A 144,179-nucleotide genomic window follows, 5' to 3' on the forward strand; every position below is an offset into this window, starting at 1 on the left:
GTGTAGTGATGTGCAAATGAGGTGACAAGTCCTTATTGGCTGAGGCAAATTGCACATTAATAAAAACATTCTGCTTGTCATTCATACACACAGACCAATTCTGAAATGTCAAGGATTTCTTTGGGGGCCACATGAATGTTGTATTTTTGGAGTATATTCTCTACAATATAGAACATTGTTCTCTGGGATGTGATAGTATTACTATATATATATATATATACTGGGATAGTAACTGTCTCTCTGTCTCTCTCCCAGTCTCTTTCGGTGTGTTGCTGCCTGTCTGTCTCTCTGTCTGTGCCTTTTTTTGTCTGTCTGTGTCTATGTCTCTGTCTGTTTCTATCTCTCTGTCTGTATTTGTATCAGTCTATCTGTCGCCATCTCTGTGTGTGTCTGTCTCTATCTCTCTGTCTGTCTCTATGTGTGTCTCTGTCTGTCTCTCTCTTTCCACGTCTGTCTCTTTCCCCCTCTGTCTTTGTCTGTCTCTTTCCCCATCTGTCTTTTTCCAGGTCTGTCTCTTTCCAGGTCTGTCTCTTTCCAGGTCTGTCTCTTTGCCCGTCTGTCTTTGTCTGTCTCTTTCCCCATCTGTCTCTTTCCAGGTCTGTCTCTTCCCAGGTCTGTGTCTTTGCCCATCTGTCTCTTTCCCCGTCTGTCTTTGTCTGTCTCTTTCCCCGTCTGTCTTTTTCCAGGTCTGTCTCTTTCCAAGTCTGTCTCTTTCCAGGTCTGTCTCTTTCCAGGTCTGTCTCTTTGCCCGTCTGTCTTTGTCTGTCTCTTTCCCCATCTCTCTCTTTCCAGGTCTGTCTCTTCCCAGGTCTGTCTCTTTGCCCATCTGTCTCTTTCCCCGTCTGTCTTTGTCTGTCTCTTTCCCCGTCTGTCTTTTTCCAGGTCTGTCTCTTTCCAAGTCTGTCTCTTTCCAGGTCTGTCTCTTTCCAGGTCTGTCTCTTTGCCCGTCTGTCTTTGTCTGTCTCTTTACCCATTTGTTTCTTTCCAGATCTGTCTCTTTTCAGGTCTGTCTCTTTGCCCGTCTGTCTCTTTCCAGGGTTGTCTCTTTCTAGGGCTGTCTCTTTGCCCATCTGTCTCTTTGCTCATCTGTCTCTTTACCCGTCTGTCTCTTTGTCTGGCTGTCTTTTTACCCGGCTGTCTCTGTCCAGGGATGTCCCTTTCCAGGGCTGTCCCTTTCCAGGGCTGTCTCTTTCCCAGTCTGTTTCTTTCCAGGGCTGTCTCTTTCCCAGTCTGTTTCTTCCCCGTCTGTCTCTTTCCCCGTCTGTCTCTTTCCCCGTCTGTCTATTTCCTCGTTTGTCTCTTTCCAGGTCTGTCTCTTTCCAGGTCTGTCTCTTTGCCCGGCTGTCTCTTTGCTTGGCTGTCTCTTTCCCCGGCTGTCTCTTTCCAGGTCTGTCTCTTTCCAGGTCTGTCTCTTTGCTGGTCTGTCTCTTTGCCCGTCTGTATCTTTCCAGGTCTGTCTCTTTCCACGTCTGTCTCTGTCTGTCTCTTTCTGGCTCTATCTGTCTCACCACCGACATCATATTACCTCACACATAAGCTTCTTATACTAACAGTTTATTTTGTTCCTATAGCAACCACTGACAGTTGCTATTAATAGCCTGCAGCTCCCACCTACTCAGTTTAATGGAGGCAGGATTTTTGAGAGTAACTGTAAAGTGTGAGGTTAATTTTTCCCGTCAAAACATAGTCTATGACGTTCCCTGGGTCACATGGAGTGTCTGTGCAAAATTTCATGATTGTAAATGCGACGGTGCAAATTCCTTTAGCAGACATACACACACACACATACATACACTGAGCTTTATATATTATATATTATATATATATATATATATATATATATATATATATATAATTGCTTAAGATCTGTATAATAACTTAGAAGATAATTTTTCTGAAAAGTTTAAGCCAAGTTACTTTTGTTTAAAGGCCCCGTCACACGCTACGATATATCGGGTGATATGTCGTCGGGGTCACGGATTCCGTGACGCACATCTGGCATCGTTTGACATATAAAAGCGTGTGACTGCTACGAGCGACTGCTAACAAGCAAAAATGCTCACCTTATCGTTGCTCGTTGACAGGTCGTTCATTTTCAAAATATCGGTCACATTCCTGGCTGCAGGTTGTTTGTCGTTCCTGAGGCAGCACACATCGCTCCGTGTGACACCTCGGGAACGACGAACATCTCCTTACCTGCGTCCACCGGCAATACGGAAGGAAGGAGGTGGGCGGGATGTTATGTCCCGCTCAACTCCGCCCCTCTGCTTCTATTGGGCGGCCGCTGTGTCACGTCGCTGTGACACCGAACTTCCCTCCCCTTTCAGGAACAGGATGTTCGCCGTCCACAGCGAGGTCGTTCGGGAGGTAAGTACGTGTGACAGGGGTGACCGACTTTGTGCGACACGGGCAACAAATTGCCCATGACGCACAAACGATGGGGGCACATGCGATCGCACGATAAATCAACGCGTGTAGTGGGGCCTTAAGACCATTTTTATGGCAGATTCCATAGATTTCATGATGATTCAGTTAGAGCATTCACTGCCAGAAATGTTTTTTTCCTACAAATGTTTGCGTTGACTACTTTGTCCATTTAAGGTTAAATTATTTGCTTTTATCCAATCAACACTTTAGTATGGCCTAGGACTTGAATTGATTTAGAGATTTTTCCTGGGGACTAAATTATTTACAGCCAGGTCTGCTCCAGGGTCTGAATTAATTTAGGGGTCTGATTTAATTAAGGATGCTGCTGTAAGATCTGGATACATTTATTTGGGTGGCCTATTGACTGAATTAATTTGGTTGTCTGAACGTTTAATAATTTTGGGGATAATTGCATTTTCATTCATCATTCACAAGGGGTTCTCAACTGCTGAGACACTGGAAAACCTAAAGGTAAGCTTCAACTTGTCATATGTGCTTATTTGTCACATGTCCGTGTCTCCAGTACATGTGGCATCCGTGTTTTTCATAGCCTATGGGGCTACTCACATGTCCGTGTTTTCACAAGGAACGTGTGTCCGAATGAACTACACAGAGTCATGTCCATTTTTTCCGGTCAACAAGGATGACAAGAGCCAATAAAAGTCTATGGGTCCATGAAAACCACATGTGGCGCCCCTGAGGGTCCAGTCGCCACAGATGTACTGCACCTCAGCCAGAGGTGTGATATCCCATTCACTCTTAGTATAGCTACACCACTTCAGGCAATGGTTAGGGCGAGATTGCTCCTTAAGGAGAGCACAGTCCCGGAGCCAGTCTGGAAGTGGAGTTAGTTAGTGGGTGGACACTTAGAACGGAGTGCAGAACGAAGTAGGAAGAGGAGGGGAGAGGTCTTGAGGACTGGAGCCAGAGGGGGTAGTCCTAGGACAAGGAGGAAGAAAGGAAAAAGGGGTCCTAGAGTCACAGTAAGTAAGAGATCCACCCGTGGACTCGCATCCACAGCTGACGCACCGATGTGGAGGGACTAGGCCGCAAAGGGGACCGGCCCCTAGACTAGGGGAGAACTACAAGACTCAGCTAGCAAAACCAGAGTCTGAGGTAACTTCATGTGCCAAAGCCGCAGCCACACACTAATCCGCTGAATAGGTGACCATAGAGGGCAAGGGAACCAGGGCAGAAGAGCCTCCCAAACAAGACCTGCGGACACCAGCTTGGGGCACTGTGTGTGAGGGCGCAGGGAAGGAGAGCGAAGCCAGTGCAGGAAGACAACCAGGAAAGGGATAAAGGAAGGAACACCGGTTCTGTGCCTCCAAATTGCCAGGGGGTCGGCTGGATCCAGTCACCGTAGGACCCAGGACTCCAAGGGTGGTGTTTGACCGGCTGAGATAACCTGGAACTGCCAATTGTGAGTAAAAGAACTAATGACTAGTGTTGAGCCACCCCCCAAGTGTTCGAGTTCGGTTCGGTTCGTCGAACGGCGGCTCAGTTCGGCGAACGTTCAACGAACACCTTCGAACCCCATTGAAAACAATGGCAGGCAAACACAAACACATAAAAACACATTATACATATACACATACAGTTAATAAACATTTCCATTATACTTACAGGTCCCCGTGACACATCCTGCACTCTGTCTCCCGCCACTTTTCCTTCCGATCGACGCTGCGCCCTCCCGGTAACCAGCACTGATGATAGGACCTTCCGTGACGTTGTCATAGCATGTGACCAGTTACGTGTCTATTATCTCATTGGCTACAGACTGGTCACATGGCTAGACGTCATGCTAGGTCCTGTCAGTGCATCTCTCCGGTACGCGGTGCTCGTTTGAGCATCTCCGTGTACCGGCGAGATGCTTGGGCACATGGTCGACTCCCCATCCCTGCATGTCGGCAACCTTTACAAAGTCAGCCCACATGCAAGGACTGGATGCCACAGCCGGTGAATAGCGGCACCGGGAATCACATGATGGAGCTCACCGTTGCTATAATAACCCGCCTGTCAGATTACTATTTCAATGGTGGCAGCGGTGACGTCACCGCTTACAACCCGCAGCCTTTGCTTACTCACTGAGTGATTAGACTGCATGGGAGCAGCAGCATCTTCCTCCCATGCAGTGCTGTCTGATGTAGCAGAGCTGCATGGGTTGAAGGAGAAAGAAGACAGAAGACCAGGATCGTGAAGGGGTGAGAGGGAGTAATAAACATGGAGTCTCTAAGTGTGTCTGTGTATTTACTTCTATTAAAGTATTTTTCCTCTGTGTGGTGTCTTTTTTTAACCCTTTATTGGAGATTCTTAATGGCCGGGACAAACTTGCCTGACATTAAGAATCTCTGGCTTAATACTAGCTAGTAAAACAAAGCTAGTATTAACCCATTATTACCCAGCAAGCCACCCATCACCAGGGCAGCTGGAAGAGTTGGATACAGTGCCAGATGATGGCGCTTCTATGAAAGCGCCATTTACTGGGGTGGCTGCGGACTGCAATTCGCAGCAGAGGGGCCCAGAAACCTCGGGTCAACCTGTGCTGCGGATTCCAATCCCCAGCTGCTAAGTTGTACCTGGCTGGACACAAAAATGGCGTGAAGTCGATGTCGTTTTTTTTTTTTAATTATTTCATGAAATTCATGAAATAATTAACAAAAAGGGATTTCCTATATTTTTAGTTCCCAGCCAGGTACAAATAGGCAGCTGGGGGTTGGGGGCAGCCGTACCTGCCTGCTGTACCTGGCTAGCATACAAAAATATGGCAAAGCCCACGTCATTTTTTTGGTGGGCAAAAAACTCCTGCATACAGTACTGGATGCAATATGCTGAGCATTGTATTTCTGCAGCTGCTGTCTGCTCTCCTGCATATACTAATGAATAGAGCATGCTGAGCCTTGTAGTTCTGCTCCCCCTGTCTCACCCTCCAGTATACAGTCCTGGTTGCAGCATGCTGAGCCTTGTAGTTCTGCAGCTGCTGTCTGCTCTTCGCATACACTAGTGGATGAAGTATGCTGAGCCTTGCAGTTCTGCTCTCCCTGCCTCTCCGTCCAGCATACAGTCCTGGATGGAGGATGCTGAGCTTTGTAGTTCTGCAGCTGCTGTCTCCTCTCCTCCATACAGACAGACAGCAGACCGCAGCTGCAGAACTACAAGGCTCAGCATACTCCATCCAGGACTTCAGCAAAAAGAAAAAAATATCCAGCAGCGTCTTCATAGGGAAAATATTTTTCTTAAAATTCCATTTTATTGAAAACTAATTAAAAATCATAGTACGGCAAGTTATAAACACGCAGTTGACGCGTTTCAGAAGTTAGACTTCCTTAATCATAATCATAACAAACACTGCAACAGAAGGGTATACACTGGCTAACAACTGCCTACGGTTGCCCTGGGGTCCCAGCTCCACCTGTGGGGAGCTGTACCATCATTGCTGCGTCACCATCTGCTCCAGCGGTCCCACCTAGCAGCGTCAGCCGCATCTGGCTGAATTCCACAGGTGGCGTCACGATTCATCATTTCTCGCTTTAATTTAATTTAATTTAATTTATGACACTGCCTGGGCCACGGAGTCGGGCCCTGCCATCATGACCTCCCTGAGCAGAGCAGCGGCCTGATTCCAAGTGTCACCCAACCGGCCCTGGTGGGCGTGTCACACATACAGCACATGAATTGCACAAATAAGCTTTGTAACATCTTTTTATTTAAAGCATTACTACAGCATTTTAATTTTTTAACCACTGGAGTGGTGCTTTAAATTTAAGCCTCCCTCTGTCTTATACTCCCCTTCCAGTGTTTTCATACTTTACCAATGCCGCTACAGTGCCCTTGGTACCATCTTATGCCTGTAGCGTATGATTGGCCGGAAGTCAGAAACTATGTCACATTTGCTCTATGCATCTCTATGAGAGCCAGAACAAGACCAGAATGAGGCTTCCATATAGATGCATGAATTAAGGATTGACCTCCGGCGCGCTCCATGAAACACTGGAGCTGCCAGCTAGTCACTTTTCAAGTCAACAATCGAGCGGAGCGCCACTGGACAAGGATTAAGGTGGCATAAGGTGAGTATAGGATAGGGGATTTATATTGCAATAAAAAAAAAATGCTGAAGTGCTGCTTTAACCATACCGAAACAACATGAATGACAAAGATGACACATTGATGGCACACTGATGGAAAACACTGATGACACTGTTACCAATTTTATATGTACATGTTTTATACGGACAAGTGAAGGAGGCAGGTGCAGATGGCCATATTATTAGTCCGAGTGCAATCCGACAAAACATCAGATCATGTTTGCACCAATGGTCTATGGGGCCAAATACATGTCCAAGGAAAAAACTGCTGCATGTTCGAGTTTGACATGGTATTCGGCTTACACTTGGCCATGCAAGTCAATGAGTGCGTGAGAAACATCGGTCTGCACTCGAATGACATCTGAGTAAAGTCAGATATTCGTGGACTTCCAGAATGGAGAACATGGAGAAATTTTCTTCTCCATTATCATATAAGAGAATCAGATTCAAACTCATTGTCCCGAATGAGAGAATCTTCGGCCATCTGCATGAGCTGTTAAGGGAAGCAGAGAGATTGTAGCGTAGTATAAGGCTTTGTGCGCACTTTGCTTTTTTACCTCCTTTTCCACTGCTTTTTCAACTGCAGCGTTTTCATGCGAAAATGCTTGCGTTATGCTTTTCAAGCAAAGTCAATGGGACATTGATCTTTCTTGTGCGCATTTTGCTGTTCAAAACGCTGCATTTAATTTGCATAATTTTGGGCAAAAACTCAGCGTTTAAAGAAGATACATGTCAATCGTTTTTGTCATTTTGGCTGCATTTCCCATCCATTCAATTTAAGGGTATGTGCGCACGTTGCTTTTTACCTGCTTTTTACCTGCTTTTTTGCTGCTTTTTCTTCTGCGCTGTTTTATGCCAAAATGGATGTGTTCTTCTATTCAAGCAAAGTCTATGGGAATTTGGGTTTCTTGTTCACACTATGTTGTTCAAAATGCTGCCTTTTTGTGGCAGAACTTTGGTCAAAAACTCAGCTTTTCAAAGAAGCAACATGTCAATTGTTTTTACCATTTGGGTTTTGCACTGCAAAGCTGAGTTTTTGACCAAAGTTCTGCCACAAAAAGGCAGCATTTTGAACAACATAGTGTGAACAAGAAACCCAAATTCCCATAGACTTTGCTTGAATAGAAGAACACATCCATTTTGGCATTAAACAGCGCAGAAGAAAAAGCAGCAAAAAAGCAGGTAAAAAGCAACGTGCGCACATACCCTAATACAAAACTGCAGTGTTTCTAAAAGCACCGGAAAAGCACTAAAAACTCATGAAAACCGCCAGGTGTGCATAGGCTACTTTCTTTGCATTTTACATGCATTTTTAAAGACAAAAGCATTGTCCTTTCAGCCAGAGGATGCTTTTTGAACTGCAACTACCTCGACGCAAAGTGCGCACATAGCCAAAGAAGCATATATGTGACAAAGGAAATAAAGGAAAAATTGTCAAGTGATAAAGATGTGTAACAGCTCCATGCAATATGTATGGAAAGCATATCCGCTAGGTGCAGCTAAACTGGTAGGCTGCAGCAGTCTTATCCAAAAAGAGAAAATGGTAAAAATCAAACACACCAGGTGGAGAGCACTGCTCAGATTGTAAAACTCAGAAATGCTTGACCTCACCATACATATAATCTTTATTATAAGTAAAAAACACACAATGCAATCTGTCTAGATTAGAAGATATCATCATATAGAAACTGTAGCTCAATGAGACATCCTTTAAAAGAGATTTCTTGTATTTTAAAAGCACAGTGTGATGAGTATATATGGGGAAATATAGGACAGTAATGTACAGTGCTTCAAATCATTGTCTTTCTTTAATCTTGGTTACCTCCAAGAATACCGAAAGAAATTCCTTAGGAGATAAGCAACACCCCAAAGAAACGAAAAATTCTGACAACCAAAAAATGAATGAACAATTCTTTATTGAAAGCAAGGAGGATAAAGAACAACAGGATAATGTGGAAGAAAAAGTGGTCAACCACAAAAAAATAATAATAAGACTATTCTATTGCACATGGGTCCTGAATTGATAAATTACAGTAAATAACATCTTACATACACATATAATTCTCAATAAGATAATAGCATATGCAATTAAGAGTAAAATGGTAACCGACACTGAATGATTTACCTAGAACAATAGTGAAGTGTAAATAAATGAACACTAGTGATGAGGGGTCTCGCACATAACCGGGACCGGCGGGTACGTGTTATCCGGTTCTTAAAATCCGGTTCTGGGTCAGATTCTGGTCCCCATATAAGTCTATGGAGACTACACTCCGGCGATTAACCCCTTCACAACCGGCCGATTTTTCGCTTTCCATTTCTTTTTTTCACCATTCTTTTTTTGAGAGATGTAACTTTTTTATTTTTCAGTCAATATGGTAATGTGAGGGCTCATTTTTTGCAGAACGAGTTGCAATTTTAAATGAAACCATAAGTTTTACCATAGAGTGTACTGAAAAACGGCAAAAAAATTCCAAATGCAGAAAAATTGCAATAAAAGTGTGATATCACTATTGTTTTTGAGAAATTGTATTCACTATGTTCCCTATATGATAAAACTGTTGTGTGGGTGTGATGCCTCAGGTCAGTGTGAGTTTGTAGACACCAAACATGTATAGGTTTACTTTTATATAAGGAGTTAAAAAAAATCGGCCGTTTGTCCACAAAAAGTGGCGCACGTTTTACGCCATATTCCATGACCCGTAGGGTTCTCATTTTTCAAGATCTATGGCTCAGTGACAGTTTATTTTTTGCGCCTTGAGCTGACGTTTTTAACAGTACCATTTGTGCGCAGATGCTACGCTTTGAACGCCTGTAATTGCATTTTGCGCATAGGTTGTGGCGACAAAAAAACTTAATTTTGGCGTTTACTGATCAGATTAATTGATTTTATATTTTGATAGATCGGGCATTTCTGAACGCGGCAATACCAAATATGTGTATATTTATTATTTTTTTTAACCCTTTAATTTTCAATGGGGCGAAAGGGGGGTGATTTGAACTTTCAGGTTTTTTTTGTTTTTTTTTAATTTTTTAAAACTTTGTTTTTACTTTTTCTTTTATTTTACTAGTTTCCCTAGGGGGCTATAGCGATCGGCAATCCGATTGCTCTGCCTATCTGCTGATCACAGCTACACAGCTGTAAACAGCAGATACGCTCACTTTCTGCATCACTCGGCTCCGGGCTGAGTGAAACTGAAAGTAATTCATGTGTAGTACAGGAGTCATCACATGACCCTGTGCTACCATGACAACCACCGGAAGTCACGTGATCACATCACATGACTTCCGGTATCGGCCGGTAAGTAAAAGTTTACCGCCGATGCCGTTATAATGGCACTGTCACATATTGACAGCACCATTTAAGGGGTTCAGCGGCATGAGCAGATAACGATTCTGCTCGTGCCAAGCAGGCACACATCTCAGCTGTGAAAATCAGCTGAGATGTGCGCAGATCGCGGCATGCTGACGCTGGCAGACCGCGGGCAGTAACATTATGACCGCTAGGACGTAATATTACTGCCCGCGGTCGTTAAGGGGTTAAAAATGTTGGTAGAAGGTATAGAGGGATGGGAGCAAATGCATTGTACTTACCAAGGAGGCTCCAGGTCAGCTGTATGCTGCTCCCGCGGTGGCACATTCACTTCCGGGGCCGATAATTTACCTGCATTGCATATGCACTGCTTTCCCTGCCCACTGGCACCTGTGATTGGTTGCAGTCAGACGCACCCCCAGCCTGTGTAACACCGTGTCTGACTCTTCTAATCACAGTTGCGGTCTGCGGGTCTACAGCATACAGTAAAAATGAATAAATAAAATATTTAGCATAAGGTCCCCCAATATTATGATACCCAGCACAGATAAAGCCTATGGCTACAGGCTGCAGCCCCCAGCCTTGTGCCTATCTTGGCTGTGTATCAAAATAAGGAGGAACCGTATGAGGCTTTCTTTTTTTTGTTAAATATTTAAATAAATAATTTTAAAAAATGGTAAGCAGTCCTTCCCAATTTTGATACCCAGCTATGCTAAAGCTCAACAGCTAGGGGCTAGTATTCTCAGCCTGGGGAGTCCCATGGTTATAACCCCAATCTTCAAAGTGTGTCTCTGCTATGTATTGTGTAATGGTCATGTCTGATCATAAGGGGACATGGTCTGATCATGCCATATGGGGTGGGCTATGGAGGATGTAAAAAGTATACAGACATTACAGCACAGGATCGTAGCTGATTCTTTTTGTGAGGTAGAACATTTCCCTGTCTGTTTTTAAAAAAATGTTTTACCCGAAGGAAAGAATTATTTGCAAGTCCATGCTGTAATGTTTGTAAACTTTTTTACTTCCTCCCCGGCCCAGGAGCTGTGTTATGATCAGACCATGTCCCCTTATGGTCAGACACGGCCATTACACAGTACATAGCAGGGACACAATAAGTATATAAGATTCTCTCAGCACAGGAACATTTTTTTAACACATCCAATTGTGGAACTTATTATTCCAAGATACATTGATTTAAATGAACTTTGTTAGTGGAAAAAAATCCTTCCCTTTAACCCCTTCCTATCGTGGCCATTTTCTGTTTATGCGCTTTTTTTTTCCTCCCTCAATTCCAGGAGCTATAACTTTTTTATTTTTTGAAGATGGCTTGTTTGCTGTGAAATGAGATGTACTTTTGATTGACACCATTTATACTGCTACAATGTGTACTGAAACAGGAAAAAAATTACTAGTGCGGTGAAATTGCTAAAATAAGTTCAATTTCACAATATTTTCTTGTTTTTTATTTACCTAACCTGGCAATAAGATTCCCCAGGTCAGTATAAGTTCGTCGATACTAAATATGTATAGTTTTTTTTGTCTAAATGATAAAAAAAGTTCAGAAATTTGTAAAAAAAAAAAACAAAAAAAACCCCCAAACCTCCTTTGGCGCCATTTTTTAAGACCCATAACATTCTCAATCTTTGGGACCTGGGGCTCAGTGATTGCTTATTTATTACACCCTGAGCTGTTCATAGATCGGGCATTTCTGAAAGCAGCGATACCAAATAAGTATAATTAATTTTATTGTTTTATTTTCAATGGGGGAAAGGGGGTGATTTGAAGTTTTTTTTTATCATTTTTTTTCATAATTTTTTTTTTATTTTTTTCACTTTTTATTTTTTTTTTAGTGGACTTGAAACAGCAATCTTCCAATAGCTTGTGCTGTACAGATGAATGCATGAGCACCAGCACTGTTCTGTACAGCAGAATTACTGAGTTCCTATGAACACCGTCACACATCCGACATTCACAGGAAGTTCATCATGACAGTGACGGGTCAACAGCTAATCCCGGCTGTCATGACAACCTGTCAGCGCCCCACGATTACATCATGTGGCCACCAATTTGAATGGGGAATGATGCACTCCCTTCCGGCATATGTTAAATCCTGCTGTCAGAGGCTGACAGCTGGATTTAACTAGTTAACAGTTGTGGGTGGATGGGAGATCCACCTACGCCTGTTAGAAGCATATGTCGGCAGATCAGATCAGCCGATGTGCAGTGAAAGATGCGAGCTCAGTATCTAAGCGAGGGAGCCGACATAGGATGTACCAGTACATCTTCTATCAGTAAGGGGTTAATTAAATTGTTGCCTCTTTTGATTGGTGTGCACCTCTTTGCATCGCACTAGAAGTTGTCAGGCTTCCTCCAGGGGGCGTAGAAGCAAAATTGAGATAGAACTCCGAAGAGCAGTTAGACTAAAGCCCACAAGGGGGAAGACGCACCAGTGAAAGGGTAGTCAGCAAGCCTAAGTCTTTACCAGGAAGTCACATCTAAACAAGCTGTAAAACAGGTGGAGGCATGAGAGTCAGAATCCAAAAGGTCACATCAGAAGCCAAGAAGGGGAAGCAGAGCCATGATCAGGAAATGTTACCGAGGTCAGAGGCCAGGAGAGCAAGTAAGTACAAAAGAGGGGGAGGGGACCGAGACACAGAACAGACTGGGATCTGGGAGACAGGGCAGACAAACAGTACAAGTGAAATGGACCTCATGGAGAGGTAAGCTGGGTAGCGGGATAGATCAGGGCTAACTCACAAGAAACAGTAGCGCACGCAGCAGAGCAGAAACTATTACTGGTGACGTTCCAGAGGTCTCCATACCATAATAAAGTGGCGTGAGTCCCACAACAAGGCACAATAGAACAGACCCCTCACACCTGACTTAACCCCGTCAGAGTCAAGCTACAGTCATGGCAGAAATGCTACTCCATTTCTGGCATAGCATTTCAGGCATGCAAAACATGAGCATATTTGATTAATTTTACTGTTGAGTGTGAGTACGCCTCCAAATTTCCCTGGCTCCTCCCCGTTCCCATCTATTTCGATAGAGCTACCTCAAAATAGCATGAAAAAACATCAAAAGTCTCAAAAATTTCGAGCCTTTTCAAAGCTTTTATGCCACTTTTCTGGTTTAAAAGCTTTGATGTTGTCTTCATGATAAGAGACTACAAACAAACCCTGTGTGGTCTGATCTTTTAGACATAATTGCTTCCTTCTATCCATTACTTAAATTCAGTTGGTCAGTAAGAAAATGTATAGGGAGTATGACTGCAGAATCAGACTACACAGGGTTTGTTTGTAGTCTGTAGGCATGGAGTCACATCGCTGTGCCTAGGAGCTGTATACACTAAATGTGGAAAGAAGTAGTTACATTTTTCTGATACAATAAAACAAATATTGACCTTATAGGAGTATGTGTATTTTCCATTTCACTTTTGAAATTGATTTGCTTATTTTTGCAAACCCAGATGTGAATCTTCATTATGCATTGACTCTTTTAGCTGCATATTACTGTAGGGGGTATTGATCCACTACGTAGTCACAGAATGGGGTTTGGAGCCGTCATCTAGGATTTGTGATATCTCAAGTAAATATTTGGAAAAGTGTCTGGCTTTCGTCAGAATAGGTCAAGGTTTAGTTTCGGCTGACATGAGCTGCCATTTAGTCATAATATTTTGATTCCATTAACTATATTGGCCACAAATGTTAAATGCACAGTAAAGCATCATTCAACGTTCAACTGCTCTGAACTTTTTTCCTTACAACTTTACATCTGTTTTTGGTTTAATTGAAAAGGAATCGCTCATCAGAAAAGAGACCGGGTTTATTTACACTAGTTTTTAAAGCTTCACTAATCACTACTTGTACTCTAATCCTACAGTATATAATATTATGAAGAGTGCAAAACAAATGCATAATATAAATGTGTTCAGTTCATAGGCAACTAGGAATCTATTTATTAATATTTGCAAAAAAAATACTACCTTTATACAATATCTTAAAGCATAACATACAGTCTTCTAGCTTTTTTTCTTAAAGAAAAGACAAACCTAAAAATTAATATCTAAACTAAATATTAAATACAGTTGCTGGAATATATTTGTTCATTTTGTACTAAGAAAGTATCTTGTGCAAGCCTAAATAAGTCCAACCGGGTCTTCTCCGGCGTTATCTTGATTGTATCAAGCCATTGGGTTCCTGGTCTTCCTCTTTACCATTTTCTTTCTATTCTTCTGACCTTCTCCAGTGATTGCTCTCTTCATATGATGTGTACAAAGTAGGCAAGTAGTAGCTTTGTGATGAATGCTTCGAGTGACATGTTTGGCTTGCTTTGTTCCAAACTTGACTTGTTTGTTCCTCTTGCCATCCATGGTATTGACAACATCTTTCTCCAGTACCACATTCATTTCAAAGATATTCATTCTTTTTCAGGCTTGTTTCTTCATCGTCCAGGTGTTACTGAAGAAAGGACCGGACTAATCAGTGAAATGTTCCTCGATTTGAAGATCTTGTCCAATGACTTCATTGTTGATTTGCCCATAGCTATTCTCCTATTGACTTCTGGTACCATCGCTGTATCTTGAGTAAACATTGGTCCAAGTAAGTTGAAGTCCTTTAAAACTTCCAGTTTGTCGCCGTCCATCTCAAATGTGTCCAGGTTGTACCTGGCACTAATCAATATCTTTGTCTTTTTATTGAGTAGGAGTCAAATGTTTGAGTTTTCCATCTTGACACTCAGTAATACGTCTTTCATTCTATCTACTCTTGTTTCTATCAATGTTGTATTGTCTGCATAACTAAGATTGTTGATGATTCGTTCAGCAAATTTGATTCCTTCTTCCTTTTTGGCAAGTCCAGTCTAACTGAAAATAGCTTCTGCAAATAAATTAAAGAGAAATGGTGACAGGATGCAGCCTTGTCTTGTCTTTGTTTGGACTATTGCTAGTTGGTCAATGTAAAGGTTCCTGATGAGGCTGATCAGATGGTTCGGCACACCTATATCCTTCATGGTAGTTGACGTTTCTTATGATCAACACAGTTGAAGGACTTTATTGTAGTTGATAAAGCAGAAATAGATCTTCTTGTTCTATTCTTTGGTCTTTTCTATTATCCATCTAATTTTCTCTTGTTCCTCTGCCTTTTATGAATCCTGCTTGTTCCTCTGGTAGCTCTTTATCATAGTAAAGCTGTAGGATCTTCAGTAATATTTTGCTGGCATGAGGCAGGAGCACAATAGTCGATCGCATCTCCTTTCTTTAGGATAGGAATAAACACTGATCTTGCCCAGTCCTTGGGCCATTTTCCAGTTGTCCATATCTGTTGACCAGTGTGTGATGACATCAACTGCTGCTTTAGGAGACTTTATTAGCGCTAATAGAATATTGTCACATACAGGTGTTTTGTTTTTGACAGAAGCTTTATCACAGCAACAACTTCGTGTTGCAAGATGTTCAGCTCGCTATCATTTCCAGTTTCAGTTTATTCCAGTATCATTGAGTCATTCTTTGAGAGTTGCTAGGTATATTTGCCGCCCCTGCAGCGGTCAAACCGCTCGGATCTGGGGCTGCTGTGGTTCGAGGGTCTCCGGACCCGGGGCTTGCGGCCACTTCAAATGTAAAGGGGGTATTTACAGGGGATAAGAGTTTGTGACGCCACCCGTGGTTCGCGGTAAAGAGGAGTACTGCCACTGCCGATGGGAGTTCCTGGGGTAGATGGAGTGGGACAACCAGATGACGTTCCCTCCACGGGTAGGGGAGGCCCCGGGACTCTGGATGATGTAGGTCTAGGGGAGAGTGGTGCAGATTGAAAGCAGGGGAAGACAGCTTACTCACTCAGGCAGTGTTAGTAGTGATGCAACCGCAAAGCAGACTCTGACACAAAAGTAAACCAAGTCTCTGGGTGCCTTTGCCACTTCAGGGGAGCTCGTCCGGGAGTGGGCTCCCTTTGGTATTGATGATGGTCTGTACCTTGCCTCCATGCACTGTATTTTAGATGTTCTGAGTGACCCCTATGCTTGAAGCTGTCGGGGTCCCGCTTCCCACTGTTAAGTAGGGAAGCTGTGCTCTCGATGGCCGACACTTGGGATTTCAGTGGGCCGCATAAGCTGGAAAGCCCTATCCCCCTCGTTGTGTTGATGCCTTCGATCTCTGAGCTCTTGGAGAAAATTCATAAAGATACTATCCTCCACAGGTTAATTATCAGGTTGCGTGAAGCTACTCCCTGATCTAGGGTCCAGTACCCCGTCGTGCTTGGTACCGGTTTGGTTACTAGGTACTCCGGTGCCAACTGTTCCCCAAAACGAAGCCTGGCACCTTTTACCAATACCCTGCGGCCGGGTCTATGACTCCTTCGGTCCCAGACCACCGTCTGCGACTTAGCCAACGTCTCCCAGGGAGCTCCAACTCCCTCCAGCTCCTCACTCTCTGAGGGCTACCACTCTACTGACTCTGCCCCTCCCACCAGTCTGTCTGACCCCTAGGCAGGTGGCCCTGTTCCAGCTAGACTACCCACTGGTGTGCCTGACAGGGTGTGGTGTGAGGTGTGACTAGAATTTGCATGCTGATGGAACAATACCAAAAGTTAGGATCCCCAAACCATGGGGGTTGAGTCTTGCACCAGAAGGAAAGGGGTGCAGTACCCTGTGACACCCTGACTAGTTCAATGGAATCACATATACTCTTTCTAATCTCTGTTTGATCTGTTCTGGCTCAGATGGCTTTCCCCGTTGGGGCCTTTCAACATTCCCACTCTTGGTTGAAACTTTCATTGTCTCTCTTTGATCTTTTGGTATGCCTTGCTGGTCTTGCCTTTTAGATTTTCATTTTCTATCACTTTTCATATCTTTTTGTAATTAAGTTCATTGTCTGCTCTCTTTAGTAATTTACTGATGTTGTCTGTGTTCTGATTTTGCCATTTGTCCTTCTCCGGTGATCTTTAGGATCTCTTCTGTTAACCGTAACTGTAGGGGTCTCTTCTGTATCTTGTTTATTGTCTTTCTGGCTTCTTCAGTAACAAAAGTTGAAAAAAAATGATCTCTTTAAAAATTGGTAAATCTTTATTAGATAGACTCATTAAAAACGCCAAGTAACACCACAAAACTATACATGTAAATAGGTGTAACAAGAGGGATCCTCCGAAAAACAATACAGTAGGAAGAGGAAAGGGCACCAACATTATCCCTGTAAGACCTTAATGTTAACTTACACCTGCCTGAGCTTCGGAGGTTGACACCCTAAAATTGTAAAGCAGCCACATTCAGTCACAATTGCATAGTGGGCTAAAAACCTCATATTGTGTTCACTATTTTATGGCAATCTGTCAGCATAAAATAATGGTTAAAATTAAAATCATAAGCCCCCTTGGCATGATAACCAGTTTAGTACACCTTCCCACTTTATTGTTTTGTGTAACAGCAGTCCGGGACCACAGACACAAAATGGTTAACCCGAACCGACTAGGGCAAACCACCCACTAAGCAGGATCCCGAGGTATCCCGAAACACTTTTACCCCTATACAAGGATCTGGATTTACTGCAAAGTGCAGGAGCTCGCTGCTAATGGAAAAGCTTCAGTCCAAAGATGGGGATAGTCACCAGGCAAGATGGAAACCAAGATATCTGCAAGGTGCAGAATCGGCAGGCAGGAGGATCATCAAGAAAACAGACCAAGGTCAAACAGGGAACCAAACAACAAGGTGTGCACACTACCAGTAAAGGGTGTAGCTCTAGCAAAATGCAAGGCTATATCTGTCAAAGCACAGCAGACCACTGAAGGTATAAAAAGGGTGTGGTGCCTTCCAATTGGCTGGAGTGGGAGTTGATAACTTTAGCTGGAAGGCACACACCCCTACAGTCAGCCATTGGTAATGCAAATCCCATCCATACCAAGCTTGGTGGATGAGCGGAGACTGTATCCACTAGAGCTACTGGTATAGACTCCTCCCCTATCACCAGCATTGCCTATAGTGGGAATACGGCAGCGCCTGGTGCCCGGGGCAGAAGGCACAGGAGCAGACTCTGGTGACATTTTGCATTTATCTTAATCCCCACTTCCGTAACTGAACGCTTTTGTTTTATCGGAGCAACATGAGGACAGAGATATATGGAAAAAAGTGGGTAGGAAGGTGAACTTAACAGCTTGGCCTCGCCAAAAGTGCACCAATGGCCCCTGCTTGGTTTGAACAGTCATTTAATGCTCACAGACTGCCTTTAACATATTTAACGTTCATTTGTAAATTATATTATAATCAACCACAGTGTCACAGGGCACACTATAGTCTGCTAAGAGTGTAATGTGTCAATCTAAATGGAATAAATAGCTGTATTTTATTTTTTAAACGGTCTCTATTCAGTTAGTTTGCTCCGGCATATTGACAGTACAAACGATCCCAATAGACAATAGATAAGCAACACTTTAGGCGGCGTTACACGGTATGATATATCGTGCGATCACATGAGCGATCGCATTCACCCCCGTCATTTGTGCATCATGGGCAATTCATTGCACGTGTCGCACAATGTCGTTAACCCCCGTCACATGAACTTACCTCCCTCACGACGTCGCTGTGGGCGGCGAACGCCCTCTTCATGAAGGGGAAGGGACGTTCGGCGTCACAGCAACGTCACACAGCGGGCGCCCAATAGAAGCAGAGGGCCGGAGATAAGCGGGACGTAACATCCCACCCACCTCCTTCCTTCCTCATCGCCGGCAGGATGCAGGTAAGCTGTGTTCGTCGTTCCCGGGGTGTCCCACGTAGCGATGTGTGCTGCCTCGGGAACGACGAACAACCGCCGCACAGAAGGAGGAACGACATTATAAAAATGAACGATTTGTCAACGAGCAACGATAAGGTGAGTATGTTTGCTTGTTAACAGTCGTTCGGAGGTGTCACACGCTACGACATCTCTAACGATGCCGGATGTGTGTCACGAATTCTGTGACCCTGACGACATATCGTAAGATATATCGAAGCGTGTGACGGGGCCTTTTCTAGTGTTAAATGTATGGCTAGCTTAAAGGGAATTTGCCTTGAGAGCACAATGACATAGTGATCCTGATTATAGCATTGTCACTTAATGGTTTGCATGCTGTGTCCGCGATATTCATAATCTTACAGACTTATTTGTAAAGTGCTTTATCTTTCTGTGTAGATTAAAACAGTAAAATATTTTAAAAAGCAAAATAGATTTGGAGACCAGAAGATATTCCGGATGTAGAAGACAAAGAACATCCACTACTGGGAAGCCACACAATGTTCTGAATGAAACTATAGGGTAAAATTGATAATGTATAAGGAAGTATACAAAGATGATGAATGGGGACTTTACTGTTTTGTGTAGTTTACAGTTTGTTTGGATTTTGTTAACCAGCTGTGGAAAGATCCATATCATGCAAGAAAATCAAAGCACTAATGAGACAAGTATTTAGATTTCTGTTTATACTTTATTGGTCTTTGTTCTTTTCTTCGATGACTCACTTGGAGGCTCCATTTTAAGCATTGTTGCTATTACACAGCAACATTATAACTGGAGAGAACATTACTACTTGATGTGGTGACCTTGTTGTATAATTGAAAAATCAAATCCTTCCAGGGATGTTTCTCTTATAATGTAATTGAATAAATAGTTCCAGAGACAATGACATTAACAATTTTTTGTATCTTTTTCCTCTTACTATCACTACTTTGTTTCTCTTTGTTCATATATATGTCATTATAATTTATAGCTTAAGGCCTGGGATACTCGGTGACTTGTGGTTGGTGATAGAAGACATTGCAAATAATGATACTGTATGGGATTGGTTTATGAGCTGCAAGTCACCGCAATTGCGACATGAAAGTCGTCAGAAGCCCACACCTGCCGGATTTCAGTGTATCCACATTCATTAGTTACAATTTTAGCAGCACGACATTGTGATCTTATGCCGCTCAGGCACAGGTTGTGGCGTAGCCATAGCCAACAGCTAAACTGCAGTAAATACATGATCTAATTACCAGTATTCCTCTTCTAACTTCTAACGCTTCTATTTTTCTGCATGTAACCTCTAGCTTTCTCTGAAAAATAGGATAATCCAGTTTCTGACCTCAATGTAGGCAAATCACTGCAAGCGGTAGTTCTGCTTTCCAAATGTCCTCTAATGCCTTGTCTGTGCTTCAATTAAGAAGAAACTTATGATTTTTACACTACTAAACCTTGTCTACTACTTTATACTGGGGAGGGGCCGAGTGGAAGGATAATCTCACCATAGCTATTCATTGATCTTGCAATATGTAATAAAGAAGTTAAAACACAGTGAACACTGCATGGAAATTACCACCTGGTAGTTCACGGAGGTGGCGCAGATCTCTGTTGGAGTCATATTCTTTTGCTGTCTGTATTGACGTACCACTGACCCCAGTATATCTTCAAGTGACATCAAGCATGCATGCTACTGGACCTAAATTGTGATGATTCCTGGCCAGAGGAATGTCAGTCAATGACTCTGCATGAGCAGCGCCACCTACATGACCGGTCAGGGGCATTTTGCTTGAAGTTCACAACTTTTCTTATAGACATTGCAGTGTTAAAATTAACCTGTCACCCTATAAACTGCAGCCACCACTAGAAAACCCTTATATACAGCATTCTAGAATATTGCATATGAGTGCCCAAGCTGATCTATATAACATAAAACCAGCTTTTGTTTATACTCATCTGCGGGGCGGTCTCATCTGGTGGGCGTTGTTGGTCTCAGTGTGGCGCCTATTATCTTCTTGCAATCGCCACCTTCCTTCCCTGCTCCATGTAGATGACACATACTTCATCATCCATGCAGTGTCTGCCATTGTACTCCTGCTCATGCACACTTCGTCATCTACACAGTGTCTTCCTTTGCACTCCTGTGCACGTGCACTTGTCTTTGCTGCACTTCTAATGTTGCAGTGTGTGGTCAAATTAGAGAACTTGACCAATCACTGTGGCATCAGGGAGAGAGCGGTGACGTCAGTGAGTTCACCTGCCGTCACAGCCGTACCCCAGCTGTGGCCTTAGGTGAACTGACCTGAGGTTAACTTATTGAAGTCAGTGACTTCAGGTGAAGTCATTGATGTCAATTCCGGATTACCAGATTAGGCATTTTGATGCGGTATTGGTGTGGGGTTTTTTGCCACGAGATACAGATTTGGTGCAGAACTGTCTGCAACTAAATAATGACCGTGTGCACATAGCCTAATCCAGCATTGACTTCAATTACTTCACCTGAGGTGAGGTTACTGAGTTTAATGTGTTCACCTCAGGTCAGTACACATAAGGCCACAGCTGGGAAACCCAGCTGTGACCTCAGGTAAACTTAGTGACGTCACTGCTCACAGCTGCAGCTCTGTCAGTGTGTCCCTGATGCCACAGTGATCAGTCACATTTTTTAATGTGACTGTGTACTGTGACCCCAGATGTAGCAGAGCTGAGATTGTTGTGGGATGTCGTGTCTGTGGACTATGTTGGATCTGCCGGGCTGTTTTGGAAGTTAATAAATTGGAGAAAGAGTGTGTTTTTTTCTTAAATAAAGGATTTTTCTCTGTGTTTGGGTTTATTTCTTTTGACTTACAGGGTTAGTAATGGGGGTATGGGGGAGCAGGGGAAGCTGGATTGCAACCAATCACACACACTGCTACAGAGGGTGGGTGAGGAAAGCACTGCATATTCATGAACTTTAATGATTGGATCAGAAAGCAGTGTGACAGGCATGGGGAAACTCGATAGGTATAATTCTCCTGTTTTTATGACCTCACATAATTTTTTTTTCTTTTCACTGCTAATCCCACTCACAGTAATGCAAAGATGGCTATGGCATTACCGTAATTGGCAAGCAATCCCTGCATGTTTAGTGGCTGAAAATCAGGTGCCAAACATGTGGGGAGGGGGCTTAGAAACACACAAGGCGAGGGGCAAAATACTCGATGAGTAATGGATATCGCGAATACATTAATATTCCTGCAAGTAGTATATTCATCACTAAATCTCTCCCTTTTAAAGTTATTTTAATAAAAAAATAGATATTTAACCCTGCAGATAGGGCACAGCAGGGCTGGAACAAGGGGTAGGCAGAGTAGGCACCCACATAGGGCGCTACCTCCTGCCTCCCTGAGAGAAGTACACTTTGGCGTGGAAAAAAAGAAAACTGTCAATGCCTGCCACCCTGCACATCCTCAGGCTGCAGGCATTCAGCCCAATGATGATTGGGGCACCGGCAGTAAGGTAAGCAGTGTTAGTGACGCATTGACTGTAAAAACATTAAAATTAATACATCTAGTTATCAAACATTTTATAATAGGACATATTATATATGTTCACAGTTCTGTCTATATTGGAGGGCATAGCTTAATGATAACAGTTCTTATAAGGAATAAATATTAAGGTATTGAATATACATAAATGCTGACATAGTGTGATATAAATTTCATACTGGATTTTTCCAGATACTGTAAGCAGATTACACCATGTAACATGCGTCCAGCAGTAATTTCCCTATATGGTTTGGACAGCTGCCATATATATATAACATGACATGGAGGGAGGGGGTCTCTCTCCTGCACGTCGCCAACTGACCCAGGATCCATCCAGCCTGCAAGATGAACACATGGACTAATTGAACTCTCTTACGTAAGCTAACAAGAATATTATTTTTCTTTTCTGTAACTGAATTGCAACTTTATAATTTGGCAACCATTTTTATCAGATATAAAATACATTTATTTTTTACACATTTTGAAGTCCATCTTTCATGCGTCTTATCACGTATTTGAAGAAAAATATATTTAAGAGTATATTTTTAACATTGACATCGCTCACCATGCTTACGGCCTGCACCCAAACTATTGTTCCCTCCCTGCACTTATGGCTGGTCTTAGCTATGTGCTACCTGTGCACGGTTCACCGATCACCAGACTGCGGTGGAACGACAGTGAGTTACGTGAACATTATACTATCTGTAACTGATCGCTGTTGCCCCACTGCTGGGATCAATGTCTATGACACATGATTTTTATACCCGTGCTGTGGGGAGTGGAGCTCCAACAATCGGCAGAGAGGAGGATGCGTTACTTTCATCCACACAGAATCCTCCTGTGTCAGAGCTGCCTCTAGTGTCGGCTCAGAGAGGAAGGGGAGATATGGAAGTCACAGGACATCTGAGAGCAGCAGAGCAAACATGTTAAGATAAGACAGGGAAGCTCGGCCAGCATTATGGATCTTACATAGCTGGGAGAGAGAGTGTGTTTTTTGTGCATGAGTGTGTATATTTGTGTTTGTACAAGTGTTTTGATGTATGTGTGTATGAGTGTGTGTATATGTGTGTATAAGTACGTACATGCTTGTGTGCGAGGGTTTTTCTGCATGTGTATAAGTATGTATGTGTGTATATGAGAGTGTGTGTGTGTACATATGTGTGTTTAGGGTGGAGAGGGGTGGTAGTCGTGGGTGAGGGATTGACTCTGGATGACTTGGCATGCTACATGAAAGCCGTGGTCAGGGCTGGGTGCGTAGACTTGTGTGATGCAGGCAATACCTTTCAGCAAGCCTCATGGTGCCATTTCCTTTGGACTAAACAGCAAAGTAGACTGACACGGAGACCAACAATTCTGTTAAATAACAACCTTAGACACAACTTCATATGTGAGATAGTGCGCACATATCTTAAGAACCCATTCAATTTTATAGCATGGCATCAGACTCAGTTCTAGTTGTCGCTGGGTTGTTCCCAATCTTTCTGGATCTGTGAGCTCTAGCATAACCCAGCCCAACACCACAGTCTAGTCTCTGACGGTCACCTTTTCATTCAGCGGGTCCCCTTCTCCTCCTCTCACATAATAGAGACTCCAGGGGATTGGACTACTAAGTCAACAATGGAGCAGGTTCCCAGACACTTCCAGGTAAAGGCCTCTTCTCATAGGACAGGTGAGTAGGGAATATACATGTCATAAAATCAATGACATTGGTCATATTGAAAAAAACATGAATGAATGCGCAAGTCATACACATTTTGGACATATTTGTGATTAGTTTATGACATGTACATTGTCATCAGGAATTTTTAACATGGCATTAATAAAGTAAAGTTTTAATACTCTGGTGCTGGAACTATTTGCTCTTTGCTTATCTTCTGACGGGTGGACACCAGCCACAAGTATCTGTGTACCTGCAATTCAGTTTCGGGAGTACTCTGAAGATACACCATTATGAACATTGTGCTGAGCTGATGATCCCTATTTTTCCTTTTTGAAATAATTGTCAGAAGCTCCATGTCCTCTTCAACAACAACAGCATCCCTGCAACCAGAAAAAATGTAAGACCTGTCCATTTATAATGACAACGGACAAGATAAAGATTCCCAACTCACATCATGACTACAAGATCCCAAGTACTTTCTGCTTCACCAGAACTAATGTGGTGTACTTAATTATATGTGCCAAATGTCCAATTGGGGGTCTGTATGTAGGGGAGACCGGACAGACGGTCAGAACAAGGATGAATTCTCATCGCCACACAATTAAAGAAAAAAGAAGAGATCTACCTGTGGCCAAACATTTTTTTAGCCATGATCACAGCATCATAGACATTAAACTGCTGCTATTGAATGGAAACTTCAAATTTCAGAGAGCCAGAAGAGTCTGGAAGTATAAACGTATGATGACCTTTGACACTGGCAAACGTTTACAAGGAATGAATGTGCCTCATGGATTTATGTCTTTTTACATCAATTGAGCAATGTGCTCCTCAGACTATCTTAGGGTATCACAACTCTAGACCAGACGTCAATCAGAAGACAATAAGGGGTGCTTCACACACAGCGAGATCGCTGCTGAGTCACGGTTTTGGTGACGCAACAGTGACCTCATTAGCGATCTCGCTGTGTGTGACACTGAGCAGCGATGTGGCCCCTGCTGTGAGATCGCTGCTCGTTACACACAGCCCTGGTTCGTTTTTTTATTGTTGCTCTCCCGCTGTGACGCACAGATCGCTGTATGTAACAGCGAGAGAGCGACGAAATGAAGCGAGCAGAGAGCAGGAGCCGGCGTCTGGCAGCTGCGGTAAGCTGTAACCAGGGTAAACATTGGGTAACCAAGGTGGTTACCCGATATTTACCTTCGTTACCAGCCTCCGCCGCTCTCACGCTGCCTGTGCTGCCGGCACCTGCTCTCTGCACATGTAGCTGCAGTACACATCGGGTTAATTAACCCGATGTGTACGGTAGCTAGGAGAGCAGGGAGCCAGCGCTAAGCAGTGTGCGCGGCTCCCTGCTCTCTACACATGTAGCTGCAGTACATATCAGGTTAATTAACCCGATGTGTACTGTAGCTAGGAGAGCAGGGAGCCAGCGCTAAGCAGTGTGCGCGGCTCCCTGCTCTCTGCACATGTAGCGACGTTATGATCGCTGCTGCGTCGCTGTGTTTGACAGCTAAGCAGCGATCATAACAGCGACTTACACAGAAAATGGTGACGTAACAGCGACGTCGTTGTCGCTGTCACTATGTGTGAACCCAGCTTAAGTCTTTCACTCTCCTTATCTATAAACTGCACCATTCCACTGATGAGCAAAAGGGTAACAATTATTAATGAACGAGCACTAAAATGCTCGACTGCTCGATTTACTGCCTTATCTGGGCAGGTAGTACTGTATGTATGTCATAGTCAGATACATCCTGTTTAATATATGAAGGAGGAACTCTGTAACTCACAAAGCCTATGCAGACAATGCAAATAATACTAAACATTAGAAAAAAGAGGGACTCCCATACACCCTGTATTAGACATAAAGAAGGTCCTCATATACCTTCTGTTAAAATTGTTAGGTAGTGGGACTCCTAGACTCAAAAAGCCTATGCACTAAGTGCAAGGGCTGCCAAAAATTAGATGGCGGGACTCCAATACACCCTGGCAGACACCTAGAGGAGAGCCTCAGAATACATTTTTTTCTCGCTGTTAAGGAGTGCGACTCCTAGACTAGTAAAGTTAATGGACTACGTACAAGGACTGCCAAAAATTAGAAAAAGGGACTGCAATATATGCTGGAAGACAGGTAGAGGAAGGCCTCAGAATACAATTTTTTCTCATTATTAAGGAGTGGAACTCCTAGACTAGTACTAGTACATGTACCTCTGAGGTATATATATATATATATATATATATATATATATATATATATATATATAAATTGTAGAGGTAGGCCTTATACACATCCTGTAAAAATCATATTGCAGTGTACCATACACATCCTGGAAAAGTTAAGAGCGAGGCTTGTATCTTGACCCTGTTGATTTGGTAGAGGAGGAGGACACCCTGCGGTAACTAGGTCCTACATAACTGTGCCAGTCAGTACGCACACTAGCACACCAGGACACAAACACTCACAACCAGGATGGGAGATCCCCCTTAAAACCAGGTGACAGGGCTGGGCACTGTGAGCTAGCAGGCAGCCAACTGGGAAGGGAGGGACCAGACCTGGGGGAGGAGCGAGTGACCTGGGAAGTGTGGCTAGTCAGCGGAAGACAAGGAGAGAGAAAGGAGTTGTGAGAGAGAGGAGTTGAGGAGAAAAGTGAGTGGTAGTAAAAGGACAGGTGTCAAGACAGACAACGGAATCTTAAGACACATTGAAAGTAGCAAAGACTCCGCAAAGACCTGAGTAGAAAGAACAGCCAATCAGAGGAGAAAGTAGCTGGAGAGCGAGAGAGCAAGCTCCAAGGACAGAGGAATCCTGTGGAGTGGATATCCAGGGCTCCCAGTACTTTTCACGCATGTAGTGCAGATCCCAGAACAGACCAGGACTTCAAGCCATCTGTTAACTCGGCCAGGCGGGTGGGTTTCCAGGACTCATCTGCCACCACTAACGTCTGATGCAACAGCAGCAAAGGGAGGACCAGGACAAATTCCCTTAAATAGTCCAAGCTGCCTGCGGCAGGACCTAGACACCAGACGGGCCTCCGGGAGCTCCACGCCAGGGAGGACCGACAAATACACCAAAGTGCATCAGTGGGAGAGTGGCACCAGGTTGGCTGGCACAGCTATAGAGGATTCGGGCGCACCTGGGATCCAGCACGTCTCCAGGGTGCGAACCCAGTAAGTAAAGACAATCAAACTGCACTAACTGTCTAGACTGATTTATTGCCCTGCGCCTCCACGTTAACCCTTCACCTACCCCTGGGGAAAAGTCCTGCTGCCCCCATCCATCATCCCCAGTGGAAACCCGCAGCGGCGGCTCTACTATCCTGGGCCGCACACCGCGAGTGGTGTAGTCGGACTTTTTATTATTTTATTCTTTTCCTTTTCATTTAAAACTGGTTGACGGTGCCCCAGATCCAGAACCCCTTGAGCCACTGACCGTCCGGATCCGAGCAGCCCGGCTGCATGAGAATACACCAGAAAAAAAGGAACATTAAAATTGGCTTTATGTTCTTTTCCTATCATTCAGAGGGGTTGAGAAGTCTGGGCCAATCCAGGCCTTGTTCACTTTGATAAGAGTCAGCCTGTCAACATTTTCAGTTGACAGGCTGATGCACCTATCAGTTATCATGCCCTCGGCGAGATTAAAACCTGTTCTGACAAAATGCTAGTGTCCCGCTGGTGGGTATGGACCCACTGTGCCACTGGACTGGACTCACCCTGGAGGAACATGATTAGGTGACTACCTCATCTTCAGTGGAGCCTCTGATGGTAAGATTAGGCTTGTGCTGGAAAGTAGCCTCCTTGTGCCACTCCTGGAGAACTCTCAGTACTATAGCAGCTGACCCTAGGAGTCAGGTAAGCAGTGCTTTTTTTGCAGCGGTACATGCCGGTACGGCGTACCGGAAAATCTGATGAGCACCTCTGGCTCTGTCCACATGGCTAATTTGTAAACTATACAAATTAGCCATGTGTGAGGAGGAGGCACAAGCCAGAGGCGTATCTAGGGGGAGCTGGTGGGGCGCTGTCGTGCTGCCTTATGTGGCGGTGTGGAGGTATGCCGGGGTGGGAGCCGACTATTCTCTGAGCGCAGCTGTCACGCTGACAGCCGCACTCATAGAAAGTGCAATGTACGGCTCCCACTGCTCAATTGTCCTTGTATCTGTCAGACGCGAGGACAATTGGAGCGGTGATCCCTGGCGCTGACTTCCGGGTCAGCGCGACAGCTTTCATGTGATCGGGTCAGCTGATCGCACTGCTGACACGGAAGTCAGGGCTGCAGCGTGGAGGCGGCAGAGAAACGCTGATAAGTGTTCCACTGTGGAGCTGAAGACACGGAGTAGGAACATTATGGAGTGAGAGGGGAGTATTTATGAAACAGTATGGGGGAGAGAGGGTGGGGGAGGGAACTATCTGTGGACACACTATGGGTGGGACAGAGGGTGGGGAGGGGGCAATATCTATATACACAGTATGGGTGGGGGAGGAAACTATCTGTGGACAGAGTATCATGGGAAGAGAGGATGGGGAGGGGGAAATATCTTTGGACACAGTATGGGGAGAGAGAGGATGAGGTTTCATGCATGGGGAGAGAGCGGATGAGGTTTCATGGATGGTGAGAGAGAGGATGAGGTTTCATGCATAGGGACAGAGAGGATGAGGTTTCATGCATGGAGACAGAGAGGATGAGGGGTGATGCATGGGTACAGAGAGGATGAGGGGTGATGCATCTGGACAGAGTGGATGAGGGGTGATGCATAGGGAAAGAGAAGATCAGGTTTCATGCATGGAAACAGAGAGGATGAGGGGTGATGCATGGGGACAGAGAGGATGAGGGGTGATGCATGGGGACAGACAGGATGAGGGGTGATGAATGTGAACAGAGTTTGATGGGTGATGCATGGGGACAGGGAGGATGAGGAGTGATGCATGGGGAGAGAGAGGATGAGGGGTGATGCATGGGGACAGAGAGGATGTGGAGTGAACGGAAAAGAAATTTTGAGGACAGAATAAAGAGTAACATGGTATGAGGAGCAAGTGGGCAGGATGGGGAGTGAGGTGGAAAAGTATATTGACAGACCGCTGTATCCGTAATTGACAGACCGCTGTATCTCATCTTTTTAGACTCGCTTGTAACAGGGTTGGTGCCTCAGGATTGGAGGATTGCTGATGTGGTACCGATATTTAAGAAAGGTAAGAGGGTAGATCCAGGCCACTACCGTCCAGTAAGCCTGACATCAGTAGTATGCAAAGTTTTTGAGGGCATTTTAAGGGATGACATGCAAAAATATGTTGCAGAAAATAATATAATAACTGACAGACTGCATGGATTCATGAAAGATAAGTCGTGTCTAACCAACCTGTTGGGGTTCTATGAGGGGGTAAGTGCAAACCTGGATATTGGTAATGCAGCTGATGTGATTTATTTGGACTTTGCAAAGGCATTTGATACTGTACCACATAATAGGCTTATACTAAAGCTCCAGAAGCAAGGACTGGGGGAAACTATATGCAACTGGGTAAGGAATTGGCTAAAAGATAGGAAACAAAGAGTAGTCATAAATGGAACATTCTCTAAATGGGCCATAGTCAGCAGTGGGGTGCCGCAGGGATCTGTGCTAGGACCAATTCTTTTTAATCTCTTTATTAATGACCTTGTGGATGGGATTGATAGTAAAGTGTCAGTCTTTGCTGATGACACCAAACTATGTAGGATATTAAAAACTGACCTTGATAGTATAATATTACAAAAAGATCTGGATAAGATGTCAGAATGGGCAGATACTTGGCAAATGAGATTTAATGTTGATAAATGTAAAGTAATGCACCTAGGACGGAGTAATCCTATAACTGCGTATACATTAAATGGAAGTAAACTCGGGACTACAGAACACGAGAAGGACTTGGGTATTCTCATTACAAATAAGCTGAGCAGCAGCACTCAATGTCAAGCAGCAGCTGCAAAAGCAAACAAGATTCTAGGGTGTATAAAAAGAGAGATTAGATCCCGTGATCCCAACGTATTATTACCCCTCTATAAATCACTTGTAAGGCCACATCTGGAATATGGGATCCAGTTTTGGACTCCACATTTTAAAAAGGACATTCAGAAGTTAGAGTCAGTTCAAAGGCAGGCAACTAGATTATTACAAGGAATGGAAGGCCTCCCATATGATGACAGGTTGAAAAAGTTAGATATGTTTAGCTTAGAAAAAAGACGTCTCAGAGGAGATCTCATTTATATGTATAAATATATGTGTGGTCAATATAAAGGACTGGCACATGACTTATTTCTTCCAAAGACAATACTAAGAACCAGGGGACATTCACTGCGAGTGGAAGAAAAGCGATTCCGATAGCTAAATAGGAAAGGGTTCTTTACAGTTAGAGCAGTCAGATTGTGGAATGCCCTACCACAAGAGGTAGTAATGGCAGATACTATAACAGCTTTCGAAAAAGGGCTGGATGATTTCCTCAGTACACAAAACATTGTTTGTTATAAATTACTTAGTGACCAAATGTAGAACTGATGGAGGAAGGTTGAACTAGATGGACCTAGGTCTTTTTTCAACTTTAGTAACTATGTAACTATGTAACTATGTAACTATGTAATATATGGACACGCAGGAGGTAGTGAGGAGACAGTAAGGGATGAGAAGAATGTGAGGGGCACAGAATAAAGACTGGGTAGTGGAGGGGGGTGGTATGGAGAGGGTGCAGAATGGGAGGACAGTGCGAGGTTATAGCAAGGAGGGGGAGTGCGATGAAGGCACAGTATAAAGACTGGGCAGTATAAGGGGACACAGTGTAAAGGAGACTGTAAACAGTAGACTCAGTTTGGAAAGAGAGGGAATATGGAGGGCATGTACCATAAGAGGGACAGCGTGGCTTATAGTTTGTGCAGAGAATACTGTGAGGGGCAATTGCTTATTCTGGGGCAGAGTGGAGGGCAGATATTTTTAAGTACAAGCATTATAATCATTCTGCTACTTTTAGGGGCATCGTCTCGGGATGTGTTACAGAAGACCAGAGAAGATGGACATCTGCAGAGACGAAATGTGAATGTGAAAAGTCATCATTGTGTCAGGACAAGATGAAGAATAGAAAGAAATGACTAGAGACAACATCATCTATAAGGTACCTGAATGTATATATTTATTTGTAATACTGACAATGTCTTATGGCCTTGGTCCCACTTGCGCATTGCTTCTGATGTGAGCGCAATGGGACCCCCACTGATCAGCTGATTATTGTGCAGGTGGCTGGAAATGCTTATTTCTGGATCTGCTCCGTCCTCTGATGGTGTCCGCGGCCGGGTACTGCACGTCCATCTCACTGATTTTATTAGGAGACTGCTGCCACTATTAGAAGACGGAGCAGATCCAGAACTGAGCACTTCCGGCCACTGCCACCACCGACACCTAGAGTAGGGAATTGGTGGGGTTGCAAGCTGCCGGACCCCGACCAATCAGACATTGTTGACCTCCCCTAAGGAAAGGTCATTAATGTTAAAGTGGTGGACAATCTATTTAATAAAGTCGTGGGCCGTCTGACAAGATAAGGGTTACTATGTTTTTATTTATGTTGTTAGGAGCATTAATGGGGTTGTCCAAATTTGTGATGAGTCTGCAGTGACTATGTGTCACTCTATGTGACTATAGACTTCTGAATTCTCACAGTGTGCACACTGCCCGCTGTCAGGATTCTCTGGTGCCGGCGGTGAGAGTGGGAGGTTATGAAGCTGCAAATATGAGATTTACATAGATGTGGTCACGTGCTGAACAGACATGCTCAATGAAAATGAATTGACTGAGGCTGGACACATCAAATCAGAATGTGGCCAGAAGTATACAAATCTCATACTTGTGCTCACATGATCGTCCACTCTCCCCACTGGCACCGGCACCATCCCCCGCTCCTCAATCTGGTCCGGCGGTACCTGACAGCACTACTTCCCCCTCCCCCCGCTCCTCGCCTCAGAGATGCGTACCGGAAAATATTTTTTTTCCAAAAAAAGCACTGCAGGTAAGCATGTACGGATGCAGGCTGGGCGGCTGGACAGCTGGAACAGGCTGTATAGCTGTTACAGGCTGTATCACTGGTACAGGATGGATGGCTGGTACAGGCTGGATGGCTGGTACAGACTTAGCTCAAATGTGACGCCCTGGCCTATCAGGTCGTCGCAGGGTATTGTGCAATCTGCCCTTCAGCAGAGTATCCAATTCTCCTTGGTTATGGATCCCTAGCCTGTGGTGTTGCCAAGAACAAGCTAATCAAAATCCTAGAAACACTCTGCACCACACCCACCAGACACACCAGTGGACAGTCTGAAGGGAGTAGGGCTGGCCACTTGGGTGGTTGGGGAGGGGAGGTCAGGAACGTTAAGAGACAGTTGAGAGTTAACAGTTGAAGAGAGTGGTTGAGTGGTGACTCTTGTGAGGAGAGGTCAGGAAGCTGGGTTCCTCAGTTACTAGGTGGCAGACGTTGGTCTGGGCCTGGTAGGAGCTTGAACCCCAGTCGCAGGGGACTGTGTCAAGGGGCATGGAACTGCCGAGCAGGGCAGCCGGCGACCTTGAGCTTTCTTCGGGCAGGGGCCAGGGCACGACAGGGTACGTGGACCCTAGGCTGGGAAGAAGCTTCACGCGTCCTGGTAATTTACCCGATGAGGACGAAGCCTTCAAGACTCGCCCTACACCCGCTCAAAAATCGGGGTACTAGCGCAACGAGAGGGATAGGACTTTCCCACTATACTGTCCAGAAAATCCCAAGCGTGAACCCTGCGAGCAAGCTCACTCCGTTAGCCAATAGCCATACAGGTGAGTGGGACCCGTTCAGTTCCAAGCTGAAAGGGACCAACTGTAGAACAAGGTGCCAAGGTGAAGGTCACAGGCTAACAGGCAACATCACGCGCACGGGATCCCGGCGTGCTCCCTCCTGGCTACAGAGGTGCTACGAATTCTGGTTTACAAGTTGTCGGGGTCAGCGTTATTGGACTGAGTGAGTACGCAGTGACCCCTTTCCTCCCCAACGGGACTCCTAGCTCTTCTTTGCCAAGCGCCGGGGCATCATCCCCCTACCCACGGAGGGGTTAAACATACAGCTGCCACTCCACCGCCACTGGGCGCCCTTCACAGCAGCGGTGGTATCCCACCTTACCACATACCGTGGGTGGCATAATGAACTACAATCACAAACTCCCCTGTAAATACCCCCTTTTATTTCGGGTGTCCGCGCGACCCCTCCTCTCGGGTCCGGAGACCCCTCGAGCTACCGCAGATCCGGCTGCTGGCGCTGGGGAGGTACACAAACACATTGGACTGCTGAAACAGGCATGCACAGGTACAATATATGGGTACAGGAACACAGGTACTGACACACTGGACGGGCACTGGAACACAGGTACAGGTACACAGGTACAGGTTAGCAGGCACAGGACACGGGCAATAAAAGCAAAGGATAAGGGACCTGACAACTAGCAAACATGCTTCTAACTGAATGACCACATTAATCAGGCACTTCCCAAAGGGTTAAGATGTCTTAAATACCAACTGCCAATCAGCTATAGTTTGAGAGGCACTTTTGGGTTAGAGTACTCTAGCCCTTTAGGAGGAGGAAGGTGTGTTCACACTGGGCATGCTCCCAGGAGACCTGCGTGGCATGTCCAAGCCCCAAGAGTAGGAGGCAGTGATGTGACAGGACCAACGAATGTGCAGTCGGGAAAGTGAGTTTGTCGATGTCTCTGCCGGGGGGAGGAAGGGGAACAGTGGGGGGATGCCAGATGCCTGATAAATTTATGGTCGTCTCTCTCTCTCAAAGCTGTAGTGGGTGGTGAGATATGAAGCCTGAAAGCCAAAAGTTCAAAATGTTGTTACTAGTTATGAGCGAGTGAACTTGGCACTGTTCGATACTTAATCGATCTAGATGCTCGTTACTCGATTGAGCATCTTGGGTTCTCAAGTGCCATGCTCGAGTCTCCACCCCACATATTTTGTGGCTGTTACATGGTAATGTTGTAGTCATGTTGGCTACTGGCATTACTAAGATTGGCCAGCTACATCACATCATCAGGTTTCATTTGATAGTTATATCTCCATTACAAACGCCTGGGCTTGATGCCAGCTGACATTATACAGTTAGGTCCAGAAATATCTGGACAGTGACACAATTTTTGCGAGTTGGGCTCTGCATGCCACCATATTGGATTTGAAATGAAACCTCTACAACAGAATTCAAGTGCAGATTGTAACGTTTAATTTGAAGGTTTGAACAAAAATATCTGATGGAAATTGTAGGAATTGTACACATTTCTTTACAAACACTCCACATTTTAGGAGGTCAAAAGTAATTGGACAAATAAACCAAACCCAAACAAAATATTTTTATTTTCAATATTTTGTTGCGAATCCTTTGGAGGCAATTACTGCCTTAAGTCTGGAACCAATGGACATCACCAAACGCTGGGTTTCCTCCTTCTTAATGCTTTTCCAGGCCTTTACAGCCGCAGCCTTCAGGTCTTGCTTGTTTGTGGGTCTTTCCGTCTTAAGTCTGGATTTGAGCAAGTGAAGTGCATGCTTAATTGGGTTAAGATCTGGTGATTGACTTGGCCATTGCAGAATGTTACACTTTTTTGCACTCATGAACTCCTGGGTAGCTTTGGCTGTATGCTTGGGGTCATTGTCCATCTGTACTATGAAGCGCCGTCCGATCAACTTTGCGGCATTTGGCTGAATCTGGGCTGAAAGTATATCCCGGTACACTTCAGAATTCATCCGGCTACTCTTGTCTGCTGTTATGTCATCAATAAACACAAGTGACCCAGTGCCATTGAAAGCTATGCATGCCCATGCCATCACGTTGCCTCCACCATGTTTTACAGAGGATGTGGTGTGCCTTGGATCATGTGCCGTTCCCTTTCTTCTTCAAACTTTTTTCTTCCCATCATTCTGGTACAGGTTGATCTTTGTCTCATCTGTCCATAGAATACTTTTCCAGAACTGAGCTGGCTTCATGAGGTGTTTTTCAGCAAATTTAACTCTGGCCTGTCTATTTTTGGAATTGATGAATGGTTTGCATCTAGATGTGAACCCTTTGTATTTACTTTCATGGAGTCTTCTCTTTACTGTTGACTTAGAGACAGATACACCTACTTCACTGAGAGTGTTCTGGACTTCAGTTGATGTTGTGAACGGGTTCTTCTTCACCAAAGAAAGTATGCGGCGATCATCTACCACTGTTGTCATCCGTGGACGCCCAGGCCTTTTTGAGTTCCCAAGCTCACCAGTCAATTCCTTTTTTCTCAGAATGTACCCGACTGTTGATTTTGCTACTCCAAGCATGTCTGCTATCTCTCTGATGGATTTTTTCTTTTTTTTCAGCCTCAGGATGTTCTGCTTCACCTCAATTGAGAGTTCCTTAGACCGCATGTTGTCTGGTCACAGCAACAGCTTCCAAATGCAAAACCACACACCTGTAATCAACCCCAGACCTTTTAACTACTTCATTGATTACAGGTTAACGAGGGAGACGCCTTCAGAGTTAATTGCAGCCCTTAGAGTCCCTTGTCCAATTACTTTTGGTCCCTTGAAAAAGAGGAGGCTATGCATTACAGAGCTATGATTCCTAAACCCTTTCTCCGATTTGGATGTGAAAACTCTCATATTGCGGCTGGGAGTGTGCACTTTCAGCCCATATTATATATATAATTGTATTTCTGAACATGTTTTTGTAAACAGCTAAAATAACAAAACTTGTGTCACTGTTCAAATATTTCTGGCCCTGACTGTACATTTTTAATCAACCCCAAAAATTATTGCCACAATTGCTAATAGGTCTCTCTAAGTGCAGCGTTGAGCCGGCGACTCTGACGAGAGTTATCTTTACTACCCAGAGCCTGTGAATGGCTGAGCTTTACTGCTATTCACAGTGACTGGAGCTGGATTTGTGGATAGTGGACTACAATGGAACTTTGTGGGAACATTTTTGATAATAAATTGGTGAATGAGGGATAGTATGGGGGAGTATTTATTCAACTAAACTATTTTTGTATATCTTTTTTTCTTTTCAATTACTGTTTTAGTAATAGAGGTATCTGATAGACTCCTCTCTATTACTAACCCATGGACTTGATGCCAGCTGATGTTACACAGCTGACATGTCACGGCCGTCTCCCTTTGACAGGCTCAGGTCCAGAGTCGCTTATTACCATCTGAGGTTAAACACATTAGGCCGGTTTCACACATCCAGCATTTTGCCACTTTGCTGGATCCGTTACACTCCAATACAGTCCAATACAGCACAATGGCATCACGGCAACCTCCTGTCACATGCTGTCATGTGACCGGAGCATGGGACCGGAGCTTGACATGATGCCATTGTACTGTATTGCACTGTACTGGAGTATGACGGATCCGGCAAAGCGGCAAAATGCCAGATGTGTGAAACCGGCCTTAAATGTATCTTTTACTTTTGACATTCATGGGGTTAATGTCAGTTTTGCTTGCCAGCAGCAAGCTCCTTACTTCTTCTCAGGTGTATCCGCTGATAACCACTCCCAACCTGGATAAATACCCTCTGCTCCCAGCAGAGGGTGCTAGTTATTCAGAATTAATTCTGGAACTTGGCCAGGAGAGTGAAGGTTGTGTTTGAGATGCTTTCTGTTGTATGTTGTATGAAAGTTACCTGGTCATTTGTAACTTTCTACCCTTCCTTATTTTCCTCCTATTTATTGTTTGTGTCTTCCCTTGTATGTTGTACTGTCCTGGTCTGTCCCTTTGGATGGTGGGTGGGGAGGGAGTGACACCAGGGCCTGGACAGAAGATAGGAAGATGTTGGGGGCCCAGACTTCACTACCATCAAGTGTACCTCTGGGTTGAGGGTCAGCTCAAGGTGTACCTAGTCTGAGGGCCAGCTCAGGAGTCCCTTTCCAGTCACTTCCTACACTCCGGGGTCACATGACACTACCCATTCAAAATGTGGGCCAGATAACATGGACTAGATAAGCAAAAAGCAGGTGTGATGTCGGTGGGGTCAAATTAAAAATGACGCACATCCGGCATCGCAGGCGACATCGTAGTGTGTAAAGGTTCGATGATACGATTAACGAGCGCAAAAGCGTCGTAATCGTATCATCGGTGCAGCGTCGGCATAATCCATAATTACGCTGACGCGACGCTCCGATGTTGTTCCTTGTTCCTGCGGCAGCACACATCGCTGTGTGTGAAGCCGCAGGAGCGAGAAACATCTCCTACCGGCGTCACCGTGGCTTCCGTAGGATATGCGGAATGGAGAAGGTGGGCGGGATGTTTACATCTCGCTCATCTCCACCCCTCCGCTCCTATTGGCTGCCTGCCGTGTGACGTCGCAGTGACGCCGTACGACCTGCCCCCTTAAGAAGTCCAGGACAGGTGAGTCCATATGAAGCTGCCATAGCGATAATGTTCGCTACGGCAGCTATCACAAGGATATCGCAGCTGCGACGGGGGCGGGGACTATCGCGCTCGGCATCGCAGCATCGGCTTGCGATGTCGCAACGTGCAAAGCACGCCTAAGGCTGCCTGTGCAATTCAGAAGCACCAGAGAAAGTATAGCATAGCGTGTCAGAGTCTGTAGTCTGAACAGCATCTGACGTTGTCATGACACTCAGCCCAGTAAAGAGGAAAACACCGTGTGATACTGATGAAGAGATGTGACTCGTCTTGGAAGCTTACTATATATTACTATCTTTTCAGTTAGCCATTAAAAAACATCAACCACTGAGGACTCTCAAATTTCCATATTTTTCAGAAATACTGGTGAACCTAATTTAATTAGACCATTCTTTATTCATCATTTTTATTTTATTTATTTTTTTTCACAAAGTATCCTGAAAACCATAGATTAAGAGGAATTGCAAAGTTAACCAGAATAACTAGCCCACAAGCAAACCAGTTATGTGTTTTGCAATATGTAAGCTAGCATCTCTTTCAAAGCCTGGAAAAAAGAGGCAACACCTGACAGAAACAATTAATTACTTTTGCATATTTAAATTTGACATTTTAGGCATTTTTTGTGTTTGCAATATGATAGCTAAGAATACAAGAGAATATAGGTGATTTTACAGAATACTTTAATTCTTATATTTTCTAGCTTCAGTTAGATTTGCAAACCCACAGTCAAAAGGGCACAAAAAGTATTGAGCATTTTAGATCAACTCCCCTATGTGTGAAAGAAGCTTTGAGGACACCAGAAAGTTGTTCTTTACCAAAGTGACTTTTCCAGGGGGTATTTGTGTTTTATGTACTGATTGGTGATCCATAAGTTATGTACTGCTATCTGTACATCCCCATATTTGTATTAACTTACTCCTACAGAAGAATTCTTCGGGGCTTTAGGTAGATTTATTTCCTTTGTAGAAATGACCATAACAAGCAATAAATCTAAACTCTCCAGAAAACTAGGTTCACTTCTGCACAATTTCTGTTTTGTTTTTTGTACTAGTAATTTGTAGACTACTTTGACAGATACACAATGATATATGTATGGCTCACAGTATTTATATAGTCCAAGAAAACTTCAGACAAAGGGAGTACACGTACTTTGGAAACTCACCCCCTAAATATCTTTTTACATGTGATCATAAATTGTGTCTGCAAATGGAGTGTCTGGTTTGGCTTCTTATCCTAAGTCCAAAGTGGAAATGCTCCTTACAGAGTTACTATTAAAGGGAACCTGTCACCAGATTTGGGGCCTATAAGGTGCGGCCACCACCAGTGGGCCCTTATATACAGCATTCTAACATGCTGTAGATAAGAGCCCAGGCCGCTGTGTAGAACATAAAAATCACTTTATAATACTCACCTAAGGGGCGTTGCAATGCAGACTAATCGGATGGGTGCCTCCGTTCTCCGGTACCGGTACCTCCTCTTTTGGTCATCCTTGTCCTCCTTCTTTTGAAGCCTGGGTGCATAACGCGTCCAACGGCATGCACATGAGCCGGTATTGAGGTCCCGCGTGGCTGTATGTAAGAGCCCACTAGTGGTGGTCGCAGCTTATAATCGCCAAATCTGGTGACAGGTTCCCTTTAACTTTTACGATTGCTACACCTAATAGGTGGTACTCATTTTTAAATCCGCATGCAAACGTGTTAGGGAACTTACATGCATTGTCCAATAAAGAAATATCTAATCAAAATAGTCAAAAAATCTACCAGTAGCAGTAAAGAAAAAAATAGTGTAATATATATATATGTATATATATATATATATATATATATATATATATATATACAGTGCCTTGCAAACGTATTCGGCCCCCTTGAACTTTTCAACCTTTTCCCACATTTCAGTCTTCAAACATAACGATAAAACATTTTAATTTTTTGTTGAAGAATCAACAACAAGTGGGACACAATTGTGAAGTAGAACAAAATGTATTGCTTATGTTAAACTTTTGTAAAAAGTAAAAAACTGAAAATTAGGGCGTGCAATATTATTCTGCCCCTTTACTTTCAGTGCAGCAAAATCACTCCATAAGTTCATTGAGGATCTCTGATTGATCCAATGTTGTCCTAAATGACTGATGATGATAAATATAAGCCACCTGTGTGTAATAAAGTCTCCGTACAAAAGCACCTGCTCTGTGATAGTCTCAGTGTTCTGTTTAAAGCACAGAGAGCATCATGAAGACCAAGGAACACAACAGGCAGGTCCGTGATATTGTTGTGGAGACGTTTAAAGCTGAATTTGGATACAAAAAGATTTCCAAAACTTTAAACATCCCAAGGAGCACTGTGCAAGCGATCATATTGAAATGGAAGGTGTATCATACCACTGCAAATCTACCAAGACCCAGCCGTTCCTCAAAAATTAAAAATTTCATCTCAAACAAGGAGAAGACTGATCAAAGATACAGCCAAGAGGACCATGATTACTCTGGATGAACTGCAGAGATCTACAGCTGAGGTGGGAGAGTCTGTCCATAGGACAACAATCAGTCGTACACTGCACAAATCTGGCCTTTATAGAAGAGTGGCAATAAAGCCACAAGCCACCTGGGAGACACACCAAACATGTGGAAGAAGGTGCTCTGGTCAGATGAAACAAAAATCGAACTTTTTGGGCACAATGCCAAATGATATCTTTGGCATAAAAGCAACACAGCTCATCATCCTGAACACACCATCACCACTGTGAAACATGGTGGTGGCAGCATCATGGTTTGGGTCTGCTTTTCTTCAGCAGGGACAGGGAAGATGGTTAAAATTGATGGGAAGATGGAGGGAGCCAAATACAGGACCATTCTTGAAGAAAACCTATGATCCCAAACATAAAGCAAAATCTACAATGGAATGGTTCACAAATAAATGTATCCAGGTGTTAGAATGGCCAAGTCAAAGTCCAGACCTGAATCCAATCAAGAATCTGTGGAAAGAGCTGAAAACTGCTGTTCACAAATGCTCTCCATCAAAACTCACTCAGCTCGAGCTGTTTGCAAAGGAAGAATGGGCAAGAATTTCAGTCTCTCGATGTGCAAAACTATAGAGACATACCCCAAGTGACTTGCAGCTGTAATTGTAGCAAAAGGTGGCGCTACAAAATATTAACTTAAGGGGGCTGAATAATATTGAACACCCCACTTTTCAGTTTTTTATTTTTTACAAAAGCTTAACATAAGCAATAATTTTCGTTCTACTTCACAATTGTGTCCCACTTGTTGTTGATTCTTCACCGAGTCAGTGAGAAAGTGGACACGCCGTGTGTGCTTGGTGCAGTAACTCTCTGCACAAGCTAGAAAGCAGATGCCGCGTGGCGTATGGGGGATGGTCGGGCAGGCCGGGTCATACGCTGAGTGAGGAGGATGAAGACCGATGGAACGAGCAGAAGCGAGGTCGGGGTCAGGCCGACGTCATTACCACAGGAACAACTGAGAAGGGGAGGTAGAAGGGGGATAAACAACTGGAGCTAAAGGGAGTAACGGAGGTGGGGTTGAGGAACGGACACAGACAGAGGGCGAGGGCTCAGGAGGAACAGGTCAGGATCAACACTTACGGGGACCAGCAATCACAGGCAGAGCAGCGCTAAGCTTATAGCTGGCTCTGAGTCACCGAGGATGACACTATTTAAAGCATCCTTGATCTGGGAGTACAAAATTCAACAGATACCAAGCAGAGTGAAGGCCCAGTACAGGGGTGAGAAATCTGTATCCTGGTATGTATGTCCCCTATTCTAGTATGTATGTTCCCTATCCTGGACCCCGTCAGGGTATATATCTCTCAACCTAGTATATATGTTCCCCATCCTTGGCCCCTTCCAAGTGTATATGTCCCCCATCTTAGGCCCAGCCTTATGTATATGTCCCAAATCCTGCTATATATGTCCATTATCCTGGTATTTTTGTCCCCCATCCTGGTATATAATCCCACCATCCTGGTATATATGCCCCTTTCCTGGTATGTATGTCCCCCATCCTGGAATATGCTCTATGTCCCCTATCCTGGTATATATGTCCCCCTACACTGGCCCATCCTGGTATGTATGTCCCCCTTCCTGGGCCCATCTTAGTATATATGGTATGTTCCCTGTAAAAATAAAACATTTTACTAATCTTCCTTTTCTCCCCTGCCTCACAACGTTATTTTCTACAGCCAGCGCAGGAGCCGGCAGCTGACATTGGCATGCAGGCCATGGTACATAACATTATTGCCATTCGCCCCCAGTCATGGACACGCCAATGACAGCTGCCTGCCTCTGATAGGCTGGCAGTGTATTTAGCAATGCAGGGACCTGATGGGCCTCTGCATCTTTATACACTTCAGATGAATGTACGTCCTCAGAGGCACATCCAGATAAAGTAGGCACTTGGCTCTGCTGGCTCTCCTGAAGCATGGGCCCAATTGTGTTCTCTGCGAGCGCGATTGTTATGCCCACTAGTGGACACAGACAGAGAAGTGCCCCTGTACAAAAGCAATATATGGGCACTTTGCAGCCCAAGAGTTCATCAATATACACAATTTTACTGGTAGTAAGGGTCTCCCTTAACTTGTAGGCCCCAATGCAACTGCACAGGTTGCACCAATAATATGTCCGCTCCTGGTTATAGTGCACAAAATAACCCAAACTAACTTCAGTTCAGCCCCCTTTAATTCAAGCATCGATATTATTAAATCAGCAGGTGATCTTCTACCTGGTATACAAGGTAACTTGTATATTGCCCCCTTGATTCTGCTGTGAAAATCAGATGTGGACAATATTTTCAGATTTATCCATGTGGCTTATATAGCGCCAACATATTCTGCAGTGCTATACAGGCAGTCCCCGACTTACGAACATTCAACTGCTCGCTGCCCGCTGTCGGGTTCTATTGTGTGTGCTGTCGTGTGCTGTATCTTCGGCCGCTACACCATAGGCCAGGACTCCAGCTGCGTCCAGAACTCATTGGCCACTGCATGATTAAGTTTGTGATGTCACCTTTTTAGCTGACCCGCTGCTTACTTTGCCCAATAGGGATAATTTCCTCATCTGACATACACACAACCACTAACTGTAGTCATTTTATTTTTGGAGTATAATGGAAAAAGGCACCCAGAGGAAGCACTAGCAAACACATTGATAACATATTTGCCAACAGTCCTGATTTTTCAGTGACAATTCTAGCAGTCGGTATAAAAAGGGCAGGGATTTTCCAAACTTTGCAGAAACATAGGTCTTCCTTTTAATTCTAGGGTGTTCCCAGAGGGAGATGTCTTAGTTTGGGGCATTACAGTGTTGTTAAATATGCTTTAAAAGCCAATCTTTCAAATAGTCAAATTGTATTTCAGCCACTTTGCTACAAAGGACAGTATCCGTCTTATATAACATGTATAGCGGGCAACAGATCTTTTAAGGCCTCATTCACACACATCAGTGTTTTGCATCAGTTTTTCTATGCCAAAGCCAGAAGTAGGGCTTACCGTGAAAAATTATAATTGAAAGATTGACCCCTATTCTGTATTTCGGAGACACTCCTTGTTTTGGCAAACAAAAAATCTAATTCCTAATAATCATCTTAATTGATTGTCATAACTACTGTAGTGTATTTTTGAAACATATGATATTTAGTTGTAGAAATTTTTTATACATAGAATAATCCTAATTAAGCTCCTTAGAATGCAGTAAAAATGCATCTGTTCAGAATGTAGATGTCATTTTAATACATGGATTAAATATAGAAACTACCTTTTGATCAGAAAACCAAAAATAATCCAACATATGCTAAATGACACCTTTGTTAATCCAGGAAATATTTCTGTGGCAGTAAATGGAGGCAGCTATAACTTCACAATGTCTGGAGAGCTGGAGACTATAGAGCCCACTGGTGAGGAGTCGACCTCATTATGTATGGTCCTCATAAAATGTGTTAATTCTCTTTGCAAGAAATTATGTTTTACATTGGTTGCTAATGTGAAACTAACATACATATGAGTCATGCTAGGTACGGGGAAGTACCAAGCAAAGGGTGAAAGGGAAGGGAAACCCTGTGTCTAGGGAAGGGGAAGAGGGTGACCCCTGACCAAATCTACTACCGGTCCCTGGGGTCCTTCCCCACCCCTAGATAGGTTCCAGACCTATGTGCTGCGCCAGATACCTGACCCTGGGTATTCCTAGTGCTGGACCCGAAATAGGGAATGGAAGGGATGAGCTCTTCGTCAACCCCCTAAGCACCATAGATGACACAAGGAGGACACACAGGTGAAAATACAAGAACTACTTATCCACAGATAACTCAAAAAGAAGTTCAGCAAAGTTTTCAGCAATGATACTACAGAAGAGTACAACCCACCTGCTTGCAACTAAGACTTCAATAAACAGAATAAAGGAAAAGGTAGTTAAGCATCAAGAGAATACTGATGATCAGCAGCTGGGTGGAAGACGAGCTCTTGCTGGGTCTAAAAAGGGAGAGATGAAAATCCTACATAAAAATGACCTATTACAATGAATACTGACAGCAGGAACAATGGAAAGTCAGGGAATATTTTGCGCAGTCAAACACTGTGACCTTCCATAGCCAGAAACCACTTGACAGTCTGTCACCCGTGACAATATTTGAGGACATGCGGAAATCAAGGGCAGAGACAGTACAATTCCAACCACTAGAAGTGAAAATGTATTTTTATTATTTAGACAATTCATTATTGCTCATCACAATAATGCCACCACAAACGTGACCCGCTGCTCTACATCCCTTGTTACTCCTGATCTTTCTCTTCACCATGGGTGATAACATAACACAGATTCTTGTAATCCAGGTTACCAGCTACATCTGGGGGGAACGCACTGAACATCTGGCTGATCTGGAAGATAAATGTGAAACAAGGTTACGATAAAACTTAAGAAAATCTTTGTAATGTCTGTTTTTTATGATTGTAGTCATTTCTATTGTGCAATCTGATCAAATGAAGGACATGGGCGATGCCAGCAAATATTGTTTGAGTTCCATTGTTCAAAGAAACATCTCTCTGGCACCAGTTTTATTGTCCAAGCAATCAAAGTTTACTGTCTCCTCCGCTAAAGGAATTCTAATCATCATCGTCATCAGTGTCCTCCATCAAAGCACAAAATGCACTAAATAAAAGTTATTACATATGCAGCAGATTTTTAGATATATTTACTCCAAAAACCTCCTTTTTTGTTTGTATCAGGGGCATAGCTAGGGATGACAAGACATGTACCATATTTTTTGGATTATAAGACGCACTTTTCATCCCAAAAATTTGGGAGGAAAATGAGGGATGTGTCTTATAATGTGAATGTAGCTTACTGGGAGGTGGCAAATAGGCACTGTGCTGGCTGCGGTGGGGCCTGTGCTGGCTGCAGTGGGGACTGTGCTGGCTGCGGTGGGGACTGTGCTGGCTGCGGTGGGGACTGTGCTGGCTGCGGTGGGGCCTGTGCTGGCTGTGGTGGGGACTGTGCTGGCTGCGGTGGGGACTATGCTGGCTGCGGTGGGGACTGTGCTGGCTGCGGTGGGGACTGCGCTGGCTGCGGTGGGGGCTGTGCTGGCTGTGGTGGGGGCTGTGTTAGCTGCAGTGGTGGCTGTGTGGAGCAGGGCAGTACAGCAGGTGAGATGCTCTGTCGTCGGTACGGGCTTCAAATATTGGCTCCCAGATTCAGCGCATGCGCAGATGGACCTCTCAGCTCGAGATCTCATCTGTGCACGCACCGCCTCCGGCCCATTGATCTCTCAGCAGCAGACATAAGGAAAATGGCACCCAGAGGTGGCGTGTGCGCAGATTAGATCTAGGCTTGTCACTGAGCTGAGAGCTCAATCTGTGCATGAACTGAACCCGGGCACCAATTCTTTGAAGCCCACACCACCAACAAAGCATCTGTGACCTGTGACACCCGCCGCACTACCCTGCTCTCCAGAGCCAGCCCAGTTTCCACAGCCAGCACAGCCTCCACTGCAGCGTCTGTAGCATCGCCCTACTCCAGCACCACCCCTGCCTCCTGTGACCCGCTCCACTACCGCTGCCACCCACCTTCCAGTAAGACACCACCAGAGTATAAGATGGACCCCTTTTTTATCTCTAAATTTAGATGAGAAACTGTGGAAAGAAAAGTTTTGATGTTCTCTTGCCAATGTCCTGATGAAGGGAGCTGTGTCTCCAGAAACGCGTATTTGTATTTGTGCATGTTATTAAAGAAGCATTAATCTCTTCCTGGATCCATTGAGTCCTTGGCATGGAATTAAGACCCTTCTTCTATTACTCTCTGTTATCTATAAATTTAGAATGCATCTTATAATCCGGTGCGTCTTATAAAATGAAAAATATGGTACATTTTTTGCTAGATGCTGACTGGTTGTGTATACAGGGTTATACAGTAACTAAGCATTTGACAAACATTTAATAGACCATTAAACTTTAAAACCTCTCCATTGACCAATTCATGAAAACGGTCATACTCCACATCTAAGTCTACAATATAGTAAATCCATATATAAAATATGACATATTGTAAAACATACCTCTTCCTGGCTGAATCTGTCTGCTTGAGTTGTGAGCATTTCTCTGATACTAGTACAGAAATATAAGACAAATCATATATTACCACAGGTCGGATATTAGAACTATGATAGATATAACGAGACCCTAAAGAAATGGTGGATGTTTGATAGATACAGGATTTTTCATGATATGACATTGGCTGTAGAATTTAAATGTAACCCTTTTTTTTACTTTTAAACTGCACCCATGACCTTTATTCAAGCATGCCAGTAATAATTCTATTGTTATATACAACTGAACATATTTGAGTAAAATTGATGAATCAGCAGTAAAAACTCATTAAGACTAGTCCATATTCGGTAGCAGCAGTTACAGACCTTGACCATTATTGACAGTCCCAATGAAGCCGGGGCCTTCATAGTTTGCGCTAATCCTGGCACCTCTGTTTCCTCGGCACAGCTCTCCTAGTAGCTCAATGCAGAGCAGAGGTATGACGGAGGAGAGGTGTCGGAAAGTGAAATACAAGTACTGAAAGCTGCACCACAATCTGCCTGTGACTTCAGCTCTCCCACTATACTGAGTACTAATCTCTCCTCTTCACCTCTCCCCTTTCCATAGACTTCTATATGCTCGGTAACCTAAACTCTTATTATGCTGGTTGTCCATCTTGCCAAGACAGATTTCAGCTGTTTTACATTGTAGATGGCCTTGTCCAGGATGGAAGAGTGGCTTATAAGTGTAAAAAGGAGCATAATTCTCTGATAACATATATTACAAAGCTTTGAGTATTCACTTGTACTATTGACTAATGCAAAGTTTGTTGAAATGACAGTGATGATAGATTCCTTTTCAGTCAGCAGGCTTTCATGCCTCTAAACTATTTATACGAGCGTGTAGCTCTTTCAAAGACGAGTATAGCAATACCATTACATGGCCAGTCCATTCTTCCATTACTGAGAAATCAGCATTTGAATTGATATCAAAATAAGGCAGTAGATCTGAAGCAGCACTGTGAATAGAGCTGGAGTGACAGAGGCTTCAGATTTACTGTCTAATTTGCTTTTAAATTCAAACACAGATTTCTTGGTGATGGAGGAACGGACTAGGCCAAGTAAAGGTATTCCTGGACTTCTCTTTAAAAGAGCTACATACACATAGTTTGTAGGTAAAATCCTGCCTACAAATTCCCTTTAGTAATACATATGTCAAGAAAACTATTAATAGTAACATTTTTACTTTATTTTAATACTTTGTATTAGTATAAAAGAACATTAATGTCCGGATATTGATCATCCATCAGGTTTTCGCAGTAAAAGTTGAATACTTACTAGTCTGCTTTTATATGACCTTTACCGTCAGGATCAAAAATCTTGAAAGCATTTAAGATGGTTTCTTCTGGGTCTGTGCCTAAAATAGAGATAATTCATTGAACATCTGTCTGCCGTTCCCATCATTCTAATGTGATGCTTGAGAGCTCCATATCTATCACTCTCTCCAGATGTCTTACGATATGAGTTATCTCTGACATTATGCTCTTTTGCCCACTTTTGACCAAACCTAAAGCGTTCACATCCATAAACTACTTTAGCACCTTCCAAACTTTAAATTACTGAAAGAGTGACAGGGCCCAGGGAAAGGCTGTCAAGTGGCATTGAGTGAAGTGAGCTTATTAGTCAGCACCATCATTGATGTCTCACTCAATATTTCCAGCCGCTGTTTGTTACCTGGAGGGCAATATCTTTATTACATTTTCTTTGCCGGACATTGATACATGTTTAAAAGGAGGTCATAGAGTTAAATGTTTTCTCAAAATGCCTATTGTTCGAAATGTAATAGGAATAATATACAGAAACAATTACCTGTCAACCTCAGTCATATAATTATAACATAGCAATATAAAATAATGTACAGCAGACATGGTTCTAAAAGCAAAAAAAGGAACAAAAAAAGTACAATTTATGGATATTGACAACCACATAGGCCTATACTGTAATCTAATGAACAAATGGAAAAAATACTTGTGTTTTATGCATTTATAGTTTTCTAATTATGTGATAGAGGTGAAGCTGTGCCATTAGCTCCCCTCCACTTAATGCAGGTTCCTAGCCACAGTCTCCGCTGCTTTTTGTCTTCCACTTCTCTGAGCCATGGGGTCATCCTGTGCGCACACACACACACGCACACACGCACACACACACTCAAGGAATTCAAATTTGTCATTATGTGCATCAATTATATAGGTTATTCCCATTTGGCCTCTTGCTATTTTCAAAGAATTTCTATCCTAGCCTAGAAGGGTTGTTGAGAGACTACAATCTTGGGCCTGTTTCACACGTCAGTGAAAAACACTGACGTTCTTCACTGACGTGTAAAACACGCACATGTCCCTCCATGTTCCGTGATTCACGGCACACGTGGGTTGTCCATGTGCAATCCGTGATTGCATATGGACATTACTCACCTGCCTTCGCTCCTGCTGTCCATGGTGCTGAACTCTTCAGCTCAGCAGCATCCACCCACCGCTCTCTGCAGCTACTTCCTGGTCGGCTATTCCTGCTCTCATGAATATTCATGAGCCAGGCAGGAGCTGCCGAGAGCGGAGGCTGCAGAGCGAATCGCAGGCAAGGTAAGTTGAAAATATTTAATATTTAATATGACCGTGATTTTCTGGTACGTGTTTCACGGATCACACACGGATCACACCAGAGTGTGGTCCGTGGGTCATCAGTGATACCAAAACAAAACTGACTTGTCTCCGTGCAGAATCACGGCCACGGGTGTACGCTGCACGGAGACACGTTCAGTGAAAAATCACTGATGTGTCAGCAGACCCATTGATTATAATGGGTCTGCATATGTCAGTGATTCTGGTACGTATATAAAAAAGCACATACGTACCAGAATCACTGACGTGTGAAGGGGGCCTTGGGAAAACTGTAAAATCCATACAATCCAGTCACTTAAATAACAGGGCTTCCTTAGTCATTGCATCTCTTTATAGCCTATGTCAATTCTAGATGGTGCCAATCTAATAAAATTCTGATCTCCATTAACTTTTTTTTTTTTTAATTTTTTTTTTCTATTTTTATTTTATCTTTTTTTGATATAGTTACACTACTGACATCAAGGATTTTTTCTCCTATTTTTTTGGAACTGTTCTTGGCTATGTTGAAGACTTTACTTTTCTCTTCCAGGTCCAGTTAGAACTAACACAGTTGAAACCAGAAGTTTACATACACTAGCTAAAAAGACACATATGAATATTTTTCTCACTATCTGACATGAAATCATAATAAACCTTTACCATTTTAGGTCAATTAGGAACCAAAATTATTTATATTTGCCAAAAGCCAAGATAACGAGAGAAAGGGAGAATGTTTTAAGGCATTTTTATTACTTTCTGCAAAGACAAAAATTTACATACACTAAGAGCACTATGCCGTTAAACAATATGGGAAAGCCCATGTGATGATGTCATGTGTTTGGAAGCTTCTGATTGGTTTATTGGCAACATCTGTATTAACTGAAGACACACCTGTGGATGTATTTTAATGCACACCTAAAACACACTGCTTCTTTGTGTAGCATCATGGGAAAGTCAAGAGAAATTAGCAAGATCTCAGAAAGAGAATTGTGGACTTGCACATGTCTGATTCATCCTTGGGTGCAATTTCCAGATACCTGAAGCTGCCTTATTCATCTGTACAAACAATTATACGCAAGTACAAACAATATTGGAATGTCCAGCCATCATAACACTCAGGAAGGAGATGGGCTCTGTGTACAAGAGATGAACGTGCTTTGGTCAGACATGTGTATATCAATCCAAGAAAAAACGCAAAAGACCTTGTGAAGATGCTGGCGGAATCTGGTAAGATTGTGTCATTATCCACAGTGAAATAAGTACTGTATCAACATGGGCTGAAATACCACTGTGCAATGAAAAAGGCAAAACAAACATAAGAAAAGCCAGATTAATACAGTATTTGCAAATGCACCCAGGAACACAGACCTTAATTTTTGTAGATATGTCCTATGTCCTGTTGTCTGACGAAACTAAAATTGAACTGTTTGGCCATAATGACAATCGTTATGTCTGGAGGAAAAAAAAAGAATCTTTGAAGTCGAAGAACACTATCCCAACTGTGAATCATGGGGGTGGTAGCATCATGTTGTGGGGTTGTTTTGCTGCAAGAGGGACTTATGCATTTCACAAAATAGATGGCATCATGAGGAAAGAAGCAACATCTCAAGACATCAGCAGGGAACTTAAAGATTGGGCGGAAATGGGTCTTTCAAATGGAAAATGACCAGACGCATACTGCCAAACGGATTACAAAGTGGCTTACTGATAACAAAGTCAATGTTTTGGAGTGGCCATCACAAAACCCTGATCTCAATCCTATTGAAAATTTAAGGGCAAAGCTGAAAAGGCTGGTGCGAGCAAGGCGACCTACAAACATGGCTCAGTTATACCAATTCTGTCAGGAGGAATGGGCCCAAATTCTTACAAACTTTTGTGAGAAACTTGTGGAAGGATATCCAAAACATCTGACCCAAGTCATGCAGTTTAAGGACAATGGTACCAAATACTAATGAAATGCATTAAATGTTTGACCTTGCAGAAAGTAATAAAAATGCTTTAAAACATTCTTTCTCTCTCATTATTCTGGCATTTGGCAAATATAAATAATTTTGGTTCCTAATTGTCCTAAAACGGGAAAGGTTTATTCTGATTTCATGTCAGATAGTGAGAAAAACATGCAGATGTAGCTTTTTAGAGAGTGCATGTAAACTTCTGGTTTCAGCTGTATTTGAGCCCCTTATATTTGTGATCCCCAATTGAGACCAGAAGAGATAGGACTTGATGCAGCTGCAGACAAGAGGACATCATTTGGGCCAGGATGAGACATCATATATTTTACATAACATGATGTATCTTATTTAACAAGACAAATATAGTTTTGCCACTGAACTTTAAGAAGCAAAGACACAAGGGTCCAGAACATCATTTTGACAAGCCTTTTAAAAGTCTATGATAGCAAATGTAAATCCTATTCTCCAGTCGTGGCTACTTGGTAATTTATTGGGGGATATACTTTGGAATGATTATCCTGATTTATTTTAGATTTTCATTCTCTTTTGTAGAATTCTTGACATGACATTCTGCCATTACTGAATATGTACATGAAGCATGAAGAGTCAATTTTACAAATGTGATATCACATAACACCACATGCATTCATTGTGTTATCACAGGGTGCTGGATCTTGTTGATGCAGAACTCATTAAATAAAAAAGATAATTGAAAAATCAGAATAATAAAGCAAAGAGAGAATGATAGATTGTAATAGTTATGAACATACATAGGATTAAAAATGCCTCCACTTACAAGGTATATGGGAATAATAAAGACGTCCTTATTAATTACAGAAATTACTATTTATGTTCCTCATTCACTGAAACAAAGTTGTACAATGGCATACTTTTACATATTTACAATTAGTGAGAAACAGCCATGCAATGTGCTAATTACCTTAAGCTAATTATTAGGATTTGGTGCAGACAGTAAACTAGAGGCCTTTAGTGCTGAGTACTCGAATCGAGCAGATCGGACGCTCTTACGGGCTCGTCTCAAGTACCGAGTATAATGGAAGTCAATGGAAAATACTAGTATTTTTCCGGAAAACCCTACCAGGAGGGTTGAGGCACAGGAAAATTGCTGAAATGGATGAAAACAGCACTCAAATGGAATGGGATCAGCATGGGCAAGATGCCTGGACATATCTCTGACTCCCAGGTCTCTAATGGGAACTAAAACAATAAATAATTTAAGAAATATGGCAGGAGGCCCCCCTATTTTTGACAACCAGCCAAAGTAAAGCAGACAGCTGGGGGCTGATATTATAAGGCTGAGAAGATCCATGGATATTAGCCTCTTCCAAGCCTAAAAATAACTAGCCCGCAGTCGCTCCAGAATTGGCACATCACATTAGATGCGCCAATTCTGGCGCTTTGCCCAACTCTTCCTGATTGCCCTGGTGTGGTGGCAATCAGGGTAAAATTTGTGGGCTTGATTTCAGCTGCATAATGTTTTCTGGCATCAGGTCCAGGGGTTAGTAATGGAGAAGTGTTTCTCAGATACCCCCATTACTGACACAGTAATAATAAAAAAAAACACATGAAAAAAAGTTAATTTGAATAAAGACTCCTCCACACTATCCCTCAAAAATTTATTAATAAAAATGTTCCTACGAATTTCCATCGTAGTCCTTATTTCCCAACTGCAGCTCTGATGACTGTGTGACTGTGAATAGCAGTAAAGCGCAGCTATTCACAGGCGCCAGGTAGTGACTACAATTCTCATCAGAGCTGTCGGCTCAACTCTGCACTCAGCAAGACCTAGAGATGCTGATCAGAGTTGTCATCACCAACTGGCACCTGTGAATAGCTGTGCTTTACTGCTATTCACAGTTGCCAGAGCTGCATTCGTGGAACATGGACTACAAAAGAAGAGCTTCGTGAGAACATTTTTGATAAAATGGGGAACAAGAGCTAGTGTGGGGGAGTCTTTATTCAAATATTTTTTTGTTTGTTTTGTTTTTTTTAATTACTAGGTTAGTAATGGGGGTGTCTGATAGACACTTCTCTATTACTAATCCCTGGGTTTGATGCCAACTGGCATTACATTTTTAGGGCCAAATAACTATGGTCCTTTCCAGCCTGATAATACAAACCTGCAGTTGTCTGCTTTACCTAGGCTGGTTACCAAAATTAAGTGGGACTCCATGCCGTTTTTCTAAATTATTTATTTATTAGGTTAAACAAGGCTAGAAACACCCTTTAGAGCCACATGAAAGGCACTAAAAGGTACAAGTCTACAATATAGAATGTTTTGCAATAGCAATTAAACATTGCCTATATGTCTGTTCTAATCTAAGCTCCCCAATCTAGATCAAATGTACCTGAACTGTTTTTTGAGGACAGTGTGCATTTCCATATGTAGCAGATGATCGTAGCATGTTTATTGGCTGTCTAACAGCTGCAAAACATGTTGTGCAGGGACTCTATCGAGTATCAAACAGTGGAGAGTACGCTGGCTCATCACTACTTAATATACATTAGGTTAAATTTGGCTTAACCATGCAATTTCAGAATGTTATGATGAAGAGCCTAAAGGCCGCTTTACATGCAGCGACATCGCTAAAGCGATGTCGTTGGGGTCACGGAATTTGTGATGCACATCCAGCCGCTTTAGCGATGTCATTGCGTGTGACACCTACGTGCGATCAAAAAAGGTCGCAAAATCGTGCAAAATCATTAATCGGTGACATGCTTCCCTATTCCCAAATATCGCTGCAGGTACGATGTTGTTCGTCGTTCCTGTGGCAGCACACATCGCTATGTGTGACACCGCAGGAACTAGGAACCTCACCTTACCTGCGGCTGCCGGCAATGAGGAAGGAAGGAGGTGGGTGGGATGTTCGTCCCGCTTATCTCCACCCCTCCACTTTGATTGGGTGGTCGCTTAGTGATGTTGCTGTGACGTCAAACGAACCGCCCCCTTAGAAAAGAGGTGGTTCGCCAATCACAGCGACGTCGCTAGGCAGGTAAGTAGTGTGACGGATCTGAGTGTTTTTTTGCGCCACGGGTAGCGATGTGCCTGTGACCCACAAGCGATGGCGGCGGAAACGCATGCTAGCGATCTCGCTAGCGAGATCGCAGCATGTAAAGTGGCCTTTAGTTCTTGAAACACAAAGGCCTAGTTTGTATCTTTTTTATTTTTTACCTTTGATATTATAATAGTTACTAATATATAATGTTTTTTATGGTCCTTTTAATTGCAGTTGTTGGATATTCTCCGAACATTCCACTGGATAGTTTTCAGTTTTCACCCTACAGCAGGCCTGTGGTCTCTGTCTGTGCACCACACCTTTTTTGGTTTGAAAGATACCTGGACAGGGTGAACTGATGTGATAGCTCTTTTTTTTTTTTAACCTTAAATTTATGTCTATTGCCATGAAAAAAATATGTATCACTGTCCATAATATGACATCATTGCTAGAGTGATAACAAGAATATTGCAGATCATTTGGTTTAAAGCTGTATATATACATGAGATAAGTTTCAAACTAACATTAGTTCAGCAGACAACTATCTCCAAAAATCCCCCCATACACATGAATTCTTGGCTGAGATCTATGTGTTTTCAATGGGTAGAGAGGAGAAAGCCACTATAGACTCATCTGGCAGCCGCCCATGTCACCTGAAAACAAAAGCATTCCAATTTGAAATTTCAACTGCCCGATTCTTCTCTCAACTGCCCGATCCTTCTCTCAACTGCCTGATCCTTCTCTCAACTGCCCGATCCTTCTCTCAACTGCCCGATCCTTCTCTCAACTGCTCGATCCTTCTCTCAACTGCTCGATCCTTTTCTCAACTGCCTGATCCTTCTCTCAACTGCCCAATCCTTCTATCAACTGCCTGATCCTCCTGTCCCCAATATCTTTCCCCCATACAGAGATGGATAGCCGATCTTAGCAAACTTGTTTTAAGGGACAATAAAATGTAGCATTTAGTCATCAGAATTCTATGTGCCACTCATTATTGTTGCACATGGCAATGCCATCTTTCTTAAGCTTAAAGGGAACCAGTCATTAGATTCATGCTGCCTGAGCCACAGGCAGTATGAATCAGAGCTTGACTGTGTGTTTGCCACTAGGTATGTTGCACTCTGAAATGCTACAGCATTTTAGAGAAAACATAGTTTGAAAATCCGGCTAGGGATTATAAGGGGAGACCTGACTATTCTGATGACGTCTTGGACCGCCTTCTCCCTGCTTTATTACATTTGATTGACAGGGCTCTCTCATGTTTAAAAGGGGAGAGATCTACGAATCAGCTGGAATGGGGCAGGGAGAAGCCAGTTGAGGGTGACAGTGGGCTAATCAGATCTCTCCCTATGCTCCCGACTGGCTTTTTAAACTATGCTTTCTCAGCATTGCAGAGTAAAACATACTTGACTGCAATCGCATAACCAGACCGGGGTTCGGGCAGCATGAATATAATGAAAGATTGCTTTTAATTCTCAAAATGTTTGAAAGATCATTCTTCCCTTAAATATTCAAAGTTTGCAATGGGAATTCATGTACTTGGATCTATTTTTTTCTTGCTATAACTGTAATGACCATTGTACCTGTGTAAAGTTCATAAAATGTCATTTAAATTATAATGCTGTTTTCAGGGGCTCAGTTTAATGTTATTTTAAAAGAATTTTAATTTGTAAACTGAAGCCCAAGGTTATATCTTTTGGCTACAGTGTATTGACATAAGGATGTGAAATGATTTATCATTGATGTCTCATTTTGGCTGAGGGCTACTGGTAAACCTCTCTGATATAGCATTCATGTGGAGCATTGCACAACCTTCAAACATTCCTGAATTCCTTGTAACAAATACACAAACACCTTGTAACAAATAATGAAAATGGTAATTAGAAAAGTAGAGAAAAACTTGTATTAGACACAAAATTGTACATTTTTTGCTTGTATTTTGTACAGTTACAGGACAATATATTGTATGGAAATGCTCTTTATACAGATTTTAGACTGAACTCCCCCAAAGATGATCTTCCAGTGGACCTAGGCTTTAACACAATTCATTTTGAGCTGATAATGGAATCACTTGCTTCTAGGGTCTATTCTTTATGGGATTATTCATAAAATTTTAGACCTATTGATTAATATGTATTGTGTGTGCCATGAAAGAAAACAAAGATTATGTTAAGAATGGAAATGTACAGTTCAATATAGATGGAGGTGTGCCGTAGAATAATTTCTTCTGGTATGCCAAAACAACCCCATTCTGAATATAAGTTGACAATGTAATTTTGTCAAATCCAACAACTGACCCCAATCTCTTTGTATAGTACAGGTTTCTACAGGTTTTAACCACTAGAAAATGTCCAGTTTGTAACCAATTATTCAACCAGTACTATACATGTGCTGGCTTGAGCAGGGGGACCTTGCCTGCCCTGTAGGATTTTAATCCATGACGGTGTAGTGTAATATGAAGTGTAAATTTTGAAACTGTGGTCCCAGCTCTCTTCAGGCCATTGACCAGGTCCTTTGATCTAGTTCTGAGCTGATCGTGACGTTTCTCAGAATCATCCTTACCCCACGAGGTGAGATCTTGCAAGGAGCCCCAGACCGAGTAAGATTGACAGTCATCTTGTGTTTTTTCCAGTTTCTAACAATTGCACCAACAGTTGTTGCCTTCTCACCAAGCTGCTTGCCTATTGTTCTGTAGCCCATTCCAGCCTTGTGCAGGTCTATAATTTTGTCACTGGTGTCCTTAGACAACTCTTTGGTCTTTGCCATAGTGGAGAGGTTGGAGTGTGAGTGATTGAGTGTGCCGACAGGTGTCTTTTAAACAGGTAACAAGGTCAAACAGGTGCAATTAATACAGGTAATGATTGCAGGGTAGGAGGGCTTATTAAAGAAAAAAATAACAGGTCTGTGAGAGCCAGAATTCTTGCTGGTTGGTAGGTGATCAAATACTTACCGTATTTATCCGATCATCAGACGCACTTTTCCTCCCAAAAATTGGGAGGAAAGTGAGGCGTGCGTCTTATAATCTGAATGTAGGTTACCGGAGTGGTGAAGAGGGGTCGCAAGAGGCCGGGGGAATGCGATGGCGGCTGTGCAGTGTATGCAGCCACCGTGTGGGGTCTCTGGCGGCTGCTGCAGCTGTACAGTGTCTTCAGCGGCTCTGCGGGGTCTCTGGCGGCTCCAGTGGCTGTGCTGGGTCTGCGCGGAGTCTCCGATGGCTGGGGCTGGGGCTGCTGTGCGGGGTCTCCAGTGGCTGGACTGGCACTGTGTGTCTAGTGGTGATTTCAAATAATGCCGCCCTGAGTAGTCACGTGCGCACATGGACTCTCGGCTTAAGCTCTCATCTGCGCAGGTGCCACCTCCGGCCCATTGATCTCCCTCCAGTGGACTTCAGGAAAATGGTGCCCAAAGCTGGCGCTTGCGCTGATGAGATCTTGGCTTGCCATTGAGCCTAGAGCTTAATCTGCGCTGACTCCGGGCGCCATTTCTTTAAAGCCCTCACCACGCACAGTCATCGCTGCCACAAAAGCTGCCCCAGCATGGCAGCCAGAGCCTCCACCGCGGCCCCAGCCTTCGCCACAGCCCCAGCACAAGAAACCATTTCTGGGACAGCCACCACCCCTGCCTCCTGTGACTCCTCTTCCACCGCTACTGCCCCCTCCAGTAAGACACCACCGGATAACAAGGCGGATCCCTTTTTTTTCACCTTTTTTTGCTCTGAATTTGGGGTGCGTCTTATAATCCGGTGCGTCTTATAAAGCGAAAAATACGGTATTTCATGCAATGAAATGCAAATTATTATTTAAAAATCATACAATATGATTTTTGGGATTTTTTTTATTCTGTCTCTCACAGTTGAAGTGTACTTACAATAAATATTACAGACCTCTCCATTATTTGTAGGTGAGAAAACTTGCAAAATTGGCAGTGTATCAAATACTTATTTTCCCCATTGTATGTTCAAATGGCTATATTGACGAAAAAATTAAAAAGTTATGGTTCTTGAAATAAGGGGAGAAATAAACAAAAGCTTTAAAATATAAATCGCCCTGCAAAAATATAAATCGCCCTGTCTGCAAATGAAGCTGTTGATAGTAGTGAGCGAGCACTACCATGCGCGGGTACTCGGTACTCATAACAAGCAGTTCGATGCTTGGATGGGCTCGAATTGTATACCAGATATAATTGAAGTTAATGGGATATTCAAGCATTTTTCCAGAAGATCTTCCTCATTGATTTCCATTATGCTTGGTACACGAGTCAAGCCCGTCCGAGATCCCGACTGCTCGTTACAAGTTCCGAGCACCCGAGCATGGTAGTGCTCTCTCATGACTAGCTGTTGAGCCAGTCAGTTATGGTTACTTTTAGGAGGACTCAATGAGAGTAGCATTAAAGGACGACATCTGCCTTCTAAAAATAAATTAATATGTAGAGTTACTGTTATATGAAGAGCACTATAAAGATTTTTAAAGGGGATGTCTAAAGTTTAGATGTTATCTTATCTTCTATACAATGGATAAATAATAAGTGTCCAATCGCTGGGGTCTGACAGCTGGGAACCTAAATGATTCCTAAGGGTGCTTTACACGCTGCGACATCGCTACCGATATCGTCGGGGTCATGTCGTTAGTGATGCATATTTGGCGCCGGTAGCGACATCGCAGCGTGTGACACCAAGGAGCGACGATCAACGATCACAAAATTATTAAAAAACGGTAATCGTTGACACGTCGCTCCTTTCCTTAATATCGCTGCTGCCACCGGTACGATGTTGTTTGTCGTTCCTGCGGCATCACACATCGCTATGTGTGGCACCGCAGGAACGACGAACATCTCCTTACCTGCGTCCACCGGCAATGAGGAAGGAAGGAGGTAGGCGGGATGTTACGTCCCGCTCATCTCCGCCCCTCCACTTCTATTGGCCGGCCGCTTAGTGACGCCGCAGTGACGTTGCTATGATGCCGAACGCACTTCCCCCTTGAGGGAGGGATTGTTCGGCGGTCACAGCGACGTCGCTGACAAGGTATGTTCGTGTGACACTGCCGTAACGATAATGTTCGCTACGGCAGCGAGCACCAAATGTCGCACGAACAACAGGGGCGGGTGCTATCGTGCTCGACATCGCTAACAATCGCTAGCAATGTTGCAGCGTGTAAAGCACTCTTTAGAGTCAGAGCTCTAAAGAGCACTTAGTGAATAGATTGCTGGTCGATCCTATGCATTGATTCTCCCAATAGAGCCACCGTAGAGAGCATAGAGCTGCACTCTTTGGTCCTCAGCACTTTCTTTAAGCATGATTGGAGCAGTATTGCGCATGTTTGACCACATCTTCATTCATACAGGGTTCTTCAGAGCCCTAGTTCTCAGGATCAGTGGGAGTCCCAGCAGTTGGAGTCCCGATGATCAGGAGGTTATTCATTTGCTGTCTCGATAAAAGGGATTCCTTATGTTATGCCTAGTACATGATGTGAGATGAAAGTGTCTGATTTCTCTTTTTGGGATAAGTGAAATAGATGGGAAATTAAGTCACAACTGTGATGACCGACTAATGAATTAAAGTCATAATGTGCCCTGAATAAAAATTGCTGGAAAAGACAAAAAGGTGCAAATAGGGTTTTATTCTGGTGGTACCAGAATAAAATAATTGCAGGGAATCACTCACCTGTGGTATTGTGAGTCACAATTACTGAAAGGGTGTCACGCTTCCCGGTCCCCGTGCCCCGCTCTCCACTCCCCGTGGCCCGCTCTCCGGTCCCCCTGGTCCGCTCCCCGGTTCCCGGCGGCGTCCCCTGCTCACCACTCCAGTCCCGGCCTCTTCTTCCTCGCCTGCACCCTCCATGTGTCCTGCTTCCCGCTCCTGGCGCTCCTCTGCAACGTGGGACACTCACCCGGGCACGCCTGCTTCCTCTGCACCGCTCCCTGGACTGGCTTCTGGCACACGGGCCTCGCGCATGCGCATTAGGGCGCGCGCGCGGTCATTGACCCTCTCTTAAAGGGCCAGCACCCAGAAACAGGAAATTGCATAGACAGGTACAGGGTATATTAGGATTCTCCTTCCTGGTGGGCGGGGCCTGTTCTACGTGTTTAGTAAGCTAGGAGTTCAGGTCCCCGTATTGCTGTGTCCAGTATTAACCCCTGTCTGTCTCGCAGAGCCTGTCCTGCCACGCCAGCCGGTCCTGACCACGTCTGTTCCAGTACTACTGACGGTGACTTCGGCGGAAGTTCCACCACCTCTGCAGCTCCGCCAGTCTCCAGTCCCTGGCTCCATTTGGTGACCCGTTTCCTCGCTCAGCAGGTTCCGGATTCAGTCTGACCCTTCAACCCGGCCTCGGACCCTGAGCCTCGTCACCCGGACTACCGTCTAGAACTCCGTGTTCTCAGCGACATCCGCTTTCCAGCTCTCCTACGGACTGGCTTGCAACCAATAGTGCTTCGGCTGCCGTGCATCAAGACCCTTTGGCGGGGTGACCGGCCTGGCTGCCTCACCAGGGGAACCCGGTGTACGGTCCAGTGTTTCCACCACCCGGACATAACAGCTAGAACAGGCCATGGATCCCGCCGAAGCACTAGCGGCCCAGCTGGGCAACTTGCAGCAGGAACTCGGACGACAGCGCGAGACCCAGTCCCGCATGCTTGCCTTCATGTCCTCGGTGGATGCTCGCCTGAACACGCTGCAAGCAACAGCCACGTCCCTGGCATCTCAGGCTTCTACAGCACAGTCCACGGCCGCTGTTCCCGTGGCGGCTTCCTCGGAAACTTCTAAACTCCGCTTTGCCTCTCCACCCCGATATGCCGGAGATCCTAAGACCTGCAGAGGATTCTTGAATCAGTGCTCCCTCCACTTTAAGCTGCTTCTGCACCTGTTTGCCTCCGACCAAGCCAAGGTGGCGTTTGTGATGTCCCATCTGGAGGGAGAAGCACTGGCCTCGATGAACCCTTTATGGGAGAAGGAGGATCCGGTAACCACCAACATCCAGGAATTCCTGCAGGCTTTTCGTATCACCTTTGACGAGCCCGGACGCGCCTCCACTTCCGCCTCATCGCTCCTCAGGCTACGTCAGGGGACTTTGACGGTGGGCCAATATGCTATCCGCTTCCGCACCTTGGCCTCAGAATTAGGGTGGAACAATGAGGCCCTAACCGCCGCCTTCTGGGAGGGACTCTCGGGCCATATTAAAGATGAGCTGGCTGGTCGTGACGTGCCTTCCACCCTGGATGCCCTGATCGCTCTAGCGACCCAAGTGGATCTTCGCTTTTAGGAACGATCCAAATAGGTGTCCCGCGAGAGGCGTCCGATACGGCACTCCTCCCCACCACTGAAGTCCATCGCTCCCCAGTTGGCGTCACCTGGCGCTTCTACCTACGAGCCCATGCAGATTGACCGCCTGAGGCAGTCTGAGCAACGCAGAGCAGAATGACTAGCCAAGGGTCTCTGCTTCTACTGCGCAGATGGCACACACCTGCTACGTTCCTGTCCCGAGAAGCCGGGAAACTCCAAAGCCTAGGCTTGGTAGGAGAGGCCACCCTAGTTGCTGGGACTCTCTCAGACTCCGTCACATGGACTGTTCAAGTGACTACAGAAGAGACCCGGTTCACGGCAGAGGCATATCTCGATTCCGGAGCAGCAGGCAACTTCATCCAGCAGGCCACGGTGGATAAGTACCAGGTGCCTGTTCTCCCACTAGAAAAACCGCTGGTGATCGCCTCTGTAGATGGGAGACCCCTCTCTGACACCGTCTCGTTGATCACCAAGCCTGTGGAATTACAGATCGGTGCCCTGCACACCGAAAATATCACCTTCTACGTCCTCCCGCGCATGTCTCATCAGATCCTGCTGGGACTTCCATGGTTACGGGCACACGAACCGTCGGTCAGCTGGAGTACAGGTGAAATTACCCGATGGGGTTCCTCGTGTCACGAGAGATGCCTGAAATCCATACAGCCCATCCGACGACCTCCGGTTCCAGAGTCTCTACCAGGACTGCCTTCTGCCTACTGGTCCTTCACGGATGTGTTTGATAAAAAGGAGTCAGAGGTACTACCGCCTCATCGTCCCTACGACTGTGCCATCGACTTACTGCCGGGAACTACGCCTCCTAGAGGTAGGATATACCCTTTGTCCCCTGCTGAAACACGGGCCATGTCTGCCTATATCACCGAGAGCCTGGCAAAGGGGTTCATTCGGAGGTCTTCGTCCCCTGCCGGAGCAGGTTTTTTCTTCGTCAAGAAGAAGGAAGGTGATCTGCGCCCTTGCATTGACTACCGGGGATTAAACCAGATCACCGTAAAAAACAAATACCCTCTGCCACTCATCCCCAAACTATTCGATCGGCTCCGAGGAGCTCGTGTATTCACCAAGTTGGACCTCCGTGGGGCCTATAACCTGGTTCACATTCGCTCTGGAGACGAATGGAAGACCGCATTCAACACTCGGGATGGGCACTACGAGTATTGTGTCATGCCCTTTGGTCTGTGTAATGCTCCGGCAGTCTTCCAAGAACTGGTGAACGACGTGTTCAGAGACCTCCTCTATGTCTGTGTCATGGTGTATCTGGATGACATCCTGGTCTTCTCTCCGGACCTACAGACCCACAGAGAGAACGTGCAGCTAGTACTCCAAAGGCTTAGAGAGAACCGTCTGTACGCCAAGTACGAGAAGTGCGTCTTTGAAAAGTCGTCTCTTCCCTTCCTGGGTTATGCAATCCCGGACACTGGCCTGCAGATGGATCCAGAGAAAGTGTCTTCCATCCTCAACTGGCCTCCTCCTTCCGGACTGAAGGCCATCCAACGCTTCCTCGGCTTTGCAAACTATTATCGGCAATTCATCCCACACTTCTCTGCCCTGACTGCGCCTCTCTCTGCCTTGACTAAGAAGGGAGCTAATCCTAAGGACTGGCCACCGGCAGCCGATGCCGCGTTCTGCTCTTTGAAACAGGCATTTGCTTCTTTCCCGGTTCTCCATCGCCTTGAATTGAACCGACAGTTCACCTTGGAGGTGGATGCCTCCTCCTCAGAGGCTGGGGCAGTGTTGATGCAGAGATCCTCCACCGGGAAGATGGTCACTTGCGTATTCTTCTCCAAGAGCTTCTCGGCACCCGAACGCAACTACACCATCGGTGATCGGGAGTTACTGGCCATCAAGCTGGCCTTGGAGGAATGGCGCTACCTCTTGGAGGGAGCAGTATACCCCGTGATCATCTACACAGACCACAAGAATCTGGAGTACCTACGGTCAGCCCAAAGACTGAACCCGCGACAAGCCCGCTGGTCCTTGTTTTTTGCTCGATTTGATTTCCAACTCCATTTTCGGCCCGCGGATAAGAACGTGCGGGCAGACGCCTTGTCTAGGTCCTTCGTGGCCGTGGAACAGGAGGAGAAGACGTTCCAGCCCATCATCAGCCCCAGTAAAGTTATTCCGGTGGCTCCTGTCGCTCTGACTCAGATACCCCCAGGGAAGACCTATGTCTCAGATACTGACAGACAGAGAGTCCTGCACTGGGGTCATGCCTCGAAGATCGCCGGCCATGCTGGTCAGAAGAAGACTTGGAGTATGATTGTCCGTCACTATTGGTGGCCGTCCCTCCGTAAAGACGTAGCAACCTTCGTCTCAGCCTGTCCATCCTGTGCCCGGAACAAGACACCCAAGCACCTACCATATGGACGTCTTCTGCCTCTGCCCATTCCTTCCATTCCGTGGCAACATATTGCAATGGACTTCATTACGGACTTACCCTTGTCCTCCGGACACACGGTCATATGGGTTGTGGTGGACCGATTCTCAAAGATGGCTCACTTCGTTCCCATGGCCGGGCTGCCCTCTGCCCAGGAGCTAGCTGACTCCTTCATACAACACATATTCCGATTGCATGGCTTTCCTGCACAAATTGTGTCCGACAGAGGAACTCAGTTTACCTCGCGCTTCTGGAGGGCTCTCTGCAAACATCTGGGAGTATTCTTGGACTTTTCTTCGGCCTACCACCCTCAGTCGAATGGCCAAGTGGAACGGGTCAATCAGATCCTGACTTCCTTTCTGCGCCACTACGTCAACATCCATCATGACGATTGGTCCACGCTCCTTCCTTGGGCTGAAGTCTTCCACAACCAACACATCAGCGAGTCCACCTCCAGCTCTCCCTTCCAGGTCGTTTACGGACTTCAGCCTTCTGTCCCGCTGCCAGTATCCTCGGCTTCCGATGTCCCCGCGGCAGATGCTCTGGTCCGGGACTTCTCAGCTATATGGAACTCTGTCAAGACTTCCCTAGAGCGTGCTTCTTTGCGGATGAAGTGACATGCGGACAAGAGGCGCCTGGATCCCCCGTGTTTCTCCCCCGGTGATCTGGTCTGGCTTGCATCCAGATATGTCCGATTGAAGTTGCCATCGAACAAGTTGGGTCCTCGTTACATCGGGCCGTTTAAAGTCATCAGCAAGATTAATGCAGTCTCCTACAAGCTGCAGCTCCCGGCCACGATGCGGATACCCAACTCCTTCCATGTCTCCTTGCTCAAGCCTGTTGTCCTTGGTCCCTTCTCCGCTGGTGCCGGTACTGCTCCTCCTCCCATCGCTGACGATTACATCTATGCGGTAAGGGATATCGTGGCCATGAAGACCGTGCGAGGTCGGCAATACTTCCTGGTGGACTGGGCGGGTTATGGTCCCGAGGATAGGTCCTGGGAGCCGTGGGAGAATGTTGGCACTCCTCTGATTCGTGCCTTCCTGTCCCGGTTGCGGGGAGGGGGGCGTGGGGGAGGGGGTACTGTCACGCTTCCCGGTCCCCGTGCCCCGCTCTCCGGTCCCCGTGGCCCGCTCTCCGGTTCCCGTCGGCGTCCCCTGCTCACCACTCCGGTCCCGGCCTCTTCTTCCTCGCCTGCGCCCTCCATGTGTCCTGCTTCCCGCTCCCGGCGCTCCTCTGCGACGTGGGACACTCACCCGGGCACTCCTGCTTCCTCTGCACCGCTCCCTGGACTGGCTTCTGGCACACGGGCCTCGCGCATGCGCATTAGGGCGCGCGTGCGGTCATTGACCCTCTCTTAAAGGGCCAGCACCCAGAAACAGGAAATTGCATAGACAGGTATAGGGTATATTAGGATTCTCCTTCCTGGTGGGCGGGGCCTGTTCTACGTGTTTAGTAAGCTAGGAGTTCAGGTCCCCGTATTGCTGTGTCCAGTATTAACCCCTGTCTGTCTCGCAGAGCCTGTCCTGCCACGCCAGCCGGTCCTGACCACGTCCGTTCCAGTACTACTGACGGTGACTTCGGCGGAAGTTCCACCACCTCTGCAGCTCCGCCAGTCTCCAGTCCCTGGCTCCATTTGGTGACCCGTCTCCTCGCTCAGCAGGTTCCGGATTCAGTCTGACCCTTCAACCCGGCCTTGGACCCTGAGCCTCGTCACCCGGACTACCGTTTAGAACTCCGTGTTCTCAGCGACATCTGCTTTCCAGCTCTCCTACGGACTGGCTTGCTACCAATAGTGCTTCGGCTGCTGTGCATCAAGACCCTTTGGCGGGGTGACCAGCCTGGCTGCCTCACCAGGGGAACCCGGTGTACGGTCCAGTGTTTCCACCACCCGGACATAACAAAGGGCATGAAATCAAAACCACAATGGCTGCTGCAGACCCATAACATGGGTCGATATGAGGAGGGAAGACGGAAAAGGGTTAACCCGCGCTGCCGTGTGGAATAGGAAGATGATCAGTGATTTTGATTCCTGAAGGAGTTTTCAAGAAACGCGTTGAATGATAATTCATGATTTTATCCTTGAGTGATCATCTTCCTATTCCACACGGCAGCGCGGGCTAACCCTTTTCTTTCTTCCCTTCGCATATTGATCATGTGCCTGTAGTCAATGACATGAACACCCCATAACAATCAGTAGTAATCAAAACACAGTGTACCAAGTAAACATGAAGTGTTCTCTTAAAAATAGGTCTTTTATCAAGTAAATCTGATTAGTCTGATCCAGAAAAACAGGACAGCAGTCAGATCATGAGATTTGTTTTAAATAATAATTTTAGCTAAATTATCTAGGGAAGTAGCAATGTAAAACTATAAAGAGGGGCCATAGTCATACCAAATGAATATTATAGCTTTGGATTTATTGTCCAAAATCTCGGTTAGCCCCATGTGAACTATGTGCTCTTCTTCCACGTTAACAAATGATATTCTTCTATAGATCTCTTTATCTGCTTATTGTTCGTTACATATATATTCAGCTCTTGGTTTTATGTGATGCCGAGTCAATAAAGCAAATGCATTTTCCTTGGGATTTACTTGTTCAATATCCAAGTGCATCACTTAAGTTTCACTTGAGCAGACTGTCGATAAAGGAAATAAAAATCTCCTGAAATATACTTAAGGGCAGAAAGATGCATTATTGTAGTTGAAGATTGTGTGCTATGTGCCTTCAAGGGATCACTGAGCGTCTTTCCTTTTCAATCAATATCTCTTTACGCTCAGTTCCCTATTGTCAATCATACTGCCGGTGGCAAACATGAGGCATTTCACAAAGCTCCGGTTCCCACCATTTCATGCAGTGTTCTACATTTGTCTCTCACTATTTCTCCAGGCATTGTCTGAAACAATGTCATATATAACTCATCCTTTATTGATTAGTGGGTAAATAAAGTGGTCCTTTTCATGTGTATCAAAGTTATTTTCTCCACAAGCTGCAAATGCATTTTTGTACCACTCAATAGAAAACATCAAGCAGTTAATATTACGTAAATAGACTTTTAGATATGAGCATTTGGGATAATTCCTAATATTAAGGCAATTTGACGTCTTCCCCCATCAGCTACTGTTGATTTAATGTTAAAAAAATCTATTTATTATATAACCTACTTCACTAAAAGGAAAATCATTCTTTTACAGCGTGAAGAAAAGATTCTTTCAAAGGAAAAGTGTCAAAGGTTCTTTAGAAAAGTAATTTTAATGTATATCAAAACAATGTGAATCACTTTAATATCTATATTATTAGTTCTTATTATTGTTTTTTCAGTTTACACCACTTTTTTTATCAGAATTTGCCAGTCAATTCTAAAGTTCTGACATATTTCCACGAAAATGTACTTTTAAAGTCAAAAAGGCACATTGGTACATCTCCTTATAGAGAGTATAAAAAGAAATAAAAATAAGTACATAGTTCCAAATAAACTTATTAAGATTCATACTTGCATTAGCAAATTAGGTGCAACTCTTGCTAGCTACCTTCTACAATCCTCTTGCTTCAAAATACACCTTTAGGCTATATCAATGGTCCCCAACCTTTCTTACCCTAAGAACCATGTTCAGCTCTGACAGATGGTTGTGAGCCACACTAAGAGCCCTTCGGGAATTGACATCCAGTTCTACCTGTAATTGCATGCAGAGACCTTTATTACTGTGTTAATGATAGCCAAAGCTTCCCCATCAATATCACACCAAGACCTTTGTGACAACTTTTCTTATAGGCAGTATAATTACATCCAGATGTTCCCACCTTACTTCATTCGGTATTCTGATATCAAGCCCTCCCACTACACTATGGCATCCAGCTTCAAACAGCCCTCTAACTGGCGATACCATCCTATCTCCAGCTTAACCTTTTTATCTCTCCACTCCCATGGCCAGTATATGGGCATCCAAATCTGGATTTCTGTAAGGGCCTACTCAAAAGAGTCACCATCTGGGGACCTGTGAGGTGAAAACAAATTATTACCTATTCATAGGAAACATGATGACTTGTTAATCGCTGGAGATCTAACTGCTGTGACTCGCACCGATCAGCAGTCTATAGAACATTTATCCATGTTAGAATGAAGCAATAATGCACAAGCTCATTCACAGCTCTATCCCACTTACTGTATATTCCTTTTTGAAAAAAAGCTTCAGACAATAATGGATGAGGTAGTAGCACAGGTTGAAGAGGAGACGGAACAGGGACCATTCACACGATTATCAGGCCAGTCGTCTACATATGGCTCGGAGGGTGGATTCCTGTACTTATAATGGCCAGGTACACAACTGTTCAGCCAGGGAACAGTTTAGAGGATTAGGAGAAGGAATTGTGTTCACTGCAGGGTGGCACCCAAAGCAGCTCATAGACATCACTGGAGCATGGCTGGGGGGGAATACAGAGGACACAGACGATACACCTCCTACTGAGGACAGCTTGTCGTTGCCTCTGGGCAGCCTGGCACACATAAGCGAATACATGTTGCAGTGCCTGCGAAATGACCGTTGAGTTGCCCGGATTGTTACCAGTGATGATTACTGGGTGGCCACCCTGCTGGATCCCCACTACATGAACAATGTGCCATCCTTACTTCCATCACTGGAACGTGATTTGAATATGCAGGAATACAAGTGCACACTGGTAGATACATTACTGACGGCATTCCCACCTGACAGGGGGGACTCAGTGGAAGAACAAGGTAGAGGAGAATGAAATCGCTAACACAGCTGGGGCACCAGCAACACCTCGGAAGAGAGGGTTAGCCTGGTGAAAATGTTTAAAAATATCTTCATTAACATCCGGCACCACAATCCGATTCAGTCCATATGAATAGGAGGCAGCGTCTCAACAACATGGTGGAAAAGTAAGTGTCCACACATGTCCACGTACTGTGTGATGGGTCTGACAAATTTAACTTCCGCGTGTCTAAATTGGACATATGGCCTGAGTTTGCACTTTACGCCTTGGAGGTAGTAGCCTGCCCTGCGGCAGTGTACTGTTGGAATGTGTGTTTTACATGGCAAGGGGTTTGATCACAGACAGGCACATCCACCAGTCCACAGCCAACAAGGGTAAGCTCACATTCATTAACATGAACCAGGTGGATCCCACAGGACTTGATCGTACCTTTGGCCGATCAGAGATGTATAGCTGCCTCACCCATCCATTGTCATATTCCACCGCAGTTTGTTCTATTTGCTACTCCCAATGTTTGGAGCCTCCCCAGTTTAAAGAAAAGCAAACAAAAAAACAATGTTGGCTACCTCCACCTTCGTCTCTTCCACCTACACCGCCATTTCCATCTCCTCTTCAACCTCCTCCTCCACTTGGACCTCCACCTCATGGTTCAAGATTATTTTTTTGTATTCTCTATGGGGGAACTCCGAAAACAGGTTCTGTGGCAGCACTCTTAAAATTTTGTCTTTTTGGAAAATAGTCTCTGTGGCGGTACTCTTAAAATGTTTATTTTATTAAATTACTTCCTATTTAAACATGATTACTATGGTGACAGAACCCCTTAAAATCATTTCCTTATCAACATTTGTTTTCAGGGCACTTGTACTACTTTTACCCCCTTTTTGGTTCTAATTGCAGCCTCCCAGCCCTTATTATGGGCATTTCACTGCCATTTTATAGAACTAAAGTTTGGGTCCACATTGACTTCTATGGGTTCAGGGTCAGGGGTTAAGTTTGGGTCAGGGTCAGGTACCAAATCAACCTTTTAACTACAATTCAGGCAAACTTAACATCCACGGGTCCACTTATCCCTACAGGTGACTGACAGACTGCAGGATGGGTTTCTGCTGCCCAATTTAACTTCCCCTAGATGTTTCTTCTGTGCAAGCTGTTGTATACTATTAAGGTGGGTGCACACAATCTGTAGACACTGCATCCTACATGCATTGTCAGCCCTCCTGCAGAGATGCGAGTGTTGTCCGCAGGAGAACACAGCTGTCCATGCCCACAATCAGGGTTCAGGGAGCTGCGGACTTTTGCTCTGTTCTTCCAGTGAATACCACACCTATCTCCACAAGCATAAATTGAAATGCTGTGGCTCTGGAAGCCGCGCCACAGGTCAGTTTATGCTGTGTAGAAAAGAAGCACAGTGGCCTTGGGATTTCTATATGAGAGATACTGCATTGACAGTGAGGTGTCAATCATGGCAAGGGGCATGTCAGACTGCCATGCACATAAGTTTCTTGTCCTGCAATGTTATTTACATGGTAATAAACCCTTTAGTTTACATAAACAATTGCACACACACTGATAAGAGAAGCTCATTTGTTTTTTGTTTTTTAACTCTTACGGCATGCTGTCCTCCACTTACATAGCATAAACCTGCAGACAGATTCCCTTTAAGGCCTAGGACACACGGCAAGAAAAACGGTGCTAGTGGAATGCGATAAAAAAAATCGCATTCCACTCGGACCAATATTACTCTATGGGGAAGCTCTCATGAGTGATTATTTTCTCAGCCCTAATCGGACCGAGGAAAAAGTTGCAGCATGCTGCGAGTGGATTGCGATCCTGTTCCACTTGCACCCATGCAAGTCTATGGGGTGAGAGAAACATTGCACTGCTCTCGCATTACATCGATGTAATGCGAAAGCAGAGCGATTCTCGCATCAGCCGGCAACGGAGGAGATAGGTAGATAAATCCCTCCCTCCCCTCCGCAACTGTGGTCTGATCGCACCATCGGACCACAGTCGCATGACACTCGCATGACACTCGGCTCCTGCTGTGCTGCGATCGTGTGCCAAGTGTCATGGGAGGACTCGCACAAATCCCCGTGTGACCTCGGCCTAAGAGACATGCACCTCTAATAAATCAGGAGAACCTAACTCCAATATGCCCATTCATCAAGATTAGTGGAGAACAATACTAATCTTGATAAATCAGGGCATTTATATAATGAAACAAATCCTAAATGTTGATGAATCCTTTGAACACTACATAGGAGAGAAACCAATGCGATGTTCGTATTGTGCAGCAATAACACTAAATCTTGACAATGTTATTTTCTGGTTTACGTCTCTATCAGTAAAATGTCCTTTAATGCTGTTGATGATATCCCTCTCACTGACATAAGTATCCAGCAATAACCATGAGATAATTCTCTGTCCATGGTTGACAGAGTTTTATAGTACTTCCTAGTACAAGAACTCTGCATATGCTATTATGGCTGATGTTATTATTTTTGCCACGTTTACTAGGAAAAGTTTTATTAACAGGTAGACTTCAAGAAGCATTAAACAATATGAATATTATAATTAGATGTATTATCCTCTCTAAATTGCATATCTTCCTTGTGCTTTAAAGAACTTGTTGCCAATTTGAATGCAAGCTAATGATCTGTGCTAAATCGTGTAAGAAGATTACATAACAAGCTTCTTACATTTAATGCCAAATTGACTAACAAAGCTGGATTGAACCAAAGACACCTGTCTGTGTTTCACTGCCATACTGGACAACATTGAATATACATAACCCCTGTGAGGTCTTCTGCTAAGGAGTCCTCTCATCGCAATGGAGCCAACAAAACAGTCAACCAAGACAAATTTAATATGCACATAATAGTCTTAACCTGAAATTGTACCCAGATATAGAAAGGACCTCCTGATGCCATAGAATATAATGCATTAGCAGGAATTTCATGTATAAATCTCAGTACCAAATCTGCATCTCTTGCCTAAAAAAATGTGGTTTTCTGCCAGAAGATGCAGGTCTGATTGAACTCAGTTCACCTAAGGTGAGGTCAATGAGTTCAATGAGGTCACCTGAGGTGTGTTTACCTGCGCCACAGGTGGGGTATCGTGAGTACCTCCAGCTGTGACCGCACATAAACTCAGTGACATCACCTTTCACAGCTGCAGCTCAGTCAGACTCTACCTGAGGCAGCAACGGGTTGTCATGTTCCGTGCCCGCATGTTGTGATTAAAGGATGTAGCTGGGATTTATCATGGGACCTTGTATAGATTACGTCAGACATGGGTGTTGTGGGGTTAATAAATTGGAGCTAGATGGTGTTTTTTTTAGTATTTTATTTCAAATAAAGCATTTTTTTGATTTTTGTGTTTACCTCTTTTCACTTACAGGGTTAGCAATGGGGGGTCTTATAGACCCTATTGATTACTAATCCAGGTTTAGTAGCAGCTGTGAGCTGTTATTAACCGACAATTCTGTGCAGCTTTGGGCTTCTATTTTTAGATTGGGGAGGGCTTAATAACCATGGGACTCCCCAGCCTGAGAATACCAGCCCCCAGTTGTCCACTTTATCTTAGCTGGGTATCAAAATTGAGGGGGGAAACTGCATGCCAGTTTTTTAAATTATTTCTTAAAATAATTAAAAAAGCCCCATGAGGTTCCTCTTATTTTGAAATACAGCCAAGATATCACGGACAGCTTGGGGCTGCAGCCTGTAGCTGTATGCTTTATCTGCAATGAGTATCTATATATGAGGCACCCTACGTCTTTTTATTATTTTATTTTTGCACTTTACTCAGGCAGACAGACAGTCTCTGTGAGGGCAACCAATCAGAGACTCCGGCAGTCTGACTGAAGCCAATCACAGACGCTGTCACAGACAGTGGGTGGGGGAAGCAGTGAATGTGCATGAACGCTAATGAGCGGACCCAGAAGCAATGTTACACTCACACCACTGAGACTGTTAAGCATATCCTGCTTTAGAGGGAACCTGTCAAGTCAAAAAAGCGTTCTGACCTACAAGCAGGAGCCTGTGTGAGCTATTAACCCCTTCCTACACATCCCCGTGTTGTTATATTGTGTAATATAAAAGTAATAAAATAAGTTTTATTACTTTCATATGTCCTATGTAAATAGCATAGGTCTCTAGCCCCATGGGCGTCTCATCGCCCTGTGGGCATCTACATGATTTCCATGGTATCACGCCCCTATGGGCGTGATACCATGGATTTACATCAGCGATGTTGTTACGTCAGAATCTCGCGCGTGCTTACCATACTTGCCGCCTCATCCTGGTGTTTGCGTGTCGGCTTCTGACGCGCAGTGCGCATGTACAGAAGACGCCTGCAGTTCCGTTTGTGTGCAGTGTGCGTCAGAAGCTGAGAAGCAAGCGCCAGGATGAGAAGGCGACGAGAATGGTAAGCGTGAGATTCCGAAGCTGCAGAAGTGACGTCACTCATGTAAATCCATGGTATCACTCCCACAGGGGCGTGATACCATGGAAAGCTTGTAGACGCCTACAGGGCGATGATACGCCCATGGGGCTAGAGACCTATGCTATTTACATAGGACATATGAAAGTAATAAACTACGTTTTATTACATATTACATATTGTGTAATATATGTAATAAAATAATATATGTTGTTATATTGTGTAATATGAAATATTTTATTTCATATTACACAATATAACAACACAGGGATGAGTAGGAAGGGGTTAATAGCTTACAGAGGCTCCTGCTTGTAAGTCAGAACGCTTTTTTGACCTGACAGGTTCCCTTTAACCATTTTGCTTCCTTTTTTTAAAAAGTGATTTCCCTGGCCAGTCACAGCCATGCCAATATTTAGCATGGCTGCGATGGTCCCGGAAGTGACCACAGCGTAAAGCTTGCTGAATGGCTGGTCTGCAACCTTTCAACAATCTTTATTGTGGTGACAAACTTGAACAGGAACCAGACGTACAGTCAAAAGTCTGTGTTCGATGTGCAGCATAGAACACAATGTTTTTGGTATGGACACCGAACTTTAAAGTTCAGGTTCACTCATTCCTAATAAATTCTATTTAGAAAGTTGTATAACTTTGTATTTAGAAAGTAAATGATCAACAACAAAAAAAATCTGTGCCAAGGTGTACATAGCCTTTATCAATTCTGTTTTCAGTAAATCTCCATAAATTATGATATATTTTATAGTGGGAAGGGTAAAGCCATATCTCCTGCAAAAATGAAACAAAAGACAGGCACCTAATCGTTGATCGTTGACATGTCGTTCTAATCCCAAATATCATTGCGGTTGCAGGACGCAGGTTGTTCGTCGTTCCTGCGGCAGCACACATCGCTATGTGTGACACCACAGGAACGAGCAACAACATCGTACCTGCGGCCGCCGGCAATGCGGATGGAGGTGGGCGGGATATTCTGGCCGCTCATCTCCGTCCCTCCGCTTCTATTGGACGCCGCTGTGACGCCGAACGAACCTCCCCCTTAGAAAGGAGGCATTTCGCTGGCCACAGGGACATCGCTAGGCATGTAAGTCCGTGTGACAGGTCCTAGCAATGTTGTGCGCCACTGGCAGTGATTTGCCCGTGACACACAACCAACGGGGGCGGGTGTTTTCACCAGCGACATCGCTAGCGATGTCGCTGTGTATAAAGTGGCCTTTATAGTTGATTAAATGCATATGGCCTGCTTAAAGTGGATCTGTTACCAATTGCACAATACAAATTACATACATTATTAAACGGACATAGGAGACCTGATAAGACTTGTGTACTTATTTTAAAATCCATTGAATAATAGCTGTTTAATTCTATTTGAAAGTTTTCCTGCCTGATATAATGAAAATTTACAGTATTGTCTACCAGCCAGAAGCGTGAGGCAGGGGGGTCCAAACTTAGGAAGATTTTATATTTACAATATTGATAGCCTATTATCAGGGTAGGTTATAAATATCAAATCTTGGGGACCTCTGACAATCATATGTGCTTCTTCTATCTTTATATGTTTACTTGCTTGCTGTCTACTTAGTAGCTGCAATGCAAATTATTTTAGCATTGCCCTATAGAAGATTACCCTAATTCGGAGACCTATGTTAAAGGGAACCAAACATCAGGATTTTCGTGTATAAGGTGCAGCCAGTGCAGTACTGGCACTATCAGGCACATTGTGTACATACCATTAGTGGGCAGCTCGGGTGTTTAGGCTGTGAAATTCAACTTTATAAAGTTTGAAAATTCATGCACTTTTTGATTGACGTGTGCACCTCACTGCTAATGTCCGGGTGGGTTATGCACGTGTATCCCCGCCCCCCCCACGCCGCCTGTTCCTCCCTCTCTTTAGCTGTATGTAAATTTCTAATCTTCAGTTACATGGTGTCAGAGTTAACGCCTGCGCATAGCGCTCATCTCCGGCGCCGTGTTTTTGAAGCCCACAGTATTATGGTGCATGATAGGGCGACGCATGCGCCCTCGCGTCTTCAGATCTGTGGTGACCGTAGGAGCACATGCGGTCACAACAGGACTGTAGAACAGCTGATCTTACCGATTAGCTGCAGCAGACGATATCGTAGCAGACATCTGCTGCAGATATGCAGGGTAAGATCAGCTGTTCTCCAGTCTTGTTGTGACCGTGCGCGCTCCTACGGTCACACCAGATCTGAATAAGCGAGGGCGCATGCGCCGCCCTCTCATGCACCATAATACTGTGGGCTTCATAAACACGACGCCGGAGATGAGCGCTATGCGCAGGCGCTAACTCTGACACCATGTAACTGAAGATTAGAAATTTACATACAGCCAGTGAGAGGGAGGAACAGGCGGCGGGGGGCGGGGATACACGTGCATAACCTACCCGGACATTAGCAGCGAGGTGCACACGTCAATCAAAAAGTGCATTAATTTTCAAACTTTATAGAGTTGAATTTCACAGCCTAAACACCCGAGCTGCACCCTCATGGTATGTACACAATGTGCCTGATAGTGCCAGTACTGCACTGGCTGCACCTTATATAGGAAAATGCTGATGTTTGGTTCCCTTTAATGTACTGTGTAAATGCCATTAGAGAATATTGTGAAACTACAGAACTCATGTAAATTGATCAACTTTAGGTATATTTTAGAAATTTTGATGTTTTTTTTGTAATGCACTATGAGGACAATTCATTACGAATGGTGCAGTGCATGCCAGTCTTAGGCCCTGTGCCCACGCTGCGTATTTTGACGCTGATTTTGACGCAGATTTTCAGAAATCTGCAGCAAAATCTGCATGTCCATTGTGAAGCCAGCAAAGTCTATGAGAATTCAGAAGTGCTGTTCTTCTCATAGACTTTTCTGGCTTCACAATGACATGCAGATTTTGCTGCAGATTTCTGAAAATCTGCGTCAAAATCCAAGTTAAAATACGCAGCATGGGCACTGGGCCTTAAAGGGAATCTCTCAGCAGGTTTATACTATGTAAGCTGAAGCCAGCATGCTGTAGGGGTTAAAAAAAAACCAACAATGCCTCGCTCATCAGGCTCCATGCTGTTATTTACTTAAACTGAAGTCTTTATCACTTAGTGATTATCATTGCTAGGTCTAGCTGGCACCTGCATGGCAGTCCTACAGCCCTCTCCTGTGGTTGACTTCTCACTGTTAATAGACAATCCCTTTTGAGAGCCTGGTTTGGGCGGGGACAGCTCTCTGATCTTAGCTACATGACTAAGGGGTGCTTCACACACAGCGAGCTCGCTGCCGAGATCGCTGCTGAGTCACGCTTTTTGTGACGCAGCAGTGACCTCATTAGCGATCTCGCTGTGTGTGACACTGAGCAGCGATCTGGCCCCTGCTGCGAGATCGCTGCTCGTTACACACAGCCCTGGTTCGTTTACTTCAAAGGCGCTCTCCCGCTGTGACACACAGATCGCTGTGTGTGACAGCGAGAGAGCGACAAATGAAGCGAGCAGGGAGCAGGAGCCGGCGTCTGACAGCTGAGGTAAGCTTGTAACCAAGATAAACATCGGGTAACCAAGGTGGTTACCCGATATTTACCTTAGTTACTAGCCTCTGCAGCTCTCACGCTGCCTGTGCTGCCAGCTCTCTGCACATGTAGCTGCTGTACACATCGGGTTAATTAACCCGATGTGTACAGCAGCTAGGAGAGCAAGGAGCCAGCGCTAAGCAGTGTGCGCGGCTCCCTGCTCTCTGCACATGTAGCTGCATTACACATCGGGTTAATTAACCCGATGTGTACAGCAGCTAGGAGAGCAAGGAGCCAGCGCTCAGTGTGCGCGGCTCCCTGCTCCCTGCACACACAGCTAAGCGGTGTGCGCTGGTAACTAATGTAAACATCGGGTAACCATACCCGATGTTTACCTTAGTTACCAGTCTCCGCAGCTTCCAGACGGCGGCTCCGTGCAAGCGCAGCGTCGCTTGCACGTCGCTGCTGGCTGGGGGCTGTTCACTGGTCGCTGGTGAGATCTGCCTGTTTGACAGCTCACCAGCGACCATGTAGCGATGCAGCAGCGATCCTGACCAGGTCAGATCGCTGGTCGGATCGCTGCTGCATCCCTAAGTGTGAAGGTACCCTAATGCTAAAAATTCTGATTGTGTCAGAACGTCTGCAGCCAGTTATCTAAGTGATACATCGTAGGATTCAGGATCTCTTTGCCTACATCATGCTGCTCTCAGATGAGGTAGCAAAAACCTGCTGACAGAGTCTGGCACTCAGCATGTGGCGTAACGTATGATAAATGTGATAGGTGGGTGTAACCATGATGCACCCATATTGGATTAGTTGGCTTTCACTTTTGTAAACGCCAAAAGTTGCAATATTTTTACGCAACTGCCAAGTTACCTACATTTTTCCCATCAGCACCTTGACACATCTGCCCCAATATCTTTATATAATTCTATGAAGAGCTACAATGTTGAATGTGAGCCTGACCGACTGTGTTAGAAGGCTCCATGCACATTAGAAGGTTTGACTTATTATATATATTAGATAGATATGACATTTAATAGTATTAGTATTTCAATATACTACTTGCTGTTGACACTTGCGAGCATTTCACACGATTGTATTTATTCCATATGGGCCATCATGCTTTCTTAAGGCCCCGTTACATGCTACAATATATCGGGCGATATGTTGTCGGGGTCATGGATTCCGTGACGCACATCCGGCATCGTTTGACATATCGTAGTGTGTGACAGCTACGAGCGACTGTTAACAAGCAAAAATACTCACCTTATCGTTGCTCGTTGACACGTCGTTCATTTTCAAAATATCGGTCACATTCCTGAATGCAGGTTGTTCGTCGTTCCTGAGGTAGCACACATCGCTCCGTGTGACACCTCAGGAACGACGAACACAGCTTACGTGCGTCCCGCCGGCAATGAGGAAGGAAGGAGGTGGGCGGAATGTTACGTCCCACTCATCTCCGCCCCTCTGCTTCTATTGGGCGGCCACTGTGTGACGTCGCTGTGACGCCGAACGTCCCTCCCCCTTCAGGAAGAAGATGTTCGCCACCCACAGCGAGGTTGTTCGGGAGGTAAGTACGTGTGACAGGGGTGAATGACTTTGTGCGACACGGGCAACAAATTGCCCGTGACGCACAAACGATGGGGGCGGATGCGATCACACAATAAATCGACGCATGTAACGGGGCCTTTACACATTTTGGCAATCTCCAAATCAAACACTCTTTAACAAGGAAACTATTAATGGTCAGACATATTTTAAATAGTATTTTAATTCATCAATAAGGTTAGTTTTCGAATCAATCCTAGGTAAGCATTCCTGCATTTTCCTAATTCTGCAGTACTTGTCTTTTATATATAATCGTACCTTTAAGTTTTTCTCCAAACATCGTAAGGAAAACAGTAAAATTGATAGGTCCTGGGGCCTCCTTCACCATGTCATCCAGTTCTTCACTCTTTACATTAATACGACCTTAATAAACAGAAAATAATAAGTAAATCTAGCATAGTACTATAGTTATATTTGTGTCACAATAAGATCTTGTGCCCAGACTTATGCAACTGTATGCTTGTACAGTACCTGACAGAAGTTCTGTCGCTTATTCATGTTATGTAAATAAAAGCTTATAACCTGACTTTAAATTCATCCATTGGTTTCATAAATTACTCTTCTGAAAGCTGAAACCCTACAAAATTTGGTTTAGGTTATCATAGTATCATAGTATCATAGTTTTTAAGGTTGAAGGGAGACTCTAAGTCCATCTAGTTCAACCCGTAGCCTAACATGTTGATCCAGAGGAAGGCAAAAAAACCCCAATGTGGCAAACAAGTTCCAATGGGGAAAAAATTTCCTTCCTGACTTCACAACCGGCAATCAGACTAGTTCCCTGGATCAATACCCTGTCATAAAATCTAATATACATAACTGGTAATATTAAATTTTTCAAGAAAGACGTCCAGGCTCTGCTTAAATGTTAGTAGTGAATCACTCATTACAACATCATGCGGCAGAGAGTTCCATAGTCTCACTGCTCGTACAGTAAAGAATCCTCGTCTGTTATTATGATTAAACCTTCTTTCCTCAAGACGTAGCGGATGCCCCCGTGTTCCAGTCGCAGGCCTGGGTGTAAAAAGATCTTTGGAAAGGTCTCTGTACTGTCCCCTCATATATTTATACATTGTGATTAGATCCCCCCTAAGCCTTCGTTTTTCCAAACTAAATAACCCCAAGTTTAATAACCTGTCTTGGTATTGCAGCCCACCCATTCCTCTAATAATCTTGGTGGCTTTTCTCTGCACCCTCTCCAGTTCAGCTATGTCCTTCTTATATGAAAATATGATTTTTTATTCTTTATTTTATTATTCTTTATTTTTTATTCTTTATTTTCTTACTTATGAAATTAAAGTTGCTGCAAAGCTAAAATATTGATCATTTAATGAACCCAGAAAGGTCAGATTTTGGCAAGGCAAAAGTTTAGTCGCCTTGTCATATAATGCACCCAATCCTAGTTTACATCCTCACCTGTGCTCACTAAATGATCGGTTAATTAGTGGGTTTGTATAAAAAGAAACCCAGGACCCCAGACCTTCACTTGAACTGCAACTTGACCTCTGACAACATGCCAAAAAGCCACCCTGCAACCAAAGCCTTTATTATCAAGAGGCTGAAGACCAGATCCACTCCAGAGGTGGCTGGCACCTTTAATGTGTCTCAGCGTCAAGTACAAAGAATTAAAAAAAGATTTGAAGAGACTGGAGATGTTTTTGACAAGCCCAGGTCCGGCAGACCCCGCAAGACAACTGCTCAGGAGGAACGTTTGTTGGTTAGAAAATCCAAAGCCAACCCCTCTTACACTGCAGCGGAGCTCCAACAGGTCTGGTCACCTCAAGTCCCTGTGTCAACTAGAACAGTTTGTAGGATTTTGTCTCGAAATGGCCTCCATGGTCTAATCAGTGCCCAGAAGCCAGCACTAAAAAAAAGGCAATTAAAAAACATTGTGGAATTTGCCAAGTCCCACAGCCTGCTAAGCAGATAGACGCTGGAAAAGTGGCAGAAGGTGGATTTCTCTGATGAATCATCAGTTGAATTACACCACAGCCACCACAATACTGCAGGAGACCTACTGGAGCCCATATGGATCCAAAAAACACTTAAGTTTGGTGGTGGAAAGATCATGGTCTGGGGTTACATTTAGTGTGGGGATGTGCAAAACATTTGCAAGGTGGAAGGCAATATCAATAGCCTAAACTATCAAAAAGTATTAGCCACCTCTTACATTCCAATCATAAAAGGGGTCAAATTCTGCAGCAGGATGGTGCTCCATCTCATACATCCATCTCTACAACAAAGTTCCTACTGGCAAAGAAGATCAAGATGCTCAAGGACTGGCCAGCCCAGTCACCAGACATGAACATCATTGAGCATGTTTGGGGTATGATGAAAGAGGAAGCTTGGAAGACGAAACCAAAGAATCTAGATGAACTCTGGGAGGCATGTAAGACTGTATTCTTTGCTATTCCTGATGACTTCATCAATAAATAGTATGAATCATTGTTGAACCGCATGGATGCAGTCCTTCAAGCTCATGGAAGCCACACAAAATATTAAATATGGCTCTAATAGCACCACAACTTCATTCACCAATGTTATGCAACATATCTTTGTATTAGAAGTTAATTATTTGTTTGAATTTCACATTACTTTCTGTGGGCGACAAAACTTTTGTCTTGCCAAAATCTGACCTTTGTGTATTCATCAAATGATCTATTTTTCAGCTTTGCAGCAACTTTATTCTCATAGCCTAAACCAAATTTGGGAGGGTTTCAGCTTTCAAAAGAGTAATTTATGAAACCAATGGATGAATTTAAAGTCAGGTTATAAGCTTTTATTTACATTACATGGATAAACGACAGAACTTCTGTCAGGTAGAGTACATATACTATGTGTCTGCATTAATACTCATTGTAAAAAACACTTTTTACAGTGATCCTCTTATATTGAAAGCACAGGTCAAATGGATATCAAATCAATGAGATACTGTCTTGGCATACATTTGCCTGATTTTCCTATGGGTTGTCGACTGCCTTACATATAATACAGACGTCATCTCACCCGCTTTTACAGGAAGTCATACCGGTTTTGTCCTCTCCCACCCAACAACTCTATGATGTATACCTTACTCTGCATCTGAAGAAGGGGCACTGGACCCATAGATTAAAATACAATAATAATAATAATAATAATAATAATAATAATGAGAGGTAAGAGTACAGAGCTTACAGAGAAGGGAAACCCCTTAGTAGCCGCATAACTTTGTTTGCAATTTGTTGTCCAAGAAGACAAAGAGAGAGTGACAAATCTTTCAACTAACATGGAGGCCACGCCAACTGACCGACCTACACTATACATGGAGGGCAGGTAGAGAGTGACAGACACATTGAATAGAGGTAAGAGTTATGGTATACACTCTGCACTACACATCATAGAGGAATGGTGAGAGTGATACACCCCATACTGCACATGGAGGGCAGATAAAGAATTTCAGACACTGCAAATAACATGGGGTGCAGTTCAACTGTCAGACACTGAACTATTCATTGAGTGGAGATAGAGATTGATACACTCCGCACTACACATGGAGGGCAGATAGAGAGTGACAGACCCCAGCCTGTCCATTGAGGACAAGTAGGAGAATGAGTGACCCCACATTACACATGGAGGGCAGGTAGAGCGTGATAAACCTCACACTATAAATTGACGGAAGGTAGTGCATGAGAAACCCTGCACTACACATAGGGGGCACATAGCGAGTTACAGACTCCGCACTACACATGGAGGGCAGGCAGAAAGTGACAGACCCCACGCTACACATGGAGGATAGGAAGAGAGTGACAGACCCTGCACTATACATGGAGGAAAGGTAGAGAGTGACAAACCCCCAACCTATACATGGAGAGCAAGTAGAGAATGACAGACCCCCACACTAGACATAAGGGGCACGTGGAGAGTGACAGACCCTGCACTACACATAGATAGCAGGTAAAACGTAACAGACCTCACACTACATACTGAGAAAAAATGTCGTACTTTTAAATGGCTACTAATGCATGAGTCTGGTATGTTTTGCCTCAGCCATTAATGAAATCTGTCTGCTGCCAGAGCAGAATTCAGCTGATTGTTGGAGGTGCTGGCTGATTGACTCACATCGAACTCATACTAATCATCTATCTCCAGAATAGGTCATCAATTGTTAAGTCCTAATAACCCCTCATGGTGCTTAACTATCCCTTTAATTAGCTCCTCTCCATTCCTCCATTTTTGTTTGTGGCTCATTGTTACACTCAGTAATTATCAAAAACAGTTCAATTGAATTGAGTATTGAAAACCAAATAGAAAAAGCCTCAATTGTCAATATAAAATAATAAACTTTATTGATATCACAAATTTTAAGAAAACACACCCAGTGAATATGAACACACAGGGGCATACAAGGAAATTGGAAGGAGCTTCCTAGATGGGATCCCTATATTATCCTTAAGAGATCATGCTCCTAACTATGCACAGGGTAAATGCAAATATATATATAGCGCCGTAGTTTATTCTGGGCGCCCCCATCCAGCGTCAACTAACCCTTGATGCACCCTAGATTAAAAGTATTAAAGCACTATAGGGGCAGGGGAATGCGGGAGGGGGAAGGAGACACTCTCTATGGGGTCCCTATCTCACCCTGTGTAAAACTCACTCCTACCTACCAACGGAGGGTATGACGCCGTAAATGTTTTTGGGCGCTCCCGTTCCACGTCGGCTTGCCCTTAATGCACCCTAACTTATGAGTGAATTAATACTAAAAAATGGCACAACACTCATACGTGATTCAAGAAGATGGAGTTATAAACCCGCAACCTGTAGTTTAATAACATAGATATCAGTTCCTTGCAAAAATGATTACAGTCAATAATCAGTATGCTACCACTTGAATCCATAACTTTGTGACCATCATACATGGATACACACCAGAAACTTCAAACTTTGTAGGCATGCCAAGATGCACAAAATAATCATAAAGCTAAATGATAGGCTCATCAGTCGTGCAATCTTATATCAAGGCAATCCTACATACTAAGAAGTAAACCAGCACATCAAATGCAATAAGATTTGCACTCAAAAAAGTGAAATATTTAGATGCAACTACTTCCCTTCAGATGTATGTTTCCATATCGCCTCGACATTACACTCACATTAGACTCAGGCTTTTCCTTAGTCTTCATTGCATCTGGCACCTCTTTCTATCAGTTGACAGCTGATAAACCCACAATCTCACTGTCAGCAACTGTGGGTAGTATGTCACTACCACTGAGAACTTGTTTCTGCAGTCCAAGCAACCTAGGACTGCAAGGTGCACAGTCAGTGCAAAACACAACATAGAAAGCATAAATTGGAAAGTATTAGTGATGTTTGAGCGTGATAGGCACTGATCAATACTCGATCAAGCTTCAGGGTGCTCAAGACACATTACTCGATCGAGTATCTTGAGAGTGCTCGACTCCCCACCCGATCTTTCTCTTCCAGCCCTCCTTTCAGCCCTACTGGTAGGGTCCTCCGGAAAAGTGCTTGGGTTTCCAATTGACTACCATTTTACTCGCTACTCGAGTTGAGAATGTCTGAGCATCCAACCTGTTGAATTCTAGTGTAAAGTGCCGGAGAGGGGTAGTCGTGGGCAAGGGTCATGGCAGTCCTCAATCCACCCAGCGTAGTACAGACATGGAGGGCAGAGTGGAGTGGGTGTTATGTGGTGTGGAGGTGCTACCTGCTGACTGCTGCACTTCCATTTCTTCAGCCGGCTTCTCCGGCTCCCGTACACTTCCATGGACCTTGTGCCCTGTACACTCACTAAGCAGACGAATACCAAGTAACACTTGAATGATTTTACTGAACAGATGCTTTACATTTACTTTCCATTTTCTTAGGACAGATACGTCATTGTTATCATCCTTCATACACATTTGCTTCTGCAACCAGCTCTGATCTACAGGGACAGCCATAATGGGGCAAATTATCCTCCCGCTTCTGACCCACTCCCTGAGCATGGTGGTAGATCATTCAGCTTGGCTCACAGACGAATGGACCCACTTGCCCTCCCGCAGCAACTTCTTTCCCACAGGTATCGGCAGATAACGCTTAAGGTAGGGGCGTCCCAACTCCTTTGACGTCTCCATGACACATTGGACTTACACTCCACTGCAGATGAGCTCCCTTTGAAATATATTTGCTGCTTCCTTCTTCTTTTCCTTTCTATCCTATCTCTGTTCTGCTTCTGTCACCTCCACCCTGTTCACTCCACTCTGTTCTTCTGACCCTTTTGGTCCTTCCTTTCTTGTTCTGCACACTACAGCAGCATTGTCCTATCTGACTGAACCAGGAAGTTCCTTCCACTATATATTTTCCTGTGCTGGGGACCCTCCACCCCTTACTTAGCTCCTGCCACTCCCTATGCATTCCCCAACACTAAGGGACCTAGTGACATACTGGCAGAGCCGTATTACAAGAGAATACATTTACAAATATAATGCAGTAAAACACAAAAGTACAATACAATTCACAATTTGCATGTTGCTGTTCCAGTAGTCGCCATCGAGGAGTGGGGGCGGTAGGGCACTGGTCACCCTATTACACTAGTACCGAGTACTTGAGCGTTTTAGTGCTGGCTCATCACTACAAAATACACATTATGCACAAAGTAACATCAACAGACTACTAACAGTCTCTTAAACAAATAAGCAGTCTCTTATAGTAAAATAAAGAGGAGCAAAACCTTTATTGCCCTTATACAATGCCTTATTACACACAGCTGTGTGCATGAAGCTTAATGTACAGATTAATACTATTAAAAAATAAAACACTATCTACTGCTAATAAACTGACCAGAATTATGAGTGCAGTTCCATGACTGATTACAGCATTATGTCTACAAAGAATGTTTGATTTTTAAAGATGTAATAAAACAAATTAATGTTACGAAAACTAATGAGTGTATAATTAGATCTGCATATTATAGATGAGGATGGGTCCCTGGGAAATATATGCATTATATATTAACACTCACAAGAACAATAATGGAAACGACAAACTCATTACTCGCCTTTTTAAATCTTTCGCCTTCTAATTTATATTATCAAGAAATAGAATTGTTCTTCTATTTTATTAAACAAGAAGAAATACTCCAAAAATAGTTGGGTACATATAATGTGTTATGTTCCTTAAGTACTGTATTAGTTTATATTTATTTTAGTACTTTTATAAATTTATATGAAAAAAGATATTTACCAGGCTTGATGATTAAAATGTAAGGTAATGTACGCTATTTATGGGGTGGCCACTGGAAGTGAAAAGTGTCTAAAGCCTGTGTCCTGCAATCATTCCCGTTTTTGCATCCTTTTAAGAGAATGTAAAAACTGGTCCGTTAACGGATCCATTAATTATAATGATGATGGATCCGTTAATGGAACAGTCAAAACTTCATTCGTTAGATGCAATTAGTCAACCAACCATTTTGGACAAATTAAAAGACCTGGGTGCAGAACTTTATTTGTACAGATCCAAATACGGATTCCTAACGGATCTGTTAAAGCATAATGGAAGACTATGAGTAATGGATCCGTTAGTAATGCATCTATTCATCTATCATTTAATGAATCCATTGCCCATAAGCTCCCATTATGTTTTAATGGATGCGTTTAGTATAAATGCTAGAAAGAATAGGATAGGATAGGATAGGATAAAATAGATAGATCATAGATACAGTGGGGAAAAAAAGTATTTAGTCAGCAATTAATTGTGCAAGTTCTTCCAATTAAAAAGATGAGAAATGAGAAAATAAATCCAGAAAATCACCTTAATTTGGCAAGATTTTTTTTGCAAATTATGGTGAAAAATAAGTATTTGGTCATCTAAAAAGATGCAAGATTTCTGTCTCTCACAGATCTGTAACTTCTACTTTAAGAGGCTCTTCTGTCCTCCACTCATTACCTGTAGTAATGGCACCTGTTTGAACTTGTTATCAGTATAAAAGATGCCTGTCCACAACCTCAAACAGTCATACTCCAAACTCCACTATGGTGAAGACCAAAGAGCTGTTGAAGGACACCAGAAACAAAATTGTAGACCTGCACCAGGCTGGGAAGACTCAATCTGCAATAGGCAAGCAGCTTGGTGTGATGAAATCAACTGTGGGAGCAATAATAAGAAAATGGAAGACATACAAGACCACTGATAATCTTTCTTGATCTGGGGCTCCGCGCAAGATCTCACCCCTTGGGGGTCAAAATGATCACAAGAACGGTGAGCAAAAATCACAGAACCACACGGGGGACCTAGTGAAAGACCTGCATAGAGCTGGGACCACCGTAACAAAGGCTACCATCAATAACACAGTACGCCGCCAAGGACTCAGATCCTGCAGTGCCAGACATGTTCCCCTGCTTAAGCCAGTACATTTCTGGGCCCGTCAGAAGTTTGCTAGAGAGCATTTGGATTATCTAGAAGAGTATTGGGAGAATGTCATATGGTCTGATGAAACCAAAGTAGAACTGTTTGGTAGAAACACAACTCCTCGTGTTTGGAGGAAACAAGAATGCTAAGTTGCATCCAAAGAACACCATACCTACTGTGAAGCATGGGGTTGGCAACATCATGATTTGGGGCTGTTTCTCTGCAAAGAGACTAGGATCATTGATCCGTGTACATGAAATAATGAATGGGGCCATGTTTCTTGAGATTTTGAGTGCAAACCTTCTTCCATAAGCAAGGACATTGAAGATGAAATGTGGCTGGGTCTTTCAGCATGATAATGATCGCAAGCACACCGCCATGGCAACAAAGGAGTGGCTTCGTAGGAAGCATGTGAAGGTCCTGGAGTGGCCTAGCCAATCTCCAGATCTCAAGCCCATTGACAACCTTTGGAGGGAGTTGAAAGTCCGTGTTGCCCAGTCATAGGCCCAAAACATCACTGCTAAGGAGGAGATCTGCATGGAGGAATGGCCAACATACCACCAACAGTGTGTGCCAACCTTATGAAGACTTACAGAAAACGTTTGACCTCTGTCATTACCAACAAAGTATATATAATAAAATATTGAGATTAATGTTTGTTATTGATCAAATACTTATTTTCCACCATAATATGCAAAAAAAATCTTGCCAAATCAGACAAGGGGATTTTCTGGATTTGTTTTCTCATTTTGTCTCTCATAGTTGTGGGAGAACTTGCACAATTGGTGGCTGACTAGATACTTTTCTTCACCACTGTAGATGTGCAACAGTGAAGGAGGTAAGTGTTCAGCTTCCACACTTCTTGAAGTATAATCCAGCTTTTAATGAAAAATATTTAAAATTGACAATTCATCACAGTACAATTTGTAAGTGACATAGCTGGTCCTTGGTGAATTGCCCTTGCGACTAGTCATTTCACTACGTAATCTACTTATCGTAAAACATCTATATAATTTTTCTAGTTAAAAAGAAAGATCTAATGCTATAGCCCCTCAAATGCTAATACCCTACATGAATAGATGTATTTAGCGCCAACCTTTTCCACCGTGCTCTACAGATATCATCATCTCTACCCTCATTGGGGCTCACAAACTAAACTCCCGATCACTATACAGATGGAGGAATTTGATCCCAGGACCGCAGCACTGTAAACCAACAGTGCTAACCACTGAGCCACCATATTGCCCAAAGAAGACAGATGTTGTATTGTTAGTACTTCTATACAAATATTTTTTTAAAAATCCCTATTTTTGCCAGGACCTAATATGAGTGGTAATATCTGTACAACACTGTAGAATATGTTGGTGCTATGTAAATCGATATAAAAAAAGTCTACATTAACTCAATGAGTATTTACCTTCTTTTATGTGGCCTTTGTAATTCCGGTTTGGCAAACTTCGTTCTGATATTTCAAGAGTATTTACACATAAAAATAAGCAGCTTTGTAATATATCTTATTAGACATATTTGCTTCTTTCTCTGCCAGAATCCATCAGTCATTATCAAAATTCTAAATTCTCAGGTAAAATCTGTATCCGGTGAAGACTTTCCCATTACTGAGATAGCAGATGGCGGCTGATACTGAAGAAATTCTATGACAATGGGAGGAGCTAGAGGGAGGAGATAGAGGGAGGGGCTAAATGCAGAGGGAGGGGATAAATGCAGGGGGAGGAGCTATATGCAGGTGGAGCTATATGCAGATCTCCGCCCCTTCTATCTACATAGACTATCATCAGCACCAACTGCCATCTCCTATCTCAGTAATGGGAAAGTCTTCACTGAATACAGATTCACTCAAAGTGACAGTTAGTTGCTTGTGGCCATAACCATGGATACCTAAGCTGCAGTGTCTTGCACATGAGGTAAGAGACACGGCTATATCAGGAGAACTATACTACATTTCTAATAGGAGGTATTTGCTAATATTATTATTACTACACCTACTACATATTGGGATACGATCTTGGAGATGAGAATAAACCTTAAATGGTCATTACAGGAGAACTTGCAGCTGAACGTCTGTGTCTGCCTCCAGCTTCCCCCTTCTTTATACAATTTAGAAAAAAAAAGTTGCCATCTCTGATCTCAGTAATGGGAAAAATCTGTCAAAATTTACATTTTACCCATGAATTAAGAATGGAAGATCAATACTGGAAAATGAAGATACACATTTGTCTGATAAGATATATTACAAAGTTTTTTGATTTTCATGTTGCTCTTTAAAGGGAACCACCCACCAGGACTTTGCTGTATAAGGTAAAGGCAATGCCATATAAGCGCTAAGTTGCTGAATGCAGGCATAACATTTATTGAAATATTCGATGCTTGTTTGCTAAAATATCTTTCACCAAAGTTGCAGAATTGCACTGCACTTTGATTGACAGGGCGGGCCTTTGTGTGTTGGGTTCTCGGTGTAAAGTCCTTCTCTTGCATTTTGTATTGCATGCCTCCTTTTTTTATCTAAATATCATGACACGCTTTTGGCGGTGTGTGCACATTGTTACAATAATTATGTATTCACTAAAATGGCACCAGTGTCCATGCATGGAAGTATGGTGATCTCCAATGCCAATTTATTGAAGACATTGCGGAGAAGACTATGAGAGGCATCAGCGCATGTGCAGATTTTGTTTTTTACGTTAGTGCACCACCCTTGCCGCAAATAGTCTTCACCACAGTTACTTTAATAAAATGGTGCTGGGGATCTTGATACGCTCATGCTCGGGACTCTCGTGCCATTTTAATGAAGTCATAATTACTGTGGCAATGCGCACCCGCCGCTAACAATAACAATGGCTGTGCGGTGCAATATTTAAATAAAGAAAAGGGGGCATGCCATAAAGGACACTGGATGAGGAATGTACACTGAGGATACGACCCACAAATACCACCCCCGGTGCACACATCAATCAAAGTGCTGTGCATTTTTGCAGCTTTGATTAAGAATATTTCATAAACCAAGGATCTAATCTTTCTACAACAGGTATGCCTGGATACAGCATCTTAGTGCCAGTATGACACTGCCTTTAATTCACATCGTATAATCCTGGTGGTTGGTACTCTTTAAGGCCTCTTTCACACATCAGTTTTTTTGCCATCAGGCACATTCTGGTTTGTGCCTGATGCGACAGATCCGCTGCAGATTGTGGCAAAACTGATGCGACGGATCCGGTAAAAAATCAGATCCGTCTCATTTTTTCCCTTCAGTCCAAATGTTATTTGCTATGGAGGGAGGGAGGGAGAAAGAGAGAGAGAGAGACAGAGACAGAGAGAGAGAGAGAACTTTTTTGTGACTAGAAGTGAATTTACACAACATCTGGGCATGCACAGAAAGAAAAAACGGATCCGTTGCCTGATTCTGTCATTTGACGGATGATGACGGATCTGGCGCCCATGGGCTTCCATTGAAAAAAAGACGGATGGCGCTGGATCCGTCTCCTTCCGTTTTTTTTGCCGGTCCCAAAAAACGTTCCTTTGGACGTTGCTTCCAGTGGCCACACAGACAAATTTCGCCGGATCCGGATGAAAAGCGAGGCCATGCAGCACAATCCGGCGCTAAAACAAGTCTATTAGGAAAAAAACTGATCCATCACCTGCTCCGTTTTGTCCGCATTTCACCGGATTGTGCCTGATGGCAAAAAAATGATGTGTGAAGGAGGCCTAAGCAATGTGATAAAGAAGAATGGGCCTGAATTCTTCCAGAACTATAGACTAATTTATTGCTTCTAAAGCTATTGATTCATGTGACCAAATGTAGAACTGGTGGAGGAAGGTTGAACTAGATGGACCTAGGTCTTTTTTCAACCTTAGTAACTATGTAACTATGTAACTATGTAACTATGGGGTGTACTTAATTATTTACACACTGCTTCTGCATCTTTTGGTCTCAGTTTTTTGGATACAAATTTATTTTGTAATTTATTTTGTGCTTCTGTTCATATGTGGTTGTTTGTACCTAATTTTAAGACTTTCTGAGAACCAGATTTTGTTTATAATATATCCTCATATGTAAATCCATAGAGTTCAATTAGGGTGTACTTATTTTTTCTCAGGACTTTCTATGTATGCATAGTACAAACAAGCATGTAATGTGACTAGTATTGTAGTAAAATGTAACAAGTACAATTCTGCTTGACTAAACACATAGTGGTTCTAAACCCATAAAGAAGAGGATCACATTAAACCAGTTTGGCAGACTTCCCTTTTGGCTCACTGACTTTGACATATCTCCTTTGACTCACGCAGCTTCAGTTTAAGTATAATCATTTCCTACATATTTGAGCATGTGAATTTGATTTAGATATCACTTTTCTTTTACCCAGAGCAGCAAATGTGTCTCTCAGGTCTCCTTTATCAATGAAGCCATCTCTGTTCTGGTCCATAATGGTGAAGGCCTAGTGACAAGGAAACAGCACAGCATTAGTGAGATCCGCAGGATCTCCCATCCTCTCAGATCCTCGCTTACAGCCTGTGACACATTTCACTTTCAGTTAAAAATAAGCAACAAACAAAGCCTTTGTGAATTAGGCACGTTTAGTATGCTAATGAATCCTGACAAGGGGTTTAATTAAAATACAATTAACCCACCCCAAGTTCCTTGAACTAAATTAATACTCGGCACAATATGCTGCTGGATCGGATCCAATGTACGATTAGATACAGCCAGCATTAACTCTCTACTGGAGTAAAATAGACAACAATACCCAAAGCTATAATGGCACGGCACACTAAATGAACATCACAGAATTAGTTCTCTGATTAACCCAACTGTTTATGGACAGAATCCAGAGAAATATCCACATCTGCAGACTATAGATGGATTTGATCTTCCAGCAAACTATAAAATTGTTTCTTTACTCCAAGAAATGATGCTCTCGAGAGTAATGTGCCATTATGGCTTTACATATTCTGGCCTCCTCATCTCTAGACTGTATCCCGTATCTAATTCGAATCGCTAAAATGAGCCAAAATTCCACTGTACATAAAATGTAGTCAAACACTCCCTAATAATTAGAGTTTTAACGTGGATTTTTAGTTTTTAATAGAGAACTAGACATGTTTGAGACAAGCCTATTTTTCATGAGTGTGAGCAATAATTTCAGAGAAATTGCAATCAGAGTGAATAGGGTTATACAAGATTGCAAAAGATTTATAAAGATGACTGGCTCTTACATTTTTTTTCCAGCATCAAGGAGTGATAAAAAATAGGCCACATGCCGAAGAATGTGAGGTTTAGTTACTTAGGCTTCATTTGCATATTGCGCATGCATCATCACGTGCCAATGGAAATGCCATTCAAGCCTGGCCTACATGACTACCTCTAAGACTTCCCCTAGAGCTAAATTTAGAGAACAACCAAGGCACCAGACCGAAATCGGATCTAAAGAATGGGCTCTGAAGTAATAAATAGGATGTGAAGATTTCCAGCTGTGATTTTATGAATTCCTGACCCTTTAAATTTCGGAGTTTCTTATACCTTTATCCTGGTGTTTTATCGATCTGCCCTGTCATACTAATTACATACAGTATAAGGCCTCATTCACACATCAGTATTTTTGATCAGTATTTGATCAGTATTTGTATGCCAAAACCAGGAGTATCTCCAAAATATAAAACAGAAGTCAATTTTCAATTATAGGTTTTCTCTATAAGTTCCACTCCTGGCTTTGGCAAACAAACACGGATGCAAAAATACTGATGTGTGAATGAGTCCTAAAAATTGTTTTTATACTATGAAACTGACCATACAAACTAGATTGGGGAACACTAGACATACAATGTGGACAAAGAATAATGAATAAACCAGCAATATCTCCATTAATATCCTCCATTGTCTAATATTTGAGTTGGTAGATTGTTTTGCTTGACTCGGTCTATTGACCAGGTCAGTTGTCTCTAGATACTGGATGGGAGGCACACGAATCTGTTACCTTTCGGGATCCCCGGTAAAGCTTTTGATTAGACATGATGTCATCATTGTAGCGTGATGCACAGATGATGTCGCGCCAGACCAGCGAATAAAAACACGAGCCAGGGGTCCTAGAATGTAATAGATTTTCTAACCTCCTATAGAATAGCCAGTGTCTACTGACCTGGCCATAACCTAATAGAATAAAACTGAGAAATATATAAAGACATCTTCTGTGTGTCTCAGGATCTCATACTGTCTTCTTCACACTGTCTTGTGTGTGTCTGTAAGACAACTGGCTCCAGCAGAGGTCTCCCCAATCTACCATCTCTGCAGTAGGACAAAAGATTACTGAGCAAATCTTCAGCAAAGGTGGAACTGACCTACAGAGCATTAATCTCTATGTTCTCTGCAGGATTGCTACAAGAATAACATTTGAATGAATGTTAGATTTGAGTTGATCATTAGATTAAAATTCTAGGGGATAAAAATTAGTAGTAAGTATATATTATCCATGTCCTTACCTCTTTAAATTCCTGGATCTGGCTTTGATCAAACATGGAGAATACATTGGAACCAGCTCCTTCGACTTTCTTTTTTGCTTTCTTGGGAGACTAAAAAAAAATAAACAAAAAAAGAAAGGCAAATGAAATTGACAAGTTATCACATCCATTGGTGAAATCAATTGTACTTTTTCTCTATTCTATTCTATTCTATAATTTAGAGTTCTGAGCATAATTTCAATGTTTTGAGTGAGTTATTTTATTTTATGTAGCCTTCAAACAATTGAATATATTTCCCACTATTGAGATTGCAGGAAAATATTAAGTTAAAATGTATTCCATTTGTTCACTTACTAAGGCTAAAGGGTGCTTTACACGAGACGATCAATCGTGCGATAGCTCGTCGGGGTCACGGTTTTTGTGGCGCACATCCGGAATCGCTTAGGACGTTGGGCTGTGTGACACCTCCGAGTGACGCAGTATCGCTCACAAATCGTGAGTCGTGTACTCGTCGCTCAGTTTCATAATCTCGTTTAATTAAAATGGCGCCGGTTGCTCATCATTCCCGGGGTAGCAGACGCCGCTCCGTGTGACACCCCGGGAACGATGAACAGCAGCTTACCTCCGTCCCGCGGCACCCGCCGGCTATGCGGAAGAAAGGAGGTGGGCGGGATGTTTACGTCCGGCTCATCTCCGCCCCTCCGCTTCTATTGGCCGGCGGCTGTGTGACATCGCTGTGACGCCAAATGTCCCTCCCACTTCAGGAAGTGGATGTTCGTCAGCCACAGCGAGGTCGTCGTACGTGTGACGGGGGTTAAATGAGTATGTGCGCCACGGACAGCGATTTGCCCGTGACGCAAAAACGACGGGGGCGGGTACGATCGATTGTGAAATCGCACAATCGGTCGTCCCATGTAAAGCAGGCTTAAGTTTACTCAACTTTGGGCAGCCATATTTAGCATGTAGGCTAGGAAAATCTCCAAAAAAAAGACTAACCCATGGGGTCATCAAAGTGTATTTTTTTTCCAAATGTCAACTAAACCTTTCATACAACTGTATAGAAAAACTTTTTTTTCTATATATCAAGTACTTTACCTGTTTTATAACTTGTAATCTATTGTAGACATATGCAATTGTCCGTTGTGTGTGTCTGTAGTATGCCTGGAATGGAACTTGAAATATAATTGGAAAATGTAAGACATAAAAATGTGGTTTTGTAAAGGTAGCAAAAGAGAATGTTAATGAGATTTCATAATTAGGCTCCTATTCTATAAAGTAAGATCTAGAGAAAATCCTGTAAAAAATTTCTTACTCTCAAGCTAATATCTAAACAAACAGTCTTTCTGAACCCTGACAAAAACATTCTGTCTTAAACATAATTTACTTTTTAACCTGTCTCTTATCTAAATTATGCCATTTCATCATCTCTTGACTACTGGGTTGCCCACATTTTACTCTGCAGTAACGTTCTACAATGTCACTGCATAAGTAGCTTGTTTCAGATTGGACTACTGTGGAGTCAAAGATCATACTGTCAGACACAGCCAGACTCCTGACTACTGTGTACACAATCCCAAACAAGCATTGGGTATAAAAATTCGGAAGCATTAACTGTGCTTCAGCCTCTGTACCCAGTATTTATGTGATCACTGGTTATTGAATAGGGGTTGTTTGGTCCTAAGAAACCTATTAAGCGCTGCTATGGAGGCAGGAGGCTGAATTTTTCCTGTAAGTCGTGCAAATATACCAGCCCTAGTTACAGTGGAATTTAGCAATTCAAAATAATGTACTTATATGTTCAAATGCCCACCAAAGGTCTTGCATGATCTTGTTGGGAGCACAGTGTATAGAATAAATGAAAAAATAATGAAAAAAGCAAGAAAAAAATGAACGGAAAAAAATGAAACACCGCCAATCCAAATAGCTGTTGATAACCTTGCCCTCATTTAAAAAAAAATATGCCCAATGTATATAATTAATTTCCTTTAAAAGCCTAACACAATTTAAAATGTTTAAATTATTTTTTTTTTAGCAACCTTAGTGGCTTAAAAAAAATCAATTAAATAATTGATGAAAAAAATGTAAAAAATTGACCCATGTTTGTTATTCTTCTTTACAATCCAAATGAAACACTGTCAATCGAAATAGCTGTTTATAACCCTGCCCTCATTGAAAAAAAAAAATATGTCCAATATATATAATTAATTTCCTTTAAAGGCTTAATTTAAAATGTTTAAATTAATTTTTTTTAGCTGTCCTTAGTGGCTTTAAAAAAATCAATTCATTAATTGATAAAAAAAATGTAAAAAATTTACCCATATTTGTTATTCTTCTTTACAAGCCCCCCCCTCACCCTCACAAAAAAGGAATATAAAAAAGACATAAGAATTAGCCCCATATGTTGCGAAAAAGCCGATAATAGTGCATGGATGATAAAACCTGATAATGTGCCTGGTCAGGAGCAGAGTAAAATGGTTTGGTTCTGAACTGGTTAAAGCACAACCTAATTTGATAGATTCCCATGAATCTAGGGGGCAAGCTTTACAAGTTCACAGATGGACTATTAAAATTCCAAATGCAACCTTTTTTACACCCTTGTACTTTTGCCGCTATATGCTCAGATAATGACACCACCATGTATTTCAAGTCATGTGCAGAACACACACGATCTGTGATTTCAGCTGTCTCTCCTAATACTTTGCATCAACAACTTTTTTTTTTTGTTAATAATGAATCAATTACATGGCTGTGCAAAGTTCAACATTCATTTAGGTTGTGCGGCTGATTCCAAAGAGCCGTATGCGTGTAAGTGTAAATTGAGGCGTCTTCCATAACCAATACTACAGGCAGAGAGCTGAGCATTACTTGATTCACAGGTTAAGATCGCCAAATCGCACATACCTATTACACAACATAAATTAAGATAACACATAAACCGGTGATAGATCTGGGTGTGACCTCACATTCTCATGCAAGCAAGAGCCTAAAAGTCTCCCCATGATACTCCTAATCTCTAGACGAGAAAATCATTGAGGTGGTTTGTGTTTTATAGGATATTGTTCTGCGTAACTATGTAATGACTTAGACTGCTGCTCTATAATTGCTCGGCGTCTACGGGAGGAGTTCTGGCTTGACATATGTTTATGTGTAAAATAATTATCAGGGATACATAGTTAGACTACTCCATTCTCATTATACAACTAAAGGGGCACTTCTACGACACCAATGTACATATGTTTTATGTTACATTATATGGGCCCCTTACTTATATTGTCCTTTAATAAAAAGCTAATCTATTTCTATTTGATTTATTAATTTGGAGTCAATGTTGGCAAGTCCATTATTTATTGTCTACTTATATGCTCATTTACAATCTCAAGTCATAGTTTCTGGGTTGAGAAAAGACCTAAATTAAAGGGAACCTGTCAGCAGATTTGGGGCCTATAAGCTGCGGCCACCACCAGTGAGCTCTTATATACAACATTCTATCATGCTGTATATAACAGCCCAGACCGCTGTGTAGAACATAAAAATGACTTTATAATACTCACCTAATGGTTGGTGCGGTGCAGACTGGTCAGATGGGTGTCTACTTTCTCCGGGTGCGGTGCCTCCTCTTTCGGCCATCCTACGTCATACACATGCGCCGGCATTACAATTCTTTGATCTACTACTTAGGTGAATATTTTAAAGTCATTTTTATGTTCTACACAGCGGCCTGGGCTCTTACATACAGCATGTTATAATGTTGTATATAAGAGCCCACTGGTGGTGGCTGCAGCATATAGTCACCAAATCTGGTGACAGATTGATTTAAATAACTTTTATACTTTAAACTTTTATACTATCCTTCTGATGCCGCGTACATGGCGTGCGCATTCAGACTAACAACGGACTGACACTCATCGAAAAAACACCTAAATAGACCACAGACAAAGGGAAACACCGGGGGCACAATAACAATGGTGGGCCCTAACGCTAGTGAGAAGGAAGGTGGTCACCTCCTGCACTCGCCTGCAACTGTACCCTGCACTCCTAACCAGTCCACATACAAGTTCTTTCAACTTTTCGCCGAGCAGGAATACCTAAAAACCCTGCAACCACCCTACTGAATCCCTGTATAAGGAACTGGCCGGTGACCCACCACTGACCTAATAAGACACCACAGGGAAAAGACAAACATGGGGAAAAGCAATAGAGGAGAACACCAACTTCAGGTCTGCAGTCAGACTTCAAGACTGCAGACCACACCTGAATAAAGGAACTTAGGACAACAGCTCCTTTCACCTCCACGGCCTGGCTTCCAGAAAATAGCCAGCACCTAAGCTACAGAGCAGCAGGTATATATGTGATTTTGGAGTGGTTACCCACCAGAAACACCTGAGGAGGAATAATGAGGGGGCTGCTGGTCAGCAGAAGCTGACATTAACCACTTCAGAACTAAACAGAAAGGATACTAGATTTAATATAGAGAATTTCCCATAGCAACAAGGGGAAGAGACCAGAGAATGTCACGGGTCTCAAAATAATAAGAGATGGTGGTGACAATCCTTTCACACCTCAGACTTCTATTCACTGCGTTAGAAAAAGTTAGTTTGAACAACCTATCCTTATAACTGAGATTGAAGATGATAAGTTGGTTGCTCTTCTTTGAAAATTTTCTCCCTTGCTTTCTGATATCTTTTAATGAACCCCAAATTGGATTTATTGCATATTCAAGATTCAGTTGTACCATTGCTTGATAAAGGGATAAAATAATACTTTTTGTGTTAACATTTTCTGAGGCCCATCCCGGTTTGATTGTTCCATCAATGGTTCCATCAATGGTTCCATCAATGGTTCCATCAATGGTCCTGCGTGAAGGATTGTTTTTTTAATACGCCAAACTGTAGTTTTTATTGGTACAACTTGTGGATTTTATTGACTTTCAGAAGGGAAGTGCAACACCTAAGAAATGCCAATTCTGGTATTTCCCCCAAAAAATGTCTTTATAGAATTTAACACATGGGCTAAATAATTTTAAATTTGATAGTTCAATAGGACTTTTATGGGCACAATGATACCAAAATTATTTGTTCATTTATATTTTCATTGCAAACACGGGGTGATTTAAACTTTTATATATACAGTCCACATACTTAAGTCCATATATATTTGGACAGAGATAACATTTTCACATTTTTGTTCTGTACATTACCACAATGGATTTTGAACAAAACAATTCAGATGCAGTTGAAGTTCAGACTTTCAGCGTTAATTCAATAGATTAAACAAAATGATTGCATAAAAATGTGAGGAACTAAAGTATTTTTTTAATATCAATCCCTTCATTTCAGGGGCTCAAAAGTAATTGGCCAAATTAAATGTTTTGAAATAAAATGTTAATTTCTAATACTTGGGTGAAAACCCTTTGCTGGCAATGACTGCCTGAAGTCTTGAACTCATGGACATCACCAGACGCTGTGTTTCCTCCTTTTTTAATGGTTTGCTGGCCTTTACTGCAGCGGCTTTCAGTTGCTGTTAGTTTGTGGAACTTTCTGTCTGATGTTTAGCCCCTTCACCCGGGGGTGATTTTCCATTTTTGTCTCCCTTATTCCAAGAGCCATAATCTTGCCATATGAGGGCTTGTTTTTTTGTGGGACAAGTTGTACTTTTAAATGAAACTATGAATTTTACCATATGATGTACTGGAAAATGGCAAAAAAATGCTAACTGTGGAAAAATTGAAAAAAAAAGTGCAATTGCATGATTGTTTTTGGAAAATATTTTATTCACTGTGTTCCCTATATGGTAAAACTAATTTGTCGTGTGATGCCACAGGTCGGTACGAGTTCGTACACACCAAACATGTATAGGTTTACTTTTATCTAAGGGGTAAAAAAAAATTCTGAAATTTGTCCAAAAAAAGTGGCACACTTTTTGTGCCATTTTCTTTGAGCCATAGCGTACTCATTTTTTGGGATATAGGCAGGGGTGGAATTCAAATTTTTACACCGTTTCCTGTAAACCCCGCCCATTTGAAAACCACACCCATTCTGTAACCACACACATTTTGTTAGCCACACCCATTTTCACGCACTTTCCTCAACCAAAAAATACAAGTAATTTAAAGTAAAATCTTTTTCCCCTTCTTACCCTCCTATACCTTCACTCTCCTGTCCAGTTCCAGTCACTGTCAGTAATATTGTATTAAACAGTTTTTCTACAATTTTTAAAAATTATTACTAAAGGAGACCTGCTAACATTGGAATGGACATCCTTCCCCATACAAATCTCATCCCATGTGGCTGCTTTTCCAGTGCAGATCCCATCCCATGTGGCTCCTTTACCCCTACAGGTCCCATCCCATGTAGTCTCTTTCCCCTGCAGATCCCATCCTATTATGGCCTCTTTCCCCTGCAGATCTCATCCCATTATGGCCTCTTTCTCTTGCAGATCCCATCCCATTATGGCCTCTTTCCCGTGCAGATTCCATCCCATTATGGCCTCTTTCCCCTGCAGATCTCATCCCATTATGGTCTCTTTCCCCTGCAGATTCCATCCTATTATGGCCTCTTTCCCCTGCAGATCCCATCATGGCCTCTTTACCCAGCAGATCTCATCCCATCTGCTCCTTTTCCCCTGCAGATCCTGTCACATTATGGCCTCTTTCCTCTGCAGATCTCGTCACATGTGGCTCCTTTTCACATATAGTTCCCATCTTATGCAGCCTCCTCTCCCCTGCAGATCTCGTCCCATGTGGCTCCTTTTCCCATATAGTTCCCATCTTATGCGGCTCCTCTCCCCTGCAGATTCTTGTCTCCCTGCATCTTCGGCTCACTGAGCGCTTCCCTGCTCCAAGCACCGTCAGCCTCTGCTCTGTCTTCCGTCCTCCTCCGCTGCACTCTGCACACTGACGCTGGCAGGCGGCAGCAGTATGAGCAACCTCCCCACGCTGCCGTGACCTCTGCAGCTTCAGTGCGTCGCTGCATGCCAGGTCAGGGAGCAGGCAGGCTCCACTGAACCCAGAAGTGCGGCGCATACGGAGGTACAGGGATTAATTTGTGTTAAGGCCGCTTTACACGCTACGATTTATCTGCCGATATGTCGTCGGGATCACGGCTTTCGTGACACACTTCCGTCATCGTTAGCGACGTCGTTGCGTGTGACACCTACATGCGACTCCGAACGATAGGGTGAAAATCGTTGATCGTTGACACGTCGTTCAGTTTCAAAATATTGTTCGTCATTTGGAACGCAGCAGACATATTGCTACGTTTGACACCCTGCCAACGACGAACAACATCCACACGACCGCCTTGGTAAAACAATATATCGCTGAACGATGTACCGTCGTTTGTGAGATGGGTACGTGTGACCGCTATAAAACGACCTATGAGCGATCTCGGCAAATCATAACAACGATCTGGGCGTGTCACATCGCTAACGAGATCGCTAGCGAGATCGTTGTGTGTACAGCGGCCTTTAGTGTCTTAAAGACACTAACAGAAGTGAATACAGAGTACTGGATCACCAGAGCCGTTTCTTGCCATTTGGGAGAACTGGCTGCTATTATAACAACTGGTTCGCCTGAACCGGACAGAACCGGCTGAATCCCACCCCTGGATATAGGGCCCAGTGATGGCTTATTGTTTGCACTTTGAGCTGACGTTTTTAACTGTACCAGTTTTGCGCACATTCTGCTTTTTGATCATTTTGCACAAAATGTGCAACGACCCAAAAATGTAATTTTGGGGTTTGGAAATTTTTTTGCCACAATGCCATTTACCGATCAGGATAATTGATTTTATATTTTGATAGATCAGGCATTTCTTTACCCAGCAATTTCAAATATATGTATATTTTTCATTTTTTTAACCCTTTAATTTTCAATGGGGCGAACTGGGGGTGATTTGAACTTTTAGGGTTTTTTTATTTTTTTTAGCTTTTTTATTTATTTTTACTAGGGGACTATAAGGATCAGCAGTCTGACCGCTTGTTCATTTCTGCTGATCATAGCTGCACAGCTCAAATCAGCAGAAATTTTCATCTTCTGTTACAGGCAGTACTCTGCCGGTTGTAACAGGAAGAGAGTCATGATAGCAACAGGAATCATCATATGACCCAGTGCTATCATGGCAACCATCGGCTCTCGTCATGAAGCCTCCGATGGTGGCAGGGAAAGGTGCGTTCCCCGCTGCGGTGATTTACATTGCTCTGTCACATTTTGACAGCACAATCTAAGGGGTTAACAAGTGCGGGTGGATCACGGATCCACCTGCGCCTGTTAGCCGCACATGTCTGCTGCACAAATAAGCAGAGATGTGTGGGACTTACCGCCGGCTCACTGCAGCAGCCGGCAGTCATTATACCAACATGAGTTAGGACGCACCCAGTACGTCCAATGTCAGTAAGAGGTTAGTCTTCAACAAGTGAAATGTGTGCTCTTTTGGGTTGAGATCAGGTGACTGACTTGGACATTTAAGAATTTTCCACTTCTTAGCTTTAATAAACCTCTGGGCTGCTTTGGCTTTATGTTTTGGGTCATTGTTAAACTCTTAGGGGAGACTTTTCTCAAATACCTTGTGTAGCACATTCTGCCTCTGAGGGGCACTATTGCTATCCATTTATCCCCAAGTGACCCCGGTTGTGTAACCTCTGAGAAATGGTGATATCACGTCAACTTCCAGATGATGCGATATCTCCGAGGCAGGCCCCATTCTTCCTGAGTGACTGGGCTATGGGAGAAATTTCACCGCTCGTAACAGCCCAGGAGAGTGCGCAAGATGATAGGCTGTGATGAACGGTGAAACTTCATCCACAGCTTAGTCATTCAGCAAGACTATGGCTGTCCTCAATGATGTCGGGTCAACTGGAAGTTGACGGGACATCACCGGATTTCAGAGGTCACGGAGCCCGGGGGTCACTTGATGGGGATGAGCAGACTGCAATAACGCCGCTCAGAGGCAGAATGGGCTACACAAGGTACTTGGCAAAAGCCTTTCCTATGAGTTTTACAGCGATGTGGCAACAAATGCTGAGTAGTGAACCACCATTTTAAAAGTCCAATCTTTGAAAATATATAGATTTATTTAATCCATATTGTAAATAGTGTAGGCTAGGACAGAAGACATTATTACTAGATGGGGCACAGACAGAGGGCATTATTACACAATGTTACAAGGACAGAGGCCATTATTAGTTGATAGGGCCAGGACAAGGGACATTATTACTGAATGGGGCCAGGACAGGGAACCCTATTACACGATTAGGCCAGGACAGAGGACATTATTACATGATATGGCCAGGGCAAGGACATTATTACTGATGGGGCTAGGACAGAGGGCATTATTATTTGATTGTACCAGGAGAGAGGCCATTATTGCATGATAGGGACGGGACAAGGGACATTATTACTGGATTGGGCCAGTACAAAGGAAATTATTACACAATGGGGACAAGACAATGGACATAATTACTGGATGGGGCCAGGACAAGGGACACTATTACACAATGGAGCCATTATTAAACGTTGGGGCCAGGACAGAGGACATTATACAGGAACCAGGACAGAAGCCTTTTCTACATGATGGGGCTAGTACAGAGGATAGTATTATATGATGGGAACAGGATAGAGAATATTATTACACAACAAAGACAGAACTGAGGAAATTATTACAGGATAGTGGCAGACTGGGAACCATACATTATTTGTTTATGAGTTCAAGTTGCGGCCATAATTACTACATGGGGTTATTTGGGTGACATTATTACTTCATATGATCAGACTCCATCTGCTTCATGAAACTCAATGGCTCTGTCATCAGATGCACCTAAATCATGTTTTTCAAGGCTTCAGATAGAAGCCCTAAAAGAGCCACTTCCATGTGACAAAATGTGATGTGAACCTGGCCTAATGAGATATGCAGCATGGTATCAGTCAAGCCCATCTTTTCCTGTGTTATTACTTATATATCTTTCAAAAATGAATTGAGATGAAGAACCTCAAGAGAACCTTTAAAATGAGAACTCTCATACAGTATGCCAAAAAAGGATATTAAAAAAACTCCCACAGCTCACAAATGTCTAACATCAGAAAACTAAGCTCCAGACTGTCTCGGACTTCAAGGAGTCTTCCTAGAAAATTCTGCCATGAACTTTCTTTTTCTGTGATGTCTATTATTTTTACAGGGACATGTTGATTTCTCAGCTCAGGTGGTAAATTCCAGACAGTTTATCAGGAGAGCATCTATTTTCAGACATATGAATCACTGCCCCCAAAATCCTCCTGCATACACAGCTCAGTCCAAAGTGTCGCCAAGCTTAATAAACCCTCCCCGGGCTTATGGAATATAAAAATAGAGAATACTTTTATGTCACCCTCAGTTACATTCCAGTGTTCTACTTAAAACAACACAGCCTCCGCTCAGTAAATTTGTGTGGTCTCATTGCACACGTCATTACTGTTTGTCAGTATCCAACAGCTCAAGCTAAACGTGTAATTATTTTCACTCTGCCGCTTTTGTATGGACTAATCCTTTGAAAGTAGATTTACCAACCATTTCAAATATTACGATGCCTTCAACATTTCTCTAATATTGAAGAATCCCTTCAGACATCAGAAAGAACAAATTCCCAGCAGAGTTCATTTGACATAATTACTACTTGAACATTTCTAGAGGATTATAAAAACAATTATCAGCTTTTTCCACATCCTTCTAATGCTAAGACAAATATACTTATTTCATTTTTGAGCATTTTATCCATTTCCATCCATCAAAGAAGGGGAAAAAAATAAATGCATAAAAAAGAATCTCAAAATCACCCAATTAATTCTGACCTGTGGAATAAAATCAGATTTAACTTCAATCACAGAGGCCAGCCTAGGTCAATGCTTTCATCCGAAAAAGTAAGAATTTTGCTCTTTGCTCTCAATAGATGTACCTTACAAAACAACAGATAGATTTTAGAAGTTGGATACCTGATGGAGGGATAGAGAGAAAATGCTAGAAAGATAGACATATGTGGACTGTAGATAGAGTAAAAGAAATTTGTCATAATAAGAGATAATTAAAATCAGGATTATGTTGGCTTATAGGATATTCTACGAAAATAATTTGAACTAGATCGATTTATGTCCAGAAAACTTCATTAATTTATTTATTAACCCTTCATTTTTAAGTCATCCCATTTCTGAAAACCGAAATGTCCCAACATGGGTGAATAAACTGATCCATGTTTTTTTCTCTGCATTTGGAGTCCCAGTGACTTCTTTTGAAGTTGTCTGTAGATCTTTATTCTGGATTAGGAGCAACAAAATTATGTTTCTCCTTTGTTGAATTCAGGATATTCTCATTACAAACGGGAGTGCCCAGATACTCTGTTTCCCTGAGAATAAGACCTACCTCAAAAATAAGCAATAGAAAAAATTGTTTGGGCTTCTTGGCGTATGCCTAAATTATAAGCCCTACTCCAAAAATAAGTCCTAGTGTCCAAGCAGCTAAAAAAGTTAAAGAATACATCAGGACTCTTCATCAAAGTTAACAGACACCCCCAAAATGAAGCAGACACCACCAAAAGAAAGCAGACAACCCCTTTCTCCCCAAAAAAGAAAAAAAAAATCACACTCACGAGACCCCAAACAATTACAGTTGGCAAGTGCCGATGGTCGATGGACTCTCACACAGAGATGTGCATCGCTGTCAGGTTCCTCACCTTCCAGATGCATTGCACTGCAGCGCTCACAAATAGATCGGATACCAGTATCACTCCGCATGGATGATACTGATTCTAGTCACCATGGAAGCCAACCACTGTATAAATCAGGGCGACCTGACAGAGATGCAGATTTGTATGTGAAAGACCATTCACTTGCCAATGCTAATTGCTTGGGATCTGGTCAGTTCGATTCTTTTAGGGGGTGTCTGCTTTCTTTTGGGGATAAAATTTGCAGAACATAAAGAATTAGAAATTTAAGCAGGTAAATTAAACCTTTGTATATATGGTATGTACCCACCACTATAGGACTGGTTCTGCACCATGAGAATAGCAGATCAGATAAGAAAATGTGCAACTGAACCAAAATGTTGATGTTCCAGAATGTGATCATATGATTATATTTAAATAAATGTTGATTTTTTTTTTAGTTCAAGAATAAATTTGGGATTGTTGCTCATGAGAAAATATAAGGCATCTCCTGAAAATAAGCCCTATCACATCTTTCAGAGCAAAAAATAATATAAGACCTTTTCTTATTTATGGGGAAACACTGGTATTAGAGACTCCTCTACAGAGTGTAGCCTTCTTTAAATGTCAAACTGAAATCAACGGATTTATTAATTATACTAATATTCTTCAAAATTCCAATTTGAGCAGTACCTGTGCAATGGTAAAGGGGACTGGCAGGCATAAAGTTGATTCTCTGAATAAATAGTGTATATTGGTGTATATAATGCAAGAGAATACTTATGGATCGCCATCTTCCCCAGTTTTCAGCGTGTCGCCGATGCTCTTCTCACTCATGTGACTGAAATTCTGACTTGCCTTATCAAACAGGGCTCTATATGTGATCTGGAAGTCACTTTAATAATGTAAGTCAGAACAAGATCATACATTATAAAAGTGACTTTTGTTCCAGGGAGATTCAGAGTCAGAATTTCAGTCATGTGAGCAGATGGCCCGAGTGGCGCTGGAAACCGTGGAAGACGCTGATCGGTAAGTATTTTATTGCAATTACACAAAACATGTTTATAGACAGGTTTAGCAAAGTAAAAAATCTTGGGTGTAGTTCTTTAAAACAATTGGAAAAATATAAAACGGTAACTACATCCTGTACCAAGAAGACTAGGTGACGGGTGACGTATGGTATGTGATGGTCTATCATGTATATTAAGCATAACAGATAGGGCTGTATTAGAGAGTAATTAGTTTTAATTAAAAGTAAAACAAAAAAACAAGCACCAACAAGTTTATGTAGTATGGATTTACACAAGCATTGTCTTCTTGTACTTTAGGGTTAGGCTCCAGGGTTCAATAAAACCTGTTGATACATAACTGAATTGAGTGTAGCTTATATTGCTTGATGATTTCTTATCTATTAAAACATAATTCCTCTAAGCTCATAGTAGCATCTCAGAGAATGATTAAGTCATTTCTCATAATTATATGTAACATATCTAGTGAGGTTTCAATGTTATATTATGATTATTTCATTTGTAGGATTCTATATAGTTTAATGAAAGTATGCTTTAGAAAATAGTGTAATGATTAGTGTAAAATTTATTACAAGATTGAACCCCTGTCACAATTATCAGGTCCACTGTTACAGAACTTTGATATGAATGAGTAACTTACGCAAACCATGGGAGGTGATTATACTCATATTACTCATTATGATACATAATCCATATAGATAGAATATTCACATTTTGTATGCACTCATTCCCTTCTATTAAAGGGAAGATGACTGCTCCTCCTAACCAACTACCTTAAATATTGCGCGTTTCCCAGATAAATACTGGTTAATCTGTTCGCCGAACTGTCAACTGGCAGCCATCTCTCCCAACAACCCCATACACTTCCCCATATGAGAGAATCATCTGGCCGCAGTTTATCCCACATTGAACAAACGGATCAAACGACCCAACAACTTGATCTTCATTTGATTCATAAGATGCATAAATAAGTGACTAAAGTGCATCATATGAGGGGATTTTCTCTTTATCTGTATATTATTCCCTTTATACATGCATCTGATGTATTAGCAATTCAGGGTTTTTTTTTGTCTATATTCTTATATTCACTTATGTTATATTTTTCCTTTTTTTAATCTCATTCTGTCCTTTTACTATTATCTATTAATATAGGCTGAGATAGAACAGTAGGGTCAGCCCACGATGAGCAACTATCAGGATGCCAACCTCTGCTGTTAAGTAGATACATCGATTATCTAGATATAAGGACTATCAGGGCCTTTTGCCATATACAGTATGTGTGAATTTTAGTATCTGTCTATCTATCTATCTATCTATATTTCTAACTATGTATCTATCTATCCTTCTTTAATTATTTATCTATCTATCTGTCTATCCATCTATCCCTCCATCCATTCATCTATCTATCTATGTATCTATCTATCTATCTATCTATCCATCCATCCATTCATCTATCCATCAATCTAGCCATCTATCCATTCTTCTATTATCTATCTATCTATGTATCTATCCTTATATATCTATCAATCCATCCATCTATCCATTTATCTATCCATCATTCTATCCATCCATCCATTCATCTGTCATCTATCTATCTATCTATCTATAAATCCATCCATCTATCCACTCATCTATCCATTATCTATCCATCCATCCATTCATCTGTCATCTATCTATCTATCTTTCTATCTATCAATCTATCTACCTATACATCTCTATCTAGCTATCTATCCATATCTATCTATAAATCCATCCATCTGTCCATTCATTTATCCATCAATCTATCTATCCATCTATCTATTCAGCTATCATCCATCTATCCATCTATTTATCCATTCATCTATTCATCAATCTATCCATCCATTCATCTATCATCTATCTGTCTATCTATCTATCAATCTATCTATCTATCTATCTGTCTGTCTGTCTGTCTGTCCATCCATCCATCCATCCATCCATCCATCCATCTTGTGGCTTCCCATGTACCTTGAGAGTAATTGTATTTCAATATCTAATAAGCGCTATATTAGTTCTTTGCTAACCCCATTCATTTTTTGGAACAAACCAACAAATCACTGTATTCCTTTACATACCAGTGTATATTTTGGTGGTTCTCTTCTAATATTCTTTTAGAATAATATTTCTGTTTTTAAAGGATATTGATAAAAGTATGTGATTTTCTGCATATTTCTATGAGCTGTCTAATATACTATACCTTTAATTATTAGATATACTGTGAACTAATTCTGAGATAACATTGTTGCAGTTGTATTCTTTCTTATTGGAAGATTCACAAATAACTGTTCATGTAAAACTGGTTAAAAACTTTGGTGACATATTCTTAGAGCGCTCTCTCTGACCTCTGGTTTATGGGATTCTGTTATCATTACTTTTGGAACTCGTTCCATTGTGTTTTTGATATTTTTGTCCTATACAGTATACTACACTATTCTTGCTGTTAGGAATACTAGAAAGCTTAACAGAAACTTTGACGCCAACGCTTGTACATCCAACACATATGAGAAAAGACGCCTTTGACATACATTACACAAATACTGATTTTAGCTATATACTTCTCTTTACCTAATGTAAGTATGTTTTTTTCCCCCACGCATTGGGACACAACATGTTATTAAGCCTTTTTTCACCATATTGAAAAGGCATCTCACATGCAGAACTATAAAAGATTTTTCATGGCGCAAACTGGACGTAGGCCACAAATGTGACATGAGCAAAACTTCTACTTGCTATAAAAGGAGATTTACTAACATAGTACCAAATATACTCATACTAAACATACAAAGACAATATGAAAGTAAAATACTGTAAAACTTTTACCGGTAGGTCTTACCATGGTGCTGCTGCTCCCTTGCCCTCCTCCGTGCCAACTCTCAAGCCAGCCGAATCCATGATTGTCTTTTTATAGTGTCACTCAGGATTAAATGCTTTGTTCCAAGTTTAGACAATAGATGTAAGGTCGGAAAAGTTCAGTAACTGGATCCCAGAATTATCCAAGGCATCTGTCCCAGGGGTCATTGTTTTTCAGAGAAATACAAATTGATTATGGGAAGCCCTTTTCACTTGGAATATTTTTGCACCTGTAAACATTTTATGGAATGGCAGCTGTGGGTGAAAGACTTCACAGTATGTCAGAAACAAATGGTGCAAAAGATAATGTAAAGCAGCCAATGTCATCTGACGTGGTATCTAGTACTGATAGAGACACACCAGGTGTCTGGAACCAGAATCAAAATGTCTTGTGAACTCTTGCAAGCACAAAACTGAAAAGAATGTATATAATGAGGGTACACTGGCACTGCAGACTCCTAGTAAAAGACTAGTCCAATGTCCCCCTACAGCTCTCGCTTCCCAGACTTGCCGATATACGGTATATTGGTGCTCTCTGATGAATACTAATCTATTTTGTCCACTTTGAGTATGAAAAACACATTGTACTCAGCAACACTTTAACTTTACTTTATCTAGTAAATATAAAACTAAGCAATCTGAGATCCAAAGTTAATGTAGATCATGGTGACGCCCTCTGGAAGAAGCTGGGCGAAACGCACGTTGGGGTGGAGGAGTGCATCACTAGCACTTTTACTTCCTTAGCTGAGCATTGAGGTAAGCACTTTAGATTTTATTTATGGAACTATCTGAAGGTCAATCATTTCCCTCCACTGTGAGACTATATGAATTGGGATACTTATCATTGGTCTTGGACTTTTTGATGTATAACCCTACACAGGGTCATATTAATTCCTGTTTAAGATATACGTTATATTTCCCCTGATCAGCTGGTTATGTACTTTTGAATTCTATCTGCTCCTCAATTGTAACATCTTTTTAAATCATTTTATTTATTATTCTAATAAAGATTGTCTATACTAATGCACCATGATCTAAACTTTCTTTGGATCTCTAATTTCTTAGTTGTTTCAATATGTTTCATATTGAAATTATTATGGTAGTACATTATATGCGCTTTTTTGGACACCTTTGAGATGATTTATTTATGAAGCAGCATAAGAATTTGGACAAATGGATCGTTTGTTAAAGGGAACCTGACATTTGATACATGCTGAACAGATGAAGATGCCTGAAGGTGAGTTTAAGATAAAGGGCAGGAAACTTATACTTAAAGCACCACTCCAGCAGTGCAATAATAAAAAAAAACGTTGGAGTGGTGATTTAAATACTACTGCATAATGTCATCCATGCTACTGGTGCACAATATATAAAAGAGAGCAGGAATCCCTCATGTCCTTGTGTGCTATGTATAGGAGACATCACAGAGTTATTCTCCTCCCACTAGCTAAAGGACAGCTGAATATTAGACATTCGCCATTGGAGAGTTTGGAGAATAATTTATAGCCAGAAAGTGTTATTCCTCATGTGCAAACATACATTTTATTCTGAACCTGATTGACAAATATATTTTAGGACTATGTCCATCTTTGTAACCAAAGACATTTTATTAACCCATTGCATGTAAAATATAAAAATGTTCCCATAGCTCTTAATTGAAAACTTCTTTTCTTTTTGTGTCCACAGCCTCTCTATGGTAAAAGATTGCAAACAAACCCTATTGAATCCTACAGCTACCATCCATCTGTTTCCAATAGTTATACATCCTTGGGATTGGACAAGGAACTCACAAAGCGTTATTCAATGGACTTAGGGAAAACCACTGCAACCTTGTCTTCAGTTGTGATCTTAATAGCATACAATATGATTAACCGTCAGAAATTTAGGCTTTGGATGCGTTTTTTTCCTTCAGTCGCAATCCGCCGTTTTGGAAAACAGCGGAATCCGTTAACGGATTCCGCTGCTTCCCATAGACTTGTATGGACGACACATTGCGACTGATGGCCCTGCGTTGCATCCGCCGGCCAACGCTGCGTTCCTCCGCCGGGCAGAAAGAACACAGCATGTAGCGTTTTTCTGCACTTCACAGAGCGTCAAAAAAGTGCAATGTGCTGGATTCCGTCAGCATCCGTCATTTTTATAATGGAAGCCTATGGTGACGGAATCCGTTGGAATCCGTCATTTGACGGATTCCTGTGACGGATCCATCTTTACCCAACTGCGCATGCTCAGTAGAGTAAATTGTTGAAAAAAAAGCTCCAACGGATTCCATTGTTTTGCAGGATCCGTCGCATAAGTTGTGCCACTATATGCAACGCATCCGTTACATCCATCACACAACTCATTGCGACGGATGCCGCACAACGCTAGTGTGAAACTAGCATAATTCAGTTTATGGTGTTTAGACCATCAGGTTCTGTTTCCGCACTATATTACAGACAAGCCTTAGAAACTTGTCCCAACTTGTTCAACACAGTGCTATATGGTATATTGTGCATTGCTTATGTACCGCACCCCTGCCAGCGGCCGAGCCGCTCGGATCCGGAGCCACGGTGGCTCGAGGGGTCTCCGGACTCGGGGGTCCGCGCGGACACTCGAATTCAAAAGAGAGGGGATAGATATGTACAGGGGATGTGTGAGTTCATGACGCCACCCACGGTGCATCATAATGTAGGAGACCACCGCTGCTGTTTGGGAGCCCGGTGGCGATGGTGTAGCAGCAGGATGTTTAACCCCTACGTAGGTAGGGGGCTTGTGCCCCGGGGCCCGTTGGATGTTGGTGAATGGGGTGCCGTTGGATAGAGGAAAAGAGGCTTTTAAGCGTACTCACTCAGTCCAGGAATAACAACTCCAACAGCTTGTAAACCAGAATTCTGAGCACCGCTGCAGCATGGAGGGAGCACGTGTGGATCCGTTCCCTTGGTGTTGCTGTTAGCCTGTGGCCTTTTCTGTGGCACCTTCTCACTAGTTGTACCCTCAAGCTTGAAACTTTTTGGGTCCCGCTCACCTGTATGGCTAACGAAGAAACGGCTAGCGGTAAGAGAGCTTGCTCTCAGGGTTCACGCGTAGGATTTTTTTTACTGTATTTGGGAAAGTCCTATCCCATCGGTGCGCTAGTACCCCGATTTTGGAGCAGGTTGGGGATGAATCTTGAAGTCTTCACCCCTGTCGGGTAAATTACCGGGACGCGTGAAGCTACTTCCCAGCCTAGGGTCCACGTACCCCGCCGTGCCCTGGCCCCTGCCCGGTGATGGCTCAAAGCTGCCGCCTGCCCTCTTCGGCAGTCTATGCCCCTTGACGCGATCCCCTGCGACCAGGGTTACAGCTCCTACCAGGCCCAGACCAACGTCTGCCACCTAGTAAACTTCAGAAGCCCTCCTCCGGACCAGTGACCTCTCCCTCTCGGAGAGTCACTTTCTACCTCCTACTCTTTTCACTCCTATTTCACTTCTCTGTTACTTTTTCCTTTCTCCCTACAAACCCCCCATGTGGGCGGTCCTATTCCTTTCAGGCCCCCCAATGGTGTGTCTGGTGGGTTCGGTGCAAAGTGTTCCTAGGATTTTGACTGGCTAAGCTGTTAGCAACACCAAAGGACCAGGATCCATAACCAAGGAGGAGTGGATACTGTGCAGAAGGGCAGATTACACAATACCCTGTGACGACCTGATAGGCCAGGGTGTCACATTCCCCCTTGGTTAAACGTAGCTCGTCCCCGAGCTACAGGACACCAGAGGTTTATTGTTTTTATTTTTTTTTTCAACTGCAAAAGAGAAATATAAAAGGTTAACACACTCTTTATTGACAGGTTCCATCCCTCACAGGGGACGCACTTCACTTAAACGTTACTAAAACTATTAAGAGTTCGTCGCCCAACAGTGGGACGCTACCGATTACTATGGTAACAGAGGCTCAATCTACTCCGTTGCAGCCCCTTCCTGCGACAGTCCAGTCCCAACATCCCGGATCCCAATAACCCGCCACCCAAACAACCTGACCCCTTGGAAACCTATCCGTGGGTCCGTGACCAGGTTAAGGTTCCGGGTGTTGTCTTTTAGATGACTCTGGTTTGCACAGGAGGTGCAACTATTATACAAAACACAAGTTCGTGTTGGTCACACCAGTCCTCTGACCGTGGTCCATATTTACTTATGTATAAAACTTAAACGAAGTCCATGTACCGGTTGTACACTTTTCAACAATTTGCTTGCAAATCTGGTAACTTTCACTCTTTTCATTACAACTGGTTGATTAGGCACTTATTTACTAACATTTTCTATATGGAAAATACCAAACTATGAAAAATAACAAATGAAAACACCGATACCTAACAATTCTATGGCATCATAAAACTACTGGCATTTAAGTTTTCAAACTACTGGTACCGCTACCATCGTCGTGGACGCCCGGCAGCAGAGGCCGGCATGACTTTGCCATCACTCAAAACATGCCGCTCTACCTCCAGGGCATAATAGCCCCACTCTTTCAACTTCTCTTGGTTAGTGCGAGCAGCAATCTCCCGTCGTCGCTGGTTCAATTCGTCATCTCTGGCTTCAGCTTTTGCTGGTGTCGTTTCCAGTAGGGGGTGTCAGCATCTGGCCTCAGCTCCCTAGCTGGTTCTGGCTTTACTTGGACTCTGGTGGCCCCAACAGCCGTCGGGATGCCGCGCGGTAGCGGAACGGGTGGACATCTTGGTTCCGTTCCCGCAGGTGCAAACTGATGAACCGACTGCTCCGCTGCTGGGGTTGCAGGGTCCGGGTGCTCCGGCTCTGAGGACGGGCCCGGTGATGCGGCCGGGTCTGGTCTGGCCGGTGTCTGGGTGACCGCTGCCGTGACTGGAATGAGGGTCGTGGTCTGGATCTCTGCAACTGGAACTTCTGGTAGATACACTGAAGGTTCCGCTGCCGGGGTTGGCGTGAACAGCTCGGCGTCCGCCGAGGACAGGGTAGTTGATGGTGGAGCGCTCACCGCAAGCGGGGATGGTCCGGATCCCTCAGCCGCTATGGCCGGATTTGGGCAATCCATAGGGACTGGGTAACCGCTTACCCTCTCTTCATGTGGGATTTCAATCTCATTGGCTCGCACCGCCACCGCCAGGCTCCTCATCTCTTCTCTCCAGTGATTCAGAATGAACAGGAACTGCGTCCACATTCTCCAGCACAGCTGTTCTGTTTCCTCCTCTATCCATGTCGTGGTCCCAGGGACAGCACGTTCTAGTGACCAGTCTCGTTCCACCATCTTGCCACTGCATCTTCCAGGAACGTTGTCGCAGAGTGCTGGCATCCCTGCTCCACTTCCGCATGAAACACATTCCGGCCCGCCCCCTTGGTTTTTTCGCAGCAGTCTCTCGCTGACCGTAGCCCTCTGGGAACTTCCGGTTTCGGCCTCACAAGGAAGACGAAGGGTGGGGCTTAGGCTTTGCGTGCTTTCTCGATGAAGACAGTGTTTTGGCGCGAAAAGATGGCGGACAATGGCGGAATTGGCGGGAAAAGGACTCTGGACCTGGAGTTTTCGGCTTTCAAACCGCACGTCACCCAGGTAAGTGAGTCCTGCTCGTATCCTGTTCGTTACGCCAGGTTTTTCAAGGTGTACCGACCCCGTGCCAGTGGCCGAGTCGCTCGGATCCAGAGCCGCCTGTGGCTCGAGGGGTCTTCGGACCCGGGGGGGGGATCGCGCGGACACTCTAATTCAAAAGAGAGGGGATAGATATGTACAAGGGATGTGTAAGTTCGTGACGCCACCCACTGTGCGTGGTAATGTAGAAGACCACTGCTGCTGTTGGGGAGCCTGGTGGCGATGGTGTAGCAGCAGGATGTTTAACCCCTCCGTGGGCAAGGGGTTTGTGCCCCTGGGCCCGTTGGGTGTTGGTGAATGGGGTGCCGTTGGGTAGAGGAAAATGGGCTTTTCAGCGTACTCACTCAGTCCAGGAATAACAACTCCAACAGCTTGTAAACCAGAATTCTGAGCACCGCTGCAGCATGGAGGGAGCACGTGTGGATCTTGTGCCCTTGGTGTTGCTGTTAGCCTGTGGCCTTTTCCGTGGCACCTTCTCACTAGTTGTACCCTCAGGCTTGAAACTTTTCAGGTCCCGCTCACCTGTATGGCTAACGGAGTGAGCTTGCTCTCAGGGTTCACGCGTAGGATTTCTTTGGACTGTGTGAGGGAAATCCTGAGATAAGATGAGAATTATGACGTTTAGTCATGTCAGTTAGCTACTCCCTGATGTCACCCCCCTCCCTTCCCACACAGAGATTCCCCTCAGATCACTCAGCATCAGGGAAGGTGTCAAATAATCCGTAACGTCATACACAGTTATGATATTACCGTGTATCTGAGCCATAAACCTACATTGTTAAAATTGGGACTCCGAGCTGCATCTCTGCATACCCTCGAATTCTTTGTCGTGCCCTGGGGTGGCGAGATACAGAGAACTGCAAGTAGGAGTTCGGTAGAGGAGTCGTGCTTGGACTCAGTAGGCAGAGGGGACACAGATGGATCTGATGACACCAGAACCGTCCCGATCGATACCTCCCAGTCCGGAGTTGCGGATAGTATTCACTTTGGGATATTATTTTAGACTCAGGACAGGGGTGGGGCAGTACACCCCCGCGAGGTCACCAAATGGGAGGGGACATGGATTGTAGCCAGTTTGATAAAGACAATGTGGACATTTTTGGCTTGTCTTTACTGGGGGGTCATGTGTACTATACACATGTGAGGAAGTCCCTGTAGCCAGACGCATAAGGTAACTGCTTGATCTGACTCTGTCTGTAACCACGTCTTATCTGTAAATGTACTCTGACCTATATATATATATCTTCTGTAAATTCCATATTGTATATATTGTAGTATCTTATGTAAGTATAATATGTATATAATATGTATGTATAATAATAAATAATAATAATAATAATCTTATGTGTCCTTATGGCGATTAAAAAAATATAATTTAATCTTGGGCTTTTCCGTTATCTCGATCCTGAATTCCACGTCTATGGGCTCGACATAATAGTTATCATAATCAATTCTTGGCAGCATGTTTGTGCCAAGGATCATTGTGGGGCAACCAGTGAGATCTGGTAGGATTAGATATATTCCGCCCACGGGAGTCGGGGAAATATATACCTTACTCTCCCCGGGAACCCTTCAATCATCGGCATAGTAGAATAGCGGCCTCCTTGCTTATTGTCGGGCAATTCCACAATTGACCTGACTATAAGAGGGGCGCTAGAGAGCGAGTCATGTGCTCTGTCAGGTGGAAAGGGGAGGTGTAACTTCCTCTTCCTCCCCCCTTTTCGTGACAGACTGTATTTGGGAAAGTCCTATCCCATCTAGCTAGTACCCCGATTTTGGAGCGGGTTGGGGATGAATCTTGAAGCCTTCACCCCAGTCGGGTAAATTACCAGGACGCGTGAAGCTACTTCCCGGCCTAGGCTCCACGTACCCCGTCATGCCCTGGCCCCTGCCCGGTGATGGCTCAAGGCTGCCGGCTGCCCTCCTCGGCAGTCCGTGCCCCTTTACTCGATCCCCTGCGACCGGGGTTTCAGCTCCTACCAGGCCCAGACCAACGTCTGCCACCTAGTAAACTTCAAGAGCGAGCCCTGCTCCGGACCACTGACCTCTCCCTCTCAGAGAGTCACTTTCCACCTCCTACTCCTTTCACTCCTGTTTCACTTCTCTGTCACTTTTTCATTTCTCCCTACCAACCCCCCATGTGGGTTGGCCCTATTCCTTTCAGGCCCCCCAATGGTGTGTCTGGTGGGTTCGGTGCAAAGTGTTCCTAGGATTTTGACTGGCTAAGCTGTTAGCAACACCAAAGGACCAGGATCCGTAACCAAGGAGGAGTGGATACTGTGCAGAAGGGCAGATTGCACAATACCCTGTGACGACCTGATAGGCCAGGGCGTCACACTTATGTACAGCACATATGTACTTCATACATGCTATTAGGGATTGCGGTTTGGACTCATAATTGCATTATAGATTGTGATAATACTTTAGCCCCAAACACGTTCGATAGCTGTTGGCTAAACAATCGTTCTTCTGACAACTATCTCCCTTGAATCCTCCATACTCAGGAGTGCTCGGCTCAGGAAAGAGCTCCTTACTAACTGCTGCCAGAATCCTTTTTGTTTTATGTATCCACTCTAGAACAAAAGGACATGCTTGGTCTTCGGAAATCCAATCTGCCGGATCCTTTTTTCTCCCTCCCCATTATTTATTGGGGAAGTATCGGAAGGCTCCCAACAACACTCCCATAAACATTAGACTGTAAGCCAGCCCTAACACTTCTGCTGCATTGGGCCGACATTAGTCTAGTGTGTATGGGGTCTTTATAGTCACAGTCATCCTGAAAGTAACAATGGCATATCACTTGTATCTTGGTTTCTTACTCTATATGATAGAACAGATAGGTTTGTAAGAGCAGTTCCCACTCTGGTGGACCTCGAGAGTCGATGTATGATATATACTGCCATTTATTTGAATGACCCACAGACATATGGCACACATACAAAATGGCCAGCAAAGCTGCATTTCCTCTACAGGGGCTGGCCAAATACATGCCATCTTTAAAGATGTATTTTACACTCAACTCGAAATGGAAGATATTAATTTTCACTGAATTGCTTGGTTTACATATAAATTATAAAAAACATGACATGAATTTATATCCATACTTAGCCCCCCTTCACACATCCATTTAAAAAAATGCACATGTGGCACATTCCATTTTGACCAACCATGTGGCTTTCCTTGCATATGTATGTGTCACCCGTGGGCTATCCATGTGCCGTCCGTGTGACATCCATGTGACACATACCGGAAAAAATAGACTGACTCTGAAATTAATGGTTTTTTTGAAGTGTTAAAGATGTGCAGACTAAAGGCCGCTTTACACGCTGCGACTTCGCTCAAGTGATCTCGTTGGGGTCACGGAATTTGTGACGCACATCCGGCCGCTTTAGCGATGTCGTTGCGTGTGACACCTATGAGCGATTTTGAATCGTCGCAAAAACGTTCAAAATCGCTCATCGGTGACATGCCCCCCTATTCTTGATCATTGCTGCTGCTGCAGCTAGCGATGTAGTTCCTCGTTGCTGCGGCAGTACACATCGCTATGTGTGACACCGCAGGAACGAGGAACCTCACCTTACCTGCGTCCGCCTGCAATGTGGAAGGAAGGAGGTGGGCGGGATGTTACGATAGATAGATAGAGAGATAAATAGAGAGATAGATAGATAGAGAGATAGATAGATAGATAGATAGATTGGTAGATTGTATGGCTATTAACCAAATAAATTGATAATTACTTTTGTTTGAAGAAAACGATGTGGAGTCCGGTTTGAGCTGGTGTATTTTTTGGAAAACCCAGTAATCACCCATTATGTTTTTCAAAATGCTTTTCTAATAACATATGATGCTTTTAGATAGGATTGTGGTGTTGCATGATGAACGGGGGGATGTGTTTAATGATGGGAGGGCATGGGGAGAGGCCAGAGCAGTGGCACACTTTTTTCTTAACTTTATTTGTGGATGTTCTTGCAGGAAATCATGGCGCAGAAAACATCCACAAAGTTCAAACACAAGGGCTTGTCTCATTGGCTACCTAAGTCACATGTCGCTCTGCATATAAAATGAGGACATGCGGCGTCGGCGACATTTTGTGAATGGTAAAGGTGTTGCCGCTACTGCTGCTAGACAGTTACCTTAGCTAGGGGTTTAATCACAGGTAGTTGGGATAGATAGGAGAGCGATAGCGTAGAGAAAGCTGTGTGCCACAAATCTGCATTTCATGATATAAATAGGGATTGTTATTTGTGAGTGCCTTCTAAAGAGGGGCTAGTGACCGATCTAAATAGATATTGCAACTTTTTAGAGCCTGCTGAAAATTTGGCAGTGAACCATCTCAATAGGTATTGGTACATTTTATTGCCTGCTAAAAATTTGCCAGTGAACCATCAAACTAGGTATTGATATTTCTGTGGGCTCTCCCAAATCCCAATATTGTAATTTCAGCCAAGAAATAAAGAATTTTACTTTTGTGTCAGCTGTTCGACAGGTGTGGGAAAAGGGTTGTGAAACATCTGTTTCAAAGGGGAAGGGTACATCAAACATGAGTGGGAAATCACGATTTCGTGGTGGAAGGGGGAATAGGTGGGGTGTTTGAGGTGTATGTGGGGGACGTTCTAATGTTAGTCAAAGCTCTACTGAGAAAACACTAGCCTGTCTTATCGCAAGAGAACTGAGAACAACTTCTGTTATTGCGGCATGGTGGCTCAGTGGTTAGCGCTGGGGTCCTGGGTTCAATTCCCACCAAGGACAACATCTGCAAGGAGTTTGTATGTTCTCCCCATGTTTGCGTGGGTTTCCTCCGGGTACTCCGGTTTCCTCCCACACTCCAAAGACATACTAATAGGGAATTTAGATTGTGAGCACTATTGGGCCACGGGTGGCATCCCGAACTATCCCTTGTAAATACTTCCCCCTTTTTAATCGAGCGGCCGCTGAGCCCTGGGTCCAGGGACCCTTGAGCCACAGCAAAACCCGGACCCGATAAGTTCACCTGCTCCCGGGGGCGGCAGAATACCATTTTCTGTAAGGTCCAGACAGTCGTCGCAGAGGTGGTTGTCACGGGAGGGTGAAGTCCATTGATTGAGGTGGACTCATGGTAACAGACAAACTGGTAGTGAAGGTGTAGGAGCCATGGAACAAATAGGTGATGGGAGCAGAAAACTCAGCAAATGAGAAGATATTGATCCCATCTCTGTGTTCCGCAGTTGGTGGGAGGGGATGGAGGAGGCAAGCTTGAGCATTACCCCAGCATCAACACAACATGGACGTGGACATTATGGAAGCATCTGACACATGAGCACCTTCTTGCTGCACTATCTGCAACATGATGTCCATATTGTTAGAATTACAAACAGTGCTGACTACTGGGTTGCCACTCTGTTAGATCCACAGTACAAGAGTAAATCTAGCAAGATGCTTTGACCCCTGGAAAGAGATATGCAGATGTTGGAGTATCGACACAAGCTTGTAGACCACCTTAACAGAATTTCAACCTTGGGAACGTTGCGTAGTTATCTCAGAAATATTAGCAGTAGCAGCAGTTCAAGTGGCAGAAGTTTTGGCACACATTTATTTAGACCATCACATGCACCGCCAGAACAGAGTAGAAGTCTGACTCATAGTGAACAACTAGAGAAGATGGTGATGGAGTATCTAGAGCTCAATATTGATGCCATAAGGGGGGGATTGGACCCTTTTGCATTTTGGTCTTCAAAAATGGAAGAGTCTCCTGAGCTAGCCAGTCACGCCTTGGAAGTTTTGGCCTGCCTGGCAGCCAGTGTACTCTCAAAAAATGTCGACAGCGCTGCTGGCAGTGTACTGATGGATAAGTGAATCTGGCTGTCCTCTGAAAGTCTAGACCGTCTAACTTTCATAAAGATGAACAAGTCGGGGATGTCCAATGAATTTGCCACCCTAGTCCCAGACTGTGCAGACTAGGTGATGATGTAGTGCCAGGGGTCTGGGAGCAATAGCCCCAGTCTGTCATCTTGCTGTCTCTGGTGAATGCAGAAATGCTGGTTCAAATCTCGTTACAGGGCCGGTACCACACATCCATATCGTGTTGTTCAACTATTTATAGTATGTGCCAATTGTTGACACTTTTCCTGTTGTCTGACCTTAACTTTTGGAAATGTGGAGACTCCAAGTAGGGTCTCCAATTTGTCTTTTGCCTGTAGTGCCATGGGTCTGGGAGCAACAGCTCTATGCCTGTCTGTCATCTTGCTATCTCTGGTAAAGGTAGAAATGCTGGTTCACGCCTTGTTACAGGGCCAGTCCCATGCATCCATGTTGCAGAGTTTGACTATTTGTAGCCTGTGCCAAATGTTTCCACTTTTCCTGTTGTCTGACCATAATTTTTGGAAATGTGGAAACTCCAAGCAAGGTCTTCAAACTGTCTTTTGCCTGTACTGGCAGGGGTGTGGGAGCAAGAAGCCAAGAGGCCTTATCCTGTCAGTCATCCACCTCTTGATTTTTAAAATGAAAATACCAGGCCACATTTTGTGTATTATATGGTCCATACCTGAGTGATGTGCAAATACACTATGGGGAAATGAGGGAGGGTGAAGGGGAGAGCAATTGATGCCACTGTCCTGCTGTCTGCCTGAAATCTTTTTAAATATCAAGACTCCAAGATGGGTCTCCAAGTTGTTTCTTGTCTATACTGGCAGGTGTATGAGAGCACCAGCCCTACATCTGTCTCTCTTCCACCCAGATGTTTCTTATTTCAATAGTCTAGGAAGCTAATAGCAATGCCAAAACAGTGGGGCTGCACTGTAAACCATATTTTTGTAGTTTTGGAAGCTTTTTCATCCTGCTAAAGGTGCTTTCTCTGCCTTAGATTTGGCATCCCATTGAATCCAATGGGGTTTGAAAACGTTCGATGAAGCATTCGGTGAACCATTTGGCAAACATCGGCAAGTTCGCCAAAGATCAGCAAATCGTAGTTTGAAAGGTTTGTACATCTCTAGTCTCTATGTGGATCACATGGACATACAGTCAGTGTAAAAACACAAAGGTGTGAAAATTAACAGAGATTTTAATGAGTTTGCGTGTGAATGTGTCTCCAGTATGTGTGAACAACAGACACCACATGTACTGGAAACTGGAAGGGGCCTTAGCGAGAGTGAAGCTACGGCAGGACTACAGATATTTTTTCAGTATTGATCTAAGCCTATAGGCATGAAAAGTTGTCAACAAAAATAAACTGTCAAACATGAACATCTGTTTTCCTTGCACATCTACAGTAAGGTAAAATGGATACATCAGGTGTTTTGTGTTATGTGTCTGCACTCCATGATAGCTGGAATAATTACTTGCCGAGGGCAAAATTTGTCATAATCAATCTTCTTTGAATTGTCAGCAGAAGAAATGCTTATACGTTGTTGCTATATGTTTAAAGATAGATTGGTCTTTTTACTCTGCTTACTTACTTTATTACTGCATTAAAATACTTTTTAGTGCTTTGTACCATAATATAAAGTTATCAAAACAAAATCCTTAGACGTCCTTTAATTCAAAGGAATAGTAATTGATATACTGTACATCTGTAGTTGCGCCTTTTATGTCAGAATGTAGGGGGCAGGTAACTTACAGACATAGGACTCATGTTATAGTCTAAAACAGGTGTCTCAAACTCGGCAGGGTGTATGGGCCGCAGAGAGACAAAGTGACATTTTTATTGGTACTGTTGGGGGAGACCTCCGGGTCTCTCAGGGTCACGGATTTGGATTTCAAATCAGAACTGCGCAGATGTATATGAATCAGGAAAATGACCACACAAAGAAACGTGTCTCTATTTGGGAGAAGTGAGGGTCTTCTGCCCGTGTATTCAAAAGCATAACATTTTATACAGCTTTTTGGACAGTCCTGTAAAACAACATTCCTTTAAGGCATTCAGGTGTGTCTGGGAAGAGAGGAAAGTCTATTCAAGAATATTGCTTAATCATGAGTCTAACCGGTTTTCCAAGACTGGAAGAAGACATTGAAGAATGTCACTTTACTTATTTATGAGACTGCAAACTCATTACTTAGCCCTAAGCATAGTTGGTTTACGTTTACAATCCTTGCAACATTTCATTCAGGTATATGTAAAAAGCAATACATAAAACATAGAAAATACAGATTAATCTTATTATAATATAATATCATACTGGACAAACGATTCATAGCCTAGGCCTTCACAGTCCCCCCTTAATAAGATTATCTGTCTACTTACTCCGTGAGGGCTACCCAGAGACTACAGTATCCCACAGCTATGGTATATAGGTGCGTGCTAATCACGCCCTCGGGTCTTTCCTAACATCTTCACCTCAGTTCCCACAGAGGGGATCCAAGCCCCGTGGTGCCCTTCTATAACAACCTCCTAAGTTTGACTTTGGGTCGTTGAACTTTGATGGTAAGCATTGTGTCAGTTTTGGAGGGGGCTGCTGTTGTATATAATACTGAAGGGAAGATTGCCATGGCTATAGCCTCGTTTGTCCCCTTATTACAAATCTTCTTACAGCAAGGCAAAATACAGTAAACAATAATTATAGCAAAAACCAACACTAGAAGGGTTATAATCCCTATCTGAATTAGTATCCCTTTCAGAGAAGTCATCCAACTAAACCAGTCACCCCAAGGATTGGTTACCCCTGAATTTTCTTTCAATTCTTTGGATAGGGAATTTAATTGTTTCAGGGCCTGGGTGACCTTACCATTTGGGCCTGTTTCATCTGGCACATAAGTACAACAGGCCTCTCCTATCATTGCACAAACACCTCCTTTTTCTGCTAATAACATATCCAAAGCCATCCGGTTCTCGTTGGCCAGCAGAGTAGTCTGACCCAACTGAGTAGCTAACCCAGTTAAGGCGTTCCTGGAGTAATTAACAAATCTCTGTTGATTATAATAGAGATAATTGATCCATGCAACATTCTTATTCACAGTAATAATGGGAAGTAAGGACTCAAATCCTGCTGCTACTTCTTCCCTGGCCTTATACTCATCTGGGACCCCCCTTGGGACTCCAATTACATCAATATATACATGGGGGTCTTCCAATAGGTCATTATTTGACACAGCTCTACGGGTTCTGGCTCTACCTTGAGTACTTGTTCTTATCTGCTCAAGGGTAACTCCATGATTTACAGGGGCTATCAGGATTGGCATTATCGCCTTCATTAGGGCACATTGTCCTGACCAAGGAAGTTCAAGTCTAGATCTTATCTTGAGGTCAGCACACAACCAAAAAACATCTGCTACAGACTGAGTATGATTTTGAACAAGCATGGTTATATTAGCATCACTAGCTTCAGTTATATTTTGGGAACAATAACCAGGGGGAAAGTACCCATATTTTCTCTGGGCTCTGTTATTCTCTATGGTTATACAAGTGTAATTACCAAGATAAACAGTGATTCCTTGTCCGGGCTGGGGGGCTTTAGTTACAATGGGATATTTATTTTTCCATGCCTGGCATTCATCTCCCCCCTCAGTGGTATTAGAATACAAACTGAGGAAACAATTTAGTACCTCATCTTCAATATGGAGAGGCACTGATCCAAGATGGGGGCGGGCAGAAGCACACACATAGCAATCAGACATATTACTGGACTTTGCAGTATACTGAGTCCATTGAAGCCATATATTTGTGTCTGTGAATCCAGTTTCTACAACAAAGGATTCACTGGTGGATAATTGGACGGCTGCTCCTGCCGGGATGGGTTCTCCCAAGAGTTTTCCAGGAATTAGGGGGTTGGTTGGAGGCTTTTTAGGTTTGGTGGCTGCGTCCTTGAGTTTACCACTGGGGTTTTTGATCTCCAGTCCTTCGGTTAGCAGGACACAGTTCATGATGAAAATAAGGGCCTTCATCCTTGGGCTGGAACAAGTTTGCAATGGGAAGCGTGGATCCAAGAGTTTCTTCCTTCAAGCTTTACAGATGTGGGGGTCACCAACAGCACTTGGTATGGACCGTCATACAATGGTTCAAGGCAATGTCTCTTGACGTGTCTCTTGACCAACACTGAGTCTCCTGGCTTCAAACGGTGGCAAATGTCATCTCCTGTTGAGTCTGGGAGAGAGGAAGAAACTATAGCATGTGTGTTAGTTAGTTCTTTAGCAAGATTAACCACAAACTGCACAACCTTATCATTTGATTCTGACAATTCCTGGGGGCTGAACCCTGCAATCAGGGGATTTGACCCAAACAAAATCTCATAAGGGGACAACCTGTGTCTAGCCAATGGTGTCGTTCTCACATGATACAGAGCAACCGGGAGTAGATCCGGCCATCCCTCGGCCGACTCCTGCATCATTTTAGTCAGTTTTCTCTTAAGGGTGCCATTCATTCTTTCCACCTTCGCATTGGATTGAGGATGATATGGAGTATGCAGGGCAACGTGTGATCCAACCATGGTCAATAGTTCTTGATAAACGGTTGCTACAAAGGCAGGTCCTTGGTCGCTTTCAATTACTTCAGGTACTCCATATCTGCATACAACTTCACTGATTAATTTCTTTACTGTTGTTCTGGCTGTCATATTGGTCACTGGGAAGGCTTCAGGCCAACTGGAGAAAACATCCACTACTACTAGGCAGTATTCATATCTCCCACACTTGGGCAACTGGATGTGGTCGACTTGGATCCTCTGGAACGGGTACATAGGCTTTGCTAGGTGTTTGGGTGGGACTTCTTCTGTCTTTCCGGTGTTACAAGTTTGACAAACATGGCAGCTCTTATTATAGGCAGCAAGCATGGTAGATATCCCAGGGGCATAGAAGAACTTGCGTATCACTTGTAAGCTCTGGTTTTTCCCTCTGTGGCTGGGACCATGTCCCCAGGCAGCTATGGCAGCATACATTCTTCTAGGAAGGCAGGGTAGACTGTTGACCTTCCAGATGTCACCTTCTAGCTTGGCTCCTTCTTTCTTCCATGTCTGCAGTTCTTCTCTTGTGACTAGTCTTTGTTCTGCCTTGAGCCGATCCATTGGTGTTCTACCAACATTTATGCGGTCTCTGGGATCTTCTGGTTCAGCTAAAGATAGGTCTTGTAGAATCCTCTTCTTTTGTGCTCTGGTCGTAACCATGGCCATATAGCATTCAGATTCTTCCACTTTCATTAAAGCAGCTTCTTTAGCTTTCTTGTCAGCGTAGGCATTTCCTCTGGCAACTTCTGTGGTTTGGGGTCCATGGGCTTGGACCTTCAAGATGGCAACTTGTCTTGGCCTGGACAGGGCAAACATCAGTCTACGGACACATTCTGCATTTTTGACTGGAGTTCCTGCTGCGGTGATGAACCCTCTATTTGCCCATATGACACCAAAATCATGTGCTATGCCGAAAGCATATCGAGAGTCTGTATAAATATTGGCAGTAGCATCCTCAGCATAGGTGCAGGCTTCAGCCAGGGCCACAAGTTCTGCTTCCTGGGCGGACATTCGGGCTGGGAGTGCTGCAACTTTGATCACTGTCACTGAGGTGGTTACAGCATAGCCTGTATGAAAGGTGCCCTTTTCATCAGCAAATCTTGAGCCGTCTGTAAACAGGATGTAGTCTGGATTTTCAACTGGATGTTCAGAGACGTTGTCGGGCGTGACAGTTTCCTTCTCCATCTCCTGGAAGCAATCATGTGGTTCAGCTTCATTTTCCTCACTACTATCCCCCCTTGAAAGTGGAAGAAGCGTGGCTGGATTGAGGGTAGTGCAGCGATGAAGAGATACATTGTCAGGCATCAATAGGGAGCACTGTAGACGAAGATGACGTTGATGTGACAGGTGTTTTGGTTGGGTAAGCTTGAGAATAGCTGCTATATCATGAGGAGCATAGACCTTGGTTTCATGTCCCAGGACAATATCTGCTGTCTTGTCAAGAAGAAGTTGGGTGGCATGCACGGCTCTGAGGCATGTGGGTGAGGCTCGGGCAACAGGATCCAGCTTTGCAGAGTAATAGCCAACCGGGCGTTGTCTGGTGCCATGACGTTGAGTAAGAACACCTGCTGCATGTCCGACGTTTTCAGAGACATATAGATGAAATGGTAATTGGTAATCTGGTAATCCGAGAGCTGGGGCGGAGGCAATCTGATCCTTCAACATCTGGAAAGAAAGTCTCATAGTTTTATACTGGTCAGGGTTGTCACAATGATAGAAAGAAGTACCGCTCTTGAGTCCATCGTAAAGAGGCTGCATTGTTCTTGAAGCATCTGGAATCCACTGTCTGCAGTAAGTGATTAATCCAAGAAACTTCTGGAGATCCGTGAACGTCTGGGGGAACGGTAATCGCTGTATTGTGGTCTTCCTGTCTTCTGTGAGATGTTTGGCACCCTTAGAGATACAGTGGCCAAGAAATATGACCTGAGACTGGCAGAATTGTAATTTAGAGCGTGAAACTCTGCAGTCCAATTCTGCAAGATGCTTGAGGAGCGACACGGAGTGGGAATGGCACAAATCCTGAGTAGGGGCACATAACAACAAGTCATCAACATATTGAAGCAGAGCAATTTCAGGATTTGCAACAGAGTTCAGGGTATTCAGTTTCAACGTTACAAGGAGCTGAAAGCATTAGTGTGGGTAGTGCCCGTAATAAACATACTTCCTCACAACCTTCGGGAGAATTTGGTTTATTCAGGGTAAGGTTAATACCTCCTTCCCCATCATAGTTAATGGCAGCTCTCATCTTATTGAGAAGATCTGACCCCAGGAGATTAACCGGACAAGTGTTTGAAAGGACAAACTGATTATATATTTCTGGAAAAGGGCCCACTGGAAGGGGAATTGTGAGGGTATGGGCGGTGGGAGCCCCATCTACCCCTACCAGGGTGAGGATGTCTCCTGAAAGTGGTAGGGCATGGTCTGCAGGGATATCAGAGATTTTGACAATAGAGTTGGCCGCCCCAGTGTCCACCATAAATTTGACCGGGTTCCCTGCTACTTCTAAAATTACAGATGTAGAGTATCCCTGGTTTGCATTGACCATTGCTGTGGACTCTGGTTGACCATGCCTTCATTGGGGATTTCCGGGATGTTGGCGCTGATTCTGGGGGTGTCTCGTGGGACATTGTGGCTGCGGGGTATGACATTCCCGTTGGAAGTGACCGGTCTGACCACAACGCCAGCAGATCAACTGTTGGTTGGCCTGTCGCTGCTGGCCTCTGTTCTGGCGTGGATTTGGTCTATGATTATACTGGGTCTGGCTGTTTTGAAGGTAGGGCTGTCGGTGTGGATACTGAGCTGGCGGACAATATTCGGGTTGCCACCCAAAATTTGGGTAGGGCTGATTAAGGTATTGAGATTGATGGGGTGGCATGGTCTGGGCCGGTGGGTTCGTGTACACTAAAACCGGGGCATTCCGTTTTGACTTTGGGGCAGGGGCCTGTTTGGCCAGACTTTTTTGGAAACTTTTTACCACCAATATAGCATCTTTTGCTGGAAGGTTCACTATCTCTGGTCTAGTGGTCATAACAGTGTCTCTGAGATCTAACTGGAGACCTTCTATAAATGCATTAGTGAGAAGGGACGCCTGGGACTTATTAGTGGCCGTGAATCCCAGGTCTTGAAAGACACGCTGTAGTCTAGCATAATATTTTTCTGCAGATTCACCTTTTTCTTGCACTACATCTTTCAAACTGGTGGCCTGATCTGCAAGTTGGTCCTGGGCCCACCTTTTAAGCACGGCGCAGTACTGCTGGCCGCTCTGGTATGTAGTATCATCAGTTCCCGTGGGCAACACTAGGTGGGGTTCCATCAATGGCCAGAAGCTGTCTCCCGCCTTAACTTTAGTAAGATTGACTAGATCTTTCTGGGCCGCAGAGTATAGTTGGAAGATTTGGAGCATTTCCCTATAGAAATGCATTGGATTAGTCTCTGGGTCGGGCAGACGATGGACCAATGCTGCTGACTGGGTGGGGTTGAAGGGAACATACTTAGGAGGTGGGGAGGGCTGCTCATCATCTGATTCATGATCGGAATCAAACTCAGAGTGAGCTTCTGATTCTGTTGTAACCGGGAGTTGTGGAGCAGCAGGCAAGAATACAGGGCCCTCACGCTGGGCAGCTGCCACTGCATGATGTGCCGCAAGTTCACCATCCAAAACCAACCTTATTTCTTCAAGGTGTACATTTGAGCTTTTGACCGTGAACATTATACTGTCAACAATAGTCCTCACAGCTCTTTCCACAGGAAACCCAAACAAACCATCAGATATCAAAGGGAAGGAGACACTTCGTCTGAACAAGATAGTCGGACTTAACTCAGAGGCATACACAATTGAACGGTATATACAATCCCTGAGAATATTGTCAGAATTCTGGGGGTGCAAAGGATCAAATCGGGAGCCTACAGCATGAATAATATAATCTGCCGGGAGGGCACCTCCTCGAGTTACCCCAATGTGACCAGGCTCAACACGACCATATTGTCCGACATAATCCTCTGATTCTTCCTGAATAGTCTGACCACCCTGTAAAACCATTTGCCGGGCCAGTCCCTCAACATGATGCAAATTTGAATTAGCTGGGTTAACATACACTCCTGTCTCCTGTGACAACAAATCTCCTGTGCCTATCCTGAACAAAACCTGAGCCCCCGAGGGCGTAGTGAGTATCTGGGCATATCGTGAATTGAAGACCTCTAGACGGGTCCGGGATCGCTCGGAGTAGTGTTCACTATGTGTCCCGGGGGAAGAAGGGGCACCTGGGGGAAGGTATATGGTGGCTGAGGAGGAAGGAGCCGGGGGCGGGGTGCGTGGCGTGAGACTGGCTGGTGGGGGGAGTGACGGCATTACAGGGACGGGAGGGGCCGAGGGCAGAGGTAGGGGCCGCAACTCCTGAGTCTGCTCGACCATCCTCTGTTGTGGGGGGGGCACATAATATCCGCCTTCTGCTGTTAAAACTGGGAATGTAGGAACCTGTTTGTGGCCAGGGTGTGGACGGTGTGCCCCACCACTATAACAAAGGTCTCTCCAACCTGGGTTCTGACAGCCACATTGAAAACATGTCCAACCAGCCGGGTCATATGGGGGCGGTTTTCCGACCGGGACTGACGGATATGTGGGGGCTGGTGTTGGGGTTATTATGGGAGGTAGAACAGGGGGAGGGTTTACCGGTGGGGGCATGGGGCAGTGACTCTAACTGGGAGGCATGGCCAGCTATGGAGGGCGCTACTGTAGATATAGGAGCTGGGATATGGGGTGTCGATGTGGCAGGTTTCATGGGGTCTTGACCTGCTTGGGGCACAGCCATGTCCAATAACAACCCTAAGGTTGACTGGCGTAGCGGGGCAGCAGTGGCAACAAAACACCCCACATGTTCATTTACCCTGCTCTCGGATTTAGGTAACATAATAAAACACAGCTTCTCCTCCTTCACCTTCTTCTTCTATTTCAACATATCCTTCTGACTGCAACATCTGCGCTACTTTACCAAACACCTGTGCATCCTCCCATAATCCTTTATCTTTCAACTTTCCTTTCTTTCCCTTCTGCGCCGCATTCCATTGTGACGGCTGTAGCCGTCCGCTCCTAGGCAAACCTAACACCTTAAAAATCTCTAAGGCATGGCGCACAACTTTCTTTCCCTCTCTGTCTGTCACTAATTCTATAACATTCTGTGATCCTTCCGGCTTCTCAACTTTCTTCTTTCTCCACCTAAACATTGTTGCTGTCTTGGCGGCAGTTGGATTACACTAATTCAAGACTATATGGTGCACGCTACAGTCCGGCCGGCACTGGGCGTTCCACCCTTACTCTAGCTCCCTCAGCTAAGTAAAAACAAAGGTGTCCCGTGAAAGGAGGAGGACGTACAAAAATGTCACATACAAGAATGTCCCGCCCTCCGGACTTGGTCAGCTGTACCAATTTATTGTCCTAATCCCTATCTTCGATCACGGGTATCCCCCCCGTATCCTCAAACTACGGATCGGGTCAGTCTATCCAGCTATATCCAACTGCTGCCCTCTTACTCCCTACAATCCATCCTCCGGATCCCTTGTGACAATTGAAATCCACACCACAGGGTAGGATTCGAGCTACTGGGCCCCCAGCGGGCACCACCGCCGAGTCACTATCGGGTACCTTTAACTCCGATGGGGACACAAGGCCTGTCACCCCCTCCTCTCCAAGAACAACCGTATCGGCAGTGAATACACAATATGCAAACACTCACCGGGGTTGTAGGTTGATCAGGCCTGTTGGAGCGGAGGGAGGTCCTGGTCCGTGACGTCCAAGGTATCGGGGTGTCCAGGTATCGGGGTGTCCTTATGGGGGCCCCACGATTTGGGCGCCAAACTGTTGGGGGAGACCTCCGGGTCTCTCAGGGTCACGGATTTGGATTTCAAATCAGAACTGCGCAGATGTATATGAATCAGGAAAATGACCACACAGAGAAACGTGTCTCTATTTGGGAGAAGTGAGGGTCTTCTGCCCGTGTATTCAAAAGCATAACATTTTATACAGCTTTTTGGACAGTCCTGTAAAACAACATTCCTTTAAGGCATTCAGGTGTGTCTGGGAAGAGAGGAAAGTCTATTCAAGAATATTGCTTAATCATGAGTCTAACCGGTTTTCCAAGACTGGAAGAAGACATTGAAGAATGTCACTTTACTTATTTATGAGACTGCAAACTCATTACTTAGCCCTAAGCATAGTTGGTTTACGTTTACAGTCCTTGCAACATTTCATTCAGGTATATGTAAAAAGCAATACATAAAACATAGAAAATACAGATTAATCTTATTATAATATAATATCATACTGGACAAACGATTCATAGCCTAGGCCTTCACAGTACCATACACATCCTTTGGATCACTGTTTTTGAATATTTTTCACTTGTTTATTATAACAAATGTGCACATTTTTTTGTTTAAATATATATAAAAAACAAAACATTTTTGATGATAACAAAAATGTCATGCCTTATTTTGATTTTTTTTTTTACATTTTATCCCTTTCTTGTAACTAATTACAATTAGCACCATATAGAAATTTGGCCAACATCTTTTAGTAATGTCCCCATCCGGTAATAATGTGCCCCATCCTTGTCCCCTTGTAGTAAAGTGCCCATCCTTGTCCCCTTGTAGTAATGTGCCCATCCTAGTCCTCATCCTGTAGTAATGAGCCAATCTTTGTCCCCATCCTATAGTAATGTCCCCATGCTATAGTAATGTGCCTATCCTTGTCCCCATCCTATAGTAATGTGCCCATCCTAAAGTAATGTGTTCATCCTATAGTAATGTCCCCATCCTATAGTAATGTGCCCATCCTTGTCCCCAATTTGTAGTAATGTTCCCATACTTGTCCTCATCCTGTAGTAATGTGCCTATCCTATAGGAATGTTCCCATCCTTGTCCTCATCCTGTAGTATTGTGCCCAGCCTTGTCCCCATCCAATAGTAATGTGCCCAGTCTTGTCCTCATCCTATAGTAATGTCCCCATCCAATAGTAATGTGCCCAGCCTTGTCCCCATCCTATAGTAATGTGGCCATCCTATAGTAATGTGCCCAGCCTTGTCCCCATCCTTTAGTAATGTGCCCATCCTGTAGTGATGTGTCCCATCATTGTCCCCTTTTAGTAATGTGCCCATACAGGTCCTCTTCTTGTAGTAATGTTCCATCTTGGTCCCCTATTGTGCCGTTCTTCACAAGCACAAAAAAACCCACCATTCTTCTCACCTGTTCGTTCGGCTGCCTCTTCTGTACTTCTTGCTGCTTGCAGGCCCCTGCCCCCGTTGACTATCGGGTCCGATGCAAGAGCTGCGCGCATAGAGTCAAGCTCTCTCTGTACCACTTTTCCAATGCAGCTGTCTGCCAATCAGAGGCAAGCAGGTGAGGTCATATACCTCAGCTGCTTGTCTCTGATTGGCCAGCAGCTTCCACTGGAGGAATACTTTGGCACAGAGAGCTTGACTCTGTGCGCTCAGCACCGGAAAAACGTTCATCTGAAATAAAGCACTGACAGTGGCTGCAGCCCCTGCACCGGCCGCGATAGTCAATGGGGGCACGGGCCTGCGGGCCGTGTGTTTGAGACCTCTGGTCTAAAATGCTTGTTCTCCATTATGGTATTAAAAGATACACAGGCCATCTGAGGCATGTTTTTTTTACTCAGAGCATGTGCACATGTTAAGTATTTGTTGTACATTTCTACAACAAAAACGTATCTCTAAGCAGAAAAAAATGCTGCATAAGAAATGTGCGTTTTTGCCACGTTTTTTTGCTTGCGTCTTTTTTATGTAATTTTTAGAATGAGTGGAAAATGCAGTAAACATGCTGTAACGCTGTGTGCCCAGGCATAAAAAAAGCATGTCTATGCAGAAAAAAAGCTGATGAAAAAAAATGTGATTTTTTTTCATACGTTTTTGTGTTTTTTTCATGCTTTTTTCACATGCTTTATTTCATGTTTTTTGTGCTTTTTTTGTCATGGCAACCGCTGTGGTTCAGGCACTGTACCCACGCGGATGCCGCTGGGTCTCCAGCTGATGTTACAACCAGGATCCGGTTATCTCTGCTCAGAGTGGTGCAATTTAACCCCCTGAATGCTGCGATCAGTGCAATTGCAGTAGTCAGAGGGCAGGAGGAGGGATCTCTTATCTCTCCCTTGCGATCAGGTCCCTGGAAAGTGATCATGGAGACCTGATCACTGCCATAGTAACCCTGAGTCATCACCATGACGACCTAGGCTTACTGAACTACAGTATGTATCGTCTCACAGACCAGGGCACCTACGTTACTGGACTTTCCTCCTGCAAAGACCGCGAGGTCTAGGTGCAGGGAAACCCCGTGATGTCACAAGGTGAATTGATTTATGACAGTGATCTGCAGGAAACCCCGGTGATTCGTTGGCATGAACGCGATTCCCCTTTGTGACATAACTCAGGTAACATGTGGTCACACATGAACATCCAGCTGTGACCGTCACTAACATGAGTGACGTCACCGCTGATAGCAACTCACTCTCTGCCTGCAGTTACAGCATTCGGTCATGTTCCATGATCACACGCTGTAATTTCAGATGTAGCAGTGTGGATTATGTCGGACCTTCAGGGGTGTTTTGGGGTTAATAAAGTTGTGAAAGAGGGTGTTTCTTTTTCTTTTATTTCAAATAAAGGCTTTTTCCAGTATTTATGTTTATTTACTTTAACTTATAGATTAGTGATGGGGGGTGTCATAGACGCCTGCCATCACTAATCTAGAGCTTAGTGGCAGCTGTGGGCTGTTATTAACCTCTTATATTACCCTGATTACCAACGCAGAAGGGCAGTCGGGAAGAGCTGGGTAAAGCACCGAGCTTGTCACATGTAATGGATGCGACAATCCCGGGCGGCTGCATGGTGCTATTCTTAGCCTGGGGGACTGCCTAATTACCATAGGAGTCCACAGGGTGAGAATACCAGCCTCCAGCTGTCGGGCTTTATCATGGTTAGGTATCCAAATTAGGGGGAATCGCGCCCTGTTTTTTAAATTATTTATTTAAATAATTAAAAAACACAAACACATGTGATTCCTCTTACTTTGATACACAGCCAAGATAAGCACACAGCTGGGGGCTGCAGCCTGTAGCCAGATTTATCTGTGCTAGTATCAATACAGGGGGGGGCCCCTATGCCAATTGTTTTATTTACTTATTGATTTTATACCACGATATATACCCTGAGACAGCGCCTGTGATTCTAACCAATCAACAGATGCTGTCTGGGGGTGGGGGTCTGACTGCAGCCAATCAGATATGCTGGTGGGCGGGGAAAACAGTGAATATTCATTAGAGATAATTGTCGGGCCCGGATGTAGCGCTGCAGCCATGGAGAATCTGCAAGTATTTACTGCTTTATCAATTTTGCTTCCTTTTTTTTACAGTGGCCAAGCACAGCCATGCCAATACTTGACATGAGAAAACAAGAGAACAAGGAGTATATCATGCAATACATTTTTATTTGATGAGGTATAAAAAGTGTTTTCATCAATTTTCATTTACAGTGAAAAATGTCAAAAAGATCAGACATACAGTACAGACCAAAAGTTTGGACACACCTTCTCATCTCTAGAACAACTATTAAGAGGAAACTTTGTGCAGCAGGCCTTCATGGTAAAATAGCTGCTAGGAAACCACTGCTAAGGACAGATAACAAGCAGAAGAGACTTGTCTGGGCTAAAGAACACAAGGAAGGGACATTAGACCAGTGGAAATCTGTGCTTTGGTCTGATGAGTCCAAATTTAAGATCTTTGGATCCAACCACTGTGTCTTTGTAGAAAAGGTGAACTGATGGACTCTACATGCCTGGTTCCCACCGTGAAGCATGGAGGAGGAGGTGTGATGGTGTGGGGGTGCTTTGCTACTGACACTGTTGTGAATTTATTCAAAATTGAAGGTATACTGAACCAGCATGCCTACCACAGCATCTTGCAGCGGCGTGCTATTCCATCCGGTTTGCATTTAGTTGGACCATATTTTATTTTTCAACAGCACAATGCATGCGTTTTGATTTTCAAGCAAAGTCTGGGAAATAGGGATTTCTTGTGTGCACAATGCTGTTAAAAACGCTGCGTTTTAGTTGCAGAAAATTTGCCAAAAACTCAGCGTTTAGGCTATGTGCGCACTTTGCGTCAAGGTAGTTGCAGTTCTAAACGTATCCTCTGGCAGAAATGGTCTTTGTCAAATTTGGTTTTGACCACAAAAACGTTATAAATACGCTTGCGTATTTAACGCATTTTTACCACGTTTTACATGCTTTTTCATTGCTTAAAAGTCAGATGCGTTTTTCAGACAAATACACTGTTAAATAAAGTTTAAACATTCAAACACTATGAAAAAAACGGAAAAAAATGATAACAAATATGAATAAAATTATACACAAAATAGCTGTTTTTATTAAAATGATAACTGTGTGTTAATATTTATGTATAAAATAACGTAAATTTATTGATTTTCATAAATTTAATTGTCGGACGATGTGTGTGTGTAAAGGGACATATCATGCCCTGAATATAATGTGAAAAACGCATGCATTTAATTTGTCAAAAACGCATGTTTTCTGCATCATAAAAGCATGTAAAATGCTAGGATTTTGATGTAGAATGCGTTTTGCAACTTCTCATTGACTCTAATGTTAGCAAAACGCTGCCAAAATGGAAAAAACAATTGACATGCTGCTTCTTTAATCGCTGAGTTTTTGACAAAATTTTGAACAGCATTGTGCGCACAAGAAATCTCACTTTGCCATTGACTTTGCTGGAGAATCAAAATGCATGTATTTTGGCATTACAACGCTGCAGTTGAAAACGCTGCGGAAACGCAGGTAAAAACGCAAAGTGCGCACATAGCCTTGAAGAAGCAGCATGTCAATTGTTTTTGCCATTTTCACAGCGTTTTGCTAACATTAGAGTCAATGAGAGCTTTCAAAACGCATTCTTAATCACAATTCTAGCGTTTTACATGCTTTTTTAACTAAATAAACGCATGTAAGGGCATGATATATCCCTTTATACACACACATAGTCCGACAATTAAATTAATGATAATCCCTAATTTTACGTTATTTTATGCATAAATATTAGAACACAGTTATAATTTTAATAAAATTAGCTAATTTGTGTAAGATTTTACTCATGATATTTGTTATCATTTTTTTTCCATTTTTTTCATAGTGTTTGAATGTTTAAACTTTATTTAGTAGTGTATTTGTAATCAAAACGCATCTGTCTTTATGCAATGAAAAAGCATGTAAAACGCGGTAAAAACGCAAGCGTATTTATAGTGTTTTTGTTGCCAAAACCAAATTTGACAAAGACCATTTCTGCCAGAGAATGCGTTTAGAACTGCAAGAAACTCAACGCAAAGTGCACACATAGCCTTATTCTACAATCAGTTACAGGACCATTTACAGTGTTCTGTGCTACAGAATGGAGGTGTAACGGATATCACACGGACGCCACAGGTTTTTTAATTCACTAAAGTGCAATTGTAGCATGCTGTGATATTGTACTCAGTGCAATTTGAGCTGAGGAAAAACTCACAGATATGCTCGGCTCATTCACTAACATTGGTCCGAGTGGTCTGATTTTTTTCCTCACTTTGCACTCGTTTGTTTTATATGTGTGAGAGAACCCCTACCAGAGAGTAAGGTCACACAAAATAGTTAATAAATAACATTTTCCACATGTCTACTTTATATCCACACCATTTTTGAAACATAGTTGTTTTTTTCGTTAGGAAGTTAGAAGGGTTAAATGTTCATCAGCAATTTCTTATTTTTCCAACAATGTGCAATACAAGGTAATATTGTAGTACCGTGTTAGGCCCCCTTCACACATCCGTGAACAACACGCACGTGTGTTACGGGCCGTTTTTCGGGTCCGTGTCCCGTTTTTGTGTCCGTTTTTATGGTCCGTGTGGCACCTGTGTGAATTGCGTATGCTAGCCGTGTTTGTGTGTAGAACGTCCGTGTGTGCGTGTGGAATTAACGTGTATGTGTACGTGGAATGTCCGTGTGGAATGTCCGTGTGTGTGATGCACAATGTCGTTTATAAATGTCGGCTGACAGCAGACAGAGTTGCGCGATGAGAATGAACTCGGGTGAACTTCACCCGACTTTATCCTCATACCGCGGCTCTGTCTGTGTCGAGTACTGATTAGCGGTCACCTGTGAAGGATTCACCGGTATATAAAATATAGGTCAGGTAAAGAGAAAACCGGTTTAAATGCCGCGCTAAAAACCACTGATGTTGTAGATGAAAAAGATTTCCTTTATTTCATAATTCTACGCGTTTCAGAGACATCTCCGTCTCCTTCCTCAGGAAAATAAATCATATTACAAAAAAGGGGCAACAGAGCCTATATAAAGGAAGACCAGTAGCCACATATGCATTTGAAAAGTGAACAGCCCATATGACTCAGAGCCGATGACTCAACGCCGCATGGAGAAGAGAAGAAAAAAAAAAAAAAAAAAAAAAAAAAAAAAAAAAAAGGGGAAAGCACACATTAAATCAGCACAAATGAACCGAAGGAATTACCGTGAAATAACATGAACATCTCAAGGAGAAAATTAGTGGATCAGTGAAGGATCAATAAAAAACATAAAAATAATAATTATTGCGTGTTATTTAATAAAAGAGTATAAAAAGAAAAAAGTGGGGACGAGGGTAAAAGAAAAGCAGATAGTGTGCGAAGCCAGAAAGTGTAGGTGATAGCACGGGGGCCAAACCTCTACACTAAACAGGAATATGGTTACTGTGGATTTGTACTTGGGGAAAGTGAACATATTTATGTTCACTTTCCCCAAGTACAAATCCACAGTAACCATATTCCTGTTTAGTGTAGAGGTTTGGCCCCCGTGCTATCACCTACACTTTCTGGGTTCGCACACTATCTGCTTTTCTTTTACCCTCGTCCCCACTTTTTTCTTTTTATACTCTTTTATTAAATAACACGCAATAATTATTATTTTTATGTTTTTTATTGATCCTTCACTGATCCACTAATTTTCTCCTTGAGATGTTCATGTTATTTCACGGTAATTCCTTCGGTTCATTTGTGCTGATTTAATGTGTGCTTTCCCCTTTTTTTTTTTTTTTTTTTTTTTTTTTTTCTTCTCTTCTCCATGCGGCGTTGAGTCATCGGCTCTGAGTCATATGGGCTGTTCACTTTTCAAATGCATATGTGGCTACTGGTCTTCCTTTATATAGGCTCTGTTGCCCCTTTTTTGTAATATGATTTATTTTCCTGAGGAAGGAGACGGAGATGTCTCTGAAACGCGTAGAATTATGAAATAAAGGAAATCTTTTTCATCTACAACATCAGTGGTTTTTAGCGCGGCATTTAAACCGGTTTTCTCTTTACCTGACCTATATTTTATATACTGCATTCCGGGGCCGCTGCTAAACCACAAAAAGGCACTCACATGCGATCATAAGGAGTTGTGACTTGCACAACCCTACCAGGTGAGTGTACCTCTTTCTGTCTCTCTACCCTCATACCGGGTAAGACCCTATTGCGCTTTTTCCGCCTACAGCTCTACAAGGATTCACCGGTGACAGCTAATCCCCCGAGTGACTGAAGTTTCCCCCCCTCTCTCATACTCACCGTTCCTCGATCCCCGATCCCCGGCGCTGCACGGCATTCACACTGCTGCGGCGGCTTTTACTATTTTGAAAAAGCCGGCCGCTCATTAAACAATCTCCTATTCCCAGCTTTCCCCGCCCACCGGCGCCTATGATTGGTTGCAGTGAGACACGCCCCCACACTGAGTGACAGGTGCCTCACTGCACCCAATCACAGCAGCCGGTGGGCGTGTCTATACTGTGCAGTAAAATAAATAAATAAATAATTAAAAAAAAACGGCGTGCGGTCCCCCCCAATTTTAATGCCAGCCAGATAAAGCCATACGGCTGAAGGCTGGTATTCTCAGGATGGGGAGCTCCACGTTATGGGGAGCCCCCCACCCTAACAATATCAGCCAGCAGCCGCCCAGAATTGCCGCATACATTATATGCGACTGTTCTGGGGCTGTACCAGGCTCTTCCCGATTTGCCCTGGTGCTTTGGCAAATCGGGGTAATAAGGAGTTAATGGCAGCCCATAGCTGCCACTAAATCCTAGATTAATCATGTCAGGCGTCTATGAGACACCCTCCATGATTAATCTGTAAATTACAGTAAATAACTGCTGTGATTGGGTGTAGTGAGGCACCTGTCACTCAGTGTGGGGGCGTGTCTCACTGTAACCAATCATAGGTGCCGGTGGGCGGGGAAAGTAGGGAATAGGAGATTGTTTAATGAGCGGCCGGCTTTTTCAAAATAGTAAAAGCCGCCGCAGCAGTGTGAAAGCCGTGCAGAGCCGGGCCGGTGATCGGGGAACGGTAAGTATGAGAGAAGGGGGGGAAACTGACCGACAGACTGTGAGAGAGGGACAGACAGACAGAGAGACCGACAGAGAGACCGACCGACGGACTCAGGGAGATTGACCGACATACACAGAAATAGAAAGAATAGCCGACATCACTAGAAATAAAAACACCAAACGGACATGGACTATAGGTAGATGCATACGTGTTTACTAACGTGTGTGCACATACCCATAGACTTTCATTGTGTCCACGTGTGCGTGCTCCGTGCAGATAACGGACATGCATCCGTGCAAAACGCAAACACATACGGATCACGGACACGCACACACGGACATAATGAAATAACGCACGTGTGACCACAATCATAGATTAACATTGGTGCACGTTTGGCCGTGTCTCCGGTATATACGGAAACGGACCAAACACGCACGTGTATCACGGACGTGTGAAGGGGGCTTTAGCCAGAAAAATCAATTGAAATACTATGTCCTAAGAATGACAAAAGTGTTTTAGGAGTGATACCTTTATAGGCTAACCAGAAAAATTATATTAGCAAGTTTTCAGACCATCAAGGGTGAAGAAGCCTTGATGCTCTGAAAGCTTGCTAATATGATTTTTCTGGTTAGCCTATAAAGGTATCACAACTAAAATACTTTTGTCATTCTTGAGACATAGTATTTCAATTTATTTTTCCAACAAAATTTACACAACTATTTTTTTAGGAACAACATCAGATTTGAACTGACTGTGAGGGGCCTATGTGGCATAAAATACCCAAAAGTGACAGGATTCTAAAAAATGCACCCCTCAATCTGCTCAGAACCACATTTAAGATGTTTATTAACCCTTCAGGCGCTTTACAGGAGCTAAAGCAATGTGGGAGGAAAAAAATGAAAATTTTACTTTTTCCCACAAAAATTTTCTTTTAGCCCCAAATTTTGCATTTTCACAAAGATAACAGGTGATAATGCAAAATACAATTTGTTTTGCAATTTCTCCCAATACCTCATATGTGGTGGAAACTACTGTTTCGGTGCACGGCAAGGCTAGAAAGGGAAGGAGCACCATTTGACTTTTGGAGCACAAATTGTCTGGAATCATTAGAAGATGCCAAGTTGTAGAACCCCTGATGTGCCTAAAAGTGGAAATCCCCCACAAGTGACCCCATTTTGGAAACTAGACTGCTCAGGAAAATGTATCTAAATATCTGGTGACCACCTTGATTTTTCCCCAAAATGTTGGTTTAACACCAAATTTTGCATATTCACAAGGGTAAAAGGAGAAAATGCATGATAAAATTTGTTGTGCAATTTCTATTGAGTATAACGATACTCTGTATGTTATGGAAAACTTCTGTTTGGGCTTTCAGAAGAGAAGGAGCACCATTTGACTTTTGAACTACAAAATTGTCTGGAATTGCTAGGGGACGCTATGTTTCAAGTGGAGAGCCCCTAATGTGTCTCAACAGTGGAAATTCCCCACAAGTGATCCCATTTTTTAAACCAGAATGCTAAAGGAATTTATCTAGATGTGTGGTGAGCTGGGTACACTGGGTATAGGAATACTTCATATTTGCTGGAAAACTATTGTTTGGGTGCACGGCAGGGCTTCATAGGGAAGGAGTGCTATTTGAAATTTGGAACACAAAATTGTTAGGAATAGATAGCAGATGCCATGTCGCGTTTGCATTGCCCCTGATGTACCTAAACAGTAGAAACCCCTACAAGTGACTCCATTTTGGAAATTGGACCCCTCAAGGAATATATTAGATGTGTGGTGAGCACCTTGAACCTACAGGTGCTTCACATAATTTTATAATGGTGAGCCATGAAAATGAAGAAATACATTTTTACTAGCAAAATGTTGCTTTAACCCCACATTTTTCATTTTTACAAGGGTAACAGGAAAAAATGGACCATACATGTATTGTACAATTTGTTTTGAGTACACCGATACTCCATGTGTAATGGAAAAATACTGTTTGGGTGCATGGCAGGGCTTGGAAGGGAATTAGCACTACTTGAATTTTGAAGCACTATTCTGACTGGCATAGATTGCAGGTGCCATGTCACATTTGAAGATCTTTTGACATGCCAAAACAGCAGAAACCCCCCACACTCTCAATGAATTTATTTTGGATGTAGTGAGCGATTTTAACCCTCACGTGATTCAAAAAATGGTATAAAATTGGGCTGTGAAAATACAAAATTACCATTTTTTTTCACTTAATTGTTGCGTTGGCCCCAAAGTTTTAATTTTCAAAAAGGGTAAAAGGAGAAAATTGACCATACAATTTGTTACACAATTTCTCCTCAATTCACAAGTACGCCATATATGAAGCGTTTTTTCTTACATTTTTCTCAAAGTTTTTTTACTACCAAGTGAAGATGTGAAGATGACCAGAAGACTTCTTTCATGGCTCTGACGGCCTTAAATGGTTAAAATAAGTGACAGAGAGGTGCTTCGTGTACAGCAAGTCATTTTGACATTGCCGTGCATATGTGCATTCATTTTGGTATTTTATTAGCGCTTCTTTTGAAATGGGTTTTGGGCAGAATCTACTTGACAAAAGATGTTTGTGTGCACATTTATTTCTGCATGTAAACCGCATTTGAGCAATCTGGCAATTGCATATTCCTGGTTTCTACTGAAAAGAACATGAATTTGGTCATTCAAAGTGTGCATGTTTATGGAGGAGTCAAGAAGGAAAACTGTCAGCGTAAGGTAATCTGTCACTATGTCCAAATTCTTCAAATAATAGCTTTGGTGTGATGCCCTAATAGAGCTATGCTAGTTAATGTAATAGTATCCACTAAACAGCCCCCAAAGTAACTAACAGGGGGGCTGAAACAAAAACACTTCACAGTCAGCGGCTCTGAAAAGTATCATACACTCCACAGCATTACATGATCGCTTCCAGAACTATTAACCAGCTGAGACAGATCATGTAACTGTATAAAACACAAATAACCGACCATACATATGAACTTGTAAGTAACCCAAATCTTTGTTGTCAAATACTATCCTATAGTGCCAAATAATACTCCAAACAGTACTCGAATTCTCATGCTATAAAGTTCTTAAAATCTTCACAATCATAACCCATATTAGTATAATACTGTCATGGCAACGTCGGCCTCTGTTCAGATTGCAGATTTTGATACTCCACCCGATGATTTCCCTGCTATCTAGGATCAATACTGGCAGATTTGGACATCGACCTGCTGTGTACTGATTCATAAGCAGGATACTAAGGGTACCGTCACACTTTAGCGACGCAGCAGCAATCCCACCAGCGATCTGACCTGGTCAGGATCGCTGCTGCGTCGCTACATGGTCGCTGGTGAGCTGTCAAACAGGCAGATCTCACCAGCGACCAGTGACCAGCCCCCAGCCAGCAGCGACGTGCAAGCGACGCTGCGCTTGCACGGAGCCGGCGTCTGGAAGCTGCGGACACTGGTAACTAAGGTAAACATCGGGTATGGTTACCCGATGTTTACCTTAGTTACCAGCGCACACCACTTAGCTTAGTGTGTGCAGGGAGCAGGAGCCGGCACTGGCAGCGTGTGAGCTGCGGAGGCTGGTAACGAAGGTAAATATCGGGTAACCACCTTGGTTACAGCTTACCGCAGGCTGTCAGACGCCGCCTCCTGCTCCCTGCACATTCAGGATTGTTGCTCTCTCGCTGTCACACACAGCGATGTGTGCTTATCAGCGGGAGAGCAACAATAAAAAAGTGGACCAGGGCTGTGTGTAACGAGCAGCGATCTCACAGCAGGGGCCAGATCGCTGCTCAGTGTCACACACAGCGAGATCGCTAATGAGGTCACTGTTGCGTCACAAAAACCGTGACTCAGCAGCGATCTCAGTAGCGATCTCGCTGTGTGTGAAGTACCCCTAAGAGTTAATCGCTGCTAGTCTGCTTGTGTACGCCCCGGTGTTGGTCGGGCTGCTCGGATCCTGGATCGCGGTAGCTCAAGGGGCCCGGACCCGGGTTGGCGGACATTTTGATCCGTAAAAAGGTTTTTTTACAGGGGAGAAGTTCGTGACGCCACCTGTGGGTTGCGGTAATGGGAGTACCGCCGCTGCTGTTAGGAGTACCGGGGCAGATGGAGTTAAGCAGCCTGATGTTAGTTGCTCCACAGGTAGGGAAAACCCCGGGCTCAGGGTGTTTTGGTGGTTATTTGGGAGCGCAGGGTGCAGGAGACCAGGGTACTCACTGTGGGTAGTTGTGGTGCTGGATGAGGATTATAAAGTAAACACTCACACTGAAGGTAAACCAAATCATCTGTGTACCACAGTCACTGCGGGGGTATCCGCTCCCACCAGTGTCACTTAGTAATCCGGAGCCCACTTGCGTGCACAATTTAGTTGTCTGTTTGTGGTCCCTTGGCTTGAAGCTTTTGGGGCCTCGTTCACTATGTGTAGTGTAGCTGTGCTCTTGATGGCTGGCACTTGGGATTTCAGTGACTGCTTTACTGGAAAACCCTATCCCCAGCAGTGTGTTGATGCCTTCAATCTCTGAGCTCTTAGGTAAGTTCGTGAAGATACTCTCCCTCCCAGGTTATTAGGACATTGAATCGGTTCCTGACCTAGGGTCCTGTACCTTGTCATGCTCGGTACCGGTCAGTTTGTTTCAGTAGTATCCCCATCGCTCATTCTATCCTGCACGCATTGCAGCAGGCTTCTTTTTCGGGTGTTCAATCGCCGGCTTCAGACGCGCACTGCACATGCGCAGTACGCGTCTGAAACTGACAAGGAGAACCCGGAAGAGAAGCCTGTTGCAGAATAGAATGAGCGACGGGGACGTCGCTCCATGGTATCACGCCCACAGGAGCGTGATACCACGGAAATATGCAGACGTCCATAGGGCAAGGCCCGCCCCTGTGACTACATTCCCTGCTATTTACACACGAAACATGAAGGTAATAAAACGTTTTTTATTACTTTCATATTATACAATTTTACAACACAGGGATGGGTAGGGAGGTGTAATTAGGGCACACATGCGTCTGCTGATAGGTCAGAACGCATTTTCTAGGTGACAGGTTCCCTTTAAGAGCCCTGGTTCCCCACTATTCCATAGTCATCCTAACATTAGCACAGACAGTAAATTACAATAGCAGAGTAGTAGATTTTATTGTGACATAGATTTTAAGCAATGAACCAAACAGTAATGAACTAAACAGTTAAACAGTTTCCATCCTGTCACTTCTATATGCTATAGGTATCTATAATATATCTTTCTTTTATTCCAATGTGCTTAATGTCTGAGTTAATTAGCTTGAGTTAAATATTTTCTCCATCCTCTTCATTTCTATCTGAGCTAAACAAATAATTGAGGAGTAGATACATTGACCCTGACATCTTCAACTTTATTTTCCTTCAGATATCAATTACAAGATGTAAGAATTCACAATGGCCATCTGTGTGGTCTTCCTTTGTCAATAAGAAGATACAATAAAGTAGATTGTTGTGAAGGCAAAGCCTGCCAACTTCATGAATAATCCCCACTTAATCCTTCAATGTTCCAGTATGTTTGCTTTTAATTTTTAATGCTCCAGAAAGTATTACTGATTTCTCCTCTCCAATTTCCTTCAGTAAGATCTGCCTGATTTACACAAGATAAATGGTGCACTGAAAGTTATACATTTGTGGTTACTCATAATTTATGTGTCTGTCATATGAATTGATTTGTATTGTTACTAACGTTACTTTTACAATATTAAATTGTGATATTGTCGTTCCTTAGTCCACGGTCACAAGTCAAAACAAGGAGAGGGTCAAAAATACAGAAGTACAATACTTTTTATGCTTGTTCCTCTCCAGATTTTGGCTTATGGACATATTGCATTCTCTCCTACGTTCAGAGGTCCCTTCGGGTGTATGTGCCAACTGGGCCATTGACTACAATAATGCGTATGGAGTCACTGTGTAAAATCATCATTTTTTGCCTAATACACTTATTGGAGGCAGAAACCAAGATGTAGTCTACTACGTCTAGCTGGCCACCTCCATTAGGCATATATGGCCGAAAATGATGCACAGCAAAATTGTATCTTTCAGGGAAGGTCTTATATATTTCAGCAAGACAATCCTAAAACCCAT

The 144,179-nt window shown here is 43.5% G+C and overlaps 1 protein-coding gene across 2 annotated transcripts; it reads right to left on the reverse strand.

Annotated features, from left to right (window-relative positions):
* Positions 1–43,842: 43,842 nt before the first annotated feature.
* MYL10 (myosin light chain 10) lies at positions 43,843–107,722 on the reverse strand. Of its 2 annotated transcripts, none has more exons than XM_075333245.1 (7): positions 107,679–107,722; positions 92,157–92,246; positions 90,043–90,118; positions 77,544–77,648; positions 47,024–47,102; positions 45,716–45,764; positions 43,843–44,042 (listed from the first exon to the last, which is right to left on the reverse strand). In XM_075333245.1, the coding sequence occupies exons 1-7, from the start codon at positions 107,679–107,681 to the stop codon at positions 43,938–43,940; spliced, it is 507 nt and encodes a 168-aa protein (XP_075189360.1). In that variant the 5' UTR covers positions 107,682–107,722; the 3' UTR covers positions 43,843–43,937. The 2 variants fall into 2 exon arrangements, with proteins under 2 accessions (XP_075189360.1, XP_075189361.1); XM_075333246.1 differs by having other exon boundaries at positions 107,666–107,685.
* Between the last annotated feature and the right edge of the window lie 36,457 nt (positions 107,723–144,179).

This window comes from Anomaloglossus baeobatrachus, chromosome 2 (assembly GCF_048569485.1).
Source record: "Anomaloglossus baeobatrachus isolate aAnoBae1 chromosome 2, aAnoBae1.hap1, whole genome shotgun sequence".
NCBI lineage: Eukaryota > Metazoa > Chordata > Amphibia > Anura > Aromobatidae > Anomaloglossus > Anomaloglossus baeobatrachus.

Coding starts and splice junctions, on each gene's coding strand:
- MYL10 (XM_075333245.1), bottom strand. Junction 77,649..90,042: donor AGACACATTTGCTGCTCTGG/GTAAAAGAAAAG, acceptor CTGTTTATTAAG/GTCGTATTAATGTAAAGAGT. Junction 45,765..47,023: donor GGTCATATAAAAGCAGACTA/GTAAGTATTCAA, acceptor TTTCTGTACTAG/TATCAGAGAAATGCTCACAA.